Source organism: Erithacus rubecula (assembly GCF_903797595.1).
Source record: "Erithacus rubecula genome assembly, chromosome: 13".
NCBI lineage: Eukaryota > Metazoa > Chordata > Aves > Passeriformes > Muscicapidae > Erithacus > Erithacus rubecula.
Window position 1 is genome coordinate 2,265,212 of NC_136665.1, and position 125,014 is coordinate 2,390,225.

A 125,014-nucleotide genomic window follows, 5' to 3' on the forward strand; every position below is an offset into this window, starting at 1 on the left:
TTTTATTTCTGTCTGAAGACAGAAATAATGTGTCAAACTCAGTAAAATAGAGGATTTGAAGCAAGGCTGAATTTAACATGTTACTCCAGGTCAAATGAAGAATCAAGTTGTTGTCAGCTCTGAAGGACAGGATTTCAAAGGAGAACATTTGGGATATCAGGAATGGATTTAAGAAAAGCAGGGTGGAGGCTGGTGAAGGACCTGAATACCACATTTAGGACAGAAAATTAGAAGAAAAGTGTTAGAAGGGAATGAGAGATCTGAGCCATTCTCCCCTCCCAAGGCAGGAGCTGAGTCTTGAGCTATTCCTGGGAGACTGAAAGGGAAAAACAGAAGCTGGGCTAGAGAATCTGAAAGAGTGGCTGCTGGAGAAGAGCATTCTGTGGAGTTTCCTCTTTTATTGGGGGTTTATTTGAGGGCAGGGGCACCAAGCTTTGGACAATGGCAGGTGTAGCCTGTGCTGCTGCATCTCCTGCTTTTTATGAGCAGATCAGTGACCTGCTCCTTCCCACAGAGTTAAACAGAAATTCACTCTTTGTTGTCCCTTTGTTGTTTGCTTGGCAGCTCCAGGGCTGCTGGTACCAGGGAGATGGAAAAAAACCAAGGCATTTAAACTAAATTAAGAGCACACCTGGATTGAACCCCCTTGACTTGCAGCTCCTTGTGGAGGGGCAGTGGGAAGGACATTTATACATTTAATTTATACATTTATACATTTATACATTTATACTGTTTGTTCCAGTGCTTGAACCTTTGCTAATGAGACCACTATGGACACAAATACACAGAACAAACATTTCTCTCTTTGAAAGTGATGGAAATTTCTCTCTTTCTTTTTGCAAACTCTGCTGCTCCTTCCAGCCCTGATTGCATGGTATCCCCATGGCAGAGGCAGTTGCCTAAGAGAAACAAACATTAAGAAAGCATTTAATGTATTGTTGCTTGTCCTCTGATAATAAATGCAACAGCTGGAAGCAAGGAGGGGGAACTGTCACCTGGAACAGGCAGTTCCAAGCACCCAGAATTTTGGGAGAGGGCCCAGCAACGTGCACAGTGAAATCTGAAATGGGCCCCAAGGGAAGGCTGGCCCAGGCTTTTGGGAGGGCAAATTTGAGCTGTTTTTCTCCAGTATTGTGATAAATGTTACCATCAGATCACACCTGTATCACAAACTCACTCTGCTCCTCTTTCATGGGATGGGTTCATACTGAGACCTCTAAATTCAGACTCACTGATCTTGCAGATATTTTGCTTCCTGAAAATTCTGGAATTTTGCCACCTTCTTGTGAATCAAAGGGATGGCAAAGATCCCCCTCCAAGGATCTCCTGCTGGGTGGGACTGAGCAAATCTCACACTTGCAGCAAGGCTTTGTCCAGGACTTAGGAAAAGCCAGGGACAAATGTCTGCAAAATCATTGCAGCACTCAAGACTTGGAAACAGCCTTGGCAGCCCCATTCCAGCATGGGGAGAAGCAAACACAACCACATCAAGTGGAGTTTTTGTACAATGGAGTAAAATTCTAGATTTTTTTCTGCCAGACCCGAAATTTCTTGTGCCTCAGTTTTATTTATTTATTTTTTTTCAACAAGGTTATTTTACAAGCCTTGTGGATGTGAAGGTGAGAAGCAAAGAAAGAGAGAAGAATTAATTAATGACATGAGCTTTGGGTTCCATCATAAATGATGTTATTTAGCTGTAGTAGCAGATTTATTTAAAGTGTCACACACTAAATGAGAGAAGGAAGCTTCTGTACATGACAGGAAAGAAAATTTGGGGTGGCACATGATTGTGGAGGCTGGGATTTGCCTCATTTTTATTCAGTCATCTAAAATTTCCATCCAGAGCCTGCAGAAGGAGCAGCACTTCCAGAGAAGAAGACAAACCCCAGCCTGAAACATCAATCCCTGCAGGAGGTTAAGGCCAAGCTGAGCTCCCCCATCCTAGAATGAGTTTAATTGGATGCTTGGCTTTTGGGCAGACTTAAATTAAGGATTAGGAAAACAATAAATGCTGGTTTTTGCTTTGAAAATAGTCAAAGAGTTAAAGGAGAGGAGCCAGAAGGAACCTAGAAATTCATTCAGAACCAGATGATGGCAGAAAAAATAAATCTGAGTCTCTTTGGTGTAACTTAAATATCCTTTTTTCCTCCAGAATGAAGCCCTGCTCATTAGCCAGGACACCTTCCCAGTGCCTTGTGCCATGATTTTTTCTGCAGTGTTTAGATCATTGGTGTCCATTAACTCCTGAAATCTCAGAGAGAATGTTAAGAGAGAAAAAAAAAATTATTACTTCTCTAAAAGGAAAAGAATGTTATGAAAACAAACTGTGGCTTTTTAGGACTTTTTGCAATTTCCTGAGGCTTTTTCTTGAACTGAGGAACATCAAGTCCTCCCTCTGCAGAGATTCGTGGGAACACTGGGCTGTGCAGAGAGAGTGGCTCAGTCCATGGCAGGAGAGGCAGATTTGTACCAAAATCCAGGTTCCAAAATGCCTCTGGAAGGAGCTGCTGCCCCCAAAACCCAGCCAGGATTTTGGGAAGGTCCTGGCAGCCAGGAATTGGAAATGGCACCAGGAAAAACCCAGTTTGGATTTTGGGAAGGTCCTGGCAGCCAGGAATTGGAAATGGCACCAGGAAAACCCAAACAGGATTTTGGGAAGGTCCTGGCAGCCAGGGATGGGAAATGGCACCAGGAAAAAACCAGACAAGATTTTGGGAAGGTCCTGGCAGCCAGGGATGGGAAATGGCACCAGGAAAAGCCAGTTTGGATTTTGGGAAGGTCCTGGCAGCCAGGGATGGGAAATGGCACCAGGAAAACCAGCCTGGATGTGGTGGGGGATGGCTTATTGCAGAATTGGAAGGGTGTTTCCCTCCCTAAGCAAAGAAATCCTTGAATTTCCATGTGAGAAATGGGAAATGAGGGGCTTTGCTGTGTGGATTCCAGGCATTTATCCCAACAGCTCCAGAAAAAAAAAAATTAAAATTTTTGCATTAAAAACTTGGCTCCAGAACACTCAAGTCTCTGATGGGATTTAGAATTTCGAGGTGCACTGTGTATTTTGTTGTCCCAGTAATTAAGAAAATGGCACCTAGAAAACCCCTCTGCACCCCAGCTGGGATGATCTCTCAGTTTGGCAACAAAACTACTCCAAAAAATGATTCCAAAAATAATTTTAAACCCGTTTTTGCACCTGCATTAGTCTCAGCTTTCAGTGCTTCCCCAGCTTGTTTATAGGAATATTACATTGCACCAGCACATGTAATGCTTCCCCTTCACTCAAAGGTCAATTATTCTGTCAAAAAAGGAAATTAAATTAAATTAACATGGCAGGATTTCAGTCTTGACAGAAAAAATACTTGTTATGTGCTGTTGGCTGGATACCCTAAGATGGTCAGTTAAACAAATCAGGGATTAATTAGCTATTTGAAGGTGAAATAACCTGCAATTGTCTTGGTCCTTTCTTGAGAAGGAAAATAATAGAAGGAATTTTTCCTTCCTGGGTCCTCTGAGGCCTCACTTTTCCATGATCCATGAGTTCTTAAAGATAATCATTTAATGATTCAGGTTGTTTTAGCTATTTCCTTAAATACTCCAGGGTAAATTTCCTTGCAGCTCGCTCACTTGAATGTATCAAACCAGCTGAACAACATTTAACCTCTTCTCTTCCTCCTCTCCATACTCCAGCTTATTGCTAATTTTAATTGTTCTCAACATCTGGTGGGAGTTAACCTCTTGCTGTGAAGACTTAAGCAAAGAAACTATTGAACAATTAATCTTTATTCTTCTGTTATTTCCCCTCTTCCCTTGGCAGTGCTGGGATTTTTATCTTTTTGTTTGTTTTAAAGCACAGAACCTTTTCTCATCTCCTTTAGTGCCTCTTGCAATGTCATTTTCTGCTTTAATATTGGAACTCCCCTGGATATTTCCCACCCTGGGCCTGCACAGACAGAAGGGAAATGTTTGATTTGAGCGTCAGGGTGGAAAAAACTGCCCAACAAAGCTGCAGTGATGTGCCCCAGAAATCTGGGGGCATGACATTTCTTACAGGACACATCACCAGAGAGATTAATTTAATTTACTGATTATTAACAGCTACACTGACCTGAGGCGATTTAGGGTATCTGGTTTAGGAACCCTAGATAACACTCAAAACCAACAGAAGGAAAATAAAGGGGGAAAAAAGCTAAAAGCCCAAAGAGTTGGCACAGCTGGAGAAAATAGAATTTTAAAGGAAAAATCCCACTTCTTGTTGATAAATTATTTTAGTAGGATTTGTAGTGGGTGAAGTTTTGCTCCTCTGGCTGTCAGGCAGGATGTACCCACTGCCTGTGATTTAAAACCCACCAGGCATGCCAAGGATACATCAGCTTGGCAGCAGGAATTGTGTTTGTGTAACAACAAGCTGTAAAACCCTGTTAAGAAACATTGTCTGATCTGCAGCATGGGACTCGTTTGTTTTGTTGTTGTCATTTCACTGAAAAAAAAAAAAAAAAAGTGCACAAGACATTGCTCTGAAAATCTGGAGGGCACTTTGGAATGTCTTAAAAAATTGAAAAAAAAGAGCAAAAACAAGCAACAAGCACCATGACAATTGGGTAAGAGCCCCATCTCCTCCCCTGGAAGGCTCATTTAATTGCAATCCCAAGGGGAATGTTGGCAGTGTCTCCTGGACACGCTGCTGCCCCGCACTCCTCGCCGGGTGAGTTGCACAAATATTTCAACACCAGGGTTGAAAATCCACTCTGAAATCCAGATTTGAGTGTGCACAGCCCAGCTGCTTTTTGCTCAGCACTTCTGCATCCCAGACCTGGCAATGGCAGACCTGGAGAGACCAAGGAGTGCAGAGTGAGGGACAGATCCCTCCAGATGAGCACAGGGAATTTCCGTGGAGATCCATCAGGAAAAGTGATGGCAGAGGAGCTGCCTGCACTGCCCCCACACCTGCTGGAGGGAGGGAGATTAAATTAGAATAAATTCCACTCTTGTGGCTCCAAACAAGAGCCTGACTGAGCTTCACAAGGGCTTTTCTTGATGCAGCCATGGAAGTTTTGGGCTGTCTCATTTGTGCCCAGGGCAGAATAAAGCTTCAGTTTGTGGATTGCACTGGGATCTGCTTTTCTGGGGGCTCTCGTGCTTCCACACTCAGCAGTGCCTGTGAGCTCTCAGCTTCTCCCAGAGCTGCCAGGAGAAGGTTTTGCTCCTCTGGAGCTGCCCAGGTGCTCCTTGCCCAGGTGCCCTGAGGATGGCTGGGGAGGGCAGGAGCAGCTCCCTGCCCTGGCACAAGGGGCTGGGGGAAGGAAATGCTGCTCTGCTTTGCATCCTCAGCCCCTTGGCCTGCAAACCAAAGTGCCAGAACTCTGAGCAGGACAGGCACTCACAGCCAGCCAGGGACAGCAGGAGGCAGGACAGGATAACTGGGGACAATGGGAAGAATCTGGGGTGTCACAGGAGGCACAGCTGGCCCTGCCTGCACTGCACTGCTCCTGGTGCTTTTTGGGGTGACTGGAACCTGCAAAGCAGGCAGGCACCTTGGATGACAGCATCTCCTCTTCTCCCTTTTGTTTTAATAATGCCACACCTGGATAATGATGTTCCTGCAAGGGGAAGTTTGAGGATTCTGCCTGTACAGAGAGAAAATTCTCACGCCACTGGAACCCAGTGAAGCTTGAGCCCAGCCCAGGATGGCAGAGCAGGATTCACACCGTGCTCATGGCAATCCCTTTTCAGTATTTTTAATGCTGATTGCTCTTCAAATCACATTGCCTTTACTGGTTTCAGACATTCCTTCTGCTATCCCCAGAGCTCCATCCAGGATCAAATCCTGCTTCACTTTGGCACCCAAACCCCTCCCCTGGGATCCATGAAACTCATCTGTACATCCCTCTATGGAGGCCAGTCCTGCAAGTCCTGGCTCAAAGTCTTCTCCTGGAAACCTTGCGTGCTTGAGAGTGAACAGACACAAACCCTTGAGTGGTGTCACTTGTAACACAAAAGGGATTTTTCTCTAAAACATGAGCAGCTTCCCCATCCTGGGCTTGATCCCAGTGAAACTCTGGCTCATTGCGTGCCAGGCTTGCTGCTGGTTAAGCTCAGCTGTATTGTGTACCAAAGGAAGTGCAGAGCAAACAGGGAGGAAAGATTATATATAAAATCCATAACTGGGTGTTTTACAGCCACTCGGGTTCCTCCCTCACAATATGTCCCTGCCCATGGCAGGGGAATGGAATTAGAAGTTCCCCAAGGTCTCTTCCAACCAGCCTTTCTGTGATATTGGGTTAAGCTGTAGCATTTCCACTACTGACAATTTCTTGTGGTTCCACTCATGCTGGACCTGGCAGGTGAACACCCCACAACCCCCTGCAAGGAGCAGATGAAAAGTGCTGCCTTTGGGGAGCCAAAAATGGCTGATATCAGAAAATACCCTCTTTGTGATACAGAACTTTTACTGTTGGGTGCCAGAAGTGCCCTCTTCAGCACCCAGACTCTCCAGTGACTCCTACAGGCCACCTTTTGCAGCCCTGTGGTGTTTCCAAATCCATCTCTGAGCACGATTTCATCCCCTGTAACTTCATTTTGGTGTGATGCATTTCCTCCAATGCCACTTAGCATTTGAATTACACTTGCAAGCAGACTCTGCACCTTGGAATTGCAGTGGGAAATGCAGAGTCCTTACTGCAGAGTCCACCCCGAAAAGAAGGTGAAGGATTCCCAGTTAAATTTTCACCACCTTCATTTATTTCTATTTTTGTCAATAGCAAACTGCAGAATAAAAAAAGGATATTGATTTCCCAATAATTTAATATGTTTTATTTTAATATTTAGACAAAATCTGTCTCTGATAGTGGTTTTTCATTGTCTTTTCCATAGAACTGGAAGTTCAGCTTAATAAAAGGACTCAAGGAATTTTATTCCATAAATTCATCTTGCAAAGCACTGTGGAAGTTCCATCTTCTTTGAATCTGGCTTGTATTACCCCTGTTTATATTTTATTGTAAAATTCATAGACTAAAATGATCAAATTTTTACTCAAGGCAGAGCCCAGATGCAGAAGAACCTGCACAATCACTGGGCCTTTCCTACCAGTCTAGATAATCCCATTAATCCACATGAAAACTGAAGAGAAAAGAAGCAATCAAAGAAGAAATATCAGCTGGGGAAATATTCAGCTAAGAGCCTCTTGGTCTTCTCATTAAAGTTCAGCTAAAAGGCAGCAAGTTTAACATAATCTGGATTCCAACACACAATTGCTTTGTATTGTGCACATCTTAATTTACTTCTGACTGCACAACTCTGACCATTCCTTTCCTTTCATTTATTCTGGTTTGGGGCTGAACTGGGAAGGAATTTTGTGAGTCTGCACTCTTTCCAAAAGGAGCCCAGTTGGAATTGTGGAGTGAGCAGCTTTGAGTTTGTGTCTGTGCAGAAATGTCCAGGTGCTGCTCGTGGGTCAGGGCTCATGGTTTGGGTTCTGTGCCATGGGCAGGGTGAGAAGGAAACCCAGCAGCCAAAGTTCACCCAGAGGGATCTCAGTGATCAGTCTCTGGTACCATCCTGTAATCAGTGGAGACCCAAATCCCTTTTGTGAGGTCTGGAACCCAAAGCTTGCCCTTGTTACAGGAGCCACCTCCTTCTCCCTGCTGAGATTTTTAATTTATTACAGCAGGAAGAAGACACATCTCCCTTGCCAGCAAGCAGATGTTCACCAAGGAGGTTTTTCTAACTGATCAATTGCAAAATCCCTCTCTGCAATCCTTTAGAAAATCTGATGCCCTCTGCCCTCCCTCCCACTGCAGCTTAGTTGCCAAAACTTACATACAAAATTACTGTAATGTTTTATAGTCACTGGGAAAAATATCCATTTGGTCTTACAGGATGATGTGAAATGAATCTGTGGCCTCAAAAGAAAAAAAAAAAAAAAAAAGGGTCTATTAAAGTAGCTCTTTTTCCTCCCTCCTCCTCTCCAGGCCCCTTCTACTCCCCTCCCCCAACAATAAAGGATGTTTTGGAACAGCCTTTTCAGGAAACATTTCCACAGCAAAATGCAGCATCATTTATAATATTTAAAGCTACATTTTTTTGTTGAGATGGCTTGGCAGGCTCTGCTTGCAAATCTGGCAGGATATGGCCAGCTGAGAGTTAGCACTAACAAACCAAGGATATGCTGACACAACAGAATGCTTTAATCATCCTTGCAGCAAGCAGGACAAGATCTGCTCCTGCACTGCCAGCTCTTCCCAGTGTGAGAACCAATGGTGCTGCGTGCTCCTCCTTCCCTCCCCTGCCTCTGGAGACTCCACTTCTCCCTTGCTGTCTCCACTGGACTGAAAAAACCTCGTTGGGTAAGAGCATATAGCAGAATGAGCAATGGATATTCCTCTTGGCCAATGCTCTTATGAAAATGCTCCCCATTTCCAGCACAATAAGGAAGCTCAATAATTAAAAAGAAAGCCCTTAACTAGTCTGTGTCTCAATAGAAGGGCTATTTTCACCAGCAGCTAAGGCTCTTTTTTGGCTTTGCCCTTTCCTAAAGTAGGGCTGAGAGCCACGTTCAGTTAGCAAAATCCTAATTAGGAACTCGTCCCAGCTGAGAGCTGGGAACTGATCTCAGCCCTTCGCAGGAATCTATCGAAGCCAATTAATTTCACATTTAAAAGAAGTCCTGAAGCATTTGACCCCAAAAATCTGAGAGTTGCTGCCTTGACTAATGCTTGCCCAGAGCAAGACTTGCCCAGAGAATTTCTGCTACATGATCCAGCCAAACTACAGACTTGCAATGCTTCAGTATTCACCACATTAAGCAATAAAGAGATGTAGGCTGTGAATTGACCAAACCTTTCCTATTTTGGGAGCACATAAATTTATAGGTGCTGTTTACTGGCTTTGATACACTACAATTTCTTGCAAACACCAAGTCCATGGGGCTCTTATGAAGAAACAAAGGTAAAATCCTGTAAGAGCCTGCACACACACACGTCTGACACTGTTAAACTGCATCCAAAGCTGTGGAATCATTTCCTCCTTTCTTCCTTTGCTGGGTCAGTCTTTGCCTCCTGAGTGTTTACTTCAAGCCAGTGAAGATGTGCTGCCTAATTTCCTCTCCATACCCTGCAATCCAAATGAAAATCCAGGAGTTCAGGAATTGTTTTTCATACACCCAGGGCTGGGGAGTACTGAGAAGAATGGAAGTACATTTCTGTTATCTGTGGAATTGGATACATCCCTGTGCAGCTGATTTTTGATCACTGGTTTCAGACAAGGTTCTTGGAATGGGATTTATGATGACACCCACAATGTTTTTTTTCCAGTCCTTGTTTTGAGAACCTGAACTGTGGATAGGTGGTGACTGAGCTGCTGATCCAGATGATGTTTGCTGGGGTTGTTCCCCCTCAGTTTTGTTTCTCCTCCCCCTATAAATCTCTAGCAGCAGCTTGTGTTTTGTACAGTTGATGTTTACATCCATTTAAGGGATATTATTACCTCTTATTTAAAGGAAAAAGTCCCATTAAAACATACTCAACCTCACTCTAGAGTTACACGCTGCAAATCAAATAGAAAATCCCTGATCCCTCAGGGCTATCTGTACCCACGTGTCTGGAACCCCACTGGGAATGGGGTGTCAGCTGAGGGAAGGGGCTCAGTCACAAGGTGGGACAGCAGCTCTTGGGAAGCCCCCTTTCCCATTTCCCATTTCCCCTTTTCCCCTTTCCCATTCCCACTTCCCATTTCCCCCTTTCCTCTTTCCCCTTCTTTCCATTTCCCTTTCCCTTTCCCCTTCCATTCCCCTTTCCCCTTTCCCATTTCCCATTTCCCAGTGCTTTGGGGTGCTGAGGGCTGTGTTGGAGAAGGTTCTGCTAGGGAGTGCTGAGGGCTGGTGAGTTCCTGCACCAGGGGGGACAGGGGTTTTCCTCTCTGCTATGATTTAAATGGTCTGGGCTTGCCTTTGCCATGACAATGGGGGATGCTGGAAATGCTCTTCTCTCCTCTCAGTTTTCATTCCTCACAGCAACATTTGCTGGAGACATGGTCACCAATGTTCCTGAAGAAGGTAATTTTTCCTGTTGATCCCCTCTGAGCTCCTACAAGGAATGTTCTGATGCCTGGCAGGATGAGGGGAATGAGCTGGAGTGGAGCAGGGACATCAATGACTTTCTCTGGACTCAATTTACCTCCAGTTTTTCCCCAGTAAAAGCAGATCAGTTGTGTGAAATACAACTCAGAATAACAGCCCAGAAGTTCCAAAGCCTGTGGGAATCTCCAGGATCCCACAGTATCCCTGAGGATCTGATGATGTAGTGCACAGATGAGTAAGGGACAGCACACCACCAACAAAATAAAGCTTTCAAAAGCAGCCATGTACCAGCTGACTGCTTCTATTCTTGAGCTGCTAAATGTTTTTTAGTAGCACTGGAGATCAAAACCCAATTGTTCATTTATGGCATAGCCCATTCTACCCAAAACTCTAGAGAGTCTGAAAGTATTACAACCTACTGATGAACTCCCATTAGCAAGTTTTTGTTTTTAATAAATAAAGTCCCATAGAAACAGAAAGTATTTACAATTAGATCAAAATTCTGAATATAATTCACAAGAGAAAATGCTATTTTTTGAGAAAATGTTTTCATATCCTCATAACAGTCATTTGTTCTAAATTAGTACATAGCAATTGTCCATTAAATGAACATTTTTCCCTTAAGACCTATTCTTGTAGAAAAGTATTTCAGGCAAAACTTCTTAACCATGATGTAACCACTTAGAATCAGAACATGTCAGTGATTAGTAACTCACAATAAAATTAACACTTTGCATGGCTTGAGGAAAACATGGTGAATAATGTCAATATGTGAGAGAAGACAGGGTGTAGGGAGAACAATATATTTTATTAGAGCAGCTGATACAGTTGAAAGAAAAGTAGAGGCTTTTGGGCATTCAGTGCCTTCATCCTCATAAAGGATAACACCCATTCCTGCAAAACTCCTCTGACTGTGGTTCCATTCCACTCTCAAAATACAGGGATTTTTGGACTGAGTGCCTCAGACACTGTGACTGCTGAATGGACAGTTTCAAAAATATCTTCCCTTGCAGGAGTGGGAAGAAGCTCTTTGGTTAATGTGCTGCTGGGTTCACAGATTTTTTTTTCAGTGCTCAATTTCCTTGTCAGAGCATCTCAGCCCTTATTCTCAAATATTTTTGAGTATCACATCTGCAAGGATTTGCCCTGGAATTCCTTTTTATTTTAAACTCCTCCTGGACTTCCATTTCAAGGGAAGCCAGTGGGAAATTGGATTGTTTGAGAAATGCAGGCTCAGGCTGATGGCTCTTGCTGGGTGTTGCTGTTAGAGGAATCCAGTGTTGGAGCTGGGATCCATCCCAGTGCCAGCTTATCTCTGATCCATCCTCCATGGGAGGGGTGAGCTCTGCACAATTCTCCCACTAAGGGATGCAAGGCAACACTTCAAAGGAACAGTGGGAAACAACTCAAAGCAGAGAGAGAATATTTTCTTTTGCATTGTAACAGCCATGGAAGTGTGACTGTAACTCCTGCCAGTGCCACACTCAGCTGGAACCACCCAAAATGTGCAGCAGACCTGCAGTGCTGAGCATGAACTGCAATGCTGTGTTTGCTCCAGGGCCATCCTTCCTGAGCTACCTGACATGACCTCACTGCAAGCCTGGTAGGATCAGAGCTGCTCTCTGCAGTGACTTCATCTCAGTGCAATTCCACCTGTGGGCTCTACACCTGCAGGCTGGATGATCCAATTCCCCAAACTTCCTGGTGGGAATAACACTCACTACCCCCCTCAGGCCCAGAGGTTACCTGAAATAAGCAGTAGGAAACTTTTCCAGGTGTGGAAGGCATGAGCTGAAGGATTAATTTCCATATTTACCTCTCTCAGCTTCTTTATTGCATCATTTGCATTGGCTTAAGAGTTTCAAAGTCTACTTTAGGAGCAAAGCCAATTTCTGCTCCCTGAAGATCCTACTCACACCTACATCACCTCCTTGTCCACTTAGGAATCAGCACTCCCCTTGTCTCAGTTTAAGGCACATTTTTTTGCTACATAAATAAAATATAGACATGGGGAGGAAGCCAAGGATATTGGGGACCTCTCCTTATTTTGATATATAAGTTACAAATAGTGGCTTTTTCCCCCAGTATTTCTTCTTCTGGTCTACCACTGTGGGTGCCCCCTCTTGATTTTGTCAGGGGTCACATTCACAAACTAACAGATGTGGGCAGGTGAAATGTGACTCTCTCACCTCAGTACCAAGAACACCCCAAAATGACACTGTTGGGAAGTTTATATCTTCTGTTAAATCTCTTCACTCTGCTGTGCTCTGCTCCCTGTGAAACTCTTAGGTGACATTATAGGGCAACACGTGCAAGAAAACCAATGACCCCAACAGCAGGAACATCTCCCAGCATCCTTGGCTGAACATCTGGAGCTCAAGTGGAATTCAGGGTGCAGGGTTTCCATCACAGCTTTACACAAGAATTAACCCAAACCTTGCTTTTGTTTAGGAGTTCATTTATCACAACCTTGACAATTTTCCAATGATCAAAACACACCAAACCAATTTTCCACGATCTTTTGGCTGTTTTTCAATGGCAGTTTATCAAATAACTGGGGAAGGTCTCAGGCCAGGAGGTTTGTACCAAGCCATTCCAGCTGAGCTCTGGCTGCTCTGGGCTGGGAATTGGAGTAGCTGCTGCTCCACCTGCCTCAAACCTGCAGGAGCAGAGGAATCAAAAGGGCTCTGTGCATGTTCCTTCCTTAATTAGTTCCTGAAATGGCTTCTCATTTCTCAGATTGCCCACAAATGAGTGGTCTGATTTTTCCTTACACAGAGCTCTGTCAGTGTCAAATCTTTCTATGGAAGGCACGAATATTTTCAGACCTGACACTTCTCCCTTTGGCCTTTGAAACTCTTCTGGGGAGTTACACTAACCTGTGACTGAATTTCATTTCACTGCTGCCTCGGGAGCACAAAATTGAAGGTTAATACTTCAAACATTTCCCTGGAAATGTTCAAGGAGAAAGGTTTTTATTTAGTTGAAAATTTAACTGCATGCTCGAGTGAAGCATCGATCATACTTGGACAAGCAATTTTAAGAAACAACGCAGTTAAAAAATTAATTCTGAAAATACTGCCGACAATTTCACGATATAGATACTTTTAATATTAAAAGTAAATTGTAAATGTGTCTTTATAAACAATATGCATAAAATAGATCTACTATACTACGCTCTCTCTTTTTAAATGCTGTTTCACAGTAATTTCTTAGGTACGCAAAGTTTTTCCCTCCAAGAAATAGTGCAATCTGAAGAACATACATTGTGTCAGGGATGAGGAGCTGCCCTGCTGATCAATACAAGTCCTTGTAGATCTCCTGCAGCAGGGGGTGCAGGCTCATGTCCGTCTCGGTTTTCTTGATGACCTGCAGGAGCTGCACGTGCTCCGTGACGATCTGCCTCAGGTCCGTCATTTTCTGCAGCAGCTTTGCAAACAGCTGGGAGGACTCGGGGTGGTTCAGCTTCAGCTGCAGCTCCAGGGCTTGCAAAAGGTTGTCCTGGATATCTTCAATGGGCTTCACATTCAACAACCCCGGGCGGTCTGGGGGGAGAGAGGAGAGTTGGGAGTTATCAGCGTGGTAACATCAGTTTGCTGCGTGATTTCAAATGCTGATGGCATTTCCTGGGAGCTGGCTGACCATTTGTAAGATTTCACTGGGGTTTGCTCAAAGGGGTTTTAGGACTAGTCTTGGAAATGTTTCCCCCTGGGGGAAAAAAAGGGTTGTGAGTTTATGAGGATCACAGCATCCATTGATTCCTCACACGCTCCGGGGTAAAGGAAGCCTTTACAGATGGCACTGCCTGAGAGCTGTAGGAATCTGTAGGATTTCACTGGGATTTGCTCAGAGGGGTTTTAGGACTAGTTTTATACTCTAGAGCTAGGTTTATACTGCACTACAGTGGATTTTCCACAGTAAACTGGGAGTGTGTGTGGGAAAAAAAAGAGTGAGATAGTTACAATTTCAGGTAATTCACTTCTGAAATATCAACATATACTCTGATGATCTGAATTTAGCTGCTGCCACTAAAAGGTGGATGTGAACCCATTAAAAAAAAAAAAAGGCATAACCTCAACTTCTGCAGTTTATTTGATTCTCCAGCACTGAAAGTTAATGAAATGTTGAATGTCTGTTTGTTAAATCCCCACATATGAAAGTGACCACCATGGATTTGTTACTGCTAGAATACTTGATACTGGGTAACACATGCCAAATAGCATAATAAATAGTGAGAAGAGTCAATAATTTAAATAAAATATGCTATGTAGCTATGAAATTAATTTCATAGGTTGATCAATAAAAAGCAAGTATTAAATCACTTCCCTAAGGCAACAATTCCATTCCAGCAAGGACAGGAGGTTGATCTCTATTAAAAATGTGAAAAATAAGCTGTTATTTCCTGTGATCTTTGTAACCTTTCTGAGCAGAGTTCTCCTAACTCAGCTCCACTCGTGCTGCACACTGGCAGAAAGGCTGAGAGAAAACAAAGCTCTTTATAAATACATCGTGGCTTTACTTCATGGGGAGAAAAAAACTGCAGTGTAAACTAAAAGGCAAAGCTGGCAGGAAAACAAATGAGTACACAGCCAGGAAAACAAAGGGCACTGATCAGGAAAGGATACTCAGATCTCCAAGAGGTGAGCTTTAGGCAGAGTTTTTCAAAGGGAGGAATAAAAGTAATTTTGAATGTGAACCTGGATATTTGTTTGTCAATGTGCTTGTCTTGCAGACATAATATATTTATCCCATTCAACTAATAACCTCATAAAATCTGGTTCAGACAGTCTGGGAGTAAATATAACAAAAAGTTCCTTTTTATGAATTTCCTATTTTCGAGCAGTTTTTTAAAGATACCTAAAGAATTTTTGATAAATGTTACATATTTATTTTTCAATTACCTGAATGCATTGTATGGGCTGCAGAATCGAGCTGACATCTTTCTGAAACTTGCCAAATTTCAGCCCTTCAAAGCTGGTAATAATCTGGGGTTGGGATAGCTTTAAATTTTCCTCGTGTGCTGCAGCTGAACTCTGAGCTAGCTGGGCATGACTCAGTGTGCAGGGACAGAAAAAATCAGAGAGCACAATTTGGCCTTGATTTCCTCTGAGATTCATCTCTGTTTGCCCCCTGCTCCTCTGGGGTGGGAATTTTTTGGGGTGTGAGTTTTTCAGGAACAAATCCCAAATTAAATATTGTGCTTCAGAGCCCAGGAGGAAACTCCACTGGGTCTGAAATTTATCAGGAGCCCCCTAAATTGAAGTTTAGTGAGACTGCAGTGGCTAAAATCCTGAAACCCCTTGAAAAACCCCAATTTGATGATTTTGTAATGACCCAGTGGAACCAGAGGCAGAAAGGATGACTCTGACAAAAGCCTAGGAGATCATCAGATGTTATTTTTAAATAAGCCAATTCAAGTGGAAGGAAAATTCCCATTGAAGGGAAGAGAGATTTTTCATGAATGAGAACTTCAGGATGCAGGCAGTGTTTTTTGGATGTTGACAGTTTGCTATACTTTCTCAGTAAAAACCTCTTACAGAGGAAAACGCTGCTTCTGTTCCAAGAAACTTATCTAAATCAGGAAAAGAAGGAAGTAAGAGGCAAAAGCTTAAACATCCAGCTATTATGGTATATTTCAAGCTGTTAAAATGCTCTTTTATATATATATATGTATATATATATATGTATATCTATATAAATAATAAATAAAATAAATATGCTCCAAACCAATTTGGTTTTGTACCAAAAGGTGAGTTTTGTGCAGTAAGGAGCTGCAGAGCGATGGGCCTTGCAGGAAAAAGGAAAATGCCAGGAGAACACCACAGTTCCCTGTTATTTATTGTGTTTCTTTATCCCATTCTCTTTATGTTTTCACTCATTGTCATATGGCTGCTTCAACTGGTTTGAAAACTCTGCAAGAAACTGTTCTAAGTCAGAAAATATTCACAGTGATTGGGAAAGGCCAACAACCCCAAAGTTCTGAGTGCCAGCAGCACCACTCTGTGTGAATTGCTGTTCTGTACTGTCTCAGTGGAAAATACTTTGTTTGTTTATTTACATGAGGGATGCCTCTCTCATGTCCCTAACAACAACTGCAATCTTTTTTTACCTGTTCCTCACCTATGAAATTGCCACCTGCATATCTTTACATTTCATTGTCTTTGAATAAATGCATTTTGCATTTAAATGCACATTCTAAAATCTCAATATGAAAAACCAGGCAAAGATCTGGCTGAGTGAACACATGTGCTCCTTCTTTTCTCTTCTGCTGAGGCAGATGTGACTCAGCAGTTTGGGGTTTGTGTTCTGAGACTGTCACATGGATTGTAGTCACCAGGACTTTGGTTCAATGCTTCCAGTGATGATCTGCAGCTCTTGCTCTGATTACAAAGCGTTTCTTTGTTCTAACAAAGTGCAGGATTTGTGTGGCAGTGAAATAGGAACTACTTCTTGGTAATAGTCACTGATAAAACTTCAAATTTTACTGATCTGAGGATGCAGCAAAATGACTGAATACAGTGTTAACACCAGGAGCAAGGACTTGTGGCTTAAAATTCAGGGTAAAAACCACAGGAAAACAGGGAAAGCAACTTTAGAAAGATCTCTGCATTTAAATACCAGTTTGGACTGGCAGAGTGTGGGTCTTTACAGGGATACTCTGCCCCAAACATTCCTGTATCTAAACATTCCTATATCCAATAACTTCTGTATCCAAACACTGCTGTATCCAATCACTGCAGAAGATACTGCACAAAAATTCGAGTCCATCCATGCTACAAAATTCTCTTTTGAGCTTTTTCTTTGTTTAACAACAGCCTTCTTGAGTGAATTTGCTCAGGTTATAAACTGTCCCAATAAGGATTGGAGTGTTACCTTTCCTGCCCAAACAGAGCCATCCAACTTGCTCTCCTGAAGCCTTCTAGTGACAGAGCTCATTTCCAGCTCAGGTGGATGTGATATTTTTAAAGGTTCTTCAGTTCTTTTTCATGTATAGCACAGCACTCACTACTGACTGAGGATGAGTCTCAGTGGCACAGAGGAAGAATATCTCCTAGAAAAAGCTTTCCAAGTCTCCTTTAACCAGAGTGTGTCTTTTAAAGTCACCACAGCTGGAAGGATGCTGTAATGAGAGTTTGGTGCTGCTGCTGATGGCCAAAAGCATTTCTGTTGTACAAACAAGGTGAAATCCTATGCTCAGACACAGCCTCTCTGTCTGATCAGCATGAAAATCAGAACACAAGACTTTATTTGCAATTACTTTGCTTTACAGCACCAACAGTAAGAGCAGCTGTCCAGAAATGAGTTCAGAGAAACACTTGGAATAGCTGAGGCAGAGAGAGGCTGCACTGAGCAGCTCAGGAACAGGAAAACCAACTGTGGGAGTGGGAGGATTTTCCATCTGTTGCTATTACAGTTAATTTGTCAGCTCCCTATTGCTGTGATTTGGGCTTTTTGCCTTTTTAGATAACATGCAAAAGCAGCTGTTTGGTTATCAAAAGGCTGAAGAGTTTTATGGGATTTGTGGCAAATTCCAAACACTTCCCAACAAAAAACTTTCCCTGTGTGATGTTCCAGCTGGAATTATCTTTCCCTCCCCCTTCTTCTCTTCTGTTAGAGCTGCACAAGAGCCAGCCCCTCTGGAGCCAGCAGAATTAGCATAATTTCACTAGGTAATAACAGATTCACTGACATTTAGAGCCCCTGGCTGGGATATTTTTGGGTTTCAGCTGGTTTTCTGTTAGAGATGTTTGTACACAGGATTTGGTGAAGGGATTTAAGCATTGCAGGATTCCTGCAGCAAGGCAAGTCCTCCAGGTGCTCTGGTTTTGAAATCCTGTTCTCAGTGAAATCATCCTGCTATATTCAAATAGTTCTTACAGAAATACAGTTTTGCAAGGGTGTAGCTCTTACAGAAAAGTCTGAGACAGCTGAGAAATAAAATTTGGTTTTACATCACGAGGTATTTTAGACCCACAGAATGCATCCAGTTCAATAGATATATTTGCCTGTAAATTCCATGATAAAAGCTTTCTTTAATTGGCAACAAAACTTAATTGTTTTCAAAACTCTTTTCAAAACTCTTTTTTTCAAGCAGCTATCACTCTTAAAAAAAAAAAAAAAGTTCTGAAAAAAGACAGGGATGTCTTTGTTATCAAGAAATTAAAGGATCTTCCTAGAAAGGACTGATTTGGATTTATATGGATTTATGTCTCTACAGATTTGTTTCAGAGTTTTGCTACAGTTATTTGATTCACATTCATTTGCTCTTTACAGGTCTCTGTTTACAAATTATTCTGGAAAAAAAAGAGGCATGCTCAGAAATCTGGTTCAAGATAATTATTGTATGTGAATAATTGTCCTCCTGCAATCTAAAATGTGAGATTGGTTACATCATTCCTATTTCCAATGGTGGAAACCAAGCACTGCTGAGGACAGGGATTTGCAGAATACAAGTTCCCTTTTTGCAGTCAGGAGTGAATTTTGAGAGGCCTTTTTCTCACCTGTCACATTTCATTATAGTAAAAACCACAAAATATTGGCATGTTTGGAGTAGTGCCCTGATAAGCTTGTACCATTTCTCCTCTCTCATCAAAACCAACCAAAAATACACCAGCAAGGTGTTTTGGATCCTGAATTAATGCAGAGTCCTCAGGGATCATGGTGCCCAAGGTCTGCACAAGGAAATTTCTGTGAGGAATTCTTGTTGGAAGTGGAATTAGCAGGATAAATTATATTGTGACCCCTTATTTTTCCTGAATGAAACACAGTGCCAGGAGGAACTGGAGGTGATTTTAAATGCAGTTATACCAAAGAGTGCCCTCCCAGCAGCAGGGCTGCTTTTGGGACAATAGCATGAGGTTGTGTTTGATTGCTGCAATGTAATTTAATAACAAAATCCTCAGTGTTGCTCTGCAGAGGAGCTGAATCCAGAGCACTCAGCACATTCCTGCCATGGATATGTGCAGTTCCATGGTGGGCCAAAATACACACAAATCACTCAGGCAAGATTTTATTTGTGCAACATCATTGCCTTGGGAGTGTTTGCCACAGGAACAGAGCTTGGATGTGCCTGGGATATCTCTGAAGGTGTCTAAGTGAGATAAACCTTGATGGCATCAGGAATTCACAAAGCAGAGCAGTGACATCACCTCAGGAGCAGGGAACACACGGTCTGGCTGCAGAAAAGCTGAAATTCAGGGTTTTTCAGTGAAGTGTTGGATGTGGGCAGTCTGATACCTGGGATTTCAGGCTCATGCTTTGCTCAAAGTGTGATGTATGAAGATAAAGCAGAACAGATGAGGGAAGCTGAAGAAACATGCAGTACCTGTTTGTTTTTTGTTTTTTTCTGAGGAGACCATCATTTTCCTGAGAAAATTTTAAAGGCAAACAAAACCTTGCAGGAATGGAAGAGCAATGAAAAGCACCATAACCCTGTAAGACCAACACCACCTATCCTTTGGAACTCTTCTGGAGTCAAAGCCATTTGTGGTCAATTAGCAAGCGACACAATCTGATTGCAGGTTTAAAAAAAAAAACCTCCTGCAGAATTTTAGCTCCTGCCAGTAAAATTCCACCCTTCCTGTTTTCCAAAAGATAGCCCTGATTTGGTTTTCTGCCTAACTGAACTGATGACTCAGCAGGCATTTCCAGCTCCATCACTAATATCGGGGCATTTCCATTTTCAGTTTCTGTCTGAAACCGAATAAAGGGCAAACAACAAAAAGAAATTTGAAAATGACTAAAAGAGCTATGTGTGAATGCACTCACTCCCAGCCTGCAGTGCTGTTTGGGCAGGAGTTAAAATTGACATTTCTGTCCTCTAAAATCCTGTATGAATAACAGAGCACTTACCTCCACTGAGGATAATGACAGCTATAAATATCGCCAGGTCGCTGTCGTCTAATTCCAGTGCATTGAACTTCACAGCAAACTCAAACTTGGGCTCCATAAAGTCACAGAAAGGTTTCCTGAGGCTCTTGAGGAACTCCCTGGTCATGAAGCCCTGTCCCTCGGAGATGAGCACGCCGTCCTTGTTCATCAGCGAGGCCAGCAGGGTGTAGATGATCTCATGCACGCCGTACTTGAGCAGAGTCACTTGGTCGTTGAGGTCCAGGCTGACGAAGCCGGGGATGTTCTTGGCGAACTCGGTGATCTCCTGCACGGCCTCCACCGAGCGGAACTGGCAGCGCTGGAAGATGCGGATGGCCACCTCCTGGTTCTCCTCCTGCACTGGGGACACGTGCTTACACTTGATCTGGTCCTCGCCCATCATCAGAGAGTTCATGTCATAAATAACGAAGGGCTGAAAGCAAAAGGAAATTCTGCTTACTCCCAAACGTCCTTTCCGAGAGCTGGGAAACCCCGAGAGAGCTCACAGCAACTTCTCAGACATCTCTGAGGAACCTCTCAAGGGTTCCCAAATAAACTGTCCTGAACCTGCCAAGGGTTCCCAAATAAATTGTCCTGAGACACCATACCAGAGCTCCCCAAATAGTCAAATTCTCCTAAACCTATCAAGAGTTCCCAAATAAATTGTTCTAAACCTGCTAAGGGTTCCCAAATAAATTGTTGTAAACCTATGAAGGGCTCCCCAATAAATCGTCCTAAACCTATCAAGGACTCCAAAATAAATTGTTCTAAACCTGCTAAGGGTTCCCAAATAAATTGTCCTAAACCTATCAAAGGTTCCCAAATAAATTGTTCTAAATCTGGCAAGGGTTCCCAAATAAATTGTCCTACACCTAGTTCCCAAATAAATTGTCCTAAACCTATCAAGGGTTCCCAAATGAATTGTTCTGAACCTGGCAAGGGTTCCCAAATAAATTGTCCTACACCTAGTTCCCAAATAAATTGTTCTAAACCTATCAAGGGTTCCCAAATAAATTGTTCTAAACCTGGCAAGGGTTCCCAAATAAATTGTTCTAAACCTATCAAGGGTTCCCAAATAAATTGTCCTACACCTATCAAGGGTTCCCAAATAAATTTCTCTAAACCTGCCAAGGGTTCCCAAATAAATTGTTCTGAGACACCTTACAAGAGCTCCCCAAATAGTCAAATTCTCCTAAACCTATCAAGAGTTCCCAAATAAATTGTCCAAAGCCTATCAAGGGTTCCCCAAATAGTTAAACTGTCCTAAACTTATCAAGGTTTCCCAAATAAATTGTCCTGAATCTATTAAGGGTTTCCCAAATAGTTAAACTGTCCTAAACCTATAAAACCAAATATCCTCACAATGTTAAAATTATTTACAGAAAGGCCAAGTAAAGTGGGAGAAGGAACACCAATTTAAAGAATGCAGGAGTTTTGCCTTTTCCTTTGTTTGTTTTATAAAATGTTCTGCAGTTCCAGAATTCAAAGTTTGGAATGTTTAATGAAAGGTTAAAATGATACTACTTTTACCTCAATTATAACAGCTTCCATAAAAGAGAATCTAATGAGTACAAAGGAACTTTTTTTTTTTTGTAGAAAGACAGACAATATTCCCATTTTGATTCCTTTATTTACTTTCATGTTGCTTCCATGTTCTATCCTAGGAAACACTGCAAGTAATACCAACTTTATGGTATTGATCATCTGATAAATGTAACCTTTTGCTGTTAACTCCTTTAAAAATAACAACATTAGGACATATTTGAACCCACTCAACTTGTCTTTGGGAAAGAACAAACAAATACCATGCTACAAACCACAATTCAGAACACAAGAATTAAATAAACTCAACTGGAACAAATCAATTTTGAAAGCAGCTTAGAAAAAGTAGTGCCAGAATACTTGCACTAGGATCTGGAAACAATCTGTTCCAGAATATGCAAAAGAAACTCCTGGGTTTAAAGGAGTGGTTATGTGAGGATTTCTCATATTCATGTGAAGAATCTTTGAATAGTTAATTGCTTCACTGAACAAATCTTACTGATATGAATAGATTTGTTAACATACTTGACTGATTAATTAATTAAAACACAAGGGATTATAATCCAACAATTGGACTAAAGAAATAACTTTTAAAATTGAAGGTCATTTATGATTGCAGATTCTAATGCCTTATAGGGATGCTCATTCTCATGGTTTTATATTTACAGCTCCAGACCATGACATTCCAGGAGGGACAGTGTGAGGGATTAAATTATTTTCCCACTTGCACTGAGGATTTCAGTGTGAAACTGAAACAACAAACACACTGCACTGAGAAAAGCCAGGAGGAGAAGGAATTTTTCAGGTAATGACATTTTTGGCAGCAGCAAAACCATTAAATATGAATCTGCACATATGGATATGCAGACATATGGAACAGTGGAGTAACAAGGCTGTAGAAGATGTTTTTAAAATGCATATTTTGGTTCTGGCAGGTAATTTCTTTCTGTTCTTTCTAGTGGGAGCACCACTTACAAGAAAAAGTCATTATTAGTCCATGTCCTTTAGAAATCCTGGATTACACCACTGGCCTATTCATGGTAGATAAAAATCAAGAAAGAGTTCAAAATAACCAAAGATCTTTTTAATATAAAGATTCAGATGAACTTGAGAGTAGAATCTTTCTGTCAAATGAGCTCTGTATGTCCCAGGAGATGATGAATAACTCATTCTAGTTTTGATACACTCACTTGCATATCCAAACATTTTAAATTAATTCAGATCACACAGCAACTAAAAAAGCACATGAATTTAAACTATGCCACAGCAAACATGTAACATAGTAAACATTGATGCTCCAGAGCACCAAATCCATTGATAAAAAAATGGAAGTTACCATTAAATACTGAGTGTCACTCTCTCAGTGGTGTTTTCAAAAAAGGCTTGAGAATTGGCAGCACTGAAAAGCTGGATGCTGTCTACTGCTTTATTGCTGTTTCTAATGTGCCAAAGTAGTTTAAAAACTTCTGAGAGAAAAGGAGAATTAATTGATGTAATTGGACATTTACTGGGTGAGAATTGCAGTGGTGGAATTTTCAGACATGAGAAGGTTACACATCAGTTTCTGCAGAATAAATAAACTTAGCTAAGTCAAACTTTGTGTTTCATGCTGAAAAGTTACTCACATTGTGAGTGCCCACCACATCTAAAACTTTTATATGAGAAGTACACTCAGTTTCTGGACAACATTAATATAATTATTTTAATTGCCTTTGAGGAAAGGAAGAAATATCTTCAGAGCCTGAAATACCTCTGTGTTCTTTGCTGTTAAGGAAAATAAAATGCAGTCTCTGTTGTAATCCTGACAATAAAATTTCTGCCAAAAATACATCAAGCTAAGAGTTATAAGTTTTGGAAAATAATTTTGTTCTTTAGGTATTAAAATAGGGTTGCCAAAATGGTCAGATATTATTTACCCTCCTCTCACTGAGACAGAAGATTTTTGAGCATTGACAACAAAGTTTCCAAGGCAATGCACAAACCCACTTAAAAGTTCCTCACTTTTCCAAGGTTTTCCTGTCCATTCTCCCAAAATTCCAACTGCACCAACCCAGGGCACTGATGTGACCTGAGCTAACCCAGAGAAAAGCAGCAATTCATCAGAGCACCGTCAGGATGAGCATCACCACAGTTCAGCCTCGTGGCTGGAGTCATTTGCCACTTAGGGAAAGGAATATTCCTCAGGGAATAGCAATTCCTGACAGCTCGAGAGCCACCTTAGACAGATAGTGTGGGAGATAACCTCTGGGCAAGGAGAAGGAAAACGGGAAGAGAAGATCAGGGAATACAAAAAGGTTAAGGTGACCTTCAAATTCTTGTCCCAGTTTCAAGTATTTTATTAGGTGAACTTGGAGTTTTTTCAAATAATGTTTACTTATTCTATCTAAAAACATTTCCTGTGTTTCAGACACAGCTTGAAATGTGTAACTGCCAACAGCAAAGTGGGCTTTTTTTTTTTTTTTTCAGGTTGGGTGTTCTGCACTTTGTTTTTTTAAGAGCTGTGTCGTCAACTTGGCAAATCATTTACTCAAGAAAAAAAAAAAAAAAAAGCAAAAAGAAGAGGGAACTGACTGATTTGTCTGTGGTCTTTCCTGTCAGGATGGCCCTGGCCTTGGCCTTGGTCAGAGGGAAGGATTTGATGTAGGAGTCGTACAGGTGCTTGGCCAGCGCCCGCAGGTCGGCAGACTCGGGGTTCAGCTGCTCGATGTCGCTGGAGATCTCTGCCAGCAGCTTCTCCTTCTCTGCCTGGGGCATCCTCCCGAACCTGATGGCTGAGGGACATCACAACAGTTACAGACATGCACATTTCAGAATGGCTGAATGAACAGAGTGCCTGTCCTGACACCTTCTGCACCTCAGAAAGCACTTTTGAATTTTGGTCGCCTTTAAAGCTCGTGTTAAGCACGGTTAGGGAAGCAAGGAAAGAGGGATTTCTGCAGTCATCCAGGCAAAACTGCTGAAGAGCTTTAAAGAAATGCAAACAAATCTCAGAATAAACCATCTCTGTGCCCATTATAGTACCTTGCTTAGAAATGCAAACCTGCTGGTGAAACACTCTGGTTCTACCTCCAACCTACATAAAATGCAAAGAATATTTAAGATATTCAAGTTCTGTTGGCCCAGGGCAAGAACCACCATTGAGCCTTGTACAAATCACCACATGGACCTGAGATTCTTCATTTGTTTAGAAACAAAACCCTCATGTGCCTTGCAGGAACAAATTCCTAATTAGCTCAGCAGAATTTAATATAGCAAGTGATATAAATTGTTAGTGTGAGAATTAAGGAATGGGGAAGAAGGTTGTACAGGGAATAAAAAGCTGAGAAATGCTGAGTTGCTTGTGGTACCTCTATGTATGTGCAGTATTGAAAAGTCAGGAAATGGTTCTACCTCACCATATGAGCTCCAAATTGCTCAAATCTCCTCTGCACCTCCTATTTTTGCATCCATGTACTTCTTATCCAAAACTATTTATTCATGTGGGGACTGACTGGAGAATGTTTCCAATGAGCCATCAAAATCAAGAGTGATTTATCCCATGATATTTCAGTAAACAGAATTTATTTTGTTTTATGAAAACAAAACAGGACAAGAGAGCATCCAAACAAAAAATGGAAGGAAGAAATCAAGGTTTTTGCATTTTGGCCCTAGGGGGAAATAGAAATACTATGAATATTTTTTCAGTGATTAGTTGCTCCTTGGATAAAGAAAAAGTGCTGCTAAGATAATATAGAAATGATTTTACTGGGGGTGTTTATTTTGTAAACAAGCAGCCACTTTTCTGTGAGTTTGCTGCAATGTGTTGATGGGCAAACAGGACATTTTTTCCTCAAGAATAAATAATTATGCCAGAATTACAACACATCCCCCTTCTCCATTTTTTCTATAGGATATTTATTGGTCAGTTGTCTTATTTCATGGCTGTAGAAACAAAGTTGTTTATTTTTATGTCTGAACTCTTCTTTCAGCAACTTCAGGCTGTGAGTGACATGTGCTGGATATTTCAGAATTATCTGGGTGTCCTTTATATTAAATTATACTGAACACCAGCAGGAAATGATTCTGTTGTGGGCCTGTTCCTGGGAGCTAAATTTGCAAAAGCAGATTCATAATCTGGAACCCACTGGCAAAAGACTCCATTCCATCATAAAAAAAAAAGGTGATCAGGACTCAAATGTATTTTAAATGTATTTCATCATAAAGTATATTTTAAATATAACAATTCATTAACAACAAGGAGGGTTGTGAATCAAGCAATCTTACAATGTCATAAACATAGGATTTATGTTTTCATAGAATAAATTTTTCTAAATATATTTAGAATATATTTTATTGGTGAGATATCAGATGCAGCAGATTCTGTTCAATGCTTATTAGCATTGCAGGCAAAATTCGGGGTAAAATCAATTTTGTGGGACTAGCCTAGCAGTTTCCTTTTGTAAAAATCCTTGTCACTGTCATTTTGAGGGGGCTGAGACAAAAATCAGAGAGAGGTGAGGCAGTGAGAGGTTTATGGGAGGAACTGGGAAAGGGGGATTTTGGATGAGAGAATGAGGAGAGGCTGATGATGCTGCCCCTTCCAAAGGTTAGGCTGGGATGAGGAGAGCCTGGGGAGGGGTGGGAAGGGCAGGAAAAGCCTGGGAGAGCTCTGGAAGGCTGAGAGAGGTTCAGTGGCAGCTTCTCTGCCTGCAATCCCAGGCTCTGCAGGTCTGGGCAGCAGCCACAGCTGGAATGTGGGGTTCTCTCTTTCCTTCAGCAGCTCCTCCTTTCCCTTGCATTTACAGGATTCTCCAAAAGTCAGGAGCTGAGAGCCAATGGTGAGCACAGCCAGCCCCTCATGCTGCATCCTATCCTTTGGCTTTCTGTGGAAGAACTGCAATACTTATCCTGAGCCCAGGTTTTACTGCCTGGAGAAGTTAAATGTGAAAAAGGTGATGGTTTATAGACTGTTCTGTAGGGCACCGCTCTTCTGATTGTCTGGGTGATTTCTGGGCATAAAGGAGACCCCAAATAGCCCCTAAGTACAGTTTGTCACATTACAAACCACGAGGTAAAGCCAGGCTGGATACCTGTCTGATTTTAGTGGAGATGTGCCCAGATTGAGCAATCCCCTGCTCCCAGAACTGATGATAAAAGCATTGCCATGTGTTCTTTTGTTCTATTCCAGTAGCTGGGTTAACACCAGCAGCACTTTCAGCAGAAGAGAACAAAATAAATGACATTTAAAAACTAAAATTTCTGCTCAATGGCACTTCAGAACACAATCTGTACTACTGAGGGTTAAGCCCAGAGCAGCACTGTGGCTAGAGAAGGAAAGGAAAACAATATTCCAAGCATGAGAACAGCACTGTCTTCTTTAACCTTTAGCCAAGTGGTATGGAGCATTTCTACGTGAAAAAATGTGGCTGTAGCTGCTGAGAGTCTCCCTGCAGTCCCCCTTTTGTCCTGATCATTTTGCAATAACACATCCACACAAGGACAGGCACAGACTGGAACCCTCAGGCACAAATAACCCACATTCTGCTTCAAAGCATTTAAAATTCTGGTAATTTCTCTACTCGAGTGGCTGAAGTGTAATCTGGAGATGTAACATCAAAATGTGTCCCAGTGTCATTGGTGAAACCCCCTGGATCCACCTCCAATCTACATAAAATGCAAAAAATGTTTGAGATATTGAAGTTCTGTTGGCTTAGGGTAGGAACCTGGGCAGGAGAACCTCAAGTGTTGCATTTCTTTATGCTTCTCAGTCCTCAAAGGTGAAATTCAGCTCTTTTTTATAAATTTGTTTATAAATTATGAAGGAATGAGGGTGTTTTGTGCAAAGCAATGTAACCAGAGCAGGCAAAATAAAAAAGGCAAGTGCAGAAGGGAAAGTTTGAATAGAAGCTCTGAGTCCTTGTTGGGAGAACTCCTGGTTGGAGCAAAGGAAAATGTTCCTTGGAGCCCTGGGGCAAATGGCTCTGCCCTTTTCCTGCCTCCCCTGACTCCTGGAAACTTGTTGGTGCCACAGCTTCTGCCTGGGCAGTGGCTAAACAGGGGGAAACAGGTGAAATGTGAACTTTAATTCTAGAATTTTAAAAATTCTATTTCTTTTAATTCTAGAAATGTGATTTTTTTTACTCTAGATGTTGTAAGCCAGAGAGAATGGTCTGGGCCATCCCTTCCTGATGGAATTGCCCTTGGGAGCTGTGCTGCCAGGCCAGGGGAGAATTTGGCAAGCACCTTGAAAATAATAATTAAAAACCCCTCCTGAATATACTATAAAAATACCCACAGTAGCATTTCAAAATTAGATTTATTTTTAAGTGTTACTGTTGCATCCCAGGAATTTGAAAACTGTATTTTCTATTAGCAAAACATTTCCCAGACCAATTTACATTCAGTGCATGTATTAAAACTTTGCAAACCACAGTTCAGCTTTCCTCATGGGGACAGCACACTCATTTTTTATATTGAAAATAATGAAAGTTCTAAAAAAACCACAGGGAAATTATTTTCCCAGTCGTGTTTGCAATTCTTTACCCTTAGAATTACATAAGTCTCTATGTTATGACATTTAATTCCTGTTTTTACTCAGCTTTGCCAAAGCAAGGCAACAAAGAATCTTCATTATGTCCTTCTGCCCAAACATTCATAACTATTTCCACATGAATTTCACTGTTAATTTTAAATTTCAGAGGGATTTTCTTCTAGAGGAGTATTGTGATATTCTACATGCCATTACTTATGGTAAAGAAGGCAACCACAGATGTGGGTGTCCTAGGAAGGAGGACAGGGATTTTTAAAACTCCACAATTCATGAAAATGAGTATTTTCATTTCAAATATGCTGTGTTTCAGTATGAGAAGTGCTAACTCAGTCATGCCAACAGCCCTTGGTAAGTGACCTTAAATTCAAGTTGCTGTTGTTAATAAAGCCTCAGATGCTCCAACCCAGCTTTCATAATTAAGTTTATGGCTTCCAGGAAAGGCAGCAGGCAAAAGGGTCCAGTCAGAAAATAAGACTGAAGTGAAAAAAAGCAATTATACAAGGAATATATTCAGGAAGAAATAGCAATTACACAAGGATTATATTCAGGAAGAAATAGGAATTACACAAGGAATATATTCAAGAGGAACTACCAATGAGCAGGAATGATGGGGAGTAAAACCAACTCATGCTCCATTATGTATTAAAGCAAGAAAAGCAAATCTCCACTGTAAAGGTGGAGAATCCTCCATCTTGTCCCACACCTATTACTATATTCTAAAAACTCAATTTCAAAACCCTTCACCATGTGAAATCACACACTTCTGTTTTAACTACACACCTGTGGCTCTAACTCCATCACTCAATTTTGAATGCTTTTTCCAAAGCCTCAGGTCAAAAGCAGTGTTCTCCAGGGGGTCAGTGCCTGACAGCACAGAAAACTCAAAAACTCCAGGTTTCAACACTCCAACTGTCTTATTTTGATGTTAAAGCAATCTCAAATCATGGAGATGTTCCTAAACTCAGGGCAATCTCTCTGACTTGTATTTCTAAACTGAGGGCATCCCAGCAGCACACCCAGCAGTTGTGTGATGTCCCATGGCATTTTCCAGATGAAGCACTGCTGCTGGAACTCCAGGAGCACTCACCATTGTGTGACATTCCAACAGCCAGGCATTTCTGAAACCTGCAGTACTGACATTTATTCCTGCTTTTCTTATGGATCCGGCAGTTCAGATCACACCTGTCGTAAATCAGCTTTAACCTGATTGTTCTTCGAAAAAAACCCTGCAGAAAACAGGGAAAAAAACATGGGAAATGTTGCAGGAAATTGCCAGTGCCATCCAACCCACCCAGAACACCTGACAGTGCAGTTCCAAGGGAAGCAAAGCTCCTGCTGCCATCCCCTTTGCTCCTGCCCTGCTCCCACTCAGTTTGAGGGAGGGAACATTCTCACAAATTTAAAGGGGTTTAAAGGACATCAGGGATGTTATTTAAGAGCACAACTCCAAAGCTCTATTTGTCCCACTCACCATGGGATAATTATTATGAACCAAACGTGACATTTTCAAAATTTAAAGTTCACTACCAATGTAGAAAATTTGTTGTAAGCCATGACAAACCAAAGGTCTGCCAACATTAAATGTCTAGTAAATGAAAATAGCTCTGAGTTATTTCTCTCTTTACAGTTACAAGATGCTTTTATGGATCAGTCATAATTAATGAATAAAGTTTATCCAGAGTTATCACGCTTTTTTCCTTGTAAAAATTGTTTCTTCCTTACAGGGAACAATACTAAAAGCATGATGCCAACTTTTATTTATATAATTAACTGTAATTTAAGTAATGTACTTTGCACTTATTGCTTTATGAGTGTTCCTGATTCACTGCTATGAATTTTATTTAAGCTCTGGATTGGTTCTTTCCTTTTAGTTATTTTCAAGACACTGAAAATGGAGAAGTTGGGAATTTCACATTAAACTCTAATGTTTTTCTTTGACCTCAATGAATCATTAATAATTAAATTCTCTGACATTTCTTCTCTTGTTCTTGAGGACTGAGATTTTTACACCATTCATTTGTCCTTTACATGTTATAAACACTAAATATCACTGATATTTAAAAAAAAATAGTGGTGTTTTAAAGCAGAAAGCACATTCCTCAATACCATCAGACTTCTCTGTAGTCACCTAAGAAGTGTAAAATTAATCAGAATAACAGAGCCTGAATTTTAATTGCTCAAAATTATGGAGTTGGGCACGAGTTTGCTCTTGCTGTGTTTTAAGAATTCAGATTTTCTGCACATGACATCCAAATGGGAAGAAATACGATTGCACGCAGCAGGAATAAAACATGCTTGCATGATTGAAAGAAGGGGAAAAAAAAATGCACAAGACCAATTGAATAGATCAACACCATCAACAAGAAAAAAGGAAACTAGGATTTAAAAAACTCTGGCTTAATTATACGCAGGAAAAATTAACGTAAATGCCTAAAATTAAAAAAAAAAACCAAAAAACCACAAAGGTGTGATTTCCCCCAGTTGAAATTTTCCCCAGTTTAGCTGAAGGGAAGGTGGTGCTGGGAGCAGTCTGTGTGGGCTCTCACCTTGCAGCCCTCGCAGGCGTGCACGCCGTAGTGGAAGCCCGAGGCTTTGTCCCCGCAGACGCGGCACTCGATGGCCATCAGCGAGCTGGGAGCCTCCTCCTGGGCCTTGCTGTACAGCTGGACCTTCTCTGAGAAATAGGGTGGGGAGGGAGGCTCCATCTTGATGGCACCTGGGCACAGAGAGGAGGGAGAAACTCAGCTGAACTCACAGAGGGAGCAGGGAGGAACAGCCAGGGCTGGTGGGATGCTCCACAGCCTCCCAACGAAGGCTGAGGAAGGAGCTGCAGCTGCATTTCAAGCTGGAAAAGCTGGATGGGGCAGATTCTGATGGAGAAATTACAGATTTTTTTTATTACAGATCCAGCTTTCAGCTCTGCAGTGTGGAATGGCTTAAAGATGGATATTAATAATTATTGTATGGAGAACTAGGCTTTGCTCAGTCTCCACATGGTTTATTACTTTAGGGTGTTGAGAACTCCTACAAGGAGATGGGTTGCAGTGTTCAATCTAAAAGTATTCAAGTGTCTAATAGAGCTATATATAAAATAATGTATCATCCAGTAATATATATATATGAGATAAAATATTAATGATATTTCAAGAAATTTAGCTCTCTCCTGGGGAGAACTGTTGAGCTTTGGGTGCAGTTTAGAGATAAATTTGCTCTTCTGAAAGTTTTTAATTAAGAGAGCAATTTCTAATATTGAATGATCTCAAGCAAGTAAATATGTCTTTGAATCAATCATCAATGGTCATAGAAGAGAGCTGTGACATTTGAAAGTTACATTACATCAGGAGTGATGTAACAGAGTAATAAAGAAGGTGAGTATTTTTATATATCCAGATGGGCTATATCATACAAACTAGAAAGATTTATTCCTATATAAACTGGGAAGAAATTATCTAAGTAAAGATGAGGGAGAATTTATGCCATCTGAACTCTGCTGCACATTTTAAAACTACTTGGCATTAAATTGTTATGAATATTTCTAATGAAACAAAAGAAAAATAAATGTCTAGCTGGAAAAATGTCCATTCATTTATTACAGTAGTAGTGCAGAGATACACAGCACCTGCTTCACTGTACTACCAAAATTAAACACCACAATTTCCCCAGCAAGAATTCCATGAAAGAGTTTTTGTACAGATTACTACAAATAAAAGTGAGGTCACACCTAAGATGAAGTGGATCCTCAAAAGAGTTCCAGGCACAGTAACCTCACATTCCTACTCTGAGCAGGAATGCAGTAACAAATTATTTAGGAATAGGTCACTTCCTATCTTGAAAGGAGAATTTAGTAGTTTTTTGTCAGTATAAATTGTGCAAGAGCAGCATGTTTCATGGCAAGTAAATAATCCAGGAGCTGGGATAGAGTTGTAACAATGCTGTGGCTCAGGTGTAGCCAACATTTCTATTCCATCCATTCCTGAGGCTGTTTGGAATTCAAAAGCTGCACATATTAATAATTCAAATGCTCTGCATGCTGGGCATTCTACATCACTCAGGGTGTTTATTCTCCCTTGTGTGCACTGAGCTTCAAAGTAAAAGCTGCACACAAGGTACAGGAATAGGAGACAACAGAGGCTCCATGTCTCTAATAACATGGAATTTTGGATTCTTTATGATACCCTTCCTAAGCTCCAGCTGCTGCTGTGGCAGGGTGAAGGTCTGCTATGAGTATTCTCTTTTCTATCTGCCCTGCAAGAGTATCTCTGCTGACACAGGGGATCTGAATTCTCATTCTATTTGCTGTTAGCAAATTCCAGGGAACGAAGGAAACATGAGCATGAGGGAAACACTTCCAAAAAGGCAAAGCTTACTTTGGCAATCCTGGAGCTTGATATCATATTTATAATCCAGACCTGACTGGTCTGCTCTGGCAAGAGGAAGATCTTCATAGTGTGGGGAGGAAATGCTCGAGAAGTCAACAGTGGTGAAGGGCTTGATGTCAAAGGAATGTGTGTGATCATCCATGGCTGACAGGTCCACAGGGCTGATTCCAAAATTCAGGGACCAAAACGGCATTTCTGTGTCAACCATTGTAATCCCTGCAAGCACCAACAAGAAAAAGACATTTTAGGAGGAGCTGTTGATCTCCAGTACCCAGCCCAAGCTGAGCTCCAAGTGTCCCATGTCCACAGGCTTGAGATGAAAACTTTAATTGCTTTTCTCCATAGCATGCATATCAATAAAATTAGAAGTTTTCCACAAATGATTCTCATTTTTGCAAATTTTAAGCATCACTCTTCCCAAGTGCCTGAAAATCTCAAGGATTTTTATATTAAGAAAAAAACCCCAAAGTAGCTGGTATAAAATAGTGGTGGTTTTCCTCCAAATAACCAGAAATATTTGAAAATTGTGCTTGAGTTTGCCAAAAGTTTAATCCCCAGTCTTGAACCCAAGGATCAAGAAAATGTAAGTTATGACTTTTCAAATTCCATGTAGATTTATGCAAACTTTGAAAGCAGTAAACAAATAAGAAACTATTGCAAAAATCTTCTGCAAATTGAGTGAATTTAGATTGAGATATGAAATGTTTTTCCAAGTCTTCTTCTGACAGATAGCTGAACCAAAATCCTTGATTTAGACAGATTTCAATTATGAAAAAGTTTGTAAGTTACAGCAAGTGCAAAGGTTATTTTATAACCAGTGTCTGTGTTTAATTTTCCACAATTTATAAAAAGAACATTCTACCCTAAAAATAGAAGAGATGTTTCAGAACTAAAATAGCTTGGTCACTTTGGCTGTTTAATTTGGACTTTAGACCCAATCAAGTGAGTGGCCTTTAACCTCTAGATAGCAGAAACTTTGATTTGATCTGCTTGGAATCAAAACTACTCTGTCACATGGCCAAAAGTGCTGTTGCAAAATGGAGCTATGGGAACAGAGGTGCCCCAGAATTTGGAGCTCAGCCTGTTTTTGGCAGGTAAGTGAAGCTGGGACTGCCCTACCCATCAGCTCTGCTGAGATTCCAGTGCCAAGCAATGACTGCACTTCTCCTTGCCTTCCCTCAGGAATGTCACCAGCATTCTTCTCACTTTTAGGACTCCCAGGACAACCCTTCAGTTCTTCTGCTTTGATGCTGACAACAAAGGCTGCAAGGGAATCTCTTTAATTCTTAAATTTGAGAGGAGGGATTCTCACTGCAGTGGGAACAGAGAGGTGCTGCTGGATCCCACTGGATGGGATACTAAGGATGTTATCCTCAATGGGAGTAAGGAAACAACAGGATTCCTAATTGTCACAAGAGACAAAGCCCTGGGGAAAATACATGACAGCTTGTCAGAGCACCTTGGTGTTGTGTGTCACCTCCCAGATGATCAAGTTTCAAGTCCACGGCTCAAATCATGAGCTCTGCCCAGGCTCTCCAGGGAATGCTGACATTCCCAAGGCTGCCAGAGCTCCAGGAGCGTTTGGACAGCACTGCCAGGGATGCCCAGGGTGGGATTTTGGGGTGTCTGTGCAGGGCCAGGAGTTGGACTGGATGATCCTTGGGATCCCTTCCAACTGAGGAGATTCTCAGATTCTGTGACATTTTCTGTGAGCACAAAGTGCAAATCCCTAGCCATCAACATTAGGAAATGTCCTCCCAAAACAGGTTTCCCAAGGAAACAATAAACCAGACTCCTTCTTAAGAGCCCATGTCTTGACCACACACATCTTTTAAAAAATAGAGAAATCAAGAGACATTTTAAATTGTTTCACATTTCTTTAGGCAAGTGACATCAAGAGTTATTAGTTTCTCAGCTTCAAGGGGAAGGGTGGCTGCAGGCACCTTCCCAGTTACAGCCCAGGTTCATCCCAGGGATTCCCAGGTTGCTGTGTGTGTGGACAAGTAGCAAGTGCAGACAATCCAAAGGCAGGAGGAGTCAGCCCCAGAGCTGCCCTTGCAGACACCTCCCTGCTTGAGGCAGCACCTGGAGAGGTTCAGCACCTGCTGAAAGGCCAGGGCCACTCACTGAGGAGAGATGAACTCAACCACTGATCTCACTGAAAATATTAACAGCTTTCCTGCACTCCCCATCAAACTCTGAAAAATATTCTCACAATCTCCAGACCACTTTTTCTTTCCAGGTTAAAAAGCTTCAGTTTGCAAACCCCTGTGAACTGAACAGTGACTCAAAGCTGAGCTGGATTTCCCTCAGTTCCATGGCTGGGATGTTCTGGAGAAGTTGATGATGTGTGACATGAGTAATTCTGTGAAACTCCTGCATCATTACAACCCAGTGTGCCTGAGCTGCCCCGTGTACAGATATCTCACAGCTTAGAAAAACTCTGATAAGCAGGTGAGTCCAGAGGTCTGGCTTGGCACACACAAGCTCCAAAATCTAAGAGCTTGTAGTAATTCCTTATCAGAAATCTTGTTTCCCAGTCAGCACAGCCATATCATTCCAGCAAAGTCTACCAAAAAATGCCAGAGTGGTTTTGTGGTAAAAGTGTTTCTAGCCTAGAATTGTGATGATTAGATTTTTTATTACATTTTAGAAGAAACAATCTAAATAATTAACAAGTAACCTGTTGTTTTTAGCATAATTGAATAAGAGGGGTTTGGTTTCATTCATGCAGTTTTTTCCCTACTAATTGTTCTTTTCTCTATGTCTGTCCAAATCACACACATGTTCTGGATGCTGAGAACAGAGGAAATATAAATGCCAAGATCATCTCACAGGGAAAAGCAGAGAATTGTGGCTGCACCTCTCAGCTACTGAGTAATTCTGCTTTATCCCACTCCTATTTCTGCGACAAGGTAATAAATTCTGCAGGTAGCAGCCATTTACAAATCTTTAGTCAAAAGCCTATAAACTCCACCCCTTCCAGAGGTTAACATCCCATGACTCTCAAAATCCCAGAGTAATATTTTTCATAAGCATTTCTGAATGATTATAATTTCCAGGTTTGCTCAGGTTTTGGGTATAAAACACAAGGCATCTTGTTACAGTTTTAAAGGTCCAATCTTCATGTATGATTTAAAAAAATTATGGATATCTTGTTCAATTTAATAAAATTTTCTGTTATAATTGAAACAATAAATTTCAATTTTCAGATGAATTTATATTAGAGATACTAAAATGAAGGAAACATTTTCCATGCTATTTTTATTCTTGCATTATTGAAAACCAAAATGTGAAGTCTGTTACTATCTTTAATGGTTATTTCACAAATACTTCTATTTTGCATGTAGCTTTACTTGATTTTTGCTATCTTTGTCTTTTACCCTCCCCAGGAAAGAGGAATGACAACATTTTCCTCTGGGCAAATAAAAAAATCAACTAATTGTAGTCTTCTCATGGCTTTAAAGGACCAAAAAAGAACAGCCAAGATTTAAAAAATCCAGTGGACAAATCCAATGAACATATTAGGGGATGCTTTTATAACTCCTAGCTGCTTGTGTGACATCCAGGTAATAGATCTGAAAGTATTGATCTGATTTAGAAGATTTTCATGTGCAAAAGTCCTTCTCAGCCAGCAAGAAGCTGTGAATAACAGCAGCAGTTATTCAGGAAGTCAGATGGAGGAGCTTGGACATTTAATCCTCCAAAAGAGCAGGAGTGAAAGAGATAATGCTGCTGAGATAATATTTAATTCTGAGATATGGAGCTTTCCAAGTGCCTTTCCTGTGTTTAATCTCCTGTGGAACTGCTCAAGGTTATGTGCAAGAAACCAAAGGCACTGAACTCACCTGGCACAGACACTCTTGGTTATTCTGCTGCTGATAGGCAGAAATCTCACCTCATCAATCACCTCATCCCCTAATTGGTCTGCTCTCCAGTTCCTCAGACAGTTATTCCCTGCATTTCTCCTGCTAGGAAAACATCAAATCTAACAGAGGAGATTGCCATGCTATGAAAAACATCCTGGATCACGAGCTGCTCTTTACCATAAACACTACCTGTGCTCAGGTAACCTGAAGGGCCTGTTGTGCTGCATTCTAGACACGCTCTTTCCAGACAAAACTACCAAAATATGACCCTACAGGTATTTAATGAAGCAACCAGAACATCCCAACTGACAGGGGTCACAGAAAATAAGACAAAAATAAATAGGTAAAGCCTCTCAGCTCTGAAACATTATTAAAATCAAGGAAGGTGTAATGATGTGCCATGGGCAGGTATAAATATGGACAAATTGATATCTGAGCTAAATAATGCTGTGGGTTTTTCTTAATGAAGACAAATTTCATGGAATAGATTGGATTTCCTCTCATGTATGAATGTGTCAGAGTTTGTCAAGTAAACTCATACACAAGTCCTGAAGAACTTATGGAACTTTTGTCAATTAATTTAGTTAAGGCAGCTCAGCTCCTCTGTGAAATACTGCCCTACATAAGTTGGTTAAGATCACACAATCATTCTCAGCTTTTAGGAAAAATTTAGAGATGGTGATGCCCCATAGATTCAATTTATTTATCTATTTGGAAGAATAACAACATATTTTATGTGTGCCTTGCAAAAACACGTCTCCCCTCAGTGATGGCACCACCTCACTGAGTTAAAGACCTGCACTGATGGTTTTTTGAGAAGGCTGCAGGAGGCTGTGGAAAGGGAGCAGACAGTCCTGTGATCCCCCCTGCATTCCCCTCCCAATCATTCAGCTCTGCCATTGCCCCTGGCACACACATTCTGTGTGGCAATGCTCGAGCAGCTCAAGGCAACATTTTATCAGTGCTGCTCTCAGCTCCCACATGTGAGGGATTATTGAACTTCAGGTTATTGAGGGAAAATCACATCTTACTGCATTTGCTTTTTCCTGGCAGAAAAACCCCTCAGACTTTTGTCTCAGTTCTGTTTTTCCAGTGAAAGCACATCACCTTCCCTCCCTCCCCTCCATTCTCTGTGCTGTCCATAAAACATCACTCTTCCTCAGCAGGTGTGGGATTACTCCACAGGTTTCTAATATTACTGGTTATGCCAGAGGACAGTGGAGCTCTAAGCTTTCAATCTCTAGGAGATACTTTCCTCAATAATTAAAATTACATATTTTTCACTAATAGAAATGGACTTTAATGGACTTTATCTAATACACAATATTTGTATCGAACAGAGATAATTTTGATTTGGATTAACCAAACTCTGTGAATTTTTTTGTGTCTCAAACAACACCTCAAAGCTGTTGCTCATTGCTGTTTCACACATTCCTGGCCTGCAGATTCCTGATTTCCCCCCCTTTCCTGGCACAGGACCCGAACCTCCCTGTGTCCTGTTGCTGCCGAGTCAGCAGAGGGAGCACAACGTAACTAAAAAAAAAAAAAAAAACCTCTTTCCAAGAACTCTGCTGGCACAGCCAGTGATGCTTCTAAACAAATAAACAAGCAAAAAAAAAAAAAAAAAAAAAAAAAAAAAAGGATGGAAAAAGAGCCTCGGTGGCTGATGCCCCCAATTCTGTGTTTGACAAAGTCAGTACTTTGCCAACTGCAGCAGGGAAAGCAAAGTCATGGCAAAAATAAAAAAACCCTATAAAGCCTTGCTTTAGAAAATCAATTACAGAATTTTTATTCTTTAAAAGGAGAGATAGAAAGGTGGTTCTTTTTTTCTTCTGATCCATGTGCATACTCAAAACATTGTTAGAATTCAGGGTAGAAAATGTCTTCATGTGATGATGAACAAAAATGCTGAACAGCAATATTGCTAGGATTAAAATAATTATCCAAAGCAGTCATTGCTCAAACAAATTACACATTAGGAGCCATTGTGGATGTGGGAAAAGGGTTCAGACCTCTGAGAGAATAAGTATTAAATTTCTGATTGTAAATTCAAAGGGTTTTTGAATCCACAGTGTTGCCTCCTGCACCCAGCCCAGAGCCAGGCACACTCCTGGGAGCACGCAGCCTCACCAGACCTGGGAATTTCTTTTTCAAGCATGAATTTATCAAAAATACAGGAATTAAAACTGACTTCTCTACAGGACAGAAGAAGCCTCTTTTTTTTCCCCCAGTTAACTGTAAACCAAACCTCCCCATGCCTTAATTTAGCTGTGAAAACAAAGAAAATACTCAGTGTCTCTAACAAATGTTGAGTGTCAAAAGAGCTCCATAATAAAAAGTAACTTAGTGAAAAGAGGAGTTCCTAAATGACCAACAATGGCAATTTTTAACATGGATGACTTTAAAAGCACGGCAAGACAAGAGATGTCTTTTTCTCCTCTGTCCCCAGGTCCAGCTCTGAAACCTCTAAAAACAGCCCCAAAAAATTACCACATCCACCTGGAAACCCCAGAAAGATGCCACCTAGAGAGCAGCCTTTGGAAAGAACAAAATAAACACTCAGTGTTTATGATCAATAAAACAAGTGGATGGTTCTGGACCACACCTCAAGGGTTAATCACTGAGTAGGAGGGGCAGGAGCTGAGGAAAGGCTCCTGTCCCACCCACTGTCCCAACCTGCAGAACCAGCACAGGGCCCAAATTCTGAGAGCAAGAGGAAAAGCAGGGGCTGGGTGGAATGTCAGAGGTGTGCCAGAAACCCAGAACACATTCAAACCCTGCTGGGGATGCTCTTTGCTGTCCCATCTCCCAGTCTGACCAGAAATCCCCGTGCTGCAGAGCCCAGTGACAGCCACATCCTTCAAAAAAAAAACAAATAAAAGGGAAAAGGGGAGGCAACCCCTTCATCCTCCCAGCAAGGCTGCATGGTAAAACACCAGGAGAAATTGGATAAATCCAAACTCTTGGAGAGGCCAAAAGAAAACAACTCGTAAATCAGTAGGAAATGTATTTTATTCCTATAGCTGAATTATAACTACAAGCTGTGCTCACTAAAAGCACAGTCCATAAAATTTACCACAATGTTTAAGAGGCAGTTGTTAATAGGAACAAGGAAGAAAAGCTCATTCAGGGAATAATAGAGCTGCTTAGTGTTAAATATATTTTCTATTCCATGGAATTCACACAAAGTGGCCTGGGTTTCTTGGAATAGCAGCATTTTATACCCTTGCAGCAACATAAACCCTTGTAAATATAATTGCAAATGAGAAAGAAGTTAAAAATGCCACTGGCTACTCAGATATCTCCCAAATTCTCCCATCCTATTTTAATTTGTTAATGTAGGTTTGTTACATTCTGATAGAGATCCATGAAACTTCAGGTTATTCCAGGGTATGAAAGAAAAGCTGTGCTCAGGTAGCTTAAATAGAAACTGAGAATATTGGATAAGGGAGATTTCTGTGTAAGAAATACTGATTTATACATCTGAAAAAGTCATGGGCAGGTAGGTCAGATTTAAAAGGAACAGCACTTCAAAATCATGGAGAACTTAACTATAAATTTCTGGAAGTGACAGAGTTGGGCTCCTGGTGGTAAAATGTGACTACAGGAGAAATAAAAGTGCTCTACTGCAGTCACAGCCCTGGCAGAGCAGTGAGATGAGGAGATCATTGCTGTTCAATCAGATTCAAAGTTTGTGGGAAATGATTCTCAAACTGTTCTTAGAAATCCCTGAGCAGAGAAACTGCACCTCTCTGGTTCCAGTCATGCTTTGTGAGGCACCATGCGCTGAAACTAAAAGTAATCCCAATGAGAGGCTTCTCTTCCAATGCTTTTTGTTCAAAAACATCTTTAAAAATCTCTCCCACTCTTCAAAATAGAAATGATTGTTCTTTTGTTTGTTTGAACAAAAAAAACCCAAAAAAACCCCAACAAACCCAAACCAAGACAACAAAACAAAAACAAAATAAAACAAAGCAAGCAAGCAAACAAAAAACACCTCCAGAAGCATAAAAATCTGAAAAATAAGATATCATCTGGTCAGTGATATAAAATCAGGATAAACCTCTGCAGCATTCTGTGGGCAAGGAGAATAAATAGGCATTCCCAAGGTGCCTTAGTAGAACTGAGATGTGGCTCCTGCTGGTTCTGAGGAATTTGAGGAGAGCAGAGACAACCAGCACGTCCCTGACTTGTGCTGGCAGTATTGTAAAAGTACCTCATTATATAAAATGTAGGCGTTGCTCTCTATGAATCATTGTGATTTAAAATAGGATCCTGATAGACAGGCAATGAATCACTTTGGATTTTGTAATCAGCAAGGGCTGACTTCTTGGGAGAGCCCTTTGCCCCCTTTGGCTGCAGCTGAGGGGATGGTCTGCTCCAGCCCTGGAGGTGCCTCCCCAGGCTGAAGGAAGTCATTGATTCTAAAATATCCCCAAAAACGCCGTGTGGGACACCAGATAGCAGAGCTTTGTCAGCTGGAACAGCAGCACACAATTCAATTGATAAGAGTGTGAACACAGCTTGGCTCCAAGGCTCGACATATTTTAATAAGTGGCATTTATTTATACTGGGCAGGCTTTGTATTGCTGGGTCTAGCAAACGTTTTACCAGCTACAGGAAATTAATGTAATTCCAAAAAGGCCGTATTTGCCATTAAAAGTATTTTAAGAGCAAATGACCCATTCAGAAGTTTCATCTGCACGACTTGTGGCTGTGCTTTCAGGAGTCAGACTTGCTCTGAAGTCAACAGAAATTCAGTGTTCGGGGCAAAATTAAGCAAAACACTCATTTTGAATCTTGCATTCATGCTAATGGCATTGAAACACCTGCCTAAAATTAAGCACATTTAGAAACTCAATTTTTGGCTAAGAAAGGACTCCTTCAGCTAAGATACATTATTGATTTCCATCTCATACACACAGATAAATCAACGTGTGTAGTGCAGATCCATAAGAAATCAAGATCTCATAAAACGCCCTATTTCCTGTGTAAAACACTGTCCCAGTGGCAAGGCTGTGCCCAGGGTTCATAAAATAAACTCCCAGTGCCTCTGTCAGCCAGGAGCCTGCTGATGTTCCAGTGGGGAGCAGCTCTGTCTGAAGCCCTTAAAGGCTTTTCCAGGATTTTCCAGGATTTCAGGTAGTGAGGCAGAGCACAAACCTGTGTGAGCACCACAGTTATTTACAGGACAATCTCCTGCTCCACTGCTTATCTGGTTTCATTAGCTCATTATCAGAGTGTCTCTTAATGCAGTTTAATATATTAATAATAGACTCCATTCTTTGGAAATGGTGCTTAGCCAATAATTAACAGCTGAGGTATCAGTTTAGTACAGAATTTTAAACAGTTGTACTCCATTATGGAATTCACAAGAAGTTTGTATTTGTTTTTGAGATGTAAATAACTTTAATAGTAAATTTTACATGCATGATATCCAGTTAATCTTCTTCTTTTAAATATGATACTAGTCCCAAAGAATTTTTGTAATTTTAATATTGAAATAATCACATCAAGTTTTCTCAATGCATGTTGTAGTAGGGAATTTAGGGATGCAGAATACTGTTGTGGGAAGAAGCCTGGGATTTTTTTCTCTCCTCAGACTCTGTCATGTCAGTGCTTTTTAATGTTCACAAGACAGTAAACTTCAGAATTGTTTCCAAGAGATGAGCTAATAAGGCACACAACTGGACTGGGGTGAAATACACTCATTAATATCCTAAATGCAGTTCCCTGCCATGGCAGAATACTGAATACTCCCACAGGAAGAGGAGGAGGGAAAAAAATGCCATATGAATTTAAACTCATTCCTTGAATTAAATCCCACTTTTAAAGTTTTTCCTGGCAGTCAAACACACTGCAAGTAATCCATAAAAATGCTTCACTCCTATCGGGATGAGTCGTTCCCATCACAATTCTCATCTCCCCAACACTAAAAATGCAAAATGTAAATGAATACAGCAAGACTGGATGGAGGGCCCACATGATTTGGCTGAGTGCTGAGTTTTGGCAAAATATTTGAATCTGTTGGACAATCCCCAAGTTGTAAAAGTGAAAAAGCACCATGTTGCAAAACTCATTCATGAACATAAACATGCTGAGCACTATTCCTGCATTAGATACAGAGAGCTCCCTGGAACTGCAAATACACTTTCCTATACAGAATTATACAGAATTGCTGGTACATGCCAGCATAAAATAATGTATAAAATAAAATAGTGCTTTTTATAAAGTGTAAAATAATGCTCTGTGTGCCACTGTGATGTCAAGATAACTCAAACACACCAAAGCCTGAGAAAGCAGATAAATAGCACCAAGGAGGGCTGAACATTCTCCACTCTCCTCTTTCAGCTGCCCCCCAAATTCATCATCTCACACAAACCACAAATCACACCCTGCAATTTTGCCCATAGACTCTGGGGTATTTGATAACTGGATTGGTTTGTTTTTAATTTTCTGAGGATCATCAGATTTTGTGGGGAATGCAGTTACTTACACACAGTTATTGAAGGGTATTTTCATTGGGGGCTGAAAATTTTCTAGCAGACCTTCCTAGGCTTGGAGGGGAACCAGAGGTGACATCCCAACATAATTCTGGCAAGATAAACAGCAGGAAAGTAAAAGGCACCCCCAAAATTGATTATATCCAACAGCAGGCTTTCTACCCTGAGTACCCAAGCAAGCAATGTAATAACAAAGACACATGAACTTTTGTACACCTATCATCTGTTGCACAAATGGATCTCTTTCATCTTTTAAATTAGCAAAGAAAAAAAAAAAAAAAGAATTACCCTTCTCAACTGTACAAACTGCAAAGCATCCAACCTGCTCAGCCACTTTCCAGCACCAGAGCAATCCCTTGTCACCTGACTCCTGTACTTTTGACCCTCCAAAAAACTCCCAGCTGAAACACGTTGACATGTTTTCACATGTGATTAAATAATGATTGCTCTCAATCGTGCTGGATGCTTATCACAGGTTTAGATCAATGTTCTTTGCCTCTCATGTGCTCCATCTTTCGAAGTATTAATTTTTCCCAGGAGCTTTCCAGCTGTCCTGAAGTCAAGGTGACTCCAGCTGGGAGTGTGGGCTCAGGGCATGGGGAGGTTGAGCTGCTGTAACTGCAATTGCAACACTCTCAGGAGCATTTAATGAACACCAGGAAATTAATTTGAGTTACCTTCAACAGTTTCACTTGTGAGTCTTCTGCTGGACTACAAAGTTCAAGAGAATCTTCCCCATTCTTCTTTTTTGGGGGTCAGTATAAAATACAGTATTAAGTAACATTGTGCTGGGTGTTTTATTCCAAAAGAGAAATAGGTGGGAAATTTCTGAAGAAAATTAGGCATTGAGTTTGACTAAATAATGGCAAACTGGGAGAAAGATACTAAAGCATCTACTATAAAAAATGGGAATTAAGTTAGCACATACCTCTTTTTGTGCTATTGTATTTCTAACTTTCAGCAAAAAAAAAGAGAGGAATTTCATTAGGATTTTTTTGTTTTACATACTTCAGAAAAGCTTTGTTCAAACTGGTACTTAAAACATTAGTAACTACTGAGCAGAGGAAAAAAAAACCCAGAGTCTCAGATCCAGCACCCAGGATCTGAGTTACTGTGAAATAATGATACCAGGACATAACTGCTTTATCTTGAGTCCTGAACTAAATAAAATGGGTTAATATTGTAAATTTATGGGCTCCAAGTAGTCCTGGATGTCACTTCATACATTGGGCAAATTAAATAATTTCCAGTGATGTCATTTTCCTTCCTGCCATCTGAAACTGATAAACTCAACTCCCTCTACCACTCAAAAAGAAAATACCACAGTCCATGACTCAGAGAGGGGATTATCAGCTCAACTTCAGGTGGTAATTAAAGAAGGGGACTTGAATCCTCCTGCCACCCACCCCTCAAACACAGCACAGAACTGATGGAAATATTGAAATATCTTCCAAATCTTTTTTCCAAGGGGAAAAAAAAAAACCCAAGATACCATTTTTTTCAGAAGACAGAAGTAACTTACTGAAAACACAGTGGGGAAGTGCTGTCTGAACCTGAACTAAAAGATGAATATTCCCCCTGCAGCCCTTTTATAACAATAAAAAAGACAAAATATTTGTGGGGAAAGAACACGATTTCATCTTTTATTTAATTTCAAAATCATTAATGCACTTCAAAAAGAACTTAAATATAACTTGCATAATGATGCATTAATGTGAAATTCTACAAAGTCCTGACTTTGTTACAGTTTCAAAAAGCTACTGGATTTTCTAATAAGGTATCTGGCATGGGTTTTGGATTTTATAACGTGTCTGAAAACTAAAAGGAAGAGATTTCTTTGATCTTATTTTCTGTTGGGTTATTCTTTCTCTGTGATATTAATATTAATAAGAATTGATATGATTTGTTCCTACTTTTGTCTATTTTGAAGTCAGATTTTTCCAATACCCCCATGGAAATTGCCTTGCTTTGCCCATGAAGGAACAAACATTTTCACCTGCCAAGGTGTGTGGGAAATGATTCCACACTTGTGAGCTGCCTGTCACTCCTGGAAATGTCCCTCATTCCCAAAGCAGGGGCTGTTTAAATATGAGCTTAAATATGTGTTTAAATATCTGTGTCTGCCAATAAACAGAGTTCCATGGCTTTTGCTACTGTTCTTTGCCTCTGCAATAATCCAAACATTTAATAAACTGTCTGTGAAGTTATTCTTCTTAATATTGGTGATCTTCAACCCATAGTGTCAGCACGTGGCAAGTGACACTGCTAGGGCCACTGTCACTGTCCCAGTCATTCTGTCCAGGGAGGATGGGAACTGTCCTTGCTATTTTTGACAAGAAATGTTCAAGAGTTGAAGTGACATCATTTGAGGACACCAACGGCAAGAGGAGGATCCACGGCTCAGAACAGTTCAGGAGAAAGCTATTTATGTCTAATTTCACAATTCTGCTATTTTTAACAGCTGATCCTAACTAGTCATTTTTGGAGATTTGTGTGCAGCTGGAAAGAATCAACTCACTCAGTAAAGCCCCTGCATTTTGTATTTTGCACAGAAGTGTTGTGCAGAGAGTGGAGTGTCAGAAAATCTCCGTGTGCCCCAGCCACTGCTGCTCCTCTAAACTCTGAGAGGAGAACTGTCCACAGAGATCCCAGCCCATGCAAACTCTCCTGCTTTCACTAAAAACCTGAACTGCCAGCCTGCCTTTGACAGCATTTGCTGCTTTCACTTGAGGAGAAAAGAGTATAATCAAGTTCTAACAGTGTTTCAAAAAGATTAATAATTATAGGGTTATGCAACATTAACAATAGTGGTACCAGCAAAGTAGCTGTGTTAAATTTTAACAGCATTAAAAAGAGAGGAAGAAAGAGATTGAGAAAATTTCAGTTCCCTTCTTTGTCATGTGTTCTTGTCATAGTCTTGGTTTTTGCTATATTTAAATTGCTGTAGGAATTTCTTCTAAAAAGAACCTAAGAAGGCAGCTAAGAGCAAATCCTTCAGTTTCATGTAGTGATCAATACAAGGATACACCACAATTCAAGCCAAAAATGTAGAGTTAAATGCTATGATTGATAACATTGACAGCTAATTTCTTGCCTTTTTTTTTCCTGCTAAAAATAGATATTAATTAACTTCCTGAGAAGGGCTGTTTTGAATAATTACATGTAACTATATTTCTTTAATCTAAATACATGTGCCAATCTCACACAAAACCCACAAATCACACGCTGCAGTTTTGTCCATAGATTCTGGCATATTTGATAACTGGATTGATTTATTTTGAAATCAGAAATTCATCTTCAGTTGGGCCAGAATACCAACAGTTAACTTTGCAGTAAAGGATTGCTGTCATACCCCCATTTTTCTTTTAAGGAGATTCCTTTTCTAGGCAAGCAAGTTTGGTGTGAGGAACTAAAATTCATTGCTGTGACTTTTTGTAACCCCTCCAGCAGGCGTGTGAACAGCTAAACATGTGGCTCTGATGCAGATTGAGGGTGAGCTCCTGGCACTTTTTACTGTTCTCAGTTTTCTTTAGTTGCCAAATAAATCTCAATAGTTATAAATTTCCATATGCTGGTGGTTGATCTCTTTAAAGATCCAGCTGTATCTAGAAAGAATTGTATTAAAATACTGTTGAGAATACCAGCAAAAAGCAAATTGTGAAGGGACATCTGGATTCCATCCAGTGAGGTGGAGTTTAAGAGAGCACTGGGTATCAGGGTAAGACAGTCCTGTTGCAAAACTCCCCCTGGAACCTTTGGGATCACCTCCAATCCACGAGATCATAAGGGGTCTCCAGCAGCTGAGTGCTTCCCACACCCTTCCCTTCCTTTGCTAACAAAGGTGACAACATCTGCTTTAAACCTTATCCCTACACTCTGCACAACTGGGGGATTATTCTGCAGCAGCTTTGGTGACTCTTCACCAGCAGTGATGTGTTTGGTGTAGAGGGATGTGAGCAGGATGGAAACCAGCACAACACGGGTCTGATTCCATTCCACCCACCCAAAGTGGCAGAGTTTGTGAATTTAGAGCTTGGTGCTGATCTCCCCCCTTCACTTTCACACAGATTAGGCTGAACACCAGAATATTTGTAAAGCAGGTTTTCTCTGGGTTTTCACTGAGCTCTGAGCAGTCAGTGTTAACCTTAGGGCACACCTTCCCCACACAAGGGATGGGCTGCTGGAACCTCTGTGGCGTGGGGTGCAGAGCTAATTCAATCAGAAATTGGTCTAATTCTGATTCCTGCACTGTTTCTGATGTAACCTGGCACTGGAATTGGCTCATTCCAGAGCTAGGGATTATTTTTTTATAGCTTTCTTTATATATGGCCACTGAGTCAGATAAGATAATTTGGAGACAAATACTGGCTCCTTTGAACCTGGCTGTAAAATTTCGACCAGTTCACTTCATTTACCTGTCCAGGACAGCAATGGCAGCATCTGTTCTGAACAGGAATGCTGGGTCTCCTGGTTAATATCTGACCAAAATCTCCACCAACACAGACACTCAGAGGGGGCAGGTACCACACTGAACTTCTCCTTCCTCAGACAATGGCAGGGAATCGCTGCTCTGTAATCTGAAATTGGGGAAAAACTACAAACTATTGATCCTGACATCACAATAGCACATCGAGTGAGCAATAAAAAGCTTCCTCCCGAGATTTCCATCTCAATGAAAGCAGAGAAAGTTGCCAATTCCACTGTGTTTGTCAGATCCCCTGGATTATCAATGGGCCACGTGCTGTGAATCACTGCTCAGCCGGATCTCGGATCCTGCCAGTTGTGTCTTGCTTTTCCTATTTGTTCTGGGATGTTAAAACCACTATTGTAAGCAGTTCAAAAATACATGCTGGAAAATTGTTAATGCCCTAGTCATACAATGTCATTTTGAAGCTCCCTGGGAATTTAGATTTGCACAGCTTATTAGGATATGACCTTTCCCTCGATTTTTTTTATTTTAAGATCAAGTTAAGATGAAATTTCCCCAGTGGGAGTTGCTGTGTTTCCTTCACAGATAAGGAAAAAAGCAATGGCAGCTCTGTATAGAGACAAATTCATACATTTCTGCAGCATGGACAGCCCTGTGGGCTTGACAGACATCCAGTGCATTCCTAGAGGCTGAGAGGGAATTAACCAAAAAAAACCCAGAATTTTAACAAAGGTATTTCCCTGAATCTTTTTTTTTTTTTTTTTTTTTTTTTTTTTTTTCCCCAGTGTCATCTGAAAGTAAACTGTGAGGAGTTTTAAGGCCTGTGGACTTAAGCACCAGGACAGCACTGGATTTCTGGAATAAATTCCTATTCCTTTGTGGAACATCTACCTCTACAGCACTGCTTTTTCCTCTTCACAATATAGATTCTGTCTCAGAAATTCACACACTTCCCTGGGATTTCATCAACCTTATCTAAAAGCAGGAGGTTGTAAAATCAATTATCAAAATTAGTGCTATGGGCTGATTACCAGCTACCAATCACAGTGGTTTAATATGTATTATATATTATGTATAATAAATATTTTTGATAGGTTAAGACAGGGGTACTCCGACACTGCTTAGATTTTTTATCTCTATGTCAATGAAACCAACAAAGAGAATTTATTAAATAACTAGAAGTTGAAAGATGTTGCTTATATTTTAAAATTCTCAAATGCTCGAGATGGTAGAAACCAACAACTGTTAATAAGTTCTTATTTAGGAGAGAATAATCTTCCCACTAGAAGTAAAATCCGTTGGTCAATAAAGAGACAACCAAAAAGAATTACACATTTTCTTTTTGGGTATTCAGGGAGGAAGTTTTATGCATTGAACCTTTGCTAGGCAAACAACATTCTTTATCAGCTACACAGAAGCCAAAAGAAGAAAAGGAAGCGATGATGAAATAAAGAGAATTACTTTTTGTATAACTGGCTGGCTTAATGGTTTGGGGTGGGCACTGTGCATAAAACATTCCTACAAGGATGCCCCAGTAAAAGGGAGGGTTTGGAGGTCACAGCAATGACAAAACCAACAAAACCCTCCAAAGACTGAAAGGAACCTGAAGCGGCCCCGCCGCCTTTACGAGTTTCCGTGTCTGCAGCAGCCCAGGAGCGCTCAGAAGGAGCCCCTGGCATCTCCCTGTCCCAGCTGGGAGAGGGGGATCTCCCAGCAGCTCCCTTTGCATTTCCAGCAGCAGCCCTTCCTCCTTCACCGTGACAAGAGATAGCGCAGCAGGCAGCAGACGGCCTGCCCGTGCTGTCAGGCTGTCAGCTCTAGGCAGGGCTTAATCTGCAATTGATCCCAGCCTAATCTGCCTCTCCTGGGCAAGTCCAAAGTCATTATCTGCACCTCCACCAGCCCAGGACCTCTCTGTCACTGATGTGTCCAACAAGAGGGCAAACAAATCCCCGCCGATAGCATTCCCTGCCTATCGCTGGGAGCCCTCTGATGTCACACGGGCTGAGCTTTCCTGCCAAAAAACCCACCAGAAAAATAAAAGTGCTGCAGGAAGAACGGCCAGCTGAACTCTCCATGCTTACAGGAAGGGATCTGATGGATAACATCACTTCTAATCCAGCAGTGTTTGGAGAGTGATTCAACAGACATTGAGTATCTTTTTTACTGTGGTGACACAGGGCCAGTGCAGATGCATAGTGTGAGCACTAAAAGTTTATTTACAGAGGGCAGGACTGAACATTTCATGTGAACACATTCAGGCCATGATAAAGAGCTTTGTCTCCCATTAGTAATTTAAAGGATTGTGATTTGCTGCTCCCAACACACCTATAATTGAATTCCTCAGTCATAAAATCACTGGTGCCAAACAAGTCCTGATATCTTTTATCAAGCTTCTTTTTTTTTGTCATTTGTTAACATATTTCTTATGGAGCTTTTCTTCTTTTTATAGATACATTTGCTTTAGTTATAAATTAACCCTGGAATTTACTCTCCCAGAGGCCACAAACTGCTTTTTTATTCTCTTGGAAAAGTTTCAGGCTCTATGAATTGATGATTTGAAACAATTTTTCAATAACAGCTCGTGGTTCAGATAGAGAGGAAGGAAATTCAAAAGACTGACAAAGTAGTTGAGACTAAAGTGGAAATGTTTAGATGCCTTTCTGGGCTTTTGATTGATTTACCAAAAGGGAGATGTTTCCCTGTGGGATTTCTGGTGCTTCCAGTTCCCTGTAGTAAAATACTCTGATCCAGGCTCATTCTGAAAGGAGGAACTTCTTGGAAGTCCCATATTTCAGTGGCTCCAGAAGCTGGCCAGCACATCCCAAAGGTATGCAGATTTTGGAACACATTCTAAAACACCAATATTTGTTTAACAGATTAATTCATATAATGCCCATTAAAAAATAATTTTTCAATTGATAGGGTCATTGTAAAGAATAAAAGCTTGTAATATTCACTGTTTCCTACAGTGGCTTTGTTGGGCTCTTTCTCTTCATCCCAAGGGCTTTAGAAACTCTTGCTTTTCTTCAGCCAGAACTGACTAAAAATGTAGAGGAGTTTGAGCACAAAGTTTGAAATTGTTGTTGAAATTTCACCACTGAAAGAGCAACAATTTGAGCTCAACTTGTAAAAGAAAAATACCAAAAAAACCAAATGAAGAATTCCAAAAAGACATATCCATAAGAAACGAAAGGAATTGGTTCTACTGCTCAAAGAACTATTTGGATAAGGGCAGAGTGACACTTTTTAATTCCCACATTGTTTCCTTTCTATCTCCTTCTGTGTTACTCTTAATATTACTACAAACCATTGAAGTTGGAAAATTTTGATTTTGATTTGATATTAACACACCAGATATCCATTATTGTCGTTGAATTCCCATTTTAGCCAACGTTTTCCAAGGTGGAGAAAATTTGAAAAATATGCCTTAAAGGTTCAGAAAACAGGGAAAGATCTTCCAGAACTCTGCATTTCTGGATTACTCCTCTAGTTTGGAATGGCTGTGGTTGTGCTGCTGCCCCAGCACACAAAATGAGGTGATGACTTCACAGCACCCCAGAATGGTTTGGGTTGGAAGGGACCTCAAAAATCACCCAGTCCCACCCCAGCCACGGGCAGGACACCTCCCACTATCCCAGGTGGATCCAATTCCTGTCCAACCTGGCCTTGGACACCTGCAGGGATGGGGCAGCCACAGCTGCTCTGGACACCCTGTTCCAGGGACTACCCACTCTCCTAATTAGGAATTCCCCTCTAATATCCAACCTCTTTCCTGATATCCTAATATCCACCCACTTTCAGTTTAGCCAGTTTGAGCTGGGTTTAAAATGATGAGTTTTGTCTTTACAGATTTCCTCTAAAAGTTGCTCTTTAATTAAGAATAACAAAAGGGCTTGAGGAGTGCTGGGCTATTTTTCCTATATAAATAAATGCTTTCCCCATCTCTGATTTCCCATTTTCAAGACAATGCCCTTACAAAGGTAAGCAGAGCTTCCTCCTCTCTATGCTGTTTCTGAGGTTGCCAATCAATTATTTGAAGTTCAAATATTAAAATTTTCATCAGAAATTGTTCTTTGAGTCTCTGAATCACCCAGTTTTTATTATGAAGTCATTGTCTCATTCTTTTGAAAAACCTTATAGCTTATTCTGTATTTCTTCCTGAATGCTTCACCTCTTTCATTGCCTATAAAAGGTTCTTGAAGTTTCCTTTTTAAGTCTCAATAAAAACCGAAAATTTCAGCTTCTTTAATCGAATCAATGATCATAGAGCTGAAAGAATTCAACATTTAAAATATTTATCAACTTTTATGCCAGAAATGAAATTTAATATAATGCTAACACTGTCAAATATTTTAGCTCCCAAATTTTCAGGTGTTAAAATACCCCTTCATCTTTTAGATTTTACACTTCGGTGTAAAATGCTTTCCATTAATTATCACAGAATTAAAATTCCATGGTTTGTTTGTTGAATTTGGGGCAAATCAGTCACTGTGGCCCCGCTGTCCTTTGCAATGCCACTCAAAGCAGGAGATGTTGAGCAGAGCTCAGGCTGTCCTGATGGATCAGAACCATGAATTAAATGAATTAAACCCAGGTCTAACCCCTTCCCTCACACCTTGTGCACACTTCTCAGAACTTTGTTTGCCCTCTGCGCTTTCACTGGAGCCAGGAGGAATTTCCAGAGCAAACAGTTTGTGATATGTCCTTTACAGGTGAGTTACAATGTTGTCTCTAGTTCTTGGAACAGACAGTAGACCAATAAAAAACTCCAATTATTTTTCAGAGCATTGACTCTATCATATACCAGTATTGTAATATCTGCTCAAGACAGATGTGCAAATAAAGAATTTTGCCATCACAAGCTCCCAGAACTTTTTCTTTCACCAGGGGCGAGAAAAAAATTTGGAGTAATTTAAAAGATTTTGGGCTTTATTTCTTTTATTTATTTACATGGCAGCCAAATGAACAGGCAACACAGAATAAAATGACCTACAGAGATTTTTTGCTTTCATGAAATAACATTTCCGTCTTGTGTGCTACAAGCTTTCTTAGAAAGATCTCCACATTACAGATCACTCATATTTTAGAGCTAAAAATCCATGAGTGGAACATCAAGCACAGATCATCTTGTTCTGAGGGCAGGAAGGAACTTCAAAAGAAATGATACCAAATCTGAAAGGCATTTCAGCTGATTCCATTTCAGCTCTTCCCAAAACCTGAAGGGCACCAGGGCTCTGGCCATGCTTGTCCCACTCCCATTGCCAAACTGGGTGGCAATTTGTAAATGGCCTCTTGCAAAAGGTCCAAGGCCCCTGCTGCCTCCTAGATTATTTCAGGGAAGTGATTGAATGGCTCTTAATTAGTTGAGCTAAAACTGGAGCAGGGACAGTTCTAAGAATTTATCCATTGAACCTTCCACTTCCTGCACCCATGCCCAAATTCCAGCACACTGATTTACTGGTAGGGTTCAAGCCTTGTGTTCAATGAGACTGGGGAATATCATTGCTTTGGGGTTTTACTTTGGTTTTCCTCAAATCCACTCAGTTGTATAATTGTGAACCAGCTTTTCTTCCTACCTGTGGTGCTAGTTTCTGCTGGGAATACCTGTAGTGGGTTCTCACAGCTCTGGAAGTGTTCAGCACCAGTGAGAACCTGAACAAGTCTCTCCTAAATCTCACCAAAGATGCTTTTTTCTTGTACACCCTTTCACTGAGCACTGATAAGGGCACTGACTCCGTTTTCCCAAATCTGAAGTTCATTTCAGTGAAATATGTCTGCAGAAGCCCCTGTAGAGATGGAAAACTCTAAAATACAAGTTCTATTCTTGATAATGATCAAATTCCTGTAATTGCCATCCAGCAGAGGCATTTACCCATCGATCTTCATGTCTCATAAAAACACAGGAAATATTTTGCTCCTTCAAGACTCCACAAAATAAGAATGGCAATGGAAAGCAGTTATAAGTATTCATATTTTTAATTATTCCTATTTCTAATTATCCATATTTCTAATTATTCATAATTACAATTGTTAATATTAATCTAATCTCCTACTCTGAGGATAGTGAACAACATATTGGCACCTCAAAATTACCTCCAGCTTTTAAGATAATCCATATTCTCCATGGATGTAGAGAGGAAAACTCCCTTTTCATCAGAATTGCTGCTCAGCACCAAAGGAAATAAATAAGGGCACCTGTTCTGAAGAAGCTTTTAGAAGATGCAGGGAGGAAAATCCCGTGGGCTGTCAGGAACTCTTCCCACTGCCACACTCCCCTCCACAGTGTATTTAACATTTTTTTTCTCTGATTTAATTTCAGGAATTCTTATTCAGAGGATGCTTTCTTCCAGGAGCTGTACAACAGTTTAAATGACACCCTGGGAGCAGACAACAGTGCTGTGCACTGTTTGTATTTCATTTATTTCATTTCCATATTCATAGCTAAATGAGTTCTCTATCACTCCAGAGAGTTCCTGTCTTCCACAGAGTAAGTGCCAGGTATAATTACTACATTCATCAGCCTTTCCTGGAGTAATTGTCAGGAAAGTGGCAACCATGCTTGCATCAATTTCTTCTTCCTCCTTGCTTTTTCCTGCTTTCCTTCCAGGATTAAAGGTTCTCTCTCCTTTCTCTTCCTTTGTTTGCTCAACCCTTTTCTTCCCTTTTATTCCTCCCTTCAAAATTGTGGGGAGGAAAGGGAGAGATGGTCCCTCTGTTTTCACATCTAGTGTTTTATTGTGGTTTGGGTTTTTTTAAATTCAAATCCACTCCCTCTGCCATTCTGTGGAGATCTCAAAAGAGCCGCCCTCTTGTCTCAGGGTCAAGCTGGAGCAGAAATTCAAAATTGCCACATGCATTCTAACATTGTGCTGTGCCTTCCTGTTCTGGGAGAGGGAGGGGACAGGAATCTGCTGCCCAGGCTGCGTCAGAGGCCGTGGGCACGCTCCAGGACAGCCAAGGAGAGCATGGAGCAGTTGTTGTTGTTTTGTGGACTCACCTCGGGCTGATCCCGCTCTGTGTCCCCAGAGACAGCAAAGCTGTCACTCGCTGTGAGCAGATCACACAGCTCCTGCTCTCAGAGGAGTCATGAGCCAGGCTAGATTTGAAAAACAGAGCAAACTTGGGCAGAAAAAGAACAATGAGCAGGGATGCCAAAATACGGTGAAAGACCACGTTATGGCATTGTCAGCATATCTTAAACCAAGAAAAGCTGAAAATCTCATAAGAGACCAGAGAGAAGAATTCAAAATCAAGAGGGTTCCAAAAATAAACTTTAAGCTTCGAGAATGAAATTCAAACATCTGTATTTTTTTAAAGAATTCCCCCATTTTTCTAATACTTCCATTGGCAAAAATAAAAAGGTCTAAGTAAATAAAGAAATCCAGCAGGCATCGCTAATCTGCCCACTGCCTTCCTCTGAAATTTCCTTTAATTAATTAATTAATTAATTAATTAATTTCCTTTCCTGATATTCACTGTGGACAGCTTCTTCCCATTTTCCCAACTCCCTGCTCTGCTGGGTCTCCAAAGTCCCACACTGGCCTTCGATCCCTGCCCTAATCCACCACTGCAATTAATCTAATCATACTGCACACCAGTAGCCTCTATTAAGATTAAAGATAATCTTGCTATTTCACAAGATTAAAAAAGCCAGAGCCAATCCTAACATTGCACATTACTCCACCTATTTTGCATAAATTCTGTTTTATTAATATTAGAAAAGAGGAGGGCACTGGTAACATTGTTATATTTTAAAAGCAGAACTGAGAAAATACGCAGCAGCTTTCTGGGTTTTTGTCTGATCTCTTACCTACTGAAAACTGGCACCAAAAAAAGAATGGAAAGAAGTGCACATGACTTCCACATCCTCAGTGTTACATCATGAAGGATGAAACAGCAGATTATGTACAGCTCACAGTGCTGCTGTGCTGTGTGCAACTCTTTCCTTGCATAAAAAATGCCCTTCTCAACAAAACTGTGACTCATGAAAAAAATTGACAGATACCAATGGAAACAGTGATAGACTCATTTCATAATGGGACCTGTTACTGTGGACTCTGACATTCACCTGCTAGTTTTTTTTTTTTAATACAAATTATACAAATTTACCATGTAGGTCTTTAATATTCTATTTTTGGATCATGATTTTCATTGCCAATTTTTTTTTCAAGACGACATCTACAAGAAAATATCTTTGCTGTAGGAAAAGTGGGTTCTTGCTGCTGAAGGGTTTCCCAGTACTTCAAGCACTGTCAAGAATTCCTGCCCACGCCAGCTGTGCTGTAATCACTATTTCTTAATAAATCAGTAATCCTGATCTAAGAAAATAATTCCTCAAATGTCATTACCTGTGTCAGAATGCAGCTTGCATAACCTGGTGTGTTACCCTGTCTAAAAATCTGAAGCAGTGCAAGGATTTCAGGTGTGGGTTTTATCCAAGGGGTTGGATTCCTGCAAAAAGCCCCACAGGGAAGTTGATTTTGGGAATATAATAAATATCCTTGGCCACACAAGGAACAAAATTTGGGCAGTGCCCAAAGGAAGCCGTGCAAGGAACCCTCTTGAGTTTCCTGTTCATCATGGCCTAATGTTCTTCCCTGTGTCACAAAAACAATTCAGCAGTTTGAGACAACTGGTGAGCTCACATCACAAATAATGCTCCAAAAGCTGGCAAAGCAGGGGTGGAATTTGCTTCTAGTAGCATTTATTATTATTTCTATTATTAATTATAATAATAACAATAATAACCCAAAGAAACAGGGAAGGAACTACTAATTAAGCTTCCATCAGATTTTAAAAAATTGTTTTGCATTGCCTTACTAATGAGAAATACACTGAAACCATTGGTAAAAAATCTGAGCCTTTCAATAGAATTCTTGAATATTTTCTTTTTCCTATTTTAAATTCAAGACCTGAAACTTTTGTAGCACCAATTTGCAAAGTTGTTCTGTAGTCAAATGAACAACTCCTATTTAGATGAGATCTTTAGTAAAGAATCCATTCCAGGCCAGTTCAGCAATCCTGGCAATAGCTGTAGTGTAAATGTAAAAACACCCAAACCAAATGCAGGAAAATAAACATTTTAAATGGTGCTTATTGCAATCAGAGAATGGATTTAATGTGAAACCCTTTTGCTTTAGATAAAGCCTAAAGTTTCATCTTGTTTATCATCTCAAACCATCTTCAGCAACAGCTGGAAATTGTGAAAGTGAAAGCACATCTGCAGAACTTTTGTTTCCACATCCTCTAATCCTGTTCTAGGCAAAACTCAGAAAGTCTGTACCTCTGTATGAGTACCCTCAAATATGCACCCATTTGTAAAACTCAATTTATGTTGCCAATACTAGGGGATACTTAAAAGAAATAAAACACTTGCCTGCTTTTCTTAGTAATTCCAATAATTTCTATCCCTAAATACGTTATCATGCCTTGCTGTACAAGCAAGGCATCTCAGATATGCAGTTTAAGTCCAAATGTTGGAATCTGGGAGTGACAAAAAGGAAGAAAAACGGTGAAACCCTTGCAGAACTTTTGTGACTCCATGAAATCAATCCATTCCCTATCACTGGTTACCTTTTGGGGGGATTGGAGTATAATTAAGTCAGTGCAAGCACTTTGTTTTAGACATAATACCTGGTGGAAAGCAAATAAATATTCTATTTTTTCCTTGTCCTGAAGGAAATGAGACCCTCTGCTGCGTCCTCTTCAAAATTTCTCCCTGAATATGGTCTGAATAAGTTTAGAGAATACAGATAAACTCTTGAGTAAATAAAGCAACCTTTTGCCCTCATGTACTTCTGTACTTGCTTATCTATAGATTTCTTTGGGTGTAACTGAAAATAAAATTTGGGTTTCTTGTTTTTTTACATAGGTAAGATTAAAAATCAATTTAGCAATGTACCACATAATAACATGCTTCCATGAAGCTTAAAAACTGAGATTCAGCATAAAATATTGTAGCTGAAATACCACTGTAGGGAACAGCAACTCCAAGGAAAACACATTCGAGATGGAAGGATAAACTCTCAGTTTTATTTACTGTAGACATAAAAAGTCAGGACCTAAACCTATCATGAGGAAATATGTACATTATGAAAGGCAGTAAATAAAAGTGGCTGCATTTTTCCACAAGCCCCCATATTAGATAGCACCACAAAGCACCAGGTCCAGGTAGTAAAACCTGTTTTTCTGACCACCCCTACTAGAAGATCTTGGTGTGAGTGTTAAAGCCTGTAATTAACATTTTTCTTTCCATAGTTCCTTTTTTTGGTGGAACAATCTGAGTCTTTTGGTAGCCTGACATCTCTCTCACAGCACTATGGTTGAGCACTTAGTTGACAGCAATATTCAAATATTCCCCTAGCACAGGGAGTGAAAATGTTCATCAGTCTGTTGGTATACAGCTGGCAACCTGAGTTCAAAGCCTCTCAAACTTCAAAATTGCTGCTACACAGCCACAAATACTAACAGCAGTTACACAACCTCTCTGTTCAATAAATCTAAACAAACACACAAGTACTATGGACTTCTCATGCAAATCATAACATAAAAATCCCATTTTATGCAATGCAGTGTAATCATGTATTGTGTAAAAAGTTTAAGACGAGATCATAATTCTGGGCAGGACTGCTTTGTGCAAATATGAAATTCTCTGCAAAGTAAATGCTGGAGCTCGGCGGAAAGCACAAGACGCACTGAGAAATCTTCCACTGCTCTGCCTTGTCCTGTAAATATTCCATACAGCTGAAGCTGTTTGGAATGCAAATCACATATTTAGAATTTTATCCACACAGGTGAGTTAAATTGGAGTGGAGGTCTATAAAAAAAAATTCAGAGGATTCTGGCAAAAGGGAATCCAAAATATGTCAGAATCCGATCTGTGGTGAAGAGGAAAGACATCAATCCCCATGGAGCTCATGAAATTCCAACAGCCCATAAAGCAGCACGAAGCAGACTGTTTTATAATGGCATAATAATAGCTGTTAGAAGAGCAAAAGGAGAATTCATGCTTAATTTGAAGTCTGGAATAAACTAATACCAATTACAACATCTGCACCAAAATGTTGGCATTTCATTTGGAGTTGAAATACGTTAAGTAATTGATCACGTATAAGACAGATAAACAACTCCTCCTGTTACACTGGCATTTCTTACAAGTTTTAAAGAATATCTAGGATTTAGCTGTAACACATACTCGTGGGTATTTAATTTCAGGCATTTAGTCTCATAGAGCAAGCTGCAATTCCCTTAGAGCCGGACCCTCAATTTTGAGCATGCTAAACCCACAGCCACGCAGGAATTCAGCAGTAATTGCATGGAAGCAAACTGCACAGAGGACTAAACTTTTATCACTGCAAACCTGGTCCTACTGAAACAGCACATCCACCACTGACCTCAAGGAAGCTGGGATTTAGGTTTTTTTTTAGATCCTATGCATCTTCCACTAAACCAAGAAGTTTCTTTGCTAGCAAGGAGTGTTCTGTATATTTTCTGTTGGGATATTACCTAATATTTATTATCCTGTGTTATCAGAAATTACACAGAGCCTTTCAGCACTGCTGAGATTAGTAGGAAGCCATTCCTAACACAGGGTTAATCCCTTCCCTACACACACACATCCCCTATAAGCATGTCCAGAAGCACACACCTGTGTTCACCCCAGCAGCCATGCAGTGCTGGACATGCACCCCCAGAGCTGCGGCGGCTTTGTGTTTTGTAAACTGCTAATTATCAACCAGCAGAGTAGACTTTGGGATTCAGAGACTTGAATTCATAGACTTTGTCCTGAATGTGCAGCCTGCATGGCATGGAGGAGATCTGCTTAGTCATGAGGAGAGGGGGTGGCTGATGCAAGTCCACAGAGCATCTCCTGCTAGTCCATTCCAGAAATTCACAACCCGGCTTTGGAGGTGGCTCCTTCTCCTCCCCTTCTAAGGGGGATAGTTTTCCTATTTCCAGGGAAAGCTTGAGAAACTGCCAAGCAAAGAGAAAATAATACTGCTTAGAAGTCGAGGTGTTTTTTGCTGCAAATGTGGGGATTTATTGCACAAATCCCTAACTTTTTCTTTCATCATGCTGATCAGAATCCATTACCACTGTCAGCATCGTTTACTCTTGTAAGCACAGATGGACACACTGACATTTCTAATTTCATTTTTTGCCTCAATCTCCCTCCTACCTTCTTGCTCCATTGCAAATGGGGAACTCTTTGCATTCTCATGTCCTAGATCATCCAGTATTGAGAACAGGGGCAATTATTTCATTTGAGTAAGAAGATGGCCCCAATCTTGACTAGGCTGCTCGGTACTACTGCAACACAGGTAATTAAAAATATCTATATAGTTCATGTATCATGAATTTTAATTGGAGAATGATGTCATTGTTTAGTTCAATTCTATAGAGTGGTTTATGAGAGGGCAAACAGGCCAAATAATATAATGGAAGGTGTGGGTGGAGTGGGAGAAAAATGTGAACATCATCAAACTGACTTCAGTTCTGCGAAAGTTTCCAGATAGGAAGAATAGGCCTTCCTTCATTCCCCCCCCCCTCTAAATTTAAAGAGCAAAACTGTACGACAGATTTATTATAATTTGCCCTGCAGTGGGAGAAGAGCTGACAACTTTGTAGCGGGAGCAAGAGGAAAGTCCATGTTGCAGCAGAAGAGCTGATGCTGAAGTAGAAACTTAATGCAACATTTATTTTCTCCTTTTATTTCCTTATACCTGCAAGAGCTGGGAGTATCCCAAGCCCACTGACCACAGGGCTGAGTACCAGGGTGATAATTTGCTTAGCACCAGAATTTTCTGCATTGTCCCTGGAACCTGAAAGCAGCAGCACCACTGGGAAAAGGTGGACTACCCTACATTTTAAACAAAGCACAACTGAAAAAACTCCCTGGGCACTTCCCTTTGTGGAAAATAAAAAGTGGAGAGGGGAAGAGACAAAAGAAACATAAAAGTTTTATCATTTAATGCAGGAATCAATTTATGTTTCATATTTCTGAGAAGCCAAAGACAAATCTTACGGCTCTTTCCTTTTTCATTCTGCCTTGGAAAAGCCTCCACAGGGAAAAAGAGGGGGACAAGGAAATTTTTCCCCAAATACTCTGTAAATGAAGTCCTTAAAATTTGCCTGTTAATGGGAACCCTCAAATTCTGTTTTTGGCATGAGGAGTAAGACCTGAGAACAACAATTTTCTCTTGCTTTGGATTATTTCTAACTCTTTCTCTTGTTAGTTCACAAAGAGTGAACTGACACACAAAGAACATTTGGCATAAAGTTCCTGAAAATCAGATCCTGCTGTTAAAAAACTACACACCATTATGGAAATACAGTGAAATAATTAGCACTTATCATCTAATATCATGCTGGATTGAATGAACCTATTAGTGATTAAAAAATGAAACCAGAAGCAATAACTAATGGAAAATGTTGTATCCATGTCTTCAAAAGAACCTGGAGAATTTGTAACTGTGGGATGATTCCTCTTGAGTAACTGCACTGGAAACTTTTACTGCCAGACAGGGAAGGACATGGGAACAATCCTCGTGAAAGAGCTTGTAAAACAGACTCAGATTCTGGATATCAAACATGCACAATTAATGATTCACAATCAGGCTACTAAAAAGGACTAGGAAATATATTCAACTCCACTCTAAGCAGATTACATTTTGAAAAAATCCTGAAGAGGGCCTCACCAATCAAGGTGAAAAAAAGTATTAAGTTTGCTTTTTATTATTTAGTCCAGCTTTGTACAAGACAGATTTTTCACTCTACTTCAAATTTTTTCTTGTTTTTACAATAAAATCGTTTGCAAAATTTCAAAATTCATTTTATTAGCCATTACTGTAAGTAGGAAATTGCACTAAAAGTAATTGAAACAGTGCCTTTAAATTTAAAGTGCCTATAAATTCATTTTATTGACTTAGAAATGGACTTGTGGTTATTTTAAAAAGTCCACAAAAGAGTCAGATTCCGAAGCACTCTTGATAAGGGGTGTATTTATCAGTCCAATAAGGAAGATTAAAAGGCATAACTTCAATATCCTTCAATTAAATTCTAGTATTTCACCGCCTTCATATCAGAATTCATTATACGAAACACAAATTTATATCAGGAAAAAATATTTGTATATTCTGCATTATACTGGAAGTTTCACTGATATTGATGTTAAATATATTGTATTGTCTAGGATTTGGCATTTCTAAGGAACGCAGACCATCTTAAAGCTGTTGAGAAAAGGGAATCTCTGAACCACTACAAGTTAGTGAGATATTTTACAAAACTGGTGCCTAAAACCCTTCCAATTCAAATCTGTCTGTGTAAAAATATCTTTATATTATATTTCTGATTGGTTATCATTCAAAGTCAGTGACAACTTTTTTTTTTCAGCTCTCTCTGCCCTTGACAAGCCCATGCTTATATTGTGCCACATGCTTTAACACACTGCTAGGAGTGATTTCTTGTAATCTCGTAATTAAATCTCTGAGCAATTTTTGCAGCAAGTTTTTTTTTTTTTTTTTGGTGACAGCCAAAGTGAATAATGATATCAAACACATCACTTGATGCACCAAATTCTGGTATTAATGAGAGCACACCATATGAAACTTCTTTTCAAAGGAGAGCACTCAGGATCATATGTCACAGTCGCTTGGTGTACACTGGGAATTGTTAGTTAACTAGTAACAAACCACAGTAACCTTTAAAAGGTAAATCACTTATTAAATGATGGACTAATTGCTACCAGAAAATAGATATTTTTAATGGAACATTATAATCGTGCTCTACAACAAAAGCCTGTTCAAAGACGGGGCAGCAAGTCACAAATCCAAATCCAACCCAAACCCCTGGTTATTTTGAGGAGAATTATAACTGATCCATCTGATTTAAAGGAACCTAAACTCCACAGCACATCCAGAAATTGATAAATCCCTGAGCTTTTAATCACAATAAATGCCAGCCTTACATCACTGATATTAATAAACGCATCCCTGTTAAGTCAGCATAGTGTTGTCGTGTGTACACAGGGCCACAAAGTTACAACACCACAGGAACTTGCACTCTCTAGCTGCAGAATACCCTGGGGAGAAATGACACCAGGAAGATTACAAAACGCTCCTGCGAACCTGAGGCATGCCATCAAGACACAATATATTTCGACATAGCATCTCAGTTGTTGCAGGCTGTGAGAGGCTCCCCGACTTTCTGCGATTGGGAAATTGCAAGAAAAAAAAAAAAAAAAGAAAAAAGCTGTTCATTCATTACGAGAGCAGCCAGGTGAGCCCAGCACTGCTTTCCCCAGGGGAGGCAGGAATGGACGGCGTGCAGCGGATCCATCCATCCATCCATCCCCATCACCTCCGCAGGGCGGGACATCGCCCCGCCAGCCCCGAGCATCCTCCGCAGCCCGCCTGCTGCTGGACTCGGTGCAGCACCATGGACACAGCGCCCGGCTGTCCCGGGAGCGCACCGGGACACCGGGAGCACATCGGGAGCGCACCGGGACACCTGGAGCGCATCGGGAGCGCACCGGGAGCGCATCGGGAGCGCACCGGTAGCGCGCCGGTAGCGCACCGAGACCGCACAGGGAGCGCACAGGGAGCGCACAGGGAGCGCTGCGAGAGCGCATCGGGAGCGCACCGGGACCGGCCCGGGAGAGCACCGGGACCGGGCCGGGAGCACATCGGGAGCGCGGCCGGGAGCACACCGGGAGCGCGGCCGGGGCGCTCCGGGCACCGCATCCCGCCCGCAGCGCCCGCGGCTCCGCTGCCGCCGGGCCCGCGCTGAGCGCTCCGCTGTCCCCCGGGCGCTCCGCTGTCCCCCGGGCGCTCCGCTCTCCCCCGGGAGCTCCGCTGTCCCCGCTCCGCTGTTCCCGCTCCGGAGCCGCCGGCCCGTCCTGCCCGTCCGGCCGAGCATCCCCGGCGGGGCTGCCGAGGCTCCGCGCTGCCCGCCCCGAGACCCGGCGGCCCTGCCCGCACAGCCCACCGTGCCCGCACACCCCCGCCGCTCCCTCACCTCGGGGCCGGTCCCCGCAGCCCGCACTGACCTGGCGCTGTCAGTTCTCAGCGGGAGAAACTGTTCCCTTCAGCGGGATAAACTCCCCCGCTCGGCCCGGCCTCCCGGGCAGGGCCCGCCTCCCCCGGCGCCGCCTCCCGCCGGCCCACGGCGGGGCTGAGCGGGGCCGGGCGGGTGCGGGGCTCGGCGGGGACGGGACGGGGCGCAGGGAGCCGCAGGGATGGCGAAGGGCAGCGGGACGGGAGAGCGGCGGAGCGGGGGGAGCTGGAGCAGGAGCCGCGGCCCTTCCCCGCTGTCCCCTCGGGCCGGTCCCCTCAGGGCCCGCGGGTACCTGAGGGCAGAGCGCGGGCCCCGCAGCGCCGCTGGAATTTGATCTCTGCTCCCTGTAATCTCCCGTAACTGAAAATTCACTTTTTCCGCCTGCCGGCTGCTTTCTCTTTTGCCTTGCCATTCTCCAGCCAGCTCCGCTCTGCGCTGGGTGCTCTGGCTGGGTCGCCTCACGCCAGGCTGTGTCCTGCTGTGACAGGAGTCAAGGTTTGTCTGAAAAGGTTCTTAGCAGTAACAGAGGTAAAGCAAATGCGTTTTCACTTTTTTTTTTCTTTATTTTAATTTTTTTTTCCTCTCCCGAGATGATCCCGGGCGCGCTCCCCCCGCTCGCAGGAATGCGGAGCCCGGCGCTATAGGCTGTGCTCGGTGCCTCTCCGAAAGCAGCAAGCCCCAACAAGCCTGTCACCAGCTCTATCTCAGCCTCCGAGGCTTTGAAAAAGCAGCTAGATGTAGAAAAAAAAAAAAAGCAAAAAAAAGCATAAGATCAACAGGCTTTAGAGAGTCATCCTGGAACTCGAGGTGCCCCGGGATACAACAGTTTATCTCGGAAAACTCCTGATCCCTTGGACATCACTGGAAGGTTGAGAGGATCCCAAATTTGCCTCATTATGGCTCTTAGTCATCAAGCATTTTGAAAGAGAGCCCACATTTGCTTTATTATTTGTATACTGAAGGCAATTTATAGATTAGGGTTGAACACGTCAAAATACCTGGACTACCTACAGATACTAACTTTGCCTCCAGCCTTTTGTTTATGAGAACAATCTCTCTGTCTGCAGAGGCTTGAAGCCTTGTGTTAATTTTTATGAGAATTATCTGTCTATTTGTATAGGCTTGAGGTGCTACCTCTGCCTTGACAGATCAAGGAATTTTTTTTTTTCCCAATTCCTGCTTTTTCCCTTTCATCTGAATTTTTTTAGCCTTGAAAATGTGGAAATATATTTTTAAGTGGTTATTTTTTATTGTTCGGGTTGGGTATTTTAAAAATTATTTTAACACACTGCAGTAATAACCTATTCCAGTAATACCCTGGCTCAGAATTAGAAGCCAGGTCCTGAAAACAAGTAAAACAAACCCTCAGAATTACCATGGATGAACAAAGAGGCAAATGTGGGTGAAACAATCTTAGCAAAAAGAGGTTTTAAATACCTTGGTTGTTAATATTTCTACCACTTTACAGCAATAGAGTTTCAATAGAAAGTTAAAAGTAGAAAGGTCTGAGCTGGACACTCACAGAGCTCTGATTTAGCCCTGCTGAGAACACAACTGCTGCTCTCTGTGTGAGAGGATTCTCTGTGCTGGAGAATTCCCCATCTACTTTAAGTGTCTGAAAACAGGATCCCTCCCCAAAATCAAGGTTTTAACGTTTTCAAACTCCATGCAGCTGGGAGCATTCCAAAAATTGGCAGGTATTGATAACATCCAGTTGTGACTATGCAGTCCTGCTTTGAGCCCAGGTTTTTAATAAAGGCAGAAATACAAAGAACAGTTTGGATTTTAATTAAATTGCACGGTTGAGACAGATATATCTAAGTCAGTCCAGAGAAATCAGCCAAACAAAGCTTGCACAGAAATACTACAAGTACTCTATCAGTCTATTTCTGTCCTAAGCATTATTTTCTTTTAGCAAGTTCACCTTTTGAACAGAGCTCATTAAATATAAAGTAAAAACAGAACTATAACTTATGTAAAAATTACTTAGATTTTGCAAGCAAGCATTTTAGCAGATCGAGAGAGGAAAGGAAAAGATCACTTAGTCTGATTTCCTGCTTAACACAGATTTTTAGGTAGGATTTGATATCTCATTAAATGTTTCTTTCAGACAGCTAATCTTAATTTGAAGAATCAAGAGATGAAGAACCCATGCATTTTCTCTGGTAATGAAAAACGGGCCTAATTTATAATTTGAATTGTTCTGTTGAGTTTTTTTCTTAACAAAGAGTGGGGTTTTTTTTTTCAGAGAAACCGAATCATTTCTGTATTGATAAGGAAACAAAATAGGCTACAAATGTATTATCTATTCTGTAACCAAGTTGTCTTATACAGTAATGAAATGGTCATAATAAAGACATTTATCTGTTTCTCCTAAGTTTTTGTTTGCATTGTTTGGCTGTGCAGATTTTGATGATCCAGACTTTCTCCCCTGCTTATCTGGGAGAATTGCTAAGTTTGGCTGGGACCTCTGAGAGTTATGAAGCAAGAATGAAATGTCAGGCTCAGGCCTTCCTAAACCATGGGCAGTTCTCCCCTAAGTTCAAAGAGAAGCAGAAAAGACTCTCTCAGCATCAGTTCTGCTTTTAAAATTAGAAGATAATTTGCCTTCACACAAGATCAATTATACTCTGTTTTTCTTATTGGGTATAAAACCATTAGTTAATTCTTTTCATGTGAAAGAATTGCATTTTATATTAACTTTAATCAGTCCATTTTTCATGGTGAGTCTTTTTGAAGCATTTATTGCATCTGAAAAAAAATATTATTTCTTCTTGCAATTATTAGTGACTGACTGTACATTATGTGTTTCAATTATTCAGAAAATTTGAAGTAGATTAAATTGAATCATGTGGCAAAAATAGTTCTCATTGGGATGAGAAAGTGAAATGAGTACTTTGTGGGATCTCCAGATGGATAAGGGTGTTAGCAATGACAAAATAACCTCCCTTGAGCAGTTTCATTTCTCTTTTCCATCTTGATGAAGGAATTTCTGTGCAACAATTTCTAAGGAATTCCAGGTAGGCGTTTATGGTTAGAAGAATGAATTTACTGGAGGTGATGCTGTGATTTTTACAATTGGCTTGAAAAGAGTGCCAAGCTAACAAGGATTTCTACCCCTTCCCATCTCTGCAAAAACACAAATTCCATCTTTTTCTGACTTTTTATGTTTCCCCTGAGTTTCTGCTCTCAGTCTCTGGGTGCCTTACTCAAGTTTAAAATCACCACTCATGCAGTGTGTCCCATCTGGGTGTTGTGGGATGGAATGGAGAAGTAGCAAACTTTTAACATCTAGAGGGCAATCTCCTACTCTGAGAGTGCAGCCAGAAATCTGACAGCAGCAAGTTCTGATTGTGCAAATTGCATTGCTTTAAAGGAATGGAGTTTAAATCAGTTTAAAATGTCCTGTACTGCTGCCTCTTTTTGTAAAGTTACCCCGTGTTCTTTCTCTTGGGTAGTGTAATATTTGAATTCATATATCTTTTATTGTGTCCTTTTATTGATAAAAAGCATATCTTACTTGCCTCAGCATATCTCATTCTGTCTTTATTGGCAGTTTTTGGTCTGGAAAGGCATGTTTTTAAAAAGTAAGTCATAATACCACACCACAGTCCTATCTACAGCTTGCACACTCTATACTTGAAGGGAATTCAGGGTTTCAGCTGCTATCAGTAGCATTTTACACAGATATATGCCCTGTAAATGCATTCCTGTGAGGGCTGGTAGAGCACTGTGCCTGGGTGAGTTTCTCCTCAGATCCAGCAGGAGGGATAGAACCAGCACGATGCAGATTTTTCACAGATAACTGCAGAGCGGGTCAAAACAAGAACCCCTTCAAAATCAGCCTCCTTTGCCTGAACTTCCAGGCTTGGATAAAAAGAGAACAAAATCCAAATTATGCCTGCTTTAAATTCACCTAAGCCAAGATCACACCAGCCTGCCTACCTCTAATTGTAATGTCTTTTTTCCCTGACCTTTAGTTTCCCCTTAACTCTTAATTTCTCTGATTTCATCTTGAAGGGAATAACTTCCTCTCTAAGACTGTCTGCAGTTGGATATAATATTCCTGTTCCAGTCCCATTCTGATTAAATGGGCCCAAATTGCACATCGCAGACAGGTAGCAGGCAAAAGAAAATATAGGAATAAGGAGATCAAGCACATACTGATACCTGTCAGATGTGTTAATCCATCTGAAATTTATTCCTGAAGGATCCCTTTAAGGCAACCAAAAGGTTGTTTTGAGCCTCACTTAAAACCAGTTTATCTGAATTTTTCTGGTGGTGGAGCTAAGACAGATTTATGAACATAACTTCAGAAATCCAGATTTCTACAATTATACACATCTGAAAGGAGCAGCTGATGCAACCAAGGCTCAGGGTTGTGCTAATCTGAGATGGGAAGGAGGTGGCTGGGCTGTGGTTGAAGCATGGGACTGGGCTGCTGAGAGGTCTTGCTTCTATTCCTGGTCGTGTCACTGACTTCCTGTGGGTCACTGAAGTCACCCAGCTCTGTCTCATTTTACTCATCTATAAAATAGAAATATTATTGCATTGCTAAAGTACTGTGAGACAAGTCATTGCTGTCCATACAATTGTTTTATGCTCATAAAAAGTGTTTGAGTCAGCAGATCACAGCCATATTCCTAAAGTAACTCCTTTGGGATAATTTGCTGTCTTACACAGCAAGTCGATGAATCCAGTAAAGACTAAAACCTCAAAGGTACAAATTTTAACCTAAAATGTCTCAAGAACTTTGCTTTCATGCTCAATTAAACATTTGTTCATGAAGAGAATCCTATTTTCCTTGTAAGAGTATGAGGAAGGTACTCACTCCCTCATAATTTTCAAAAAGATAAATAATCCCCCAAATGTTTCTTTTAAAGGACTGCTCATTTTACTCAAATATAAAATAGAAATAATATTACATTGCTAAAGCTAATGGTCTATACAATTATTTTATGCTCATAATATGTGCATAATTGCATCAGCAGATCACAATTCTATTCCTAAAGCTATAGGAATATATTAGTTATAAAGCTGTATTCCTAAAGTAACTCCTTGGGGATCATTTGCTGTCTTACACAGCAAGTCAATGAGTCCAGTAAAGACTAAAACCTCAAAAGTGCAAACTTAAAATATCTAGAGAGTTTGCCTCCAGATTCCAATTAAACATTTGCTCATGAAAAGGATCATGTTTTCCTTGTAAGAGTATGAGAAAGGTACTCACTCCCTCATAATTGTGAAAAAATAATTAATCTCCCCCCCATTGTTTCTTTTGGAGGACTGCTTGAAGATCTCTTGGTACTTCCATTTCCTATAACCTTTGTCCCGCTTTATAGTTTTTATACATTGTTGTGATGGAGTTAATTTGAAGCACTATTTTTAAACCCCCTGCTTTTTACATATTTTCCCCAAATCTCCAGGGTGCTCAGATGGACGTAGGAAATGCTGCCCATTCATTACATGCTGATGATGCTGTAGAACAGCAGTTCACATTGCAGATCCTAAATCCCAGGGAAAGCCATGGCATGGGGAGCATCTCCTTGTCCTGTGGATCTGTTCTCAGCATCCTCACCACAACAATTTTTATTTCTACTGCAAAGAGGTTTTAAACCAAGGAAATCAGAGATGGGCGAATCAGGTTTGTTTACTTAAATGCTTCAACAGATTTTAAACATTTTGGAATTATTTAGGGTGGATATAGGTAATAAAGACTGAAAGAGAATTAGATGGCATTCAGATTATCTTATAGATTTAATGATGTTTGCTGAAATTAGTCTTCATTAGCCTTTACAGCAAATGGGTTGCATGGCTTTTGATAAAGGACCAAAAACTGAATAAAGCATTTTCTCAATTGTCCTTATAACTAAAATACATTTTTATAACACTAAACATCCTAAAACGATTCTATTTTAGCCATGCTAGTTCTGAAAGAATCACCAGCAGTGGCACAACAATAAAATGGGAGCAGCCTTTCCTTACATCTCACAAATTGTGCAGCACAGGCTTCTTCATCCACAGATGTTGTGACCTAACAAAATCCACACCAAGCTCTGCCTTCTGCCTTTTACCCAGGCAGGAGTGTGAGATCAGGCAGAACTCAGTGAAAAACTACCCCAGTGTTTGTCCTATTAGGGCACCAAATTTCCCAGTTGTTTATTTATTTATATTTTTTAATTTTTTTTTTTTTTTTTGTGTAGATGCACACAGATGCTGCAGCCAAAGGCCTCAGATGAGATTTTATAAGTGTTAGAAATATCCCCTTACTCTGTGATTAAACCATCATCAAAATGTGCAGGGAATTCTGCTGGGCAGAGGAACAGTAACTTTAATCCTTGCTTGAATTATGTCTTGCAGAAGTGCAAGAAAACAAAATATGGCCAGGCAGAGCAGCTTGAAATAGGTGTTACATTAAAGGCACCAGCCATGCAAATTGTTCTCTTGGTTTGTCTGCTCCCCTTCTGAACTGACTCTTGTTAGTCTTTCAAATAAGTCATTATTTTCATTTAAGATCTGAAGACTCCTAAAAAATAAAGTTAATAGCTGGTTGTTAGTCTGTGCTGAGCATTAGAGGATGCCAGGTAACTTGAGCAGTGAATCAGGGGCTATTTTTGGGAGAAAAATATTACAATAATTTTCAGGAAATAACCTTTTTGTTCCAAAACAGCTGTCATTGAACACTATTATATCTACAACAATTAAAATTATCTTTGGTAACTTTTAGTGTTTGGCACTGTTCCATTATTGTTCAGTTAAATATTTTTCAAGTGTTTTAGGACTTCTGCCCACTGTGTGCCTGAAACCCTTCATCATCACTGGAGAAGCTCGTGGCTTTGTCATCCTCTCTCAGGATATTTGACCATTTCTATGGAGGTTTTTGCCATTCTATAGCAACAGCCCTTCTGCTGACTCAACCTGAGCTCTATAGAATTTGCCTCTTCATGTCAAGGGTTGAATGCCAAAAAAAAAAAGTAAAATTTAAAAAAAAAAAAAAAATGTGCTAGCTAACATATAAAGTGAATTAGGAAGCATGTGCAAACATCCTGATGAATTTAAATAGCTGGTTGGGTCAGAAATGGAGGAAAAATAACACTGGGTCAGGAACAACACACAAAGCAGCCAGAAACCTGGTATTTCTAATTTAGGATATAAATACTCCCTGCTAAAAATTTCTTTGTTACAAGATGTAATTGATTAAATAAAGGCAGGTTGAGAGTAGGGGGTGGTGTTGGTTGATGGCTTTAATATATTTCAGACCTCAATTTTAAATATTTCCACATTGCTGGGATTTTTTTTATTCCCTCAGATTGTAACTGACTGATAATGCAAATAACATTTTTTGTGTTTCTCAGAACGAAATCTGAGTTATTTTTATTGTAATAGCACTTGTGATTGCTCTCTGTGGCTTTGAATCCTCAGTATTAGCAGAAGAGAGCTGAAAAAGATTTTCAAAAAGTCTTTTATATACTTGTAAGCTTTGTTAATTTTTTATTAATAGCTCATTTTCATCCTATGGAATTATTACTTTTATTTGCATAAGTTAATATAGAAGTATCCCTTCAATGGGATGTGGAGCAGATGTCATTAAACTCATTTTTTTCTTCAGAAGATTTTCCTCTGTGAACTTCATTAACAATATTTTCTTACCCTGTTGTTGTGTGAGCAAAACAATGCAATTCTGGGAATTTACAGAGGCCATTGTGCTGATTTCTGGTATTTGAGCTTCATATAAAGCAATAAATAACAAAATGTAGCAGCTCAGTGCACCATGGAGTAGAACCTGGCAAATCACTGTTATTTCAGTGAACTAAGGTAAATTTAATAGAAACTCTCTGACTTTTATTTGAAAATTGTGGAGATTTGGACCTGGTCATTGTTCTGTGCTCAGTTCTTTGCTCCAGCAGCTGAACCTGGAGCCAAAGCTGTGCAGGCAAAGTGCAAAAATCGGGGTAGAATGATAGTACAGAAAATCAGATTCACTTGGGAAATTCTCATGGTATATTATAATTAATTTTAATTTTTTAAAATTAATATTTAATTTATTCCTGCTCGAATATGCTTAGTAACAGATTTCCACTTATAAAAACTCTCCTAGTGTTGTGTGGAGTCTGAATTTTTTTCTTTAAACAGACTTTATAGGTAATTCAATTTCTCTAATTCAATCACTGAAAAGCCAATTTTTTACAGGATAAAGTACAGATAATGAAGTGTTTCAGAAATCAAGATTATCTTATCATAACCCCTCTCCTCAGAGTGTGACAGTTCAAATTTGGTCACAACTGAAGTCACTTTTTTGGTAACAGCTGGTTTTCCACATTTTGGTGTTTGTTTGGTTTTTTTTTTCAGTAATAATTCACACCTGCTTCCACAGAGCAAAACATCTCTTTAAATATGAGTGGAAAAAATGTACAGCTTTTTTTTTCCAGTCAGAAGTTTCAGCTCACTGGGGGTGCTCTTACTTCCACTCCTAGAAACAAGAGTTACTACTGAGGGGAGAGGGAAGTGGCAACAGGAAAGGTTTTTGGGGGAAAATGGCTTTTTGTAGTCTGGCATTGGGCAGCTTTGCTCTTCAAGGACATTTGTGCAGGCAGGATAAAACAACAAGAATTCACAGTGGTTTATAGTGGAGTGATGGCATAACAATAAATTCCCAAGAAGGGAAAAGCAGAATTTCAGATTTAGTATTCCACAGTGTTGCAGAGCAGTAGTACTGAAGGATTTTAACTTCCATTAGGGTTAGGAGAACAAAAAGATAATAAAATTGCCTTTCCTGTAGATTTAGGTTGAGAAAATTACTAGGAATTGGGAAAAAAAGTTATTTGTTTTAAGAATTCAGCCTGTCCCTTGGAACTGAGTTATTAAACTTGCTAATCTTAGCTCAGGAGAAAGCAAAACTTGGGATAGCTGCTCTCACCTATGGCAGCAGCTCCTCCCATTCTGTGTGTTGTGGTTCCATTTTCCTGTTTACTCATCACACAGCTCCAGGCTGGTTTTGTCTGGAATTTTATTCATAAATGTACCTTCTTAAATTTAATTGATTTTTTAATTTTTTTTTTTTTTTGTTGGAAATCTCAGCTCCATTGATATTTTACCTCAGCTTTTTTTTTTATTTTATAACATTCTTGTTGTTTAACTTGTGTGATGTGATCTCTTATTGTCCAGTCCATTTACTAAGTCAGGTTTTTTTAATGGTCTCAAACTTTGCTTTAAATTAATGTTTGTATTTTGAGAAACAGCTCTTATAAAAATATCTGTTGTTTTTTTTTCCAAAGAGACAGGAGTAAAACTTATTTCCCAGAAACATTTATTTGGTTGTCTAATACTCTGAAGCCACTTAAATTGAGAAAATAAATACTGATTTCTAGTAGCCAGGTGAGAGGGGGAAAGTGCACAAGCTGCTCTGAGATCTGTGGGTATGGCAGCAAATCCATGTGTTAAATTCACCTCTTTCCATCCTTTAAAACTGATTCTCTAAATATTTTTTGCTTGTGTTTCCCCAATATATGGTCAAGTTATTTCTAAGACTATATTTGATAATTCCCTCCCATGTCTAAACCCCATTTTATTGATGTTTCTTCTGGAGTGTTGTTGGCTTCCAGCTATGCTTTTCCTTCCCACTTTCCCACAGCTCTGCTTTTCCAGAAGCCAATTATCTGTTCCCTTTAAGCTTAAATAATAACCATTGAGCTGCTGCTGAAGCTCTTCTCAATGCCCATTTAAATAAATAATAAAACTTGCCCAGCGCTCATTTCAAATTCAAATATGAATTCTCTCAAAGGTAGAGAGCTGCCCTGGACCTGAGCCAGTCTTAAAATCCATTTTAAGTGAGACAGGACTGTAATTGTTTTAGGATCTTGAATTTGCATCACCATTTACCTGCTGGGTTTCAGCTGCAGGAGCATCAGCAGCCCCCAAGATTTGAAAAAAACCTCTTTTTACTCTTTGTTTCTCTGGAAAGGCCACACCAAGAGCATGAATGGAGGATTACAGACCAACACAAACCAGAAGAAAGAGAAGAAATACTTCCTTACAGTCTAGAAATTTACTTATTATGTAGGGCATAACAGTATCAACAGAAACCCCAAACACCAGAACAAAACTAAAGTAGAAATCAGAATAATGATCAAAAAGTCATTCAAAAATCTTTAGACTGATTTGCACAATAAGAACATTAGGAAAAAACAAAATCAATTGAAAAAGGGTTGACTTCAGGTCTCTTAAGTTTGAGATCACCCTTAGTAAAACCTGGACTTTCTGAGCCCTAGAGACACCCATGGATGTGCTGCAGTTTGCCTGAGCTGAGAGAAATGGATCTGCTTAAATTCTGGGACTTTGCTCCCTGCCTGAATGGTGACATGTGCCCCAAAATCCCACCTCTCCTGCTAAGCAACTGGCCAGTCTAACAGTGGGAAATGAAATTCCCCTGTTGGAGGAATAATTCCCCTAAAAAATGAAGTTAGCAGAAGATTGGGTTATCACCTTCAGACCAACCAGGTCTCAGACAAGCTGCATTTTGGAGAGGACCTTTCCAAAACATATTCCCAGATTTATTTCCTAATAAACCTATTGCATCTGAGACCATTCACATCAGGCCCTTTGCCGAAGAGTTTTCTCAGTCATTGAATATCTAGTTTGTTTTAATTAAATTTTTAAATTTGTTGTTGTTGTTGATCTTGTAGTACTAAAATTTCTAAGTCTTCTTTGAGCTTTCTAGAAAGATTTGCACTTTTGCCATGGGTGATGTTCCCTCTCCTGTGATTAGAAAAGCTGGAATTAGTGAGAAATGCTGGAGAGAAACACAGCCCTGAATTACCCAATACATGCTCCCTTAGGTGAATGGCTCTCTTTGGTGGTTTATGGGCAGAAATGTTAAACATTAAAAATCTACTCAATTGTGTACAAGATCCCTGGAGTAGATAAATGACCTTGTAATAACTTCAGCTCCTAAAGCAGATGTTAATTAGGCTGGGGGTAATTTTTTAAGCATTGCCATAGCTAAAGTTTCCAGAATGTTTTCTGCTCAAAGCAGAATTTAATAAATTCCTTTTTGCCAAGTGGCTTTAGTTATTCCTGGAATATAAGTTAATAAAGAAATTCCCATAAATTATTGGCTCTTATTATTTCACCAGCAAGGTGATTTGACCTTTTCAGGGATTTCCTTAAAGGACAGAGCTGAAGGATAAAGCTGCACTTTGAATGCTACAAATGTTTTCTGTCAGCAAAGATCTCCTGTACTTTCTGTCAATTTTAAAATATCTTTGTAGAGTCGGTGCTTGTCCCACAATGCCACACATGCTGACACATGCCTGCTGTCACCACCATGGAACAATTTGTATTCATGTGGTGATTTGGGTGTCAAGGACTGCAGGAATTGAGGCTTCCACTCATTGCTGGCAGAAAGATGAGCAGAATTTAGGCTCCTGATTCATTTCTCATGACTGTGGGAAGGCTTTGAGGAGGTTCTTTTCCCCAGCTCTCTGTTTTGGGGAGTATTCTGCTGCCCTTTACATAAAACAGACATTCCTGATCTGAACATAAATAAAAATGTTGGTTTGTACAACTTTGATTTCCCAAGTTTGAAAAGTCATTTCAGACTCCTATGCAACTAAAGCTGCCTGGACAAAATCTGGTGTGCAGAGAGAAATATCCATTCCTGCTAAAACCCAAACCACTGCTTTTGTTCTAAAAGATGCTCTGTGCACACTTGTTTGGCCCAGGGGTTAATTTCTGTCTGAAAGTGACCCTCAGCTTGTCCTCCTTGTGGCATCTTCTCCCTGACTCTTCTCTTATGTGTTCTCCCTGTGCCAAATATTTCTGCTTGGTTCCTTTGCTGGTGGTTCCTGATGAAATGTTAAACCTGAGAAATGTTAAAACTGAGAAAAGGCCCTGGCATCTTTCTGCACAGAACCTTTGCATGGTCAGAAAGATGTTGATGGAGGCATTGTGATTGATGCAGGGCTCTGCTTTGTGCCAGAATGGCCTTACAGACATGGCAAGCAGCTACTTTAGGCTTGGCTTCAACACCCCCAAACATTCCAATTAGTAGTGATATGAGAAGTGATGAAATATTAGTAAAAAGCAGGTGATGTTTTCTGTATTAATTAGCAATTTAAATGGGTTTTTACATTGCAGAGGCCACTGGGGGACTGTTGGTACAACCTAAAGGTAATTGACAGTGTGTGGGAAGCTGGGCTGGAAGAAAGTAAAAGCAATTTACAGCTTTGTTATCACCTGTGGACACCAGGGACAGGACTGACCCCGAGAAGGTAAAGGTCAGTTGATTGGGATCCAATCAGATCAAACCTTTCCTGTCTTTAACACCCCCAATATCTTCATGTGCCTGAATATTGAAGATCAGTGGTACCAAGCAACTGTTTGCCTTCATCTGGAGTTGCTTTCATCCATTCTTTCCTCTATGCTGAATAATTTCATGATCAATAAAATCCATGCAATCTTTCCCTAAACATTAAATTTATCATCATGTTTCCTTAATTCCTTCCTGAATCTGCAAGAGCATCACTATCTCCACAGTAAACACAGAACACTTCACTGCACAGCTGTGAAGCTTAGCTTTATCTATTATTAATTTAATAATATTTATTACTTTTAATTTATTTATTATAAAATATTTTATTTTATTCAGCATGCAACTTCTGCATTATAGCTTAATTCCATGAAACTATGTATGCAATCTCAGCTCCCTAAACATTCAGATTCACCACTCTCAGCTGCTTATCTGGTTTTCTATAAATGTGAACCATTTGGCCTGTCTGACATCACACACTCTTGCCAAACAGCAGAGAAACTAATTGGAATTCTGGGAGCATTTCAGCTGCAGCCCCTGGGCCAAACCCTCAGTTGTCATCAGCTCTGCTGCTCTAATCATGGGGCTCCACAACAGTTCATGGAAATCTGCTGACACAAATGGAGCCCCTGTCTGGAATTGAGATCCATGCTTCCCTTGCCTGATGGGAAGGAAATTTTCTGTACATCCTGGTGCTGTTTTGTGCAGCCTGGGCTGTCAGTGATTGCCACCTTTGTCCCCCTGGTTAGGGAATGTGCTAAATGCAGCAGCTGGGATGAACTGCTGTACCATCCCCACGGAATGGGGCAGCGGTCACATCCACTCTTGGCAAATGCTCCAGCCTTGGATCCTGTTCCTTGCATCCTGGTGCTGAAAGTTCTGTTTACTACAGTTTTCACAATAGCCTTGGAGAACGAGGACTCCCAGAACACAATAGTGAACCTCCCCAGGAGTTGCCAAGAGGGGAAAAAAATCCATTTCCTTCTCTGGCAGTGGTGGGATGTAGGTAAGGCTGCACTGCAGCCCTGGCCAGCAAGAGGGACAGGACAACACTCTGGGCTGCCATGGAGCTTCTTTTGAGAAAATGTCTGTTTTTCTTGGACAATGGGAGTCTAGAATGACTTTTCTTGTTCAAGGAGATTATAGAAAGAAGGATGGAATGCAAACATTTAAGGAGAAGGGGAACTGAAATCTCAATTCTCAACCTGCCCTGCAGGTAGGAAGAAATGCCCTTTAAAACACAGGGTGCCCTTAGTGCCTATGGAGAACATGAGGACGGCTGCTTATAGGCAGAATATGTCTGGGAAACAGACATTCCTGAACTGAAAGTAACAAATAAAAATGTTGTTTTCTGCATCTTTGGTTCCCAGGTTATGATATTGCTTGTTAAATATCAATAACAGAAATTCAAACATGAGGAATAGACTGGGAATATCCATGAGATATTTCTGGAAGTGTGAAACAGTCAAGAGAATTAACCAGAACGTACAGGCCTGCTATCCCAGGGCTCAGCTGAAATTCCCAATAATCCTTTTCTTGCATGGGAGAAGGACACAGGAGTTGAGGTGAGAAGCAAGCATGATATCTGTGGTATTTTTTCCTCCTTTTCACTGGACAGTGGGGAAAGAATGGCCCAGCTCCCACTGAGGCTGGGCCTGGAGAGCAGCAGCTCCTTTGAGGAGCAGCACAACAGAGATAAAAGAAAAAGGATTTGGTTTGTACTGCAAGGGAGAGCAGAGCAGGAAAGGGCTGGAAGGATAAAATCAAAACAAGGACACTTCATTGGGAAAGGGAAACACAGGAGGCAAACACACCAGAAAGAGAGAACACATGAGTAGAGGAACTCCATCTGGATTCTGTCCTTAGGGTTTCCCTATATCTGGTACAGATTTTAGCAGCATGGGTGTTAATTTTGAGTCAGCTAACAAAATGAGAGCTGTGCTCTCACCGCTTGGGCAGTAGCCTGAGTGGGGCTGTTCTGCAGGCATGAGGCCTTTTTTGGGGTTTTTCTTTTCAATTATAGTGTTAGTTTTGTTCATCTTCAGCAGCATTTACAGCAGAATTAGTCAGACTTGCACTCAGCTCAAAAGACATATTTTTTAAATTAAGCTTCAGTCGAAGAACAAATGGATTGAAATAACAGGAAAACGTGTTTTGTGAGACTTTGAGAAGTTCACTAAAGCCCCAAACTTCAAAATCTGAGAGGTCCAGTGACACCCCTTACATAACCTCATTTCCCCCTCATCTCAGTTACCCAGTGCAGGAGTGCTGGAGATTCTTTGGAACAGAGCAGGGCTCTTCCACACCTGGGGATCCTCCCGTAGCTGAGGCAGAGCTCCCAGTTTTGGTGAGTGCCAGCACTGCAGGTGAGGGGCCCGGGGCCAGCCCGGGGCAGGTGTGCCCGTGGGGCTGGGGGCACTTTTGCAGCTGGAAGGGCCATTCTGCAGGGCTGCTCTGGGCAAGGGGAGGATGAGAGCGTGGGCGGAACCGGGAGCTCGCTCTGGTTGGCCGGGGCTGTGCTCGCAGTGCAAATGTGCTGACTTTTCTGTGTGTGTGATAAATGGGCTTCAAGAATAGCAGGGATTTCTTAATCCAGTTTTGCAAGTACAAACAATTACAATGCCTTGTAAAAGAGTTGCTTGGATTCCCTAGTCCCAATGTAACAAAGATCAATCTGCCTTTCAGCTCCTGCTGGTCCTGTTGGAGGGAGGGGGGCGAGCAGTGCCAGAGCTCAAAATCAAATATTTCTATCTTAATTTTTATATGAAATTTCAGGGGGAAATACTCGAAATGGATCCTACATTTTTTATTCTTTTAAGCACTGGTGGGTTGAAGCATGGTCGCTGGTTAGTGCTGCAAATTCCATGCGAGTTTTCAGTTTTGTTTCAGAAAGGAAAATAAAGCACATGATGATATTTAAGCTCTCTATGGCCAAAAGACCCCAAATGTGGCTCTTCAGTGAAAACACAAAATGTGCATTGCTAAGGTACTCACAGTTTAATGACCAGCAGTGCTGCAGTGGCCTTTGAAAACACACAGAGAATAAATCAGCACAACGTGTCACTGTTGGCAGGAATATTTCTGTGTGTGAAATATCACTGTGTGTGCACAGGATCATCCCAGTTCTGCTCTGCCACACGTGCTCGGGGCTGCCCTGCATCCCAAGGGTGAGTTATTCCCTCAACACAAGGCTCACTGCTGAAGGTGTTTATCCTCTTATAGCAGAATCTATGGACAAAACTGCAGGGACAAAAGTCATAAAAATGGGTTTGTTTCTTTTAGCTGGGATGCTCCAGAGTTCTGACTTTAACTGCAGTTGTAACTTTCCTTTAGGTAGCGAGGCCAAGATCTGTTTCAGAGCCCATGGGTGGAAAAAACCCTAATCCCTGTTTCTCTTTTTCTGTTCCCTCGTTTCCCTTCCATCTCCCTGTTGTGAACAGGGGGAATTGGCACTGAGGTGCACTTGGGCCAGGGCCGCAGGAACAGCCCCAAAAATCTCCTTCCTGCAGCTGCAATAAAGAAAGTGAAATGTGGTGTGTGCCTGTACTCAGCCAAAGAACTGGAATTTTTAATTGGATGGGTGTATTTTTTTTTTTTTTTTAATTTAGAGTTCTACCTGAGGTTTTCCCTTTACAGCAGGCTTTTAAAATCATGCAATTGTTTGCAAAAGGAATTTGTTATCAAAGGTAAGACACGGTGCATGATTTGGCAATATTTTTGTAGGTCACTCAGTTATTTGTAACCCTCTCTCTCTCTGTTACTTCTTATTTCCTCTTTTTGCAAACCCCTTTCATACAATTTCTTATTGTGTGCACATGGAAGTTTCCAAGCTGAGGCTGCCTAATCTGATTCTAACAAAAGAGGAAAAATGAGGAAATGATTAATTGTGTTTGAATTTGCTCATTCTTTCAGTTTTAATAGCGCTGGGGCTCTCAGCATTGAGTGAGTTTGGAACAAGCACTGACACGAGTTGGTTGCTGTGTGACACTGGGATAAACGGAGGTGTCCCTGTGGCTCTGGGCACTGGGATTGGAGGGATGTGGGGGCGGGATGGGGGTGGGATGGGGTGGGATGGGGAGCTGGGTGTGAGGTGGGATGGGGTGGGATGGGGTGGGATGTGGGGGGGGGGGGAACTGGGTGTGGGGTGGGATGGGGACGGGATGAGGATCTGGATGCAGATGTGGGATGCAGGGCAGGATGGGGGGTGGGACACGAGGCAGGTTGTGGGGCGGGATCCGGAGCTGGGTGCAGGACAGTGTGACACAGGAGGAGGTGCGGGATGCGGGGGCTACATGGTCGCAGTCAGGGCCGGCCCTGAGGGGCTGGATCCGGATCGGGATGCGGGATGGGATGCGGGATGAGGGTCGAGATGAAGTTCGGGATGCAAGACGAGGTTCGGGATGCAGGATGGAGTTCAGTTCGAGATGCTGTTCGGAATGTGGTTTGGGATGCAGGATGCGGTTCAGGAAGAAGTTGGGGATGAAGTCCAGGATGCGGTTCGGGGTGCAGGATGAGGATAGGTTCGGGATGCGGTTTGGGATGCAGGATGAAGTTCGGAATGAAGTTCGGGATGTAGGATGAAGTTCGAGATGCGGGTCGGGATGAGGTTCGGTTCGGGATGCAGGATGCGGTTCGGTATGAGGTTCGGTTCGGGATGCGGTTCGGTTCGTGATGCGGTTCGGTTCGGTATGAGGTTCGGTTCGGGATGCAGGATGCGGTTCGGGATGCGGTTCGGTATGAGGTTCGGTTCGGGATGCGGTTCGGGATGTGGTTCGGTTCGGGATGCAGGATGCGGTTCGGGATGCGGTTCGGTATGAGGTTCGGTTCGGGATGCGGTTCGGGATGCGGTTCGGTTCGTGATGCGGTTCGGTTCGGTATGAGATTCGGTTCGGGATGCAGGATGCGGTTCGGGATGCGGTTCGGTTCGGGATGCGGTTCGGTTCGGGATGCGGTTCGGGCCCCCCGGCTCCATCACCGGTCCCGAGCGCGGCTCGGGCGGGCGCCAGCGCCGCCTGCTGGGCACGGCCGGGAGCGTAGCCGAGCCCGCGCCGCGCGTCCCTCGGAGCCGCCGGGATTCGGGACAGTCAATCCGCTCCGCCCTCACCGGGAGCCCCGGGGTTTGGGGACAGACAAACCGCTCCGCCCGCACCGGGGATCCCCCGGGGTTTGGGATAATCAAACTCCTCCGCACTAACAGCGCAGCCGCCGCACTTTTCAGCACCGACACCGTGTTAACTTTGTAAACTTTGTTTTAAAACTAAAGGAGAGCTGAAAGCTGCCTTGTCAAGATTTGCTCCACGTATCCACAGTTTTGATCATCTAAAAAGCACCTACCTCACTTTTTCTGTAATATTTTATGCTTTGACATAATAATAAGCAGTCGCTCCAACAGATAAGTTGACAACAAGTTCAAATCCAAACCCTAGGTGGAAAACTCTTGCAAATAATTACATATGAATTAGTGAGCAGCCATCTCAAAATCAATAAAATCGATCTGCCTGCTGCTTACATCACGCGGGTTGTACGAGATGTTTGCCTGACGTTGGTGGGGCTGGGTGTGGTGGCAGCTGTTGGGCTGGTGCGATGCTTGGGAGTTTGGTGATTAATGGAAGTGCCAGGAACTCGGAACAGGTGAGGGATGCATTCCCTACAGCCCAGCCAGCAGTGGATGTGACAGCAGCTGGGGAGTGACAAATCATTCTACACAAGCAGCAGCACTTGCAGGAGCTCAGTGCATGGCAGGAGGGACAGGGCAGCAGACAAGTTAATTAATATATCCTACTAATTTCCCTTCTTTTGTTTAGAGTTTTTAAAATAATATTGTGATCCAGTGTTTTTACAGAAATTATCACTGTGAGTTTTCCTTTCCAAATCTGTGGTAACTAAATGAATGTCAGGAAGCCAAAGGAGAATTACAGAGTATCTGAGAAACAGCAATAGGTTTGGCAAATCCATCCTGACCAAATCTGCTTTGGGGAAAGGATAGGGTGAGCTGTCCCTTTTCTGCAGAGGTGAGTTTTGGGCACACATTTTCTTTTACAAAAGCTGGAGTAAGAAATAACACAGGTCACCAAGTGCAGTGACAGAGGGATTCCAAATATTGTGTACACTGGGAGGCAAGAGGCTGATGTGAGCTGTCCATTCTCTTGGTGATGTAAAAATAGTTTTGGACTGAAGTGCACAGAACAGGCTGAAAAATATTTCATTCCACAGACAGCACCTCATACTGGTTTTTAGTTATTTTTAATCCATTTTAGGAAAATCCTCCTCCTCTCCAGGAGCAGGAGGGGCTTGCTTAGACCTGGGCTCTGTGCTGTTCCCTGGGATGAGGATGGCACAAAGGGACCCAGTTTAGGTGTCCCCACCTCCCCTCAGGGCTCACCTGCTGCACTCCAGGGCTTTTCTTGGAGGGGTCCCAGAGCCTCCTGATCTCTGCTGATCAATATTTGGTCCCTGAGGTTTGTGTCTTCCCCAACAGAACAAATCCACGAGGGTCCAGGTGTGTTGCTAGTGTCAGGGCCACTTTTGGTTTTGGCAAAAGAGTTAGAGAGCTGATCACAAAGGAGGCTTCTGTCTTTTGGGTCCTCTGTAGTCCTGAAATTCCCACTGGATCTTGAAAATTACGGAGCACAGTATTTGGGAGATGGGTATTCCCTGCATTGTGAGTTTACCTTGTGAAATATTAATGTACAGAGCAACCCACACTCCCACTCATTTAAAATGTGAATTATCCCTGTGCTGCACAGCAATGAATTCAGCAACATTATGGCTTTTCTGGCTCGAATCCTCCTCACAGCTCACACAGGATTTTCAGCCTCCATTGACATTAAATTGGCTTGTGAATGCCATGGACTCCTTTTGGTTTGGGTTTTATGAATAGGAAATGTTTGCCTCAGCAGCAGATTGGATACCAATATTTCACAGAGTAAACCACTCTCCTCAGAGCCCACTCTGCTCCAACAAAGTGACCAGCTCCTCCAAAATCGACATAAATTAGTTTAATTACTGAAAAATCACTTTCAAGGCTGTTGCAGTGAGATCAGCTAAACAAATAGAAAAATCACTTATGAGTGTGTCAGAGCTCAGTGAGAGCTGAGGTTTTGATCAATTGTGCTGTTAAATCACTTTGGATGCTGATTTAAAAGGGCATGGTGCTGAAAACCACAGCTGGCAGGGAGATATTTTCTAGATTAGGTGATGGATTGTATTTTGGAGCTGCATTGTGCAAACTGGGCACAAAAATTGCTCTTGACTTCATCATCATTTCATCGCCTTTTCCAGCCTTACTGATCTCAATGCAAAGGAAATGGGCAGACTCCAAAATTGGTTTTAAAGTCCCTCCTAAACTTCATGAATAGAACCTAGAAAATGCAGTACCTGTTTCAGGAGAAGGAGCAGACTTTCTGGAACAAAAAGTTCCAGGAATATATAATAATGCATAATAAGTGACAAAGACTGATTGGTTTAAATTATTTTTTTTTTTCTTGTCCACGTCAGTTTTATTCCCATGTGTTTGCAATCACTCAGGGTTTTTCAGAGTCCTGTTCTAAGAATGAGGCTAACTGGAAATGTAACTTTGAGATTTTTTTTCCCCTTCTTCGAGGCTGGTGTTTAAACATCACACAGCCCAAAGGAAATGTCTGCTCTGTCAGTGTCTGGTGACGAAATTCAGGTCTTGTGACATCTTGAAGTGCACACAGGCTGTTATTGCTTCCTGTCAGCACTCAAGGAAGAGGCTGAAGTGTTGGAAAGCAAGGCTCAGGTTTAGTCTGCAGGTTTGAGAGCAGAGGTGCCAGGCTGAGCTGCACTCAGAGGTGAGGCAGAAATGTGGGCAAAGTCCAGGATCAGGCATGAACTGCCTGAAGTTTGGTCGTGACACCTGTGCTCAGTGGCAGCTCAGGAACAGGCAGAAACGTTCCTGCATCTGCCATTCCTACCACAAACTGACCAATTCTGGGAAGTACCCACAAATGCTCCCTTTTCACAAGTTTTTCTAAGGAAGAAAGGAACAGAAGCATTCATTTTCCCACTCACACAACTACAATCCTGTTTCAGAAGAAATTCTGACAGCCCAGCCACAGTAACTTCAACTTGAGCTGGCTTAAAGTGATGGGTGCAAACTCATTGCTTAGAGGCAAGAAGAGAAAACCTCCCAGAATTCTGCTGCTGGGTCCACCCAATGGTCAATATAAGTCAATATTCCATCTTTAGTGGCAGTAGGAGGAGATAATAATAATAATAATAATAATAATAATAATAATAATAATAATAATAATAATAAAGGGATTTAACTATTTTGATTAAATATTTGACATAGTTAATTTTGTTAATCATGATGCTTTGGTGTAGTACCCAGAACACAGACTCCTGATCAAAGAGAGTTTCATGAGATGTTCTACTTTTCAGACTTCTACAGAACGGACAAAATTCTGGGTTTTTTGAGAAAGCCAAAATCACAGGGAGGAGACAAAAAATACAAAAACAAAACCAAAAACAAAACAATAAAAAATTAAAAGAATCACCAGAATTACCAGGGATGTTTGCTCTCCCATTTCTATTTTGGTTCCAAACTGGGGTTTGCTGTGCTGTGACCTGCATCAGTGAGCCCATCACTCCCCAGGACAGCTGCTGAGCCCTGCACACACCTGGACTGGGATGGCACCAGGGGATTGGGATTTAGGATTTGGGATTTGGGATTTGGGATTTGGGATGGCACCACTTGGATTGGGACTGGGATTCAGGATGGCACTGCCTGGGTTGGGATGGCATTGCCTGGGGTGGGATTTAGATTTGGATTTGGAATGGCACCACCTGGATTGGGCTGGCACTGCCTGGGTTGGGATTTGGGATGGCATCACGTGGATTGGGATGGCAGTACTGGATTGGGATTTGGGATGGGATTTGGGATGGCACCACATGGATTGGGATGGCAGCACTGGATTGGGATTTGGATTGGGATTTGGGATGGCACCACGTGGATTGGATGGCAGCACTGGATTGGGATTTAGGATGGCAGCACTGGGTTGGGATTTAGGATGGCACCGCCTGGGTTGGGGTTTGGGATTTGGGATGGTTTGGGGTTTGGGGTGTGGGATGGCCCCCGCGGCTCGGAGCGCTCCAGGCTGGAGAGCTGGAACAGCCCCGGGCTCCCGTCCCGGGGAATTTGCGGAGAGCGCACGGTGCGGGTCCGCGGCTCCGAGCGGAAAGCAGATGGAAATGAATTCCTGGGGATTGCTGAGTCACCGCGGGAGCCGCCAGGAGCTGATGCAAGCTCCTTTATCAGCGGAAGATCTGCGGCAATCGCAGCCACACCTCGTGTTCCAATAGCTGCAGCACGGCTCTGCCTCACCCAGCGCCTCTGCATCCCGGTCCCGGCCCGAATAAAGGATTCCCATCCCAAAGGGCTGCAGGACAGCCGTGCATCCTAATCCCGGCCAAAATAAAGGATTCCCATCCCAAAGGTCTGCAGGACAGCCGTGCATCCTAATCCCGGCTGGAATAAAGGATTTCCATCCCCAAAGAGCAGTCGTGCTGTGCTTCTGCATCCCCATCCCGACAGGAATAAAGGATTCCCATCCCAAAGAACAGCTGTGCTGTGCCTGGAGCTGGGCACTGAGATCCTCAGCAAAAGCTTCCCCCCAATTCTCGTGTTTGGTGTGTGATTCTTGACCCATTCCAGTGTTTGGTGTGTGATTTTTGGCACTGCTGCTGCAAACAGTGCAGAACCATCTGGGTTCTAATTGTAGCAGAAATTATTTAGTATTTCACTGAGTGTAAAACTGCAAATTCTCTGTTTTCAGTCACTTCTCTGATTTTGCCCACATCAGATCATGTCATTTTAATTTAATTTCTGTGTGTGACTAAGCCAATAATGTTTTGTTACCAGTGCAATGAGGACCAGCAATGCTGCTCCATTTACTTTGTGAACAGCTTGATTAAGGAGAGAACAAACTGCCCCAAAAATGTTAAGCTTGACTTGGTGAGAATTGTGATAAAAATTGTCCTAATTTCTGCATAACCCCCTCCCCCACCCCCAAAAAAATAAGCAAACAACTCAGTGCTAGCAAAATGTTAAGCTGAATTTGAAATTGGTTATTGCATTAATGCAAATGAAAAATTACATTTTTAAGAGAGCTAGCTGAGGTAAATGGGAGATCAATATATTGCTTGTTTTACTTTAGTAGCTCCCCAGGTTAAAAAAAAAAAAATTGATATTCCTTCTTCCACACCCTCCTGCCATAATTATGTAAAGAATCTGGATTATGATTCCAACTCAATTTAACTGTTTTATAATAAGTCACAAGCATACCTTGCCTACTTGATGATATTCCTTTAAGGTTATGCCAGTCTTTCCATTATTAAATCATGTTTAGTGTTATGTACTAGTGGCTTAAAAAAAAAATTCACTTCAAGCTTGAACTTGCCAGGCATTCTCAGTTAGCCATTTGTGTGAGGGAGCACAAAACCCATCACTGTTAGCAGCTCAACACTCTATTTTTCAGCTGAATGGAAATTTTGGCCTTTTTAAAATGTTCATTGATGAGGTCTTTAGTGTGTCAATTGGAAGAATAAGCTTAAAAATCAGGAAGAGATGGATTTTGTGAATATAAACTGTGTGCTGCCCCCACCATAAATCTGAGCCACTTAGAGAAAATCTGACTTTTGGGTTGATCTGTAAGTTTTAAACAGGAAAATTCAGATAAAATACAGGTACAGGAGCCCCATGGCAGCCCTGTTCTACCATGGGCATGTTGGTTTGTCTGAACCTGAGAATTAGGTGAGAATTGAAGACATTTGGGCGTCTTTTTGTAGCATTTTTAGGGGCAGATTTTTCATGCACATCACCCTCATCCCACAGGAGCACACAGGGGCTTTGCATCTCAGCATCACTGACCAGCCTGTAGGATATTTTTTTCTGGGGGGGGAAAAAAAATACTTTGTGTTTTGTAGAACAAAGTAGAACTTTTCAATACTGGAATTCATGTTCCATGAGAGTTAAAAATTAAACATTTTAGTCCTTTATGTGCCACCAGGTTGAGCTGAGTGCTCTTGCTGATGAATTTTTTGCCTGATATGCTGAAAGTCTGAAAAAAAAAAATTAAAAAAAAAAATTGAAATATCTCCACCTCAAGAGGATGCAGCAAAATATCTCTGAAAAAGCTGAGCAAAAATCCTCTTCCTGGCTCTGGCCTGAGGGACAAGTGTCCAAGGATTTTCACCATTCCCAGGGTGCTGCTGGCTCTACCAACACCTATTTTTGTGTCTTCAGTCTAAACCTGACCTGCTGTGTGTCCTTGGACATAATTATATTTCAGTTCCCACTTGTCAGAACTGAATTCCAGTTGAATTCAGCTTTTCTTCAGTCAGCCTTTATCATCTGCTATTTGTAAAGAGAGCTGAGGCCAATTAAGCCTCCAGTTTGTTGGGTTTTCTTTTCATTTTAGGTTTGTTTGTTTGTTTGCTTATTTGTCTGTTTTGGTTAAGGTTTTTTTTTTGTTTTGTTTTGTTTTTGGGTTTTTTTGGTTTTTTTTTTTTTTTGGCTGGGGGGAAGTCTTTTTTGGGGAGTTGATTTTTTTTTGTTTTGATTTGGGTCTTTTGTTTGGGTTAATTTTTTTTTTAACCAATTCTAGGTTTTTGCTGTAGTCAGAGAGGGGTAGGCTGAGAAATGCATCCTAAACCTCCTTGGTGAGGACATTTAGTGCAGCTGTGTGCTCTGAGCACCCCTGCCATCCCAAGCTCTCACCCAGCTGCATCCTGTGCTCACATTTAATGCTGCGTGGGGCTGCCAAATGCTCTCTTCTCCAAAGACTTCCTAGGCTGGGCTCTGCTATCTCCCAGATCAGGGAGACAGATTCTGATGTGGCTGCAGACTCTAGACAGTTAAACTCACTCAAATCCACTGAAGGCAGCTCGCTTTCCAGAAGTTGCTGAGGGCAAAATTTGGCTTTTTGCAGTTTGAGGGTGGGCTGTTTAACCTGGACAAGTTTCAGCTTGTTCAATTGTAATTTAACAATGTATTTTCCCCCTGCTCGCTGTGTTCCTCCCAAGAGATGCTTGCACCTCCTTGCTGCATGAAAGGATGCCTGTATTTAATGTACATATTAAATAAGTCTGTAAATTCTCACATAATTTTACATTTAAAAGTCTCATTTGAGGTGTGTGTGTGTGTGTGTGTTTGTGTATATAATTTTGTTAGGTGCAGGTATAGAAATAAACCAGTCTTTGCTCTTCCCTTTTGTACCTCCTCAAGACATGTAATCTACAAAGCAGGAGAATTGCATGATCAAATGTGCCAGAGTGGAATGCATAATTATTCCAGAGGAGGGTAAGTCAGTTCAGAACTTGTACTGACATTCTTAAGGGCAGCAGGAGTCTTCTTGCCATGAAATTACATCAGCTCCTGTGGCCCAGAGTCAACACAAATGCTTTCCCTTTCTAGTAAAAAAGGTGTGAAAAATGCTAATGCCTTCAGAAATGTACCCTGGAACAGAGGTGAGGAAAGGAATATTTATTGGAGTGTGTGCTCACCTGGAAGTGAACCTCAGCTACAGAGGAGCAGGGATTGGGACACTGTGCTTTTGGAAGAACCATTTCTGCCTCTTTAATAGATTCAGTCATGACTTGCAAACAGACAAAAACCATCTGAATGAGAAAAAGAATGCTTCCTTGATCCCAGTTCAGAGGCATTCCCACAGCAGGTGGGGCAGAGGCCTTTAAATTGCAGGTCTGCATGCACCCAAATTTGTTACAGCTCCATCAGGGGACGAGCATCCAGCGGGATGCAGACAGCAGCTCCCAGGGCTTAAAAATCAGTGCTGGGCTATGTGTGCTGACAATAGCAGAGGTGGAATCCACCTGGAAACACCTCCCTGTTCCCCTGGAGCTGGGAGGTGAGGCCTCCAGCCCTCAGTGCCAGTTCATTTATTGAAATTGCCACCATCACAAACACCAGCTCCAAATCACCATCTCTGCTGGGTAGCAATTAGTCCTGCTTCAGCTGGTGGGCAGGGAGTGACTAATTTCCATTTCTCCACCAGGAGAGGGGAGGAAAGGAACATTTCCTTTCTCTTGAGCTGAAAATCTGGCCCTGGGAGCTGTTTGGTGGATCCAATGTGTGAGGCCAGTGTCACCAGTGAGGCTCATGTGTCACCCTGGGGTTGTTTGAGTTCCAGGGGCTGGGCTTTTGTGGCACATCCTGCTTCTTCCTGCATCAGCCCACTGCAGTTTGGGACTGAAGGTGCAAAATAAATAATAACTATGTGTGGGAAAAGCCTGCCCAAAGATTTCCTGTGCTTGTGGCATTCAGGTGCAAAGCAAGGGAATAAAGCAGGAGTTGGGCTTGAAGTCTGAATTATTCAGGGATGATAGAGTCAGGACAGAAATCTCCTGTTTAAAGGGCCCAGCTGGAGGATTTCCATCATCCCTGGCTGCAGGGATCTGTGCAGCAGCTCTCCTGACTCTCAGATGCTTTGCCCCCTCTGCTTTGTGTGCTAAAGCCACTCCTGATTGCAAGGGACAGGCTGTGAGATTCTCACTTTATTACAGCAGGTGTGAATTAAACAGAGTCTCCTCCACACTTTGAATACCCCCAATATCACCAGTCTCCACAAAAGGAGCCTTCAGTGGCAGAAATTGATGTGAAAGAAGCACCAGCATCTTGTTTTTCCTTAAAACAGAACTGCTAAGCCACATTAATTCTTTGGGGGACCACCTTGACTGCTCTGAGTGGCAGGAAAATTAAACCCCTCTTTAGGAGGGCACTCTAGTTAAGCTGAGCTCTTGTTAATTTTAATTTCAGTACCATCCAGAGTTTCTTCAGCACTGCAGACATTCTGTGAGTGATGGAGCAGATCCAGCTGGGTAATTTTAAGTCCTTTCAGTACATCACCTCTGGAAAGTGCCTGTCACTCAAACCCTTATAACAGACTTCTGAGAGATAGCTCCCAAAAGAAAAAATAGTTAAATACCAAACCCCATGCTCTACTCCCTTTCCTTTCCTTTCCTTTCCTTTCCTTTCCTTTCCTTTCCTTTCCTTTCCTTTCCTTTCCTTTCCTTTCCTTTCCTTTCCTTTCCTTCCTTTCTTTCCTTTCCTTTCCTTTCCTTCCTTTCCTTTCCTTTCCTTTCCTTTCCTTTCCTTTCCTTTTCTTTCTTTTCCTTTCCTTTCCTTTCCTTTCCTTTCCTTTCCTTTCCTTTCCTTTCCTTTCCTTTCCTTTCCTTCCTTTCCTTTCCTTTCCTTCCTTTCCTTTCCTTTCCTTTCCTTTCCTTCCTTTCCTTTCCTTTCCTTCCTTCCTTTCCTTTCCTTTCCTTTCCTTTTTCCTTTCCTTTCCTTTCCTTTCCTTTCCTTTCCTTTCCTTTCCTTTCCTTTCCTTCTCATTTAAAAATAAGTTTATTTTTTTTATCTTTCTTAATCTTGAGTTAGTTTTTGAGCTGCAGTAATTTAGCTACAGAGGAGTAAATCACTGTTTCCTGAAAGTTGATGTGGAGTGTCATCTCAAGGTGCAATGCTCTTCCTCAAAAAAGAGCAGGAATTAGAGAAACTGATGGGATTTTGCAAATTTGGCTGCTAATTTGAATAACTAAATATGCATTTGGGAAAAAAAAATCAGGTACTTGTTTTGAATCTTTTATAGGAGATTATAAAAAACATCTTAAAAATTTTTGCTTGTTTAGAGGTCTAAGAAAAAGCATTTTCTTGTTGGAGACAGGCTTTGTCACTCACAACCCAAATCCATTTGTGGTGACACTTGTGACAGTTTAGATGATCTCTCTTAAATTGCTCTGAGCCCAAAATCACTTCCAGTTATTTTGGTATGGAAAAATAAACTCTGCTAAGGATCAAAATTTGCAAATTGTTCTTTATTTGCAGCGCTGCCTTGCTGCACTGCTTGGTTTTGCCAGGGCAGAAAAAGGCACAGCACCATTGAATTCCATGCTGGAATAGTGACCAGGGACAGGACCCAGGGAATGGCTGGACAGGTTTGGGTTGGATTTTAGGAAAGAATTTACCCCCAGAGGGTGATGGGCACTGCCCAGGCTCCCCAGGGAATGGACACAGAGCTCCAGGAGAGTTTGGACAACACTCCAGGGATGGACAGCGTGGGATTTTTAGGGTGTCTGTGCAGGGACAAGGGTTGGACTGGGTGATCCTATGAGTCCCTTCCAGCTCAGGATGTTCTGGGATTCTGTGCGGTCTTGTGTTGCAACCCAAGCTGTGCCCAGCAATGTGTGTTCTGTCCCATCTGCTGCACCCAGCTGGGGCAGTGCCCCTGATCTCCTGGCACATATTATCTGCTAATGGGCCGTCTTTAAACCAGCTGGGCAATCATCTTTATCTTCCCACAGCCCATCCTCCCTCCAGGAGATATCTCCTGTTCATGGCCAGTGAGTCCCAGTGCATGACTGATAAAATTTCATCATCCCACTGGGAGATGCTCCAGCCAGGGGAGCCGCCAAGCCTTTCCTACCCAGAGAAAAACTGAGATTTTGGACACCAAGGGACCTTCTTTCCACTGGATTCCAGAGGAAAGCCAGACCTTTCCACATCATCCCTGCACCTTCAGAGGAAACTGCACCTTCTCCAGGAGCACTGCTCCAGCTGAACCACATCTGCCCCTGCAGGAGGATGCAGCCACCATTGAATGGGACTGTGCCACCACCCTGACTGACTGACTGTGTCAGCTTGGATTCTGACTCTGGCAGGGTTTGGGATTGCTCTTTGTAATACTGTATTTCTGTTTTAATTTTCCTAGTAAAGAACTGTTATTTCTAATTCCCATATCTTTGCTTGAGAGCCCCTTAATTTCAAAATCATAATAATTTGGAGTGAAGGGGTTTACATTCTCCATTTCAAAGAGAAGCTTCTGCCTTTATTGGCAAACACCTGTCCTTCAAACCAGGACAGTGCATAAAGGCTGAGACTGCTGAGTGTCCAGAGCAAAGGAAGCTCAGTCCCAGCTATTGGCAAGCTGTGCGTTTTTGGATTCCTCTGTCCATCCTGCCCAGGATCCCACAGATCCCACCCCAGGATCCTGGCTACTGACACACCAGCCCCATGCACCCCTGCTGGGAGCTGCTGGTGGTGGGAAACAGGAAATTTTCTTGTGATATTTAGCCCTGTCAGTGCCCAGACAACTGCAGTGCCTTTCCCAGTTCCATAACAGGAGCTTCCCTGGATGTGATCTGCTCATTGAGCCAGCCCTGGCTCCGAGAAGGGGCTTTGTTTTCCTGAGGTAGGAAGTATGCAAAGTACACACAGTGTTTACAGAGTACCTCAGTAGTATTTTGACTAATTTTTACTGGAGAGTTAGTGGTTGTTTCAAAGCTGGATTAGTCATTTCGACCATAATTACAATCTCTTGAAATCTGCTTCAGCATTTTGAATTGGCTTCAGGCCTAATGGTCAGAAAATGGCTCCATCTCAGTCTCAAGACTAAACTTGATTAGCAGCTCTTATTGTAGCTTTATTTATCTTGTAGCTTTCTTGCAGCTTTCTCCTGATTTTTAAGGGAAAGATAAATTAAGATGGAGCTCTGTGCATGGAAAGGTGCAAGTGAAAAACAGAGGTGAGCCCCCAGGGACACCCAGATTCTCCCTGCAGCATCCCATGGGATGGCTGGGTGCTCACACCTCGCACACCAGAGACAAAACAGACCATCCCAGCTCGAGCAGCCCTCCATGGACACTCCCTTTCCCCCCAGAGTGTGTTCTGGGGGTGTGCTGCAGATGGAGGAGCCTGAGGCTGGAGCAGGGCTGGGAGGGGAGCGTGCAGCAGCCTGTGTGTGCCAGCCCTGGCACTGCGTGCTCTGCGCCCTGCGTGGGAGGAAACACCAGCCACCTCCGATTGCATCATCCCCCTGCCTTTTGCTGCTTTTTTTTTTTTTTTTTTTCCCTTTCTTTCTTTTTTGTCTTCCAGATGGTAAAACAAAGGCTGTAGTGAAACCCGTTTTCTCCCAGGAAGAGGTGGGAGGGAATTTTTATATGAGCAAGAAACTTTGCCTCGAGTCGAAATCTGGGGCCTGGACTAATGAAGTACCTGTAATTCATATTGTACTAAATATTGCTGAAACTAGGCATGTACTAATCATGAACTATGCCAAACTATGCATAATTACTATGCTTTCTGTAGCAGTAATTAATTTGCGTTAGCAACTTTGATTAATCTTTCTAATCTAAAAGCAAAGTGCTTCTCAGACATGAAAGGCTCTCCAAGTGCTCAGGGTTGTTGTTGCAGCCTGGTGGAGGGTGTTTCAATCCAGTGGGGGGCAGGAAGGGGACAAAGCTTAAAAAAATCAAAGTCTAGCTGATAGTTATGGACTAATAACTAATAAAGAGAGTAGAGCATTCTGTTTGGCCATGGAATTCATCAGCTGAGCTACAGGCTTCTGTCCACACTCCTGCTGAAAGAAAAGAGAATTGTCAGTCACAGAGCTCCTCCAGGGGCTGTTCTGGAGATGAGGGGCTGGGATTCCATCTCACAGAGGGCACTGGGTCAACTCTGCAGTGCAAACTCACCCAGAAATTGGTCCTGGTCTTAACCTAAGGCAGGGCAGCTCAGTCTGCTCCCAGGCCAGTCGTGTCCCAGAGCCACAGAGAAGCTGTGCTTCCTGGGGCACCTGGAGCTGCCCACTTTCCAGGAAAAACCTGTGCTGGGATCACTGCCCAGCCACCAGGTGTGAGCCCAGCTCTGCACATTGAAGTTTCCACAGCTCACTGCCAGCCCCCAGCCTTGCACCCCCAGCAATCCACGGCTGCTGAAAGGATCTCTGTCATCAAGAGCTGCTTGTGCCTCACCCAGGCTCCAGGAGCTGCCACATCTCCAAGAGCTAAAATTTCTGAGGCCAGCAGAGGTGTCTCTACAAACCCACTACAAATCCAAGTGGGTTTTTAAGTGTTGCTCTTTGTCTCCCTCAGCCATGTTAATATTAGTAAGTTTTTTTTTTTTCTGATTTCCTCTGTTAGCTCTGCTTCCTGGCAAGGATTGCATGTAATTCATGATAAGATATTCAGAGTGACATGGAAATCGTTTGAAAATGGGTAATCTAGAGATTGCTAACAAGCTTCAGTTTGATTCAGATAACTTCTGTTAAAATCTGCTGCTACTGCCTCAAAGTCTGGGACCAATTCTGTTTGCACAAGTCGGAGAAATATTTTTAAAACACACAAGTCGATAGAAAATGTAAATGCAATTCCTACAATTTGTAGGAGGGTTTTTTTTTATAATGCTGATTCAACAAAGGAATTCATTGTGATAGTTTATTTTCTTACATCTGTAGTTTGTGTCCAAATATTTTATAATCATAAAGCTACTCTCTTTTATATCAGTCAAAATAGACAATATATATTGATGTTGAAACAAGCTTTGTAGAAGACATTTTTTTTAAATCAGGCATGGGACTTTACATTTATTAGGAGATGTTCACAAAAATAAGGGTAACATCATGCATATCCTTTGCAACTAAACCCAGTTATGGTTACAGTTTGGAAATAAATTCTTTAAATAGACATATGGAGATACAGTAGTACATATACACTCTATATATGACATTTAGTGTACTGATAACTCCCAGCAATACATCAGAAGTCCACAACCAGCTGATGGAAGGATTGGATAAGGAGGAAGAAACTGCTTCAATTTCTCACATTGTTTACGTGGCTTGACAAGAGTGTCAGTGTGAATGGCCTCCTGAACCTGGGAGGCAAGAACAAGTCAAGACTATATTTCTGCAGTACAAAACATTTACACACGAAATGCACATGCATTGCAATGCACTGGAAGTGGGCACAGCCAGGAGGCACCCACTCCTCAGTGCTTTATTAACACAATTCTACAAAGGGCTCTCAAATAGGATTATATACTTCAGTCACAGTAAGGCCACAAAATTACAATGGATAAGGACCTCAGAATCAGACATTCTGTGGGAGCAATGGAACCCTTCCTTCTTTTCCAGACGTTTTCAGGTGTTCCTGGATGGGATCTCCCTCACCAAAGTCCTCCTGCTGTTTATTAGTGTTTCTGTAGGTTTAACATATTGCTTGGTACAACAGTGAGCACAGTAGAGAAGGGTACTGGCACAGGGAGAACAAAACCTATGGGACATTCAGGGTGGTGTCAGACTCTAGCAGGTGGACACGAAGCTGGCTAGTCAGAAAACAAGCTGGCAAAGGATTTCCTCAGGTTCCTGATGGTCTCAGCCTTGGCCTCGTCCTCGTTCACGGACGACCTGAAGAAGGAGGACTCTGTGAAGCTGAAGGCGTTGGTCAAGGACTGCGACTTGCTGCAAGACACAAGCACAACGAGTTCTGCATGGTCACGCTGCCCCCCCCTTGCAGCACCTGGGACAGTGATGAGAAGGGGGGAAATTGTCCCTGAGGTTGGATAAAAATGGGCTCTGACCACCAGCAATAGTTGTGCCACACCATCACTTCCCCCTGACTCAAAACTGTTACTTGAGGACAATGTTTCTTTCAAGGAACACACCGGTGTTTTGTTTTCTTTCTACAGATGTGAATTGGATGATGCCAATTAGAACCTTGAGGAAAATGTGGGCCTGGATACTAAATCCAAATCACAACCCAACAGGGATGATTAATAGTTGTGTTTTGGTGAGGCTGCAAACGGTTGTGCACAGAGAATAAATGGATATTTTACACGAATTTGAATCCTAAACTGTAATGTGCTCTCCCTCTGTCTCGATGTATTGAACATTAGATCCTAATAGAGACTTAAAGACATTTTATATCTTTGAAAAAATACCTCAGATTAGATATTTTTTTTCTTTTCTATAGGCAGTGCCTGGCAGTGCTGCTCCATTCCTAGAGCTTTCATGTAACTCCTGTGTAAGTTCCCACAAGCATCAAAAACATTACAAGGTAAGCAAGGAGGAAAATAGCTAAAATTTGAAACTTTAGCTCGTGACTTGTCAGATAAAATAACATCTAAAAAATAGTCCTGAATTGAAATAGAACACATTAATGAGTTATCAGCTTTTTACAAAGACATCCCTACATGAGTAAAATGAGTTACCTGATTTCTTTTTTATCTCAGCACAATGGATTTCAGTTCTGGTTCTGGTAAAACTGAAGCACTTTCCTTATTCAGATTGTCTCAGACTGCTCACGGTTTGCAGCTCCTCTCCTTCTAAACTAATAATGTACAGCAAACAGTGCTGCAGGCGTTTTAGGCTTTTCATAAATTATAGTTGTGCTAATGAGAATAGACTGATAAATGTTTGTTTGTACTCACTGAAAGAGGGAGGGTGGGAAGCAGCACTTGACTTGATTAGTAACACAATAAGTAGCCTAATTAAATATTTATTCACAGATTAATAACATGTACATACAGGTTAGGCAACAGCATGTGGGTGAATACAAAGCATACACATGCAAATAGAGTTAATCCTACAGGCAGGAGATCTGAGCCTTGGTGTGCACCTAAAACTGCTTCTGAAAGTTAGAAAGCTGCTCTTATTATGGATTGTGTCTCAAAAACTTTCATTTCTCCTTTGTTATTTCATTTTAAAGAGGGACTCCTCCATTTGAAGAAGAGAAAAATTAATCTAGATGTGAACAAAAAGCTTAAAGGAGAAAGATGGGAAGCAGTATGTGGCAGAGCTCTCCCATAACTGTTCATAGCTGCTTTTCTTCAAAGTCAGAAGTTAAGTTTCAAACAATAAACCGATTTCCATCTTGCTTTAAAAAGTCCACCTCTCTATTCTCTATCATCTTAAATGGTGGATGAATCAATTTGAGGTTTATGATTAAAAAGCAGAATTAAGAAATGCATTGTCCCAGGGAGGCAAGGGAAACACTGTCCTCCTGGCACAATACTGTCATCCAGCGTGTTTTTGGCACTGAGCTGGGCTCAGGGGAGCACCCAGGGTTGTTTCCCACCAGTGTTAGCACAGGAGTGGGTGGAACAAGAGGATCTGTGTTCCTTGGAGGAAACAAAGCCTCCATGCAGCTCTTTGTACATACCAGACTAAGGAGATGTGTCTGAGATTCTCCTGGCAATGGCTGTGTCAGGGCTGCTGTGCTGGAAAACTGCAAACCTCTGCTGATGCCTCCCTGAGGTTTCTGTTGGCTGAGGGGAATTTTTCCATGTTCCTTACTGGGTGCAGGTAAACCAGTAAGGAACCTTCCAGAAGTGGGACAACCACTTCTTAAAAAATTTTTATTTTGTGCAGCCTTCTTTGGGCAGTGCCAGTACACAACCAAAGGCAGCATAAGGAACCAATTTGGCAGCCACTGTCCGACCTTATCCAGCCTGGACTGTGCCTTTGGAAATGGGATCTGTTGTCTCAGTGACTGCAAGGTTAAAAGTTGAACGAGATAAGACTTCCTCTTGGAGAGCAGGCTGACAGCACACCCAGCCCGTGAGTCAGTGGCACCAAAAGGAGGAAACAAAGACAAGAAAGATGATGCTTTTCAGACCTGGCTGGGGCAGCAATTGCGCAAGGGGCAGACGAAATTTTGTGCGGCGCTTGGGATAGAACCAACACCAGTGGCTCACTCCACTCCATCAACAGGGACTGACCTTTCTGAGCTCTTCAACCTCATTTGAAACTTGGGAAAAACACATTCATTTCCCCCCTGCCTGCCAGACCACTCCCCAAACCCCAGTCCCATGAAAGCTGTGCGGCGAGAGAAGAAGAAGAAGGGATAAAGCGACTCTTACTTAAGCTGCGGATGCGACTGAGGCTTCTGCTGGGGCGCAGGCTGTGGCTCTGGCTGGGGCTGTGGCTGTGGCTCTGCTTCCTTTGATAACCTGGAGCTGGGAGGACCTTGGGCCTGGGGCCGTGGCTGCTGGGTGGTGGGTCCGGGCGGGCGCTGGGGCTGCGAGGCTGCGGGCTTCGCTGCCTGCCCCGTGGGGAACACGCGCTGGGGCTGCAATGGCTCCTGGCTTTGGGATTGCATTCCTTGGGGTTGCACTGGGCCCCCTAGGTTCAGCACAAGAAAAACTTCATCATGTTATCGTTGCAAAGAGGCCTTATTTTAGACTTCACACCCAACACTTTAAAATCATCCTCTGCAATGTGATTAACTCTATATCCGAGGCAAAAGTCTACTGGCATGTGCTTGCATGGAGGCAATAGCACTGGTCACATTCATTAGGAGCTTGTTTGGAGCCCCCATGAATCAGCCTTAAAATTGCTAAATAGCACCCAGCCTATCCCAGGCAACCAAAGCAGTGGAGTTACACCCAGAACAGTTTTGGCCCAAGCCAACAGGAGAGGCTGTGAGGTAACTGAACACAGCAGCAATATCTAATTCAGCAAGACATTCACTATTTTCTATTTGTGTAGTTATTGCAGTTTTCTTCCTCCAAAGTCCTAAAATCATTTCTGTAATATTCCACTTAGATTCACTCTTACAGCAGTAAAACAATCTCATGCTGAAATTTTCTGGCTAGTTGAAAGCATTTTCATAACTTACTGAACCCCTTAGTGAGATATGTCAAGAACATTACAAGAAGCACAAGAAAGTCACTACCAATTCTTTACCAGGAAGGCACTTTACTGGCAAACTACTGTTTGTGTGAAGTGTGAAACTACAAAGTACAGGAGAGACTCAGGCTGTGAAATCCATGGCTGAAAGATGCTACAGCATCATCCAGTGGGGTTTGTTCTGCTTTCTGACTCAAATAATGCTGTGTCAGACATCAGGGCTTGCTGCTTCTATCTCAGCTCCCAGGCCTGACTGGGTTTTGTTGGACTGATGGGTGTTATAACTGAATTTTAATCCTTGCATGCAAAAATGCAGTCAGGACATCTGACCTTAGGGGAGAAAGGATGGGACGATATTCTGAGTGTTTGTTTGTATAATGCTTCACTCAGGATAAGACCTGCTGTAAATATCACAGAACACAACTGAGCCTGACTTTCTGAATATCTGGGAATTTTTAGTCTTGCACAGATATTTAGTGCAAGTAAAACACTTTATCTGCTCAGGTGTCTAAAAGCAAACCTTCACATCTAGATGTATTGCTGAAATACGTTATTTTTTTGTTTTTAAGTTGCTTTCATAGTTAACTTTCCCCTTGCTACATGAATTCCAGTGTGTGTGTGTGAGGACAGCACGTGCTAATGCCTCAGAGAGTTTTAACACAGTTGTAGCAGTGTGTTGTGGTGCAGAAAGATAAATAGCACGTACTGAATGTTAAGGAATGTGCCTTCATTGTTTATTAATTTGAACCACTTTTGTAGGAAATTATTTGAAGGTGATAACATGGTCTTGCAACATCTTAATAAGGAACCTTTTCTTATTAGTCTCCTTTCACTCAATATTGAAAACCAGAAAGGTTTCTTTCCCCCACTTGTACATACAGGCTTGAATGCCAGAAACTTTACACTGAAGACAGATATAACTTTCTTTTATTGCACATTAAGCTGTACAAGAGATTTCACATAAAAGATATACTGCTGTCACATTTCCAGCGTTTGCTCACTTTCTTGCAGCTGGGTTGTACAAAAGGCAACAATCATGAAAGAAACTTTTACCAAAAATAACTCAACAGAACTGAACATTAAGCCTACACTGTAAAACATCTGTTCCCTGTTACCCACAATATTGCACCTAAGCATGCTGACATGCAGAGAGACATCTTGGCTTGTTTCTTGGCTGTGGGATGTAGGAATTGTGTGTGCCCCTGCGAATCCTTCCCAGGGAACAGGCTGGAATCCTGTCTGAGACACCCAGGTCTTACACACACACACACACACACACACACACACAACGCACAAATGTCGTGTGAGAAGCACTTGTGAATACTGGCACTACTCCATGCAAAAAATACCAACTGCTTGAAAGGAAAATCAGTCATCAGATTCAGTTCTCCACCCCAGGGCAGTGTGGTTTGTTCTCTTTTAGGGTGTCTGGAGGAAAGGATTTGTGAACCTGATTTCTAGGTGGAATTTCCTTGATATAGAACAAAATAGCCAATGCCATCGTTGGAATGATCACTGACCCAGACAAATGCTGATCACTAAAGCAAAATATTCATGTAATTTACTGATAGGTAGTAAACAGTAGCACTTACCACAAACATTTAAATAGCTAATAATGCATACCTTAATTCTCATCTCACCAGCCAGCTCGTACAAATAAAAGAAACACTAAGAATGATGAGACTTACTGATAACTTTTTCCAGTGTTTGTAGGGAAAACAGACATAGAACATCAGGCTGTTTTCCCTTTAAACATAATTGTTTGCACTAAACTAATGGCCACTACTCATCTTTGTACATATTCAAGATGAAAATTATAGTTTTGTGGCTCACTTGCAACTCAGCTTTCTGGTATGCCAGCAGTGTGCAGCTTGTGATTCTGGGCTAGATTTCCCCCAACAGATTAACTGCCTGCCTGTGGAGCTCCCATAGCATTGCATTAGAAATCACCTGTGCAAAAATCACAAAGAATTTACCTACAGCAAATCTAGAAGTTGTCAGGCACCTCAAGTCCTTCTGCATGTTTGATGTCAAGCAGTTCTTAGAAACCCTATTTATGTGGATAACGCTGGGGCTGGATTTTCTTTACAGCTCTCTGGATGCTTGGAGGTGTAAAATAGGAGACCTGAGTTGATGAAGAAAACCACTGACGTTTTTCTGTCTTGCATTTTCTAACCCAGGGTCCTCAGCTGGTTAAAGGTACCTTGGTCTGCTATCCCCTCACTTCTCAGTATTTGCAATGAAATGAGCTCTTACAGGAAGTTTAACAGTCCTTGAGGTACTTCTCACCAAATTACCTGGGATTTAAATCTTAGGTAAGTATAAGATTTTTTGAAAGTATTTGCATTAGTTTTCATTAAAAATCTCCATAGATTACTAATTCAGAATGACAACAAAAGGAACTACTTAATTGAAATAGGATACATTAAATACTCACACTTTCACTGAGATATTGCACATAGGTGGCCCATTTACATAGCTTTGTAGCTAATAATTTAATGCAGAATTACTAAAAATATGAATACCAGTATGTAAAATAGAAGATATTTTAAATATTCCTTGGGAAGAACTGTATTTTATGGAGTCACCAAAATAGCAGACTTCCACTCGCATATAAGTAAAACTCAAGGGTTAATAAACTTTATAAAATTATAAATAAAAAGCCTCACTAGCAAATCCTAATCTAGACTTTTAAAAATATATCTGGATCACCTACCTATTGGTCATGCACACGCACAGAAAAATAAAGGCTATGAGTACAGTGTGCACACACTCACAGAGTAAGCAAAGGGACCTTGCACCTCGGGGGGGTTGTACTGAACAATACCAAATACTCCAAAAATACTGTCTAACCATCCAGGATGTACAGTGGCACTGGGCTCTAGAGAGAGGCACATTCTTTGTACACTGTTGACAGCAGCCCTGCAATCACAAGTTTTACAGAGGAAGGTTGGAAAGCGTTACACGCACAGACAGGAACAAGGAAACAACCAGACGGGAGAGTTGACACTGCATAGAAAAAACACAGTCCAGGTCAGCACTGAAACAATGGCAAATTGAACAAAACTGGGATGCTTGCATTAAGATTGTTTGTTTCTTTGCTTTCAATTTGGTTCTTATTTTTGTTTTTGTTTGTTTTTTATTTTTTTTTTCACTCTCCATTTTTGCTTTAACCCTCTCTTTTGGTCTCAGTTATCTAAGTAGCCTGGACTTGTTTTGGTCCTACTGCAACGCCATTACAGTCGAGAATGTACTGTAAACAACCTTGAGGTGGTGGTCGCTGAGGTGGGATTTTGTTTGGCTCTGGCTCCTTTAGTGATCCACTCTGGAAAATACATTTGAAAACAGAAAAGAAAAAAAAAAATAAAATTAGAGTAGCTCGGTTCCAATTTTCCACTAATTTGTCTTTATTTTCATTAGAAAACTCTTTATTGGTGGGGCTGAAGATATACTTTAGATTTATTCCAGATACCATTTTTTTAATTTAGTTGCTGCCTGACATGATATATGAATCCTGGGCTAGTCCAAGGCCGAGCTCTTATAAAAACTGTTTTCCCTTTGCAGCATGTGATCAGGATGCAGGGAGTGCCTTCCCAACCTTACCTCCATTTGGGGAAGGACTTTATCCTCAGGTCCCAGCACCAGGAACTATTTCTTTGTACCTCAATGCTTCTGCTCTCTTTTTTTAAAATTTTTTTTTTAAGGACAGACTGAATAGGAAATGGATTTCAACAGATACCTTTGTGTAAGTTAAGAAATAATTTATTTTAAACTATGTTCACTTGTATCCAGAAGCATTTGCACAGCAGGAGTTTTGAGTTTTGCCAGTGATAGTTTCATTTTGATTTGCTGGCTGTGAGTGGGGAGGGTGGTGGGCTGCTCCAGCTTCACTGTTTTGCTAAGCAAAATGAAAGAAGAAAGCAAAAAACCACAGACAAATAATAAAAGTAATTGAAATGACTTCATGCTTCTCCATCTGATATGTTATTAGAAACACATGGAATACTTCACTTTTCAAAACAGGAGGTTTATTTGGCAGCATCCTTTTCACATGGATACTTGTGAAAGGAAAAAGATGGGCCTGAACCAAAACCCTGGAGCAGAGCACCCTCTGGGAACAGGAGTATTTGGATCCAAAATTTGTCTTAGGCCCATCTCTAATATTTTGAAACGTGAAAGATGTTAAATCATTGGATGTAATAAATTAGGATTTTTTAAGGATCCAGAAATCAAATTGCCATCTGTCAAGAGGAAAAAAACACAGAATTTATTAAAGAGCAAATGCAAAATCAATTAAACATGTTTCTTGCAGAGTTTACTGGGTTTTTTTTCTGATAGATTTGTATTTGATCTCACTCCTAGTGCTTTATTTACAGAATAAATCTTGCTCCTAGTGCTCTGAATTCCTGCCCAGCAATGCAGCAGTTGAGTTCCAAATGGCACAACAACCCTCCAGTGCATGCAGCTGCTGCAAGTTTGCTGTGTCTGCTTTAGCTGCAGAAATAAAAGGACACAGGGCTGCTCTGAAACTCTCATTATTCAGCATTACCAACCTGCAGGAGACCAAGTGAGGAGTAAAAATGATCCACACAAACTCTGCTCCTTGATTTACCTGACCCAGTTACACAGTTCCTGGTGAGCATCACTAAAGGGGTGAGGATATGTAGAAAAGAAGAACATTTTAAAAGGAAGACAAAGCTACTAGAAAATGCCACAGTTCCTTAGTGGGTTGGAGCCCTCCCTGTGTGTTTCCCTCCTTGCTCTGATTTTCAAAGGCTCGTGCAGGAGCTGCTTTCACTGGGCAGGTGCAGCACCTGCAGTGTTTGTGGTAACCACTGTGGATATCCTGCTCCCTGCACCACTGCATTTGCACCAGGAGCTCCCTGCAGACCAGGGCAACTAGCCCAGAAGGGAAAGTGGAACAGCAGCCCTGGAGGAGCAGCTCCTGCCCTGTCCCAGAGCTGGGAAGCTCCTGGGATGCTCCTGGGGCAGTGGGACCTGCACAGAGCTCTGGCAGGGAAACCACCAAGACTGGGGTTTCCAGAACTCCAAGAGTTTTCTTCTGGGCAATGTGACTTGGTTAGAAAGCACACACCATATTTTTTAATTGTAATTATCATGATTAGCACGTGCTGAGCTCCCTGCCCCTCCCAAGGGCCACAGCCTGACCTGGGGCTCTTTGCAGTGGCACAGGGTGCCCAGGGAGGATATGGGTGTTATCCTTTCCCCACTAAAACAAAAGTCTTGGTAGGTAAAACTGGTGTTTTATTTAGGAACACAGTTAGCAGTTAGATTCACATCCACTTTAATGTCAGAACATCTGCAGAGCCCCTGTCTGCCCCGTGCCTGAGGCTGGAGCAGACCTGCCTCTGGTTCTTGCACTGCAGTGTCGCAGCCTTTATCACACAACTGCACTGCCTTGACACAGCACCAGCCCTTACACAATCTGCATATCTCTCATCTCACCAAGAAATTATTTTATCCTAAATGAAGCTTTCAATAAACATGATAGGAGCTCACTAATCCTTCCCTCAGCTCCCCTGAGAGGTGAGAGCCTCGTGCATTTTCTCTTGAAGGTGTATTTCCCTCTCTGCAGTCACTGACTGCAGCTGTCCTGATTTACCACCCACACATCCTTTTTTTCTATTATTTTTTTTTTCACCAGATATCACCTGGTGCTTCCAGGAACCTCACCCACACTCCAGGCCAATCACATGGGTATATTACTTTGGCTAATTAGCCAACCCACCCAGGCTGACCCAAAAAGTCTAATTAGCATTACATTCCTAATTGAGAAATCTTACTCATGGTTTTTCAATAGTAATCCAGCCCTTTTCAAGAGTCTTTCTTTCAGACAGTCAGAAACCTTGATACTTGATATTAAAGGCAGGCTTTGAACCAGCCTTGTTTGCTGCCCTGAGCCAAGACCTTTAATAAAATCCAGGCTCCTTCTAAAACACCAGTTGGCAAATGAACTGCAGACTTCTCACCTCTGCAAGGTGCTGCCAGAGCAGTTTTGTGGGAGCTCCTCTCTGAGCAGAGGTGCTGGACCAGACCTGTTCTGCAGATGGATTCATCCCTCTTTTCTGTTCTCCTTTGCTGCCCAGCCTAGAAGTTCACCCTCCTACCACCTTTCTGGAGTACAAACATGTTTTCCTGTGCTGCAGCTCTGCTCTGCAAACGTGCTGGGGTCAAACACTGTAGGGATCAAGGGTTAAATGCAGGATTTTATCATGGAAATGGCCCTGCACAGGTCCTTGTTTGGATGCTCAGGGCTAAAGAGCAGAATCAGTGCTACAGGAGTGTGCTTGGGATGGTTTAGGGCAGAATCAGTGCTACAGGAGTGTGCTTGGGATGGTTTGGGATCACCTGAGTGAGATGTGGTGGCTGATGGCAGGAGGAGCCCCTTTGGTTTTCATTTTGAGGAACACAATTTTCACATCCCACCCAAATTCCCAAGGGGAAGGGGATGCTGGTGTTGACAGGAGCATTCTGTAGGGCTGCCTAAAGGAGCTGTCCTGCTCAAAGGGGTTTGCTGTTTATATAACTGCCCCCAAAAAGTCCAGCTTCACTTGGAGAAGCCTCCAAGCCACGTGAATGCTGCAAATCCACTGCAGGGATTTCTCAGCTCTGGGTAGAACAAGTGAGGATTTGGCTGCATAATGACCTTTAGGAATATTGGCTAATTACAGCCAGAGCACAAACCCCACTACTTATCTAGAATATAAATGTCTCTAGATGTCCCTGTGGCACTTCCTTCCTTTCCACACTTATCTGAAACTGTCTCCTTACAGTTTTAGGGGTAGAACTGGCAGAAAAAGCTGTTTATTCTTCAAATAAAGTTGTATTAAAATTTGATCATGGCATCACTTCTTTTTCTACCTCTATATAAATGTAGATTGGACTCATAGACACTTGAATTTGGAACAGTCTGAAGAATGTTGAAATGGGTGGGAGCAAAAGCAGCAACTTGGCAGGGAAATAGCCCTTGGGCAAAAGAGATGCTAAACAGAGTCCCAGCAAAAATTGATTTTGATTTGGCTGAGGTTGAAGACTGTGAACTGGAGTTGGAGCACGTAGAGTTGTTTTTGGGTCTCGTTTGGTTTTCTTTGTAATGCAAGGACAGGAGCTTTTCATAGGTATTTCAATATTTGAGGGGAAAGCCATGTTTTTCAGGTCAAGGAGGAGAGGGATCAATTGAGAGTTGCCAAAATACGAGCTGAGTTAGAGCTCATAAAGGAACAGGAATAAATAGTAAAACACTTAAGTGACAGGAGAACTAAGAAAAAGTGTGATTGCTAAGGAGAGGGGTCATTGAGAGAGTTTAAAGGAGATTGAATAGTAAATGAATTTTTGAAGTGTTATAGATTATGATAAGCACAGGAGCAAGGGCAAGATGGCAGGTGGGATAAAAGCTAAAAATGAGATGCAGGTAAAAAACGAAACATTCCTCATCTCAGAAATAAAAACCAGCTGACTCATGAAATAAAGAATTCCATACCAGATCTCTCTAAAAACTGGGAATGGCCAAGTTACACTGGAGAAGATAAAGCACCAATTAATATTACATTGAGGGTAAGGAAGTGGCTTCTGAGGAAAAAAGCAGTTATTGAACAAAAAATACTGGGAAGAACATGAGTGAGATGCAGAACTTAAGCAGATTATAAATTGATTAAGTTGGCACAAAAAAATAGGTGTGTACTACTAAAACCTGTAGATGATACAGAGCTGGAAGACTGTGGGGCCACAATATCCTAAAGAAAGAATTAAATTGATCAGTGGAGTTAAAAAAGAATAAAATAAGAAATTTTGGGGTAATGACATAAATTTGTCACAAAAGCAGAGCTCACTCACTAAATGAAATCTAATGGGAAAGATTTGTGCATTGAAAACCAAAAAATTTCATCACAACTCAGTGCAGCCTTTGGAAGAACCTACCTGCTTAGTTCAGTAAAATAAAGGGGTTTTATGAAGAGAAACTGGGGGCAGAAACCAAGCCAAAGGACAATGCAAAGCAAGAGGAAATGAATAAACTGAATAAAACTGGGCTGCAAATAGGCCCATGCTGTATAATTCAGCAAAGCAGTGAAATCCTGAAGTGGAGCATCCAAAACCACAAAACTTTTCAGTGACTTGCTGCTTCCTGCTCATCCCTTCAGTGTGCAGTGAGTGTGGCTGGGGTTTTCCTGGCTTTTCTCAGACCAGGTGAATTTTTCAGTTGACTCTGGCTCAGGTGATGCATCTGCCCCCTTGTGTGGCACTGAACAGGAGTTTAAAATTTTGCTTTAAAAAAAAAAAAAAAAAATTAAGATCATTCTAATTTTGATTTTACAGACTGTTTTCCATTGCTAGATAATGAATTACTTCCTGGACAACAGCTTTTCACACACTGTCTTAAAATTCATAAAATCATAGAATGCTTTGGGTTGGAAGGGACTTTAAAAATAATTTTTTTGCAGCTGCAGCTGGGCAGGGGTGCTGCCAGCAGACAGGTGGAAGGTGAGCACTCAGGGAAGATGAGAATCCCAGCAGGAGCTCAGAGCTGCTCTCATGGACACTCCAGTGTTTTCCCTGAGATACTGAACTCCCACTGTCCATTCCAGCCCTGTTTTCTGTTATTCTGCTGTGCAAAAAAAACCCCCACCTCTCAGTTTGATGAGGTTTCTAGAGAAGCAGGATCTCAATTTATCAGGGACAACAAATTTCTGAAGTTCCATCAGTTATCAGAATTTTCAGCTTCCTTCCACAGCCAGGCAATAATTTCAATGCAAGTGATCCTTGTGTGAACAGGAGCTTGAAATTTGCAGAATTTCCATCATTACTGATCCTTTCAGAGCTGAAGTTCATCCTGGCAAACCAGAGAGCCCAGAAAACAGATGGTGGAGCAGCCTCAAGCCCAGTGTGAGAACCCCAGTTTTGTGTTTTTACGGTCACAGAGCCATGGGGTGGGAGAGGGCACAGAAAGGAGGCACTGGGAGAGACACCTGAGCCCTGCCCAAATAAAAGTGAATTTCAGAGCTCTGGTAAGAGCCAAACACAACCATCCCCAGCTTCTCCTCCTGCTGCCCTCAGCCACCCACAGGAGCTCTGGGGGCTGCTCTGAGCTCTGAAAAACTCTGTTAAAAGCTGAAAGACCCTGGAGGGGATTTTGAAGCAGCTGAAGAGAAGTTTGCTCTGCTGGCAGCTCCAGAAATCCATCCCCACATTCCAAAGTTGGAAGTGTGTCTGTGTGTGAGGTTCCTTTCTTTTTTTTTATTTCCTATGGACAAATGAAGAATAGTTGAAAAGAGCTGCTCTGGGTCTGGATTCTTCCATAATTTCTCTTGGTTCTTCTCCTGTTTAAAGATTTTGACACACATTTAGCACATGGTCCTTATTGAAAATAAACCCTGGCAGGGATTTCTGGGGAGAGGGGCAGGATTCCTGCAAGCTGCACATGAATAAAAAAAAAAAAGGTAGAGAGGAAACACCCATCATGGTGGGAAAAAGAATGGAGACCAAGGAAAAGCCTCCAAAACAAAGATATTTCTGTTAGGTTCAGCTTAAATGAACAAGATCAGAGAGTAAAAATGGATGGAAAGAAGATAAAATAATCAAAGGATGTTATATATGATAAAAGACAAAACAGAGAGGTGCAGCCTGGGCTCTCCTGTCCTGTTTGTGTCTGTGGCAGCTTTTCCCTGCTCTGTAACCACAGGATCTCTGCTTCCCTTGCTCTGATTTGGGAAAGGATGGGGCTTGCTCTGGAATGGAATGAGGAAAATTTTTGCAGTTTCCAAAAAATGCCAGTGGGACCAAAAAAAAGCTGCTTCTCACAGAAGTCTACCAAGGACAGACAGGCCACTCCATGGTGGTGGGCTCAGGATTGCTTTAAACCCCAAATATTTCCTTTCTTCTTGAGGGGAGGGACCTTGGAGTGTCAGAATTCCCAATACCACCTGCAGACAGAGATCAGCATCTGGCAGGAGGTAATAAAAAGTTAGGAAAAACATTATTTTGTTGTGTGAATGAAGACAAAAATAGAATATTAATGCTATCAAGGGAAATGTGGAAAAGTATCTATTAAGTATAATGCTTGGGGTTTTTTTCAGTTTTACCAGCACTTTGTGGCTTTCTGAATTTAAAAATCAGCACTGAGGCTGAAGCAGTGGATCCTACAGAAAACAGAGAATATCCAAATCCCCAGGGCCTGAAGCCTGGGCCTGTCAGGGGCTTTTTCCTTTGGGATTCTCTTCTAAAATGTATTTTGTGAATAAATTTTTATCTCACCAAGCTTTTGTTGGCTTTTCTGCAGAAATCATTTCTTTTTCCAGTTAATCTGCTGGTGATACACATGCAGTATAGAGTACTCAGAAATTAAAAAAAAAATTAAAAAATCAGAGTATGCCCAGAAAACTTTATTTAATTTGGACAAATTTCTGTTGATGTCAGTAGAAATTTTGAGCAAATAACCCTAAACCTTTAATCTATGACCTTCAGTATATTCTATAATCCAAAAGCCATCAGGAGGGCACCCTTTTTATTTTGTGGCACATTGAACCAAGCTGAGCAGGAGAATTGTCAATAATTATCAGCAATTATTGACCATTATCAGCGTTTTGATTAAATCACCCTCCTTTTATGGATAGATTCATGAATAAAACCCAGAGTGTTTGTACAGATTCATCCCCAGTTATTCACCTCTGCTCAGGGGGAGACTCAAAAGACTCTGAGCAGCTCCTGTGCCTCCCTGGGCTCTCACTCCATCTGCTGGTGCAGGAGCTAAGCAAGGATTTGAAACCAATTATTTTCACTTTCACCATCACTTTGCCAGTAAAATTCCTGCTCAGTTATTTATATGTTGTGTCCTTATAGATATTAAAGGTTTTAGGGTTTATTTTCCGGGGTGAACTTTGTGTTTGTGGTATGTTGCAATACCTGCACGTGGAGTTCAAATGTTTAAAATGAACCAAACTTTGTTGATTTTCATGTTTTAAATGCATGACCATCCCTTATCCAGCAGTTCTGCCTCTGCTGGGGCCTCTGCCCCTCACATGCAGAACCTGCCCTGAGCAGGGGTTGTGTTCAAAGGTGGGCAAAACCACCTCAGTGGAGGAAAAAAATGAACCCCATCATTTTATAGATGTGATAAATAAATTTTACTGGATGAAATGCAGCCTTTTACAAGGATGTGGTGAGCTCAGGCTTCCACTTGTTTATTTTCCCTGCTTTTCTTAATTCCCTGTGTTTATATTGGGATCTGAAAGAGTAACAGCTGTTCTTATATTTTCACTGACATAAAAACTAAGAGTTTAAAATCCCCTTTTGATTAAAATAAGCACACACAGATAAACATTGCATGTATATAACTATATATATATACATACAGTTATATGTGTGCACATTAAAGTAGCCTATTAAAATATATTCCATATTAAAATAATAATATTAAAAAGAAAGAAATGCATTACAATAACATGATGAAAAATTTTCGAGTGTGGAGCATTTCTGATTTGTAAAATACATAGAAAAACAGATCTTGAATGTGATGCAACTTATGTAATAGGATATAGTGCCCTGTAATAATAAATAATAGATAAATCCCCAAGTCACTTATTCCAGAAGAGAAGCCACAAGGTGTCGCTGGGATGCAAATAACCAAAATACTGCAGTAAGGGGCAGCACCTCCAGCAAAAATGACAGTTTTCAGAATGGTTTTTGAATTAAACAACCCTTGGACTGTGTTGCATTTCAGCTTATGTGATTTCTGCGCAATATTTTTCCCTGCTCTTTGTGAGTTTTGATGCCAATGGTTTAGATTCTCTAGCAATATATTTAGGAAGGCATCCATAAGAACACTGTAAGTATTTTAATAAGAAATGTAATTTATCTTACCAAGGACTATGATTTAAAAGGAGTTTTATGGGCAGTCACTAATTGCTGAATTCTTCATTTCCCAATTAATCCAGGAGGGGATTCTTCCCAATTAAATGTGTTCCCTTTAGCTAAGATCAAGCCAAACAACTGCATTTTCTGGTCATCATAAAAACTTCAGTGATTGGAAGCAAATTGCTGCTCATCATAAGTAGTTTCCTTAAAAAAAAACCCCACTGAATCCAAGAGATGAGAGGGAATAGAGCTGTGGCTAATCCTATAGAAACCCAGGAACAGGGAATTTGCTGATGGTTTTTCTCTCCAAAATTCACTTTTTGTTATTTACCCTGTGTCCACATGTGGTTCAATTTTCTCTCTGGACATGGAACAATAAAACTGGATCAATTATGTCATGCAAAAGGTCATGGAATGGAGGATACACTGCTTTTATCATTGGTTTGTTAGCACTGTGCCACTCCTTTCTTTACACCAAACAGGACCAGGATGTAGCTGGGAATTCTCTGCTCTTTGTGATGCCATCATCTCATGGACATTGTGCCCCTGGAGCACAAACTCCTTCCTTCTTTCCCTCCAATAAGGAAATTAAATCCCTTATTCTTTCGTGGATAATGCAACAGGAATGAACATTTTCCTAACAGGATTTCCCTCAGCTTCAGCTGCTCACACACCCATCAACATTTGCATTTTCTGGTGATTCCCATGGACAGTGCCATTTTCTCTGCAGAATTTCCTCCAGCACAATCCACCTCAGGGCCTGACAGGCAGCTCTGAGTGGGTGTTTGACCATTTTTGTTGTTTTATACACAAATGTAATGGTCAAGAAATGGGCCAGCTCCTGCAGAGCTCTGCAAACCCAGATGCACTGGGTAGTTTAAGCTATTTTCTTGATTTTTAGGAAAAAATTGAAAAAGGCTTCTCTAAAGATCTGGTAAAAGTAGTCAAAGAGTTTAAAAAATACAGAAATTTCCACAGTTTTATTGCCTGCAACTAGAGCACGTTTGTTTATGGAAACCTTTAAAATCACATTCCTGGATTAAGTTCTATTTTCAGCATGGTTTGGGATAAAACAAACTATCATGATTTAAATAATAGAAACAATTTCATTATTGAGGGATTTTTGGTTTTTTTACCATAACAGGTAGAATTTCTGTGAGTCCAAGTCTCCTCCTGCCCAACTTCTCTGCCCTCTGTGCACCAGCAGAACTTGCTACAGAGTCTGGGCAAGAGTTTGCAGATAAATAAACAGGTAATGCAGAAAACACGTATTTAAAAATTCTCCCCATTCAGACATATCAGCTTTAATGGGTTTGACAAGCCCAGGAGCTGCCCCTATGAGGTTTCCCTTTGGAATTTGCTCCCTCTGGCTCTGGGACAGGGAGAGCTTTGCCAGCCCCCAGAGCACTGCAGGGCCAGCCATCCCCACCAGGACTTGGCTGCCCAGTGCTAAACAGAGGCTGATTTTCCCAATCACTGATTTGTTTCCTGATGGATGCTTAATTGGAGTGGGGCTGACCACTGTGGGCATTATAAATTGAGGCATGTTTTTATGTACAATCCAACCCTGGACTAAAATAGGAACACTTTTAAAACCCAGAGATAATAAGGACTTTCAGAGCATGGCACATCTGGAACAGTATTATTAACCCTAGGCTGCTCATTTAAAAGCAAAAGTAGCAAAACTCAGCAATTATTCTTTGATATCTCCAGTACTTTGGTTTCTGCACAGAGTTGATTTGGGATAAATTAATTAATTAATGGCTTTGCATTTTGTGTCACCTGTAGAAATGGGCAGTGTCCCCCTGCCCTGCAGATGAACTGGGTGTTTATCAAGAATAGGAATTAATTTCTCACATTACAAAAGGAGAAGACTGTTCAAAACTGAAAGGGGCAGTTGTAACAGATTGATTTTACTCTTAGCAAAACCCAGCCAAAAATTAACTACATTTGAGGAGTTATCTGCTTTAAATTCTAGAAATGTGTTTCATGATTTCCCCTTAAAGCTGAAAGATTAATGGGTATTTGCAAATGGAATCTTCAGCAGAAAATCAGGTCCCCTTTACCTGCCCTAACCTGGTACAACAAGGCCAATTTTAAGAGTGATTAACTGAGAGAAAAACTAACAGATATTGTAAATATTCTCAAGGAATACCTCTGGTTTTCACAGCATTTTTTTGCTCAAGTGCCATCCATAGTGTAAGGATAGGCTAAGGAAAAAAAGATTAATGTGGAATAACATCTTGTTGCCATCAGTAGGGGCTGAATCCTTCAGGAATAACCTAAACAGAAATCCACCATCCCAGACTATTATCTCTGCACTCATCCAAAACTCTGATTTAAGAGTCAAAACTCCTTCCCATGGACATGCTGAGCAACAGCAATGGCTGGAGAATTCAGGAACCTTCTAAAAATATATCTGGGGTCTTGCTTTCCTTCTGGGCTCAGGTGGGCAGCTTTGGGAATTCTTTGGGAATGCTTGGAAACTTTATTTACATCCAAGAAAGAGCCAGCTCCTTTGCATGACAGCAGGAACAGTAAATGCTCCTCCTCCCCTGGCTGCTCTGAAATTCAGCACAGCCTGCCCAAAACTTTACATTTTTTTTCCCTGAAATGGGAAATATCAAATGTGAATCTATTCATGTGACAGCAATTTTGCTGCTACTTTAAATTTTGATTTATTTGACTATGTGCTGCTTTGGCACTAAAGACAACCCAAGGAAGTGATTTTTTTTCCAAGAGTATTGACTGGATAACTCTAAATTTGACTCTTTGCTTCATTTTAATATCTGGATAATCTGTTGCTCCTAAAGGGAACTATTTTGGCAAAAGGTGATTTATTTTTCCCCTTCTTCTTTCTGTCTCAGTGCCTTTTACAATGGACTTGAGTCATGTTGGATGGAAATTTCTCCATTGTATGTGGTTCTGTGGCTGAAACAATTTTGTGCTCAGTTTCAAGTGGCTGCAACATAAATAGAAGCCACACCACTTATTTTTTTCATGTGGGATGGGGTATTTTTATATCTTAAAGCACGATGAGATATTTGAAGAACAAATTAGTCACTCTGCCTCAAGAACTGGTCTGTCTGAGGTAGGCCACAAAATTGTTCTCAAATTGTTTACCTGGTGTGGAGCCTGCTGGGAGCAAAAATAGATCCTTGATTTAAGCTTGGTATTTTGCTATTTAGGCTTGGTAATTCCTGGCTTACTGTTTGGTAATTCTGGTGTTCAGCTGATGCCTGTGGAGAGCAGGGGTCCAGGGCAGCACCTAAACCCTTACCAGGTCATGGGCAGGGTGGATTTAATTCTGTTTCACACACAGCTTCTCTGCACAAGCTGTTCTAGTTCCTTACCACTCTCATTGTGAAGAATTGATGTCTAATCTCAATATCTTTCAGTTTAAAACCATCCCCCTGCCACTGGTAAAAAAAGAGGGGTTTATCAGCCCCTGTTAAATACAGACCCCCCAGGTCACCACTTGTTACTGGCTCAGTTTAAACACCCACCCAAATCCTTATTCATCCAATTCCACCCTGCAAATTCACACCTCTCCCAACCTTTCTGTTCCCAGAGCCTTTTACAAAAACACCACACTCCCCAAAGCTATTCAAAGGATCAGTACAACAAACCCCACAGGTTTTCAGCATGGAAATGGAAACACAAAGGTGATTCCTGGAAGCCAGCTGGAGGCAAGGCCAGGGGCAGGATTCTTCATCCCCACACATCAGGCCATGCAGGATCAAATAAGTGAAATTATCTATTTGCAACCTCTGGCCCATGTCTTCTACCATGCTGAATATATTTCAGGAGTTAACTAGATTTCTAATATGTTTTTGTGAATTGCAACACATTAAAAAAAGAATTATAACATAATTAATTTCTCACAAGAACAAGAATTATTCAGTATTATTTTTGACATCCTTAGGACAGGGGTTTTCCATGACAGTGCTTCTTAGTATTTCCATGATTTTTTATCTGTGGGACTGAAAGGAAACAGTACAAAGCCTGGTAAAACCCTGAATTCACAGTTAAAAACACAGCAACACTTGCACTTCTTGGTTATGTCTGCAGACAATCTCATTGAAACATAACAAAATGATAAAATGTGTTGGGAAGTTCTTGAATCCTTGAGGTTCCACAGGTGTCTGAATTCTTGGAGGAAAACTTTGACCTTAAAATGATAAACCAGGATGCTCTATTTAAATTGAATTTAAATTTCATTTTATCCTACCTGAGGCTGCTGAGTGGCAGTGGGTCTCTGAGGAGATGGAATAGGAGTTTTGGACAACATTTGGTTCATTTTGCTTACGACTAACTCGGTGATGTGCTGCCTGTCTTCAGCCTGGTGCTCCCCAATCAGGGGCATGGCACAGTCCATCACCTGCAAAATGCAACAGGACATCAGTGCTGGGAAGGAAACTCCTCCTCATCCCTGCAGGAGGGCAGGGGGTGTGTGTGCAGGGTTGCTCTTAGCAGAAGTACAGGAGAATTACAGGAATTACATGTGTGCCATCAGAAAATAAACAAGAGAGCAGCAACGTTGCAATGCCTTCTCCTCCCAATCTCCCAAAAATGGAAAGAGAAAGAATCTTGCAAAGAAAAGTTCACTTCACACCTGGGCACACACTTTGGGAACAGCCAGAGGAAGCACAGGGCTGATAAGGAAAATGAGATTTCTCAAGCTGCCCAGTGATCTGAAGGAATTGTTCTGCTGGCTCAGCTGAAAGTTTCCTCCCTTCCTTGCTCTCACACCATATCCATGAGCTGAATAACAATGTGGAGAATGCAGAGTAACACCTCAGCTTCCTAGAAATTTGGATTTTTGGTAGGCAAATCTGGATCCTTTTCCTGATTCATGGAAACCTTTAAACAACACTTTGTTATTATTGATAACCTTTTATAAAAAGTACTGTGGCTGCAAGGAATAAGTAAGAATTTCTACAGAGAAAGCAGGATGACAGAGAGGAAGATAAAATGGGCACATTTCCATTCTAAACATGACAGGTTAATAGTGCTCAGTGGTTATTTATTACAGCCATTCTGATGAATAAAACTAATACTGATTTCTGCCTCTTCAGTGGGTTCCAAGAATTTGTTATTTCTCCAGAGTATTTGTTGTTTCTCCAGAATATTTGTTATTTCTCTGGTGTATCCACTTCTTCCATATCTGCATTTGTTTCAGGGGATATAAAAGCATGACATAACCCCAACTATTATTCACTGGGCATTCCTACTTAGATAAATAGGATTTAATTCACTTTAGAGAAGCTGCAGTCCTTTTTCCATGTTCATCAGGGCATGTCCATGTCACCTGCAGAGCTGCACTCTGGTGTTCCTCACAGCTCTGGGTGGAAGAATTTTGCTATCTGAGGGGTGCACAGGGATCAGTCTGAGGAGCATGAGCATGCAGTAGTTGAGAAGGAACTGTGTTATAAATAATATAAACCTTGAGCTTTTCAGACTATGGTGACAAAAGCTACTTTGTTCCAATAATGGGATTAGTTTGAAGTCCTAAATCATTTCCATGATTCTTCTGTTTGTTCATTTACAAGATTCACTGGTGGTGTGTGCTGGCAACTGAAATGTTGGCAGTCCTTGAGATTTTCAGATTCAGGTCTCCTCTGAGCCTCCTCACAGGCAAAAGGCTTTAAAATAACCCCTGGGTAAACAGTGCAATAATAATTGAACTCCAGAACAAATGTCTCCTCAGAAATGAGTGCATGGTTTTCCACTCTAGGGCCACACCAACAGTAGTGAAGAGATGTTCAATGAGTACACTGAGAGGTTCTTTAAAGTTTACCATATTTTTTGACAATCATAATTTTAAGTGGAACCTCCCAATGTTTTCCATTAATTGAGAGAGGAGTTGATCAGTCAATAAGAGTTTATTCTAAAGGGGTGAAATGTAGCCCTGCAGGTTATGTGGCTCTTTAATATTAATTTCTGCTCACTTACTGCTGTTTTAAAAACTGTATAAACACTTTAAAGATCCACTTCCTTGTATCCTGAGCTGTTTCTTGTAAGAGGAATTTGCATCCTACCTGGAGGGACCCAAAGTGCCAGGACTGTGAAGTGTTAATAATAACTGAACAGGGAATGTTTGGTGTGAAGGATATTTGGTTCTCCACTGCAAACCATCTGATTTTCAGAGCAGGAGTGATGTTTGGGCTCAAAAAATCTCTTTTATGAGAGTTATTTTAAAAAACATGCACTATAGGGTATGGATGAACCCCCTCTTACCCAACACCAGTTAAAAGTTTCATAAGCATGCAAAAAAAACCCCTCCCTTTGTTTACCATCCATTTACATTAAAACCATTACTTGGAGTGACTTTGAAATAAATTGCTTCCAGTGAGGTCCTGCCAAAGGATTAGACAGGATTAAGACCTGGAGGGTTGGGTTTGGGCTGAATTTCTGCTTTTAAGTTCTTCTACAAGTGCCAGTTCACACATCAGCTTCCTCTGGGAGATCCTGCCATGGTGTTGAGCAGAACTTGTGGGAAAAGTGAAAATAAGGAACCTTGAGGTGCCAAATCTTCACATCCACTCCAGCAGAGAAGTTGTTGCACTCCTTGAATGAAGAATTTTCAGGCATAGTCACAAATATGGCATTTAAACCAGAGCCATTTGCCCTTATCAATCTCTTATCACTTGACCTTGTTAAAATCCTTGGGTTTTTGGGTATTTTCTTTTCCTTTCAGAGAATACAGTCTATTTCCATTCCTAGTGCAAGAGTTAATGACAACTGTTTTATATTTTTATTGATATATGTGTACCTTAAGGATATTTTGGGCAACACCAACAGCTTTTAAATCCTGTGAGTGACTAGAGGAATGTCAGGCTGGCATTTCCCTCCCTTCAGAAGATTTGACAAAGTTTAAACATATACAAAGCTCCCTGTTTATAAATAGTCTATTTACAGCCTGTGCTAGATTTAAAATCCCATTTAAACCCAGCTAGTTTTTAGTTGAGCATGTAGTTCAGCTATTTAAAATATTGGAGTTTCCCACTAAGAGGATCTCACAGAAAGAAAAATGACATCTGTAATTTATAAAATCAAATACATTCTTTGTGCAGATGCCAGTATAAACATGGGTCACTATGAATTACAGTCACTGAATTCATATCACTGTGAACTTGCATTTATATATCCATGCATTTTCTTTCAGTAGCCACTTCTTTGGAATGAATTTCTCTTATCACCCAGGGACTGACTGTATATATAAGTGGGAAAGGTGAATAGCTAAAATTTGGGATACAAGACTGAGACTGGCAAGAAAAAGAAGAGAAATTCTGTAGGAAGGGAAATGGGATGAGTTTTATAAAGGAGACAGAGCAATGATAAGAAACTATTAATTAATTAATTAATTAATTAATTAATAATAAATAATTAAATTATAATATATTAAAAGTAATTGCAAAGGGATCATTATGTTTGAGGGAGGAATTCCCACTGCCCCCACCCACACCCAGCTCTGCTGCATCCTCAGTTCACCCCCAAGGACTGGGATGTGCTGGGCAGAGATTTGGGAAGGGCTGGGAAAGGCAGAGCTGGGGAGGTGAAAGGAAGGGCAGAGGTAAAGAATGCTGTGGATAAAGTGGGAAAAGTGGTGTTTCCCAGGATGCTGAAATACAAGAGGATGTGATGGAGCAGCCAGGGGGCTGTTAGTCAGTCAGCAGTGCTCTGGGAGTCTGGCAGGAGAGATGGATCTCCTGAGGGGAAAGCCCCAGGATTCCAGGAGAAAATTGGATAAGTGGGAAGTACAGAGGAAGGAGGAATTACAACAGGGTGATTTTGAGGTCCATGCTTGGGAGGGTGAGAACTGGACAAAACCATTCCCATTTATTCTCTGAACACAGCAATGTTCCAGAGCAGAAATGATGAGAGACTTGTGAGTTTCTCAGCAATTATAGCTGGGTTTAGCTCCCTCCCTGGGCTGAGCAGAGGATATTCTGTCCTGGATGGGAAAACAGGAGAAGCAGCTGAGCTCCTGAAGAACTCGAGGCCAAGAACAGAATTTTCCATACAATTGTGCACAAACAGTTTCTTCATTTCATGCATTGGTTTCCAGTGGCTGAAAGTTTCCTACTTGAAATCCAGTTTGCACCTTTCTGAGTCAAAAACACCACCTGGGGACTAATTTTAGTTTAGCTCAGGGCAAAATGAAGGAGGTGGGAATAAGGCACCTGCAGCAGCCCATTTAATCAAAAACAAAATTTGGGAGACTTCTGGGAGGCCACTCTAAAGGATTCTCTTACATTTCTTCTCTTTTACTGCTCTCATAACCACAATGAGCTTTTATTTCATTTCCCAGAGCTTTGGTTTTCCAAGAATGAAACAGGAAAGATAATATTCAGTAGGATCAGAAGTACAAACAATGCTCTGCTCCTCCTGGTATTCAAATCTCAGAAGAGTTAATTTTAAAAGAGGAAAGTCCTTATATTTAAGAAGCTAAAAGTTTAATGGACCTTGATTTGATGTCTTATTAGGAAGAAGAGGGGAGGCAGTTAAATAGCTGCATGTTGCACTGATGTGTTAATAAAAATTCTGTTTCTGATTGTCTGATGCTTGGCAGGTGATAATTCCCATTGAGGGGGAAAGAACAGACACTAAATGAAGAGCTGAGGCTGCTACACAGAATCAGAACTTGGCCCTCATCCTGATCAACCTGACAGCCCCTCTGCTGAGCTGAGCCAGCCTTTAATGAGTTCATTCCTCCTGGGAGGAGTTTGGAGCCAGCTCCTTGGAGCAGGGCAGTGACAGGAGGAAGAACCACTGTGTTCCTCTGGAGGAGAGAGTTTTCTCCAGGGAACCACACTGAGAAAACCTGCTGTGCTGAAAGGCAAAGTTACCTCTTACATCCCCCAGCTACAAATCTGCAAAGAGCCGAAACCTTCACAGAAAAACACAGGTGGTTTTGTGCTTGAATACTTCAGTATTTTGTCCTCTTCAGCAAAACTGAGAGAGAGCTGAAGAATACTCAGATAGAATTCTCCCCTAATTCCCATTCCCCCTGAGGGTGGGTGGCACACACCTGTGTGCTCCTCTTGGGGGTTACACTGGCTGAATGTTCCCAGAGAAAATCAGGAAAAACCAATCTGCAAACCTCATTTCACCCATTGGGGGATCTGTGTGTTCCTTGTCAGGTGATCTCTGCAGGACTGAGGTGTCAGTGGTACCCAAACACTCGTTTTTTTCCTCAGCTGTGGCATCCCCATGGAAACACATCCCCATGGAAACACATCCCCATGGAAGCTCCAGGATGGAGCTGCAGCCCAGGGTTCCTGCACTGACTCTGCTTTCTGGTCCTGCTCAGGTCCCTTGAGTGCACGTGCCAGACTTAATAACATTTATTTTCCCATGCAGAAAGGACACAAAAGGAGAGAATTCTCCTTGTCTTGGTGCAGACAGTTTTCCACTCCTCATTGTAGCCCAGAATTCTGTTAAAATTGCAGTGTAATAACTGTTCATACCATAATTTTTCCAGATGTTCTGGTGGATGGGAACTTTGCAAACAGCCCCACATTTCAATGACTCTTACAGATTCTAAATATCCTTGCTGATGAGCATTCCCATCTCCCAGACAATCCAGCTGATTCCAGACAACAGCAGGAATTACCACACTTCCACCCACTCTTTTTTTTCTTTTTTTTTTAATTGCAACATCTATTCTTCACCCTGATTAACATGCTCTGTAAACTCAGCTCCTGATGGACCCTGCAGTTCTTTGAATTCTGGAGTTTAGAAATGATGACTGTCTGTGGCATGGAAAATCAGAGGATTTGTTGAGAAGCAGGAAGTGAGGCAGTCTTGGTCCATTACAGAATTTGCTGTGGTTATTTCATTTTTTAAAAACCTTCTCCTTTGGATTTATCAATTTCTCTTGGAGATCCTTGCCCACCTCCTGAATAAAATTCTAGGAACGTGGAAGATGCTGAAGAAATTGTGTGATACGAAAGTGATGATAACTTGTTTTATGGCTACACAAAGTGATATTTCTCCATAAAAAAAACTCTAAGGAAATTAAAAACTTCGACTTCTCAAAATTATCTACAGGAGAAACTTCTGATTCATGAGGATTCAGATCTTCAGGGCAATATTGAGGCTAGAAAAAAAGTAAAATTGTTTCCACTTCATCCTTAATCTCCCTTTCCACAGCAAGGTATAATTTGGTTGGGGTTCCCTTGGGGTGGTGCTATCTATAAACCTTCCAGGAAAAGCTGCTAAGGTTGCTTAGGAAAGAAACCATCAGGGTTGGCAGAATGTGCCATCCACATTTGGCTTTGTTTTGCAGTTTGTGTACATTTCCTCCAACACCAAAAGACATTCCCATCCATACGGTTACATTTTCCAGCAAGTTTTGCCACTAATTTGGACCTGTGGCTTTGTTTCATGATTTAAACAGTGCTCTAAAATACACAGCCTTGCCTGAAACACAAATAAGCCAATGCCCAGCTATCAGAAATGTTCTTTCCTTGGCTGTTTAATATGTAAAGGCAGATATTGGAAAAAAGCAGGATTTCTTACCTCAAAAATATAATCTTTTCCATCCTTCCCATGTACAGCTTTAACAGCACAGATGTCCAAACCACCAAATATTTCAGAACAGGTGTCAACCCAAAGCTTGTACCTGTTTCACAAAAATAATTTGGTCTGTGAGTATCTCATCAGGATCTTGATTTTCTAGAGGTTCACCTAATAGTGTATTTAATATTCATTCACCCTAAATTCAGAATTTTCACTACACTGGATGGGTTTGGCTCCTGTATCAGGAAAATGAGTGAGAGGCTCCATCCTAAATCATGGCCCAACCGTTTTCCAAAGGAGCCAGGCTGGTTTTATTCCTACAGCACTGAACAAAGGGATAAATCCAGGGAGGAAAACCCTTCAGGTGATGCAGAAGGACCAAAAATATGACATTATGTGGGTTGTGGAGCATGCAGACTATGTTCTTCATTCTTATAGACAAGTACAGCAAAACTCAAGTGGAATTAATTCCAAGGAATTCTATAACTCCTAAAAAGGCTATTTCATACAGAGTTGAGCAGATAAATTCTTCTGTTTATCTTGTAACATCATGGTAGGAGACTGAGGATGGACTCTGCCCATCCTAAAGCAGCAACGTGATTTATTTTGCTTTTTTCTCGATGAATGGAGAGATGATCTGACCAACAAGGGGGTGGGAGGAGTTTGTTTAGAAGAAGAGTGAGGCAGTTCCTGTGATTGCTGTAACACCAGCACAGAGCTCTGAGAGCCCAAAGGCAAGGACAGAATGCCAGGACACCAAAAGCATTTGGAATATTCAGTGACTCCCAACAGGGCTGGGCAGGGAGGAAATGATCCTGGGATGATGCAGGGTGATGTCACCAACTAAAGGGCATGATTTGCTAAAAAATCTCATTTTTGCAGCATTCATTTATTCATGAATTTTCCTCTTTCCTTGGCTCACACTTGAGTCTGAAGCTGAGTTATTTCCTCTTCCAGCCCCTCTCCTGCTCCAGCCCTGGAGCCCTGATGATGGATTTGCCACCTCATAGTATTTTCCACTGAAAAAAGCCCCTGCTGTAATAAACAAAGCATTTGATTTCATTGTGGGATCAAAGGAAATTCCTTGCTGGGCTGAGAGTCTGATTCATGTATAAATATCTTCAGTAAGAGCATCCTTTCCAAGTAAACTTATTAAGTCACATTCTTTGTATTTTCTTATATCAAATCTGTTCCAGTGGAAAAGTTTTTTCTTTTAAGCAGAACACAAAGAATTGATTTGAAAAGATCCTGATGGTAATATCTTAGCAATGAAAATAATTTTTTTTTTCTGTGAGAAACATGGTTTTTGTCCAATATAAGAGAGTTTTTTGGATGCCTGACAATTTCAACATCTGTAGATGCACTGACTGACTGGACTTTTTGCATGCACTTGCTTATAAATAATTTTTTTCTTTTTTATTTCTGTAAAATATTGTGTATCTTAGAAAGTCAGGAGGACAACAAAACTTGTCTTGAACAGTAAATATCTGGACTTGAAATGGAAACAAAAATGAGGAAATTTTCTCTAAAATACTGCAACATCAATCAGATTTATGAAAGTATATTTAACAGCCCATCTTCTGCCAACAAACACAGAGCTGGAAAAATACATTTGGAAAGAGAGGTTTTGGATGGAGCAGCCTGGAGTGGTTGAAACCCAAGGCTTGCACAGTAAGTTTGACAAAAGGTCACAGTTCCACTTTTCCCAGAGCCAGTGTGAGCAGCAGAAATAAAGGATGAAGGATGGAGGATGAAGGATGAGGGAAAAAGGATGAAGAATTGCTGCCAGGGGGCAATACCAGGTGGGCACAGCTGGCACAGCTCTCTGGGCAGCAGGAGCTCTGGAGCAGGGGGGAAATGAGGAATTGTGACCCTGAAACGTGCTGCTCCTCTGCCTCTCACTGTCCCTTCCTGCCTTGTTCTTCTACTCTGAATTTCTACCCTGGGATTTGTATCAGCCAACAATGCCCAGTGCTTTCAAAGCACTTCCTCCTCATCCATGGCTGTATCAAAACCAAAATGCAACAGGTCTGATGGGTTTTGCTGTGCTGTGGAACTGCTCTTGTGGCAAAGTCTCTTTTCCCCCTGCTCTCTGTGAGCACTCCCTGGGCAATCCCACAGAGCAGGGCTGTGTCACACACACTCTTTTCTCTTAGGGGAGCACATCCATCTTTCCATGATTTTGGCTTCTGCAGCATAAAGGAAGTTTTGTTTTGTTGGCCGGTGTGTTGATGGGAAAATCCCTATTCTGCTCTAAATTACCTTCCAGTGGAAAACAGGAGCAGGAGCAAAGCTCAGGGAGCATTTCCAGCAGGAGCAGGGCGAGGGGAGCATTTCCCACTCCTGTGGCACTGCTTTCCTTGGGGCACAGCTGGAGTTTCTGTGTTTCCACACAGCCCACGGGCTGTAATTACACAGCCAGAGCTCACCCCTGCCTCTCCCTCCCAGGGAAGACATAACCTCACTTTCTAAAGGGAGGTGGGAGGGAATGAGAAAGAGAAAATAATGTGGCTCCAGTCCATCCCCAGAGGGGAGATCAGTGAGGACACAGTCTAGACAGGGGTTGGACAGCAGGGAGCTGGAATTCCTGTCTTTCTTGTTTTCACCTTTTCAGGGCAGGCAATGCTTCAGTTCCTGTGTCCCCCTCAGCTCGTAAGAGGCAACAAGTTGTAGGTTCCAGGCTCTAAAAAAAGTCCCAAACCAACAACCCCCCCAGCCAGGACGACTGTTGAACTTTAAAACACCTTTTAAATTACACTTTCACTGTACAGACTTTATTTCAGCTTCCACTGGTGGCAGCCTTTGGAGAAGCTGAACAACAAAAAAATTCATAGCCATCCAAAAGCCTCTGAGATTTTGTTTTTCAGGGAAAAGAGGTTTATGTGTTGTGGAGCAAATGAGGAGGATTGAGAAAAGAGTTCTGAGCTTCAAAGTGGTGCTGCATGAATGTTTTCAACTGGACTACACGAATTATCCAGGATAAGAATGGGAAAGAAAAGGAAAAGCACAGTAAACCAAAGCACAGAGCTGTAATGATGGCACAGGGGAAATAAAGCTTCAGTGTATCCCAGCAACAGGGGAAAGAGCCTCACAGTGCAGTTCAGTGGAAATTTATAAAATGAAAAGTAAGGAATTTGGGATTGAAAGTAGAAAAGGGAATTCAGTAGGCAAAGTGGAGACTGGATTGCTTGATTATGTAGAAGGATGGTAGGATGTAGAAGGAGGAAGGTTTAAAGGAGGGTGCATGGTGTGGGACTGGTGGGTAAGAGAGGGCAAATGAACCAGAAGTGACTGACAGGTTGAATCTGTGAAGTTCCATTTTCTGGAGGGATTTCCAGCCATTTTCTAGGAGCAGGTGTGACTGTAGGAGCCCCAAGGGCTCAGGTGACACACAAGGCAGGTGAGTGTGGGCAGGGAACTCTGGAGCCATGTGGAACTCCTGGCTCTGCTCTTTCACCTAACTAAGAGATTCCTTTTTCCCCAAATGAACACCATGCATGCCCTTCCTGTGAACTAACAATGGGATTCTTTAAAAATTCCCTTAAAATAAAACTAATTTATTCAATTTTTAATTTAAATTTTACACAAGACTTCACTTACTTATCTGACATTGCAATTTGTTCCAGCATGGCAGAGCCCGTGTTTGTCTTCCAGTTCCCAGATATGGAAGTTCTCCTGAAAGGGGGAAAACATTACAAAGACAGCCAGTGGTTTCACATTCTCATTATCAAATTACTCTGCTTTTCCCATGAGTGCAGCAGAATACTGACACCTTTTTCCAAGCTGGCAGCTTGGAACAGAACATCTGAACCATGAGGGGTTGTAAGAGCATTGTCAGGAATGCTTTGTACTGGAGGTACAAAGAATGGTTGTGAAATTTCAGTTCTTTATCTATTTATTTAAGATTTTTTTTTTTTTTTTTAACCAAGCTTGCTTTGATGAAGGGGCAGTGTTTGAAATTAGCTGGTGCCAGCTACAAAGGCACTGAATTATCTGTAACACACTGGTACTGCACAGGTAAATGTCAAGAAGCTTCAGCTTCTCCTTTCAAACCCATCCCACCCTTGAAAAGCAACACATCTATGTTTCTAACACCTCTGAAGTGATTTCTGACGTGTTTTGAAGCTGGATTTTGGTTTTTCCTCCAGTGTTCCCTCTTTGCTCTTTACTGATATAACCTAAACACTCTGTGTCATTTCACCTTCTTCTATTTAACCTCTAAGAAGGAAAAAAAATCCATATAAAGTTTTTTTTTCTCCTCAGACCTTAGGACTGCTACCAGGGCTGAGAAGATTACTGCTTTGGGAAAGCTAAATGCTGTACTGGGAATAGGCTATGGATACAAGTTATGAAGTGTTTCCAGTTAGTAAAATCAAAGGAACATCTGCAATGTATTAAAAGTCTATCAGGCAGCAGCCAGAGCTTTCTCTCCATTTTTCCATTAAGTTAATTATGAGGGTCAGTAGCAATTGGGGGGGAATGTTGACTTTTCTCTGGGACCCTCATAAAATTTGCTGGGCTTTAAAGCATAAAGTTATTCTGTGATTCCATGTTCCTTTATTGCTGTGGGAGAAAGTGGAGAGAGGAAGAGAGGAGAGGATGGAAGGAGAGGAGAGGAGGAGGAGAG

At 41.6% G+C, this 125,014-nt stretch overlaps 2 protein-coding genes across 3 annotated transcripts in view; both read right to left on the reverse strand.

The window, feature by feature from the left end:
* Nucleotides 1-11,880: 11,880 nt before the first annotated feature.
* Nucleotides 11,881-63,373, reverse strand: PPARG (peroxisome proliferator activated receptor gamma). 2 transcript variants are annotated; one of them, XM_079316787.1, is made up of 7 exons: nt 63,239-63,373; nt 32,378-32,605; nt 30,557-30,726; nt 29,098-29,236; nt 24,053-24,252; nt 19,922-20,372; nt 11,881-13,614 (listed from the first exon to the last, which is right to left on the reverse strand). In XM_079316787.1, the coding sequence occupies exons 2-7, from the start codon at nt 32,595-32,597 to the stop codon at nt 13,367-13,369; spliced, it is 1,428 nt and encodes a 475-aa protein (XP_079172913.1). In that variant the 5' UTR covers nt 32,598-32,605; nt 63,239-63,373; the 3' UTR covers nt 11,881-13,366. The 2 variants fall into 2 exon arrangements, with proteins under 2 accessions (XP_079172913.1, XP_079172912.1); XM_079316786.1 differs by having other exon boundaries at nt 63,208-63,309.
* Nucleotides 63,374-93,727: 30,354 nt separating this feature from the next.
* Nucleotides 93,728-125,014, reverse strand: part of SYN2 (synapsin II) — a 149,851-nt gene continuing 118,564 nt past the window's right edge. The window contains exons 8-13 of the mRNA XM_079316783.1: nt 123,988-124,062; nt 120,388-120,490; nt 114,092-114,241; nt 101,257-101,317; nt 97,224-97,485; nt 93,728-94,824 (exon numbers count right to left, since the gene is read on the reverse strand). Of these exons, the coding sequence (XP_079172909.1) occupies nt 94,689-94,824; nt 97,224-97,485; nt 101,257-101,317; nt 114,092-114,241; nt 120,388-120,490; nt 123,988-124,062 (787 nt within the window). The 3' untranslated portion in view covers nt 93,728-94,688. The remainder of the gene's footprint in view (nt 94,825-97,223; nt 97,486-101,256; nt 101,318-114,091; nt 114,242-120,387; nt 120,491-123,987; nt 124,063-125,014) is intronic.

Excerpts from the sequence above, each read along its gene's own strand:
- PPARG (XM_079316787.1), bottom strand. The coding sequence starts at position 32,597 with ATGGTTGACACAGAAATGCCGTTTTGGTCCCTGAATTTTGGAATCAGC. Across the intron at positions 30,727-32,377 it reads CAAGCTCCAGGATTGCCAAA|GTGCCATCAAGATGGAGCCT; the intron begins GTAAGCTTTGCC and ends CTCTGTGCCCAG. Across the intron at positions 24,253-29,097 it reads TGTTGGAATGTCACACAATG|CCATCAGGTTCGGGAGGATG; the intron begins GTGAGTGCTCCT and ends GATGTCCCTCAG.